The sequence below is a fragment of the Mobula hypostoma genome, chromosome 22 (genome assembly GCF_963921235.1).
Source record: "Mobula hypostoma chromosome 22, sMobHyp1.1, whole genome shotgun sequence".
Taxonomy (NCBI): Eukaryota; Metazoa; Chordata; class Chondrichthyes; order Myliobatiformes; family Myliobatidae; genus Mobula; species Mobula hypostoma.
The window spans coordinates 25,747,269-25,886,810 of NC_086118.1; the positions used below are offsets into that span (position 1 = coordinate 25,747,269).

A 139,542-nucleotide genomic window follows, 5' to 3' on the forward strand; every position below is an offset into this window, starting at 1 on the left:
TCTGACTGGGGAAGATTCTGGGGACACAGTCATCAACAGCTGTTTTAATAGTCTGTGACAAACCTGGTGTGTTCATGCATATCTCTAGCTGAGTGCTTGAACGTGGCCTAGTCCACTGACTCAAAGCAATCCTCTGATCATTCCTCTGCCTCCTGTGACCACCTCTGCATTGCCCTAATCTCTGGAGCCTGGCTTTTTAGGTTCTGCCTCTATGCAAGAAAAAGGAGGACAGCCAAGTGATTCAATTTTCCAAAATGCGGTCTGGGGAAGGAACGATGGGCATTCCTTATCATAGTGTAGCAGTGGTCTAGTGTGCTGGGACCTCTGGTGCTACAGGCTAGATGCTGGTGATAATTGGGCAAGGTCTTCTTCAAACAGGTTGTTTGCATCTGCACCTGTTCGCCATTCATTAGGATTATTTATGGCATATTTCATCAGCCAAACATTCCTCCATAAAGTTGATATTCCTTGATTCCCTTAATCTCCAAAAATGTGCTCATCCCTGTCTTACACATACTGAGTGACTAAGGCACCCCAGTCCTCTCACACAGCTCTGAAAGATTCACTGCACTCTGGCTACTGAAATTTCTTACTACATCAGCACTGGATGGTTAACCTTTAGTTTGAAACTCTGTCCCATTGTTCCAGCATCCCCTATCAGGGGATGTATAATCCTACATGTACTTTGTCAAGCCACTGAAAGTTTTACTGGAGTCACATTTCGGGAAGCAAAGAGGAATTCAGAGATGTACATTTATCTTCTGAGGGCAAATTTCTATCTGTGTTTCTGCTTGCAACAGGCAGTCTCTAATTAGTGCATTGGATAATTCAGGTATAAGCATTTTATCTAGACCATGGTTGGTCTATAGATTGTATCACCCTAAATAGGAGTTAATTAGCATGGATATGTTTAAAGGGAAACTACTTAAATACACGAGGGAAAAAGAAATAAAAGACTATGCCCAAGGGTTTGCAAGAATAATCATGTGAAGCAAAAATACCATCATAGACTTGTTAGGCCAAATGGCCTGATCTGGTACTGCAATTACTCTGTAACGCCACAAAAATAGATTGACTGTAAGCTGATTGTCTAATTAGTTTTTGTTGCGGAACTTGTCTGTGTAAATTGTCCTTTAAGCTGACACAATACTATTAATCTGCTAAACCAGTACATTCAGTCAAATGATATAATTCACAGTGTAGTACTGCTGGGCACACAGCCACTTTATATTGCAGTTAGCAAAGTACAATGATGAAAGAGTTCTGGAAGGGCATCACTAACATTAATATATCACTTCATAATTAGGAACGTGAATATATACTGATCTTAAACTCTAAAGTAATTTAGCATTTGACGTAAAGATGCAAGGATAATAGAAGGATGATTATTAATTTGGAATGTATATTGAGTTACATGAGATGGCTTTCATCATTATCTAAGTACATGTTAATTAACTGTGGGCAAATATAACCGGATTACAAAATGCATTTCAATATTCTTGGTCCTTGCCATGGAATGTTCATATTCTTTTATAATGAAACACTCAAACTTCAGTTCAATTTACTTTGAGAGCTGTTATCCAACTTTTGGTAATCTAAATCTGTTACTGTTAATACTAATATCCTTCATTTTAAATCATAAATTTAAATCGGCTTTATTTATTTGCAAGATATATGTGTGGAGTAACTATTATTTCAGATAATTGTTAAACAGAAATGTATTCAGAGACTTTTTAAAACTACTAATGATTTAACTGGAATCCAAAAATTAGATGACATAAAACTGGATACTTTTGTTTACTGCTTTATTAAACATAGATTAATTTGAGAATATTAAAAAGCCTGAGTTCTAAAGGAGTTTCACTTTTGCTGTGTCTTGTAGCTGTATTATACATAACAATTATTCCTGTGGTAAAAATTCTTGATAAAGAATAAATAACACTTGAAATTGTTCGTAGTTTGTGGCTATGTTTTTAGGAAATGTCTGTATCTGAGTTAGGGAAACAAAACTAAATTTTATTTCTTATAATTAATAGCCTTGGTGTCTAATGGAGTGGGAGTTGTTGTGCTGTAGAATTCAGCCAATCAAACACAGCAATTACAATCACAACTTGCAAAGCACCATTCAAAGTTCAAAGTTCAAAGTTCACTCCTACACAGTGGAGATGGCATCTGATGGCATCTGGAGGTGACATATCAATCTGCTGAGGATAGTTGAGTCAATTGTTTGAGAAGAAAGGTGGCCAGAACTGCCAGAACCACTTCCTGCAGTGCCGGAGTAAACTCCTACAACCACCTCTGAACCTGAGATTGTTTCGCAGCCACAAGTCTCACCTGCCAAGCAAAGTGATTCTCCTTGTCAGGATAAATGTTATTTCACAGAAGTAAGAAATCCCCTACAGAGGTTAAATGTTTTGACCTGAATGGGACAATTTAAAATTTACTATGCCGTGGATGTCTATATAGCAGTTGTATTAATGACATTTACAGGAAGATGTTTCCTGCTTGGCGTTGCTGCCCGCCACACTTCCAACTGAGCTCTTGTGTCAGCTGCACGGTATTAGCCAGGGACTACCGCTCTCTGATGGTTCACTCCCTTAGCCCTGGTACATCTCCTGGTGGCAGAGATGTCTCCCAGCCACCCTCTGCAGCTTCCAGTGTGGCTAGATGGTCCCCCAATTTCTGTCCTTTCTCATCAGCCACAGACACAGTCCTCAGGCAACTCTCTGGTGGCCCTCCTGAGCTTTGCCCGAGTCACTGCCATATCATGGAGTAACCTTGTTGTCGATGCATTGATGGTGCCCTGGCATCCTATCTCCACAAGGTAGATGATGGTTCTCCAGCCAGATACAATACAGGGTATTATATGGTGTATTATATAGTATTGCCTAAGATGACTAGAGAGCAAAAAGTTACATATTTGAATTGGAGTCTATAGCTAAGCAGGGAGGACTGCAGTGTATTTATTGTTTCAGTAATATTTGAGTGATATTGTAAATATATTGTTTGATTAAGCATTCTTTCTTTATTTATATAATTCATTACGGGTTATTTGTAAGAAGTACGTGAATGGTATACGTCATTATGCCACCATGCCATATGTAGGTGACTCGCTGAAGAAAAACTAAGTAGACAAAACACATCCCGGCTTCCCTGTTGATCTTTCAATTAGTTTCTTAAGTTACAAAACAGAACTAAATGAAATCAGGAAACTATCACACTATGCTGTTGACATTAATACCATTTGAAGTGACCCAGAAAGATTATGCATACTGCAATACTATAAGGTTAGTTCTTAAGAAGAAAACCACTATTTGCCTATAATTAAGGATTATGATAATTCAAGAAAGGATATCAGCTTTTGAGGGCAACTGGGGATCAGTAATAAATATGGCTAAGATGCCTGTATCTTCAGAAAATATTAAAAAATCCACCTTCTAAATTAATTTTTTCTGATTAATTGAAATAGAGGTAGATATGGAAAAATCCTAAAATGAAAGGAGTCTTTGCAATTGTTCCTTTCACATTCATAGAATATCCAACACAATTTATGAGTTGGCTTATTGCTTTTGAAATATTGCCATTAGCTAAATGCAAAAGCCTCTACAGCTTCCATGGCCAACAATCAAAAATCAAGTCAACCAAACACTCCAGTACATCTGATATATTTTCTCAGCCAATTAAATATCTAACCAAAATATAAAAATAATTTGCAAAAAATTCCTTTAGACTAATATATGTGCTGCTGGAATAAGGGTTTTTGCAGGGCCTAAGCTCATTCGGTTCCCTGGCATAAGTAAGTTTGGTCCTATTCTGAGATGTTATCTTCACTGGATACATCCTTTTACAACTGGAGCTTTTGTTCTTGAAGACACAACAGACTGCAGATGCTGGTATCTGGAGCAAAATGCGTTGGAAGAATTCAACAGGTCAGCACTGTAGATGCAAATGGACAATGGACATTCCGTACCAAGACCCTACATCGGGAGAGAGAGAGTGTGCAGAGAAGATAGCCAGTATTTGGAAGTGAGAGGGAGGCGTGAAACAGAGGCTTGTAGGTGACAGGTGGAATCAGACAAGGGAGAAATGATGAGCAGATGGAACCATGTGGTTGATGGAATAGAAAAGGTTAACCAAAGAAGAAGAATCTGAAGTGGACGGCGATATGTGTGATGAGCAGGTAGAACCAGGTGAAGGGAGGGCAATACGGCTTGGCAATGGGGACAGGAGGGAGGAAATTGATGAAAGAAGTGTAGAAGGATTGGCTGATTCTGGATACTTGCCAGCAAGGATTAACCCAAGCTCAACTGTGTTATTGTTAGGTCTAATGTAAGCATTTTCTTCTTCAATACAGGTCGACCTTCACTAAACCGTCTACCTGTAATCTGGTTCCTTTGTTAATCCGGCACTGATTATGCTTAATGTGATCCTTCTGTAATTCAGCATTTTCACTAATCCTCAAGTCCCAATGGTGTCAGGTTAGTGAAGGTCAACCTGTATTAACTTTTATGCTTTCCACTCACTTCATCACCTTGAATATGTTGACCTGCATTCGTCATTGCCCTCTCCCACCACTAACGCCTGCACTTCCCATGCACATCGAGCTCCACAGTGCTGCTCTCCTTCAGGCTTACATTGGCAATCAATAGCTTGGTGAATCATCTTGAGTTTAACTGCATTTCCACCCCCTGTCATTACTGATGAGTTGTCTACATGTCTGGCATGATAAGTCACCAGTTCATTGCCATTCTTGTTAAGATTAAACAGCAGTAGTACAAAGTTTTACAAATAACTCACTCTCCTGTGTCTACTTCTGTCAAAATATTAGCCACAATATTAAAACGATCTACAAGAAAAAAAAGGTTAAAATTTATTTTATTGCAGTGCAGTTGTTAATAAGAAAGCAAAACCATGTGTAAGTTGATAAAATAATAGCAAATAACTGGAGTAATTATTTTGAAATATGCAGTACAGCAGATGAATATTTACACTGTAAGTACACCTCAATATTATCACTGAGAAAGTGTTTCCTTTTCTGGTTTGCTTGTATGTGCATGCAAATTATACGTGGTTATCATATTGAAGTTAAAATGAACTGAATAAGGTCCACTGAGCTCTAAGCACATTCCTGAAAGCACAATACAATGTTTTATTGCCTTGGTACAGATTGCTATTAGATTCAGAAATGTATATTTCATACCTCAGCATTTCACCACAGGTCCTAATACCTTTACAATAGCTTAAAGCTTCTGACATTCAAGAAACATTGCAGTAGTCAAAGCACATCATGTTTTCCCTCGGGAGAAGGAAATGTTCCTGTATAAAAATCTATATGATCTTGCACGTAGGTATGAAAATGAAATGTTAAAAAGTTTAAATCTCTATGCAGCGGATTGTAACAAATGGAAGCATTCCTGCAGAGTACAGTCATGCAGTTCTGCGTGCCCAGCTATCAAGGTCAAAGTCAAAGTAAAATCTATTATACAAGTACATATATTTTACAACATTGCCTTGAATTTCATTTTCTTGCGATCATTTACATGAGAAAAAGAAATACAAGAAATACATGAGGTAAGTGAAGTTGAGTGAAGATTGGTGGTGGTGTGGATAGCATAGAAGATCGGCATAGAATACAGCGGGATATAAATCATTTGCAGATATGGGCAGAGAAATGGCAGATGGAGTTTAACTCAAACAAGTGTGAAGTTTTGTACCTTGATAGGTCAAATGTAAAGGCAAGACTCTTAACAGTGTTGATGACTAGGTGATCTTGGGGTCCGAGTTCATAGCTCTCTGAAAGTGACTACATAGGATGGTAGGTTGGTTAAGAAGGCACATAGAATGCTTGTCTTCATTAGTAGAGGCATTGAGTTCAAAAATCGTTTATATTTCAGCTTTATAAAACTCTAGTTCGGCCACATCTGGAATATTGCATACAGTTCTGGTTGACCTATTATAGGAAGAATGTTGTGGCTTTGGAGAGGGCGCAGAAGAGACTTTCCTGGATGCTACCTGGTTTGGTGGGCATGTGCTGTAACGAGAGGTTGGACAAACTTGATTTGTTTCTTCAGAGTGGCTGAGGCTGACAGGATAGCTGATAAAGGTTTAGAAGATTATGAGAGGCATAGATAGAGTAGACAGATAATACCTTTCTCCAAAGGCTGAAATGCCGAATGCCAGAGGACATGCATTTGAGGTAAGAAAGGGTAGTTTCAAAGGAGATGTGAAGAGAAAGTTATTTTACACAAAGAGTGGTGGGTGCATGGAATGCGTCACCCTGGAGAGATGGTAGAGGCAGATATATTAGAGACTTTTAAGAGAAGTTTAGACGGGCAAATGAATGTGAGGAAAATGGCAGAGTGGATTAGCTAGGTTGGGCATTTGATTACTAATTTAATTGGATAGGCACAACATTGTGAGCCAAAGGGTCTGTACCTGTGCTGTACTGTTCTATGTTCTATGTTGTATGTTCAAGACTGCCCAACAACAAATGTGCAAAAGAAGATAAACTGTGAAAATAATAATTTAAAAAATAAATAAAGGTAGAGTCTTTAAAATAAGTCTCTAGGTTGTGGAATCAGGTCAGAGTTGTGGTGAGTGAAGTTATTCATGCTGGTTCAGGAGCCTGACAGTTGTAGAGTAATAACTGTATTTGAACCTGTTGGTATGGGATCTAAGGCTCTGTTACCTCCTGCTCAATGATAATAGTGAGAGGAAAGTGTGGCCTGAATGGTTGGGGTCCTTGATGATGAATGCTTTCTTTTGGCAGCTCTCCACATAAATGTGCCCAATGGTGGGGAAGCCTTTTCCTGTGATGGACTGGTGTATCATGACTTTCTCTGGACTTTTCCACTTCTGGGCATTGTTTTTTTTCCATACTAGGCCGTGATGCAAACTGTTAGGACAGTCTACACTGTGCATCTATAGAAGATTGTCAGATTTTTTGGTGGGATACTGAATCAACAAAAATCTCTATGAAAGTAGAAGTGCCGTCATACCTTTCTTTGCAAAAGCATTTACGTGCTGATCCAAGGAGAGATTCTCTGATAAGATAACACCAAGTAATTTAAAGCTACAGAGCCTCTCCACTCCAGCTCAGGACTGGTTCATGGATCTTCAGTTTCCTCCTCCTGTAGTCATTAATCAGGTTTTTGGTTTTGCTTTTGAAGAGTTGGAGTTTGTTGTTGTGGTACCATTCAACCAGATATTCAGTCTCCCTCCTCCATACTGATTCATCAATACCTTTGATTCACCCAGCAACAGTGGTTTCATCAGCAAACATCAAGTACGACATTGAAGCTGTACTTAGCCACAAAATCATAGGTATAATGCGAGTAAAGCAGGTGACTGAGCACATAACCATGTGGAGCACCTGTGCTGATAGTGATTGTGGAGGAGATGCTGTTGCCAATCCAAACTGACTGGGGCCTGAATGTGAGGAAATTGAGGATCCAGTTGCACAGGGAGGTGTTGAAGCCTAGGTCTTGGAGCTTAGTGATGAGCTGCGAGGGGATGATAGTGTTGAATGCTGAGCTGAAGTCAAGGAAGGGCATCATGATGTATGCATCTTCATTGACCAGGCGTTCCAGAGCTGAGTGAAGAGCCAATGAAATTACATCTGCTGTTGACCTATTGAGATGATAGGCAAATTGGAGTGGATCCAAGTCACTTCTCGGGCAGGAGATGATACGCTTCAAGACCAACTTCATCGCAGTGAATGTAAGTGCATCTGGATAACAGCCACTGAGGCAGATTACCACGTTATTCTTGAGTACTGGTATGATTGAAGCCTCTTTGAAGGAGGTGGGTAACTTAGATTGCTTAAATGAAAGGTAGAAGATGTCCATAAATCTTCAACCTCTCAAAATGGACCTGGATGTGAGATGGAAAGGAAATATTTTTACACTTTTATTTTCACTTTGGCATAATATTCCTAATTGGTCACAGTAGATGGGGGCCTAAAGAGTAATAGTTAAGTATGGGCCAAATGGTCATAAACAATTGTTAAGTTACTTTGGAAAGACAGGAACCATTGTCAGGTTGGCCATCTTAGCAATCAAATTGTAAACAGAAAGGTCTTACAAGCTCCAAAATGAATCACCAGACAGACAATCGAATGGCCATGTTAGTTCCAGGGACACTGGAAATACTTCCTAATCTAGAAATCTGATACATAGCTCTGATTGTTTCAGCACCATGTGACTGTGAATTGGTTGGAACAATATGCTATCGTGGCCACTTCTGCTTCATTTTGTATCTCCCTTAAAATTCACTCAGGCACTTTCTGAAAAGGATTACACACGGGCAATCAAGCAAATTTTCATCAAGCAAATCTCCAACTGTATCTACTGGGCGGGTGGGGGGGGGGTGGTGTGGAAATTAGTCTATATTTTCCAGGAAGAGCTCATCTTTGAGTCAAACACATTTCCATGCCAGGGCATTAGAGTGTGATCCCACTAAGGTAAGCCCCATACATCTGTCCATTAGGTTTCCATCTACTATGATCGGGACAGCCTAAACAGTGAATTTATTCCCTCATCCTCCCTGTTTGAACCACTTTCCGATATCCTGAAACTCCAATGACCCAGACCTGACCTTCTGAAGTCACAGGTTCCCAGTCCATCTTCTTTTAAACCCCTGAACCTCAAGATGGAAGTCCTGTTCTTCTTAGAATGGCACAATACCGATTGCTGCTCTAACCCACCTATGCATGATCCAGTAAGACCTTGTAACGCTGACACTCTCTTCCCACCCACTAAACATCCTGGAACTGGCTTTGGTCCATTTCCTTTTCATAATCTGCAATGTTCAAAAGAAAAATGCATCATTGGTTTAGAGGCGGACAAGATATTGAACCTCAATACTACTGAGGTTTGCAACATGATGAGAAAAGACTGTGTAATGACTACATATCAAAATGTGATCTTGCTTTTCACTCATGACTATATGGCTAATTGCAGCTCCAACACCATATTCAAGTTTGATGATGACACCACTGTTGTGGGCTAAGTCAAAGGTGGTAACGAATCAGCAGACGGGAGGGAGGTCATAACAAGACCTTTCATTCAATGTCAACAAAACCAAGGAACTGAATGTAGGCTTCAGGAGAGGGCAAACAGAGGTCCATGAGCCAGTAGTAATCAGAGATCAAAGGTGGAGAGAGTCAGTAACTTCAAATTTCTGGGTGTCACTATCTCAGAGGACTGGTTCAGGACCATTGCAAAGAAAGCATGACAATGTCTCTACTTTCTTAGGAGTCTGCATAGATTTGACTTGTCACCTTGACAAACTTCTGCTGATGTGTAGTGGAGAGTACTGGCTGCATTACGGCCTGGTATGGGAACACTGATGCCTTTGAGTAGACATCCCTACAAAAGGTAGTGGATTCAGCCCAGTATATCATGGGTAAAGCCCTCTCAATCACTGAGCTCATCAAATTGAAATGCCATCACAGAAAAGCAGCATCCATCATCAAAGATTGTCACCACCTAGCCCATGCTCTTTTCTCACTGCTGCCATCAGGTAGAAAGTACAAGAGCTTCAGGACTTGCACCACCAGGTTCAAGAGCAATTACCACCCCTCAACTATCAGGCTCTTGAACAAAAGAGGATAACTACATTCATTCTATTTCTGATATTCCCACAACCAATTAAATCACTTTAAGGACTCTTTACCTTGTTATTTCATGCTCTCGTTATTTATTGCTGTTTATTTACATCCGCGTTTGCACAGTTTGTTGTTCATTGATCCTGTTTACAGTTACTGTTCTCTGGATTTGCACAGGAAAAAGAATCTCAGGGTTGTATCTGCTGACATGTATGTACTCTGATAATAAATGTTACTTTGAACTTTGAACATTATCATATCTGTTAAGGTGCACAGCTATTTCTGGGATCCTACTCTTCATGAGTAACATCCTGGGATCTTTTATATCCATTTGAGAATATAGATGAAGCTTCAGTTTCTTGTCTCATTTGATATCATCAGTAAAAAATTTCTAGTTTATTAATTTCAAAACAGAAATATCAAAATAGTTGATGTTCTTGTTCGTAATGCATGATGAGTAGAAATCAGACAGGATTGAGATAAACTGGCATTACCAAATAGACCTTTGCAATTTACAAAGGACATGCAATATTTTTGAGCACAGCAAAGTGTCCAAATATATTCTATCATCAAGATGGATTCAGAGATTAATTTGTGTACCATCAGTTTTAACTTTAATTGGATGCCAGGTGGAAAATAGAAGACATAAAAATATTTATGTGCCAGAACATAAAACATGATAAAACTTCTAATAAAGTATTAATACATAGATGCAATGATCTGTTGACAATGAGTCACATTCTGAGGATAGTTTAGAAGTATCACAGAAGGAATCAAGAACCATAGCACGAAGTAAATGATGAGACATTCTGCATCACAGGAGTGAAACTGCTACCAGGAGATTGTTGGAAAATGTGATGAGCAAATGGAAGAGAAAAGTCAAAAACAATCACCTCTCCATGTAAAGCTCTACGATCAACAATTCAATTGCTCAAAAGCATAGGGAAAACAATGCTTCCACTGCTTGAAGTTCACTAGGGAGATTGATCATCAACTGAATCTGACTGAGACAGACACCTGCAGTTTAATTCAATGACGTACCTCAACAGATTGAGTTCTGATGAAGGGTTATGATTCTGAGTGTTAGCATTTGTTTCTCTTTTTGCGGGTGCTGCTTGCTTTTCTGGGTGGTGCCAGTACATTCTGTTTATAAGAGAAAGAACGCTTAATGGGTTAACGACCAACCATTCTGCATAGAATGACAATGAGACAAATCTTGCTGACTGGAGTGGACAGTTTCAGCCTTACAGATTTTTAAATGTCAGGAGGTCTCAGAGCCATGTCCATCTGTGACTGAAGGCAGAACTCCAAGACTTGCTGAGTGTATTTGTCACTACGCTATGCAAAGTCCATTGGAAGAGCTCTCTCTGACTGAGAGGCCAAGGATAAATTATTTATTATTTAGTTATATCACTTTGTTTTAATATTTTTAATTGCTTTATAGTTCTGATCTATTATCATTGAATGTTGTTTCTTTCAATGGATCAATTTAATATCAGAGAATGTATATGGTATACAACCTGAAATTCTTATTCTCCACTGACATCCACAAAACAGAATGAATGACAGGAAAATATTAGAAACACAACGCCCACCCCCCCCCCCCACACAATCAGAATCAGGATCCGATTTAATATCATCAGCATATGTCATGAAACTTTATGGCAGCAGTACAATGAAATACATGATAAATAAATATAGAGAAAAAACTGAGTTACATTAAGTAGATATAGAAAAAGAAAAAAGTGGAGTCATCGGGACGCCATCATGATGGCATCTTTTTAGCAGGCTTTCTTATTTTTATGAGGCCAAGTTTCTAGCTTGACGCTCAACCCAGCACGGATGGAAAGCGTGCAAAGGAGCCAGCTGGATTTGAACTCGGTAGCCTTCTCTCCGAAGTCCGGTGCTGATGCCACTACACCACCAGCCGGCATTAAGTTTATATATGACTATTAAATTAAAACAGAGGTCCATAAGCCAGTAGTAATTGGAGATCAGAGGCGGAGAGGGTCAGTAACTTTAAATTCCCACGTGTCACTATCTAAGAGGACTGGTTCAGGACCATTGCAAAGAAACATAGAAACATAGAAAATAGGTGCAGGAGTAGGCCATTCGGCCCTTCGAGCCTGCACCGCCATTTATTATGATCATGGCTGATCATCCAACTCAGAACCCCGCCCCAGCCTTCCCTCCATACCCCTTGATCCCTGTAGCCACAAGGGCCATATCTAACTCCCTCTTAAATATAGCCAATGAACTGGCCTCAACAGTTTGCTGTGGCAGAGAATTCCACAGATTCACCACTCTCTGTGTGAAGAAGTTTTTCCTAATCTCAGTCCTAAAAGGCTTCCCCTTTATCCTCAAACTGTGACCCCTTGTTCTGGACTTCCCCAACATTGGGAACAATCTTCCTGCATCTAGCCTGTCCAATCCCTTTAGGATTTTATACGTTTCAATCAGATCCCCCCTCAATCTTCTAAATTCCAACGAGTACAAGCCCAGTTCATCCAGTCTTTCTTCATATGAAAGTCCTGCCATCCCAGGAATCAATCTGGTGAACCTTCTTTGTACTCCCTCTATGGCAAGGATATCTTTCCTCAGATTAGGGGACCAAAACTGCACACAATACTCCAGGTGTGGTCTCACCAAGGCTTTGTACAACTGCAATAGTACCTCCCTGCTCCTGTACTCGAATCCTCTCGCTATAAATGCCAGCATACCATTCGCCTTTTTCACCGCCTGCTGTACCTGCATGCCCACTTTCAATGACTGGTGTATAATGACACCCAGGTCTCGTTGCACCTCCCCTTTTCCTAATCAGCCACCATTCGGATAATAATCTGTTTTCCTATTTTTGCCACCAGAGTGGATAACTTCACGTTTATCCACATTAAATTGCATCTGCCATGAATTTGCCCACTCACCCAACCTATCCAAGTCACTCTGCATCCTCTTAGCATCCTCCTCACAGCTAACACTGCCACCCAGCTTCGTGTCATCCGCAAACTTGGAGATGCTGCATTTAATTCCCTCATCCAAGTCATTAATATATATTGTAAACAACTGGGGTCCCAGCACTGAGCCTTGCGGTACCCCACTAGTCACCGCCTGCCATTCTGAAAAGGTCCCGTTTATTTCCACTCTTTGCTTCCTGTCTGCTAACCAATTCTCCATCCACATCAATACCTTACCCCCAATACCGTGTGCTTTTAGTTTGCACACTAATCTCCTGTGTGGGACCTTGTCAAAAGCCTTTTGAAAATCCAAATATACCACATCCACTGGTTCTCCCCTATCCACTCTACTAGTTACATCCTCAAAAAATTCTATGAGATTCGTCAGACATGATTTTCCTTTCACAAATCCATGCTGACTTTGTCCGATCATTTCACCGCTTTCCAAATGTGCTGTTATCACATCTTTGATAACTGACTCCAGCAGTTTCCCCACCACCGATGTTAGGCTAACCGGTCTATAATTCCCCGGTTTCTCTCTCCCTCCTTTTTTAAAAAGTGGGGTTACATTAGCCACCCTCCAATCCTTAGGAACTAGTCCAGAATCTAACGAGTTTTGAAAAATTATCACTAATGCATCCACTATTTCTTGGGCTACTTCCTTAAGCACTCTAGGATGCAGACCATCTGGCCCTGGGGATTTATCTGCCTTCAATCCCTTCAATTTACCTAACACCACTTCCCTACTAACATGTATTTTGCTTAGTTCCTCCATCTCACTGGACCCTCTGTCCCTTACTATTTCTGGAAGATTATTTATGTCCTCCTTAGTGAAGACAGAACCAAAGTAATTATTCAATTGGTCTGCCATGTCCTTGCTCCCCATAATCAATTCACCTGTTTCTGTCTGTAGGGGACCTACATTTGTCTTTACCAGTCTTTTCCTTTTTACATATCTATAAAAGCTTTTACAGTCAGTTTTTATGTTCCCTGCCAGTTTTCTCTCATAATCTTTTTTCCCCTTCCTAATTAAGCCCTTTGTCCTCCTCTGCTGAACTCTGAATTTCTCCCAGTCCTCAGGTGAGCCACTTTCTCTAATTGATACTATCCCTAATTTCTCTTGTCAGCCACGGGTGCACTACCTTCCTTGATTTATTCTTTTGCCAAACTTTTGCCAAGCATGACAATGTCTTTACTTTCTTAGGATCCTGCGTAGATTTGACGTCACCTTTACAAACTTCTGCTGATGTGTAGTGGAGAGTACTGGCTGCATTACGGCCTGGTATGGGAACACCAATGCCTTTGAGTAGACATCCCTACAAAAGGTAGTGGATTCAGCCCAGTATATCATGGGTAAAGCCCTCCCAATCCCTAAGCTCATCAAATTGAAATGTTGTCATAGAGAAGCAGCATCCATCATCAAAGATTGTCACTAACCAGCCAATGCTCTTTTCTCACTGCTGCCATCAGGTAGAAAGTACAAGAGCCTCAGGAATTGCACCACCAGGTTCAAGAACAATTACCACGCCTCAACCATCAGGCTCTTGAACAAAAGAGGATAACTACATTCATTCTATTTCTGATGTTCCTACAACCAGTTATATCACTTTAAGGACTCTTTACCTTGTTATTTCATGCTCTCGTTATTTATTGCTGTTTATTTACATCCGCATTTGCACAGTTTGTTGTTCATTGATCCTGTTTACAGTTACTGTTCTCTGGATTTGCACAGGAAAAAGAATCTCAGGGTTGTATCTGCTGACATGTATGTACTCTGATAATAAATGTTACTTTGAACTTTGAACATTATCATATCTGTTAAGGTGCACAGCTATTTCTGGGATCCTACTCTTCATGAGTAACATCCTGGGATCTTTTATATCCATTTGAGAATACAGATGAAGCTTCAGTTTCTTGTCTCATTTGATATCTTCAGTAAAAAATTTCTGGTTTAGTAATGTCAAAACAGAAATATCAAAATAGTTGATGTTCTTGTTCGTAATGCATGATGAGTAGCAATCAGACAGGATTGAGATAAACTGGCATTACCAAATAGACCTTTGCAATTTACAAAGGACATTAAATATTTTTGAGCATAGCAAAGTGTCCAAATATATTCTATCATCAAGCTGGATTCAGTGATTAATTTGTGTACCAGCAGTTTTAACTTTAATTGGATGCCAGGTGGAAAATAAAAGACATAAAAATGTTTATGTGCCAGAACGTAAAACATGATAAAACTTCTAATAAAGTATTAATACGCAGATGCAGTGAACTGTTGACAATGAGTCACATTCTGAGGATAGTTTAGAAGTATCACAGAAGGAATCAAGAACCATAGCACGAAGTAAATGATGAGACATTCTGCATCACAGGAGTGGAACTGCTACCAGGAGATTGTTGGAAAATGTGATGAGCAAATGGAAGAGAAAAGTCAAAAACAATCACCTCGCCATGTAAAGCTCTACGATCAACAATTCAATTGCTCAAAAGCATAGGGAAAACAATGCTTCCACTGCTTGAAGTTCACTAGGGAGATTGATCATCAACTAAATCTGATTGAGACAGACACCTGCAGTTTAATTCAATGACGTACCTCAACAGATTGAGTTCTGATGAAGGGTTATGATTCTGAGTGTTAGCATTTGTTTCTCTTTTTGCGGGTGCTGCTTGCTTTTCTGGGTGGTGCCAGTACATTCTGTTTATAAGAGAAAGAACATTTAACGGGTTAACAACGAACCATTCTGCATAGAATGACAATGAGACAAATCTTGCTGACTTCAGTGGGCAGTTTCAGATTTACAGCTTTTTAAATGTCAGGAGGTCTCAGAGCCATGTCCATCTGTGACTGAAGGCAGAACTCCAAGACTTGCTGAGTGTATTTGTCACTACGCTAAGAGCCCTCTCTGACTGAGAGGCCAAGGATAAATTATTTATTATTTAGTTATATCACTTTGTTTTAATATTATTAATTGCTTTATAGTTCTGATCTATTATCATTGAATGTTGATTCTTTCAATGGTTCAATTTAATATCAGTGAATGTATATGGTATACAACCTGAAATTCTTATTCTCCACTGACATCCACAAAACAGAATGAATGACAGGAAAATATTAGAAACACGAAGCCCGCCCCCCCCCACACAATCAGAATCAGGATCCGATTTAATATTATCAGCATATGTCATGAAACTTTATGGCAGCAGTACAATGAAATACATGATAAATAAATATAGAGAAAAAACTGAGTTACATTAAGTAGATATAGAAAAAGAAGAAAGTGGAGTCATCGGGACGCCATCATGATGGCATCTTTTTAGCAGGCTTTCTCATTTTTATGAGGCCAAGTCGCTAGCTTGACGCTCAACCCAGCACGGATGGAAAGTTTGCAAGGGAGCCGGCTGGATTCAAACTCGGGAGCCTTCTCTCCGAAGTCCGGCGCTGATGCCGCTACACCACCAGCCAGCTTTAAGTTTATATATGACTATTAAATTTGTTAAGTTAAAATAAGTAACGCAAAATAACAGAAATAAAACACGTAGTGAGGCAGTGTTCATGGGTTCAATGTCCATTTAGAAATCGGATGGCAGAGGGGCAGAATCTGTTCCTAAACCACTGAGTTTGTGCCTTCAGACTTCTGTACCTCCTTCCCCCACCCCCACCAACTACCTGCCATGCAAGGAATAGTAAAACCCCCAAAGCGATGATGATCTGGAGTGTTCCCATACCAGGTTGTAATGCAGCCAGTCAGTACACTTTCCACCACCCACCTAGAGAAGTTTGCCAAGGTTTTTGATGACATACCGAATCTCTGCAGACTCCCAAGAAGTAGAGGTGCTGTCATGCTTTCTTTGCAATTTCTTTGCAATCTCACATCCCCTGAGATATTGACACCCAGGAATTTAAAGTCTCAGACCCTCTCTATCTCTGATCCTCCAATGATTACTGGCTTATTTTCATTAATATGGAAGTCGTAAAATGGATTCAGCAGTGGCTAGATGGGAGACGCCAGAGAGTAGTGGTGGATAACTGTGTGTCAGATTGGAGGACGGTGTGTAGTGGTGTGCCTCAAGGATCTGTACTGGGTGCAATGTTGTTTGTCATATATATTAATGAACTGGATGATGGGGTGGTAAATTGAATTAGTAAGTATGCAGATGATACTAAGATAGGTGGTGTTGTGGATGATGAGGTAGGTTTTCAAAACTTGCGGAGAGATTTAGGACAGTTAGAAGAGTGGGCTGAAAGATGGCAGATGGAGTTTAATGCTGATAAATGTGAGGTGCTACATTTTGGTAGGAATAATCAAAATAGGACATACATGGTAAATGGTAGGGCATTAAAGAATGCTTTAGAACACAGGAATCTAGGAATAATGGTGCATAGTTCCCTGAAGATGGAATCTGATGTGTATAGGGTGGTGAAGAAAGCTTTTGGTTTGCTGGTCTTTATTAATCAGAGCATTGAGTATAGGAGTTGGGATGTAATGTTGAATTTGTATAAGGCATTGGTAAGGCCAAATCTGGAATATTGTGTACAGTTCTGGTCTCCGAATTATAGGAAGGATGTCAATAAAATTGAGAGAGTGCAGAGGAGGTTTACTAAAATGTTGCCTGGGTTTCATCTCCTAAGTTACAGAGAAAGGTTGAACAAGTTAGGTCTTTATTCTTTGGAGCGTGGAAGGTTGAGGGGAGACTTGATAGAGGTGTTTAAAATTATGAGGGGGATTGATAGAGTTGACGTGGTTAGACGTTTTCCATTGAGAGTGGGGAAGATTCAAACAAGAGGGCATGGGTTGAGAATTAGAGGACAAAAGTTTAGGGGTAACATGAGGGGGAACTTCTTTACTCAGGGAGTGGTAGCTGTGTGGAACGAGCTTCCAGCAGAAGTGGTTGAGGCAGGTTCGATGTTGTCGTTTAAAGTTAAATTGGATAGATATATGGACAGGAAAGGAATGGAGGGTTATGGGCTGAGTGCTGGTCGGTGGGAATAGGATAGGGTAAGAGTTCGGCACAGACTAGAAGGGCCGAGATGGCCTGTTTCCGTGCTGTAATTGTTATATGGTTATGGACCTCTGGTTTCCCTCTCATTAAGTCTATAATGAGTTCCCTGGTCTTGCTGGCATTGAGAAAGAGGTTGTTGTTATGACACCACTCAGCCATATTTTCATTCTCCCTCCTGTATGCTGATCCATCACCACCTCTGATTCGGCCCACAACAGTGGTGTGATCAGCAAACTTGTATATGGTGTTGGATCTGTACTTAGCCGCACATTCATAGGTGTAAAGTGAGTTGAGCAGGGGGCTAAGCACACCTCTCTGTTTTGATGTAACAGTCTGCAGCGTTGCTTATTTTGACGGCAGCGTACTCTGCTGACATGGTGTTTTGTTCTCCTGCAACACTTCAGTGGGCAACAGTGCCGTGGAATAAGTTCATCTACAGGGTCACCAGGCTACTCCTGGAGATACTTCATTCTTAAATTCTATAATCGTTTAAATAATATTTATTGTATTTAATCTGACTAACCCCACTGGAAGCTGCAATGTCCCTGCCCTGCTCCACCACTGGGAGATGGACTGGGGCTGAAGTAGCGAAACATCAATGATTGGTGATCCCTGGCTGAAGACCCATGCAGCTTTTTTTTTAAGTGTGTCGTACCAGACATCCAGCCATTCTCGTCCGGCACGTGGTGTCAGGATTAACCGGGTCACATTATGAACGTTCCTGACTCGACCCTTGTATTTCTTATGAGGCCGAGTGGCTAGCTCGACACTCAACCCGGCACGGGTGGAAAGAGTGCTCGGGGATGGCCCGACCTGGATTCGAATTCGGGAACCTTTGCTCCAGAGTTCGGCACTGATCACACTGCGCCACCGTGCAGCTGACCTAAGGGAACTGTTGGAGGGGCAGAAGGCAGCAAAGCCAAGCAGGAAACAACATCTTCCTTTAAATCTCATTTTCATCTCAAGGAATAGTTGCTACATGTATCGGACATTAGACACGTTAAAAATATTAAAACACAGTCCCAACTTCAACAGTAGCTGTGTTTCTGTCTTCAGCATTGTCTCATGTCAAAGAGTGCCATGAGGTTCTGTGGTAAGTTTCCAAGGTTGATCAGCCCAAAGGACTTAAGGCAACTCTCTGTCTAACCTCTGCCTGTAAAAGGTCACCTCAATTAGTTCTCTGCAGCCAGACCAGAGAAGACGTCAAGCAGTGACAACAGGCGACGGACAACCCCAGTGAGATTTTGTGGTTAGTATCCAATTTTAGTTCAATGTATGAGTCATGCTTAAGGAAAAGCACCTCAAATGAAAAACAACTGATGCCTGCACTTGTTCAAGAGCAAAAGGATTCTAACTGCAGCTATAGACATGGATTAGAAAAAGGACTTTCATGTTCCTTTCTGTGTACCCCAGGGCTTTATAGCCAGAATTCAGTAAGCAGGAGTAAAGGGCAATTAATACAGTTGATATCATCTGTTTCTGGAATGTTGATCAGCCAGAACGCTGAGGTTAACATCCAGTTATTCTTCAGATTGCTGTTGTGTGACCTTTAATATTCATCAAGAGATCAGGTAGAATACCTCCTGTGTTTCACCCAAAAGATGTCAACTTCAGCCTTGTCAGCCTGGATTTCTGACCTCACCTTTCTTTAGTGGGATTTGAGTGTTTTTCATAGTAAATATCTCCATTTCTTTCACTCAGTGTTAGCTTGGACTCAGAGGGAAAAAAACTGAGTTTCTACCTTGGTGGCATGGTTTAATGAAATACCAGGGTAATCATGACTGGCATGTTATCAGCTAGAAGGACAAGGGCAGCCAAAACAGGGCAACATCACCACCTGGAAGCTACCCTCCAAGCCATACACTGCCCTGACTTAGAAACGTATCGCCATTCCTTCATTGTCAGTGGGTCCGCAAGCTGGGCGTACCGACACCTCAACGACAGCAGCAGTTTCAGAAGGCAACTCACCACCACCTTGTCAACCACAGTTACGGACGGGCAATTTAATGCAGGCTCAGTTTGCAAAGCCCACAGACCTTGAATAAACAAAATGGTAATGGCAGCCTAACTCACAGCAATACCATTCAAATCAATCTCCAGTTCACATGAGATCAATAGGTGTTAGCAAAGTAGTTTATGAATGAGAAAAAAAAATATTTTCTTTTTTCCTATATTTATTAGAGTAAACTCAAAGTTTGAAACTATAGCTTCCTTTAACAAACTTCATCAAATTTGTATCATCTGGGGATATGTAAAAGGTATAATTTGGTTAAAAAAAATAAGCGGTTTATTATAATGCGATGGCATTAAGCTTATGAGTCTTCTGAAAAGTAACATGCTAACCCGTGGACTTGCAATAGCTTAAAGATGTCAATTTCATTTCCCAAAATTAGCAAACTTATGAACAGTGACATGCAAGCTGTTTCTTCCTGGCCAGCACCAGCAAGCTCTAGCTTTTGAGCCGGTTTCACAGTGAGTCACCCTCCGAATGCTAAAATTGAATAAATTGAGAGCAGACTCTTTTGAAGAAGTGGAATCGATGTGGGTAGAGCTGCGTAACACTAAGGGGCAGGAGACGCTGGTGGGAGTTGTGTACAGGCCACCTAGCAGTAGTAGTGAGGTCAGAGATGGTATTAAACAGGAAATTAGAAACGTGTGCAATAAAGGAACAGCAGTTATAATGGGTGACTTCAATCTACATGTAGACTGGGTGAACCAAATTGGTAAGGGTGCTGAGGAAGAGGATTTCTTGGAATGTATGAGGGATGGTTTTCTGAACCAACATGTCGAGGAACCAACTAGAGAGCAGGCTATTCTAGACTGGGTATTGAGCAATGAGGAAAGGTTAGTTAGCAATCTTGTCGTGAGAGGCCCCTTGGGTAAGAGTGACCATAATATGGTGGAATTCTTCATTAAGATGGAGAGTGACATAGTTAATTCAGAAACAAAGATTCTGAACTTAAAGAAGGGTAACTTTGAAGGTATGAGATGTGAATTAGCTAAGATAGACTGGCAAATGACACTTAAAGGGTTGACGGTGGATATGCAATGGCAAGCATTTAAAGGTTGCATGGATGAACTACAACAATTGTTCATCCCAGTTTGGCAAAAGAATAAATCAAGGAAGGTAGTGCACCCGTGGCTGACAAGAGAAATTAGGGATAGTATCAATTCCAAAGAAGTAGCATACAAATTAGCCAGAGAAAGTGGCTCACCTGAGGACTGGGAGAAATTCAGAGTTCAGCAGAGGAGGACAAAGGGCTTAATTAGAAAGGGGAAAAAAGATTATGAGAGAAAACTGGCGGGGAACATAAAAACTGACTGTAAAAGCTTTTATAGATATGTGAAAAGAAAAAGATTGGTTAAGACAAATGTAGGTCCCCTACAGACAGAAACAGGTGAATTGATTATGGGGAGCAAGGACATGGCAGACGAATTGAATAACTATTTTGGTTCTGTCTTCACTAAGGAGGACGTAAATAATCTTCCGGATATAGTAGGGGACAAAGGGTCCAGTGAGATGGAGGAACTGAGGGAAATACATGTTAGTAGGGAAGTGGTGTTAGGTAAATTGAAGGGATTGAAGGCAGATAAATCCCCAGGGCCAGATGGTCTGCATCCCAGAGTGCTTAAGGAAGTAGCCCAAGAAATAGTGGATGCATTAGTGATAATTTTTCAAAACTCGTTAGATTCTGGACTAGTTCCTGAGGATTGGAGGGTGGCTAATGTAACCCCACTTTTTAAAAAAGGAGGGAGAGAGAAACAGGGGAATTATAGACCGGTTAGCCTAACATCGGTGGTGGGAAAACTGCTGGAGTCAGTTATCAAGGATGTGATAACAGCACATTTGGAAAGCGGTGAAATGATCGGACAAAGTCAGCATGGATTTGTGAAAGGAAAATCATGTCTGACGAATCTCATAGAATTTTTTGAGGATGTAACTAGTAGAGTGGATAGGGGAGAACCAGTGGATGTGGTATATTTGGATTTTCAAAAGGCTTTTGACAAGGTCCCACACAGGAGATTAGTGTGCAAACTTAAAGCACACGGTATTGGGGGTAAATTATTGGTGTGGGTGGAGAATTGGTTAGCAGACAGAAAGCAAAGAGTGGGACTAAACAGGACCTTTTCAGAATGGCAGGCGGTGACTAGTGGGGTACCGCAAGGCTCAGTGCTGGGACTCCAGTTGTTTACAATATATATTAATGACTTGGATGAGGGAATTAAATGCAGCATCTCCAAGTTTGCGGATGACACGAAGCTGGGTGGCAGTGTTAGCTGTGAGGAGGATGCTAAGAGGATGCAGGGTGACTTGGATAGGTTGGGTGAGTGGGCAAACTCATGGCAGATGCAATTTAATGTGGATAAATGTGAAGTTATCCACTTTGGTGGCAAAAATAGGAAAACAGATTATTATCTGAATGGTTGCCAATTAGGAAAAGGGGAGGTGCAACGAGACCTGGGTGTCATTATACACCAGTCATTGAAAGTGGGCATGCAGGTACAGCAGGCGGTGAAAAAGGCGAACGGTATGCTGGCAATTATAGCGAGAGGATTCGAGTACAGGAGCAGGGAGGTACTACTGCAGTTGTACAAGGCCTTGGTGAGACCACATCTGAGGAAAGACATCTGAGGAAAGACATCTTTGCCACAGAGGGAGTACAAAGAAGGTTCACCAGATTGATTCCTGGGATGGCAGGACTTTCATATGAAGAAAGACTGGATGAACTGGGCTTGTACTCGTTGGAATTTAGAAGATTGAGGGGGGATCTGATTGAAATGTATAAGATCCTAAAGGGATTGGACAGGCTAGATGCAGGAAGATTGTTCCCGATGTTGGGGAAGTCCAGAACGAGGGGTCACAGTTTGAGGATAGAGGGGAAGCCTTTTAGGACCGAGATTAGGAAAAACTTCTTCACACAGAGAGTGGTGATTCTGTGGAATTCTCTGCCACAGCAAACTGTTGAGGCCAGTTCATTGGCTATGTTTAAGAGGGAGTTAGATATGGCCCTTGTGGCTACAGGGGTCAGGGGGTATGGAGGGAAGGCTGGGGCGGGGTTCTGAGTTGGATGATCAGCCATGATCATAATAAATGGCGGTGCAGGCTCGAAGGGCCGAATGGCCTACTCCTGCACCTATTTTCTATGTTTCTATGTTTCTATGTAAGAATGTGTAAACATTTAAATGTGATACTAAATGGATGACACATTGGAAATTGTTCCTTCCTTAATGCTTGTTAATGTTGCAGAGTGATGCTGGTAATGTAAAAACCATGACTGCTCAAAGCACAAACTGATCATCTTTATGAGGTGGATATGCAAACAAATTTCATTACAGTTTGTTAATGTCACATTTAAAATATAAATGAATAACTATAGCTCGTTTCTTTACATCCATGGGATTTGTACATAATATGCAGTTTGAGCATAAAAGTTTCTTCTCTCCTCCAGTTTAAATTTGTTGTGAGTAGTCTCAATCCAGTTTCTCATTTGTATAATAAGGTTCAAAGTTCAAAAAGTTCAAAGAAAAACATCTTCCAGCTTCTGAGGAATATCATGAGTTCTGGTTTGCAACTCTATCACCTCAAGCAGTGAACGGCTAGCTTAGGAAACGGTGTCAAACAGGGAATAGAGTTTGTGTTCAGGACATTGTTAAAGAGGCTGGGAAGCCAATAGGCAGCTTATGTTCAATTACTAGCATTATTCAGTACACGTCTGTGTACAGATCCAAAGGCAAGTATTCCCAATCAGTCCAGCATTGTAGAGAGCAGAAATTGGGTTCAAGCAGAATAGTACACATACTGTACCTATGGACTTCAATTTAAAATAGACAGATGTTCCATAATGCAAGAGAGGATTCAATAATAAAGTGAATGGAGTGGTGCTGGTGTTGGCTATGAAACAGAAATAGAATTCAGCTCCTTGAAGACCACCCTGCTCTCTCCAGTTTGCCTCTTGTCATGGACATTGCTGCCTAAAGAAGAGCAAATGTGTTTCTTCTTTGGTTTACAACAATATTTTCTGACAAGTATCAGGCTCCAGATAACGTAGTACATGGAATGAACTTCCATGAAAAGAAACACTGTAATGGATTTAAGTGTATTTCAAATTGATGCATGTTTGTGCTTATAACATACCTCATCTTAAATTCTTAGAAGAAAGTGGATTCGCATAAACGCTTGTGGTTATCTCCAAAGCAACTATTCTCAGACAAGACTTTCTGCTATAACTCTTTCCAATGACAATGAAACACGGGTTTCATTAACTGTGATATTCTGATATGACAGCCCAGGAACTCTTTAGTTCTGTTTATTGTACTTTAATCTACCCAGGCTGACTTCATCGCTGTCACTTACTTCATCTTCAAAGTTATCCTGCTTACATTTGAAGCCAATTCCTTCAAGATATAAGTTCATTTGATTATTAACCTTGAAAAACAGAAGTGAATCCAGTATGCAACTGGCATCAAGTAAGATCTCAGTAGGTGTTGGTTGCTATGTTTGTGGCCAATGCAAACATTAAGTCCAGAATCCCAGAAAATTATGCAAACAAAGTAATTTATCATTTTGCAGCCTGGTTTTAGGTGTTGTGTGCAGAACACAGATTCTAGTTCTGTGTAAAACATTGGCTGAGATGTGGAGTTGGATGTGATTATATGCTATGTGACTATGATGCTACTGCCAGTAAGTTTTTCACTGCACCTTCCACTTTCCACAGGGTATGCTTGCTCATGACTCCCTTGTTGCTTTGTCCGGCTCCACTGATCTCCTTCCCACTGTTTATCCTTGCAAGCGGAACAAGTGCTACACCTGCCCCTACACCTCCTCCCTCACTACCATTCAGGGCCCCAAACAGTCCTTCCAGGTGAGGTGACACTTCACCTGTGAGTCTTTTGGGACCATCTACTGTATCCTTTGCTCTTGGTGTGGCCTCCTGTATTTGGTGAGACCTGATGTAGATTGGGAGACCGCTTTGCTGAGCACCTACAGTCCATCATTCAAAGTGGGATCTCCCAGTAGCTACCCATTTCAATTCTACTTCCCATTCCCATTCTGACATGTCAGTCCATGGCCTCCTTTACTGTTGTGATGAGGCCACACTTAGGCTGGAGGAGCATGACCTTATATTCCGTCTGGATAGCCTCCAACCTGATGGCGTGAACATAATTTCTCAAACTCTGGTAATTGCCCCCACTTCACCATTTCCCCATTCCCTTTCCCTCTCTCACCTTATCTCCTTACCTGCCCATCAACTCCCTCTGGCGCTTCTCCCACTTCCCTTTCTTCCATGGTCTTCTACCCTCTCCTATCAGATTTTCCAGTCCTTTATCTCTTTCACCAATCAACTTCCCAGCTCTTTACTTCACCCCTCCCCCACCCACTGGTCTCACTTATCACCCAGCACTTTGTACCTCTTCCTCCCCTCGCCCCACCTTCTTACCCTGCCTTCTCATCTTTTTCTCCAGTCCTGATGAAGGGTCTCGGCCTGAAATGTCGACTGTTTGCTCTTTTCCGGTGCTCCCGGTGCGGCCTCTTCTACATCGGTGAAACCTGACGCAGATTGGGGGACCGCTTTGTCGAGCGCCTCCACTCTGTCCACCACAACAGACAGGATCTCCCGGTAGCCACCCACTTCAACTCTGCTTCCCACTCCCATTCAGATATGTTCATACATGGCCTCCTCTACTGCCATGATGAGGCTAAACTCAGGTTGGAGGAGCAACACCTCATATACCGTCTCGGTAGTCTCCAGCCCCTTGGTATGAACATAGAATTCTCCAACTTCCAGTAATTCCCTCCCCCTCCCTTCCTCTATCCCTATTTCACTCTGCCCCTTCCCCCAGCTCCCTCATGGTTCCGCCTCCTTCTACTATTGTTCTCCTGCCAATCACCTCCCTGCTTCCCCTCCCCCACCCCTTTGTCTTAAAAATTACTGTTTTTTTCAACTACCAGCATTCTTCAAACCCTCCGCAAAGTTCTTCCTTCAGTCCTGACGAAGGGTTTCGGCCTGAAACGTCGACTAATCTTTTCAACTGATGCTGACTGACCTGCTGAGTTCCTCCAGCGCATTGTGAGTGTTCCTTTAACAACAGCATCTGCAGATTATTTCATGTGATGAAGGTGCTGGAGAGGCTGGTCCTGACTTACCTTGGACCACAGGTGAGATCTTCATTGGACCCTCTACAGTTTGCTTACCAACCTCATGTGGGAGTGGATGATGCCATCATCTGCCCATTGCAGAGAGCTCTCTCCCACCTGGATGATGCTGGTGACATTGTGAGAATCACACTTTTTGATTTCTGTAGTGCCTTCAATACAACCCAGCCACTTGTTCCGAATGAGAAGTTGCAAAGGATGAGCATAGACAAATCCACCATCTCCTGGACAGATAGACCCCAGTTTGTACGGCTAGGTAGTTCTCTGTCTGAGATGGTGGTGAGTGACACTGGAGCCCCACCAGGGACTGTCCTGTCTCTGTTTCTGTTCACACTGCACACCTCAGACTTTCAGTACAAATCTGTGTCTTGGCACTTGCAGAAGTTCTCTGGTGACTTTGCGGTAGTTGGGTGTATCAAAGATGGGCAGGAGTTGGGGTACAGAGGACTGGTGGACAAATTTGTGGAGTGGTCCGGGAATATGGTCAAAATCAGAGAGATGGTGATTGATTTTAGGACTGTGACGAGTCCGGTACACATTCTTGGAGAAGACTTTGCGGTGGTGGAGGAGTGCAAATACTTGGGTGTTCAACTTGACAACAGACTTGACTGGAAAACCGCACCAAGGCTGCTTACAAGAAGGGGATGAGCAGAGGAGCTGAGATCCTTCAATGTGTGCAGCAGGACGTTGGAGATCTTCTACCAGTCTTGAGTTGAGTGCAGCCTTCTTTGCGGTTTTATGCTGGGGGAGCAGCATTGGTGCTAGTGATGTAAAAAGTCTAAATAAACTCATCAGACAGGCTGGATCTGTCCTCGACTACAACCCGGACTCATCTGAGTTAGTGGAGGAGAGGAGGTCACTAAACAAACTGTTATCCATTATGGACATCCTCTCCATAACCTACTGAATAAGCAGTGGAGCACCCTTTCGAACAGACTCATTCAGCTCCCCTGTCACAAGGATCGTTACACAAAATCTTTCCTACCATTTGCAATAAGCATATACAACAGTTCATCTCTGAGTGACAGGAGAACACACATCATAGTACGATAGTCTCTGTTTTATTATTTCATGCATTATTAGTGTGCATTGGTAAATTATTATTGTGTATATTATTATTCTGTACTTTATAATAGTAGTTAAGTCTGTACACTGCTAAGTGAGTTTTTAAATGTAGCTGTTGTAATTATAGAATTCCCGGCTCAATATCAATAAAGTATTTATTATTAGTTCTAGAATAAAAATGTTTCCATATCAGTTTGTTATTAGCATACAGACCTGTACAATCAACTGATAGTACTGGAGTTCTCCTCCCACACACATACTTCCCTGACACAATGTATCATCCCTTTTGCGTCCAATCAAAACAATTGCATAATTCTGAGAAGACTGCTTCTTCCTATGATTATGTTCACACAAATTATCACTATGCACCAATTGCACAACATACTTATTACTTCTTCTGTAGTTGATAATAACTTCAAGTTCAGTCAATTACAAAACTGAAAATAATAATCACAGCATGTACTTGGTGTGGTGCATATTGTGTGCTGCCTCTGGGGATTCTGCGGCTTTTACATCACGGTCAAACACCCTTATCTAAGTACTCAATAAGGATTCACTTTTAAACCTCATGAGGCTTTAGAACTGTAATCCAATATTCCAGATCAGATAATTGTTCTGGAATCACCCATTGAAAGGAAAGATCCAGTAATTTTTATACTTAGCACCAAAGCTGAAAAATATTTTGTGTTTTGACATTTCCCTCACCTTCTTGAATCATAAGCATTTTTATTATTAGGAACTTGTTACAGACAGTAGCCATATCGCATACAATATTTTATCACAGGCTGAATTTAATTTGATTCCCGTACACTCCCAGACGTCAGCTTTCAAGCATTTAAATGAAGTAAAAGCAGAGAGTCGTAGACACAGAATATGCCAACCATATCTTATCATATCTTTTGCAAGAAAGCAGGATCAATTATTTAGAAATATGCAGGAGTCACCATGGGTATGAAGAGCCAAATGATCACTTATTTTGTAAACATCAGTGATTCTATTATATCCAACAACTAATAGCTGCAGATATTTACCATACAATCCTCTTGTCCATTTTTGTTCACTGAGGGCAGAACAGCATAGAATTTGTACTACTGTACTGAGATAATAATTCAGGTCTAGATTAACAAACTGAGAAATGCTAAATCCAAATTCTGCAATGGCGACAGAGGAATATAAATTTTCTAATAAACCTACAGTTTTTAATGTCTTTATTCAGATTTCTGGGCGTTGCTGGCAAAGACGTCATTGATTACCTACTCTGAACTGCCCTTGAGAAGATAGTGATGAGCTGTTTTCTTGAACTGCTGCAGTCCGTCTGGCATAGGTACTTACACAGTTCTGCTGGGCAGGGTGATCCAGGAATCTGACCAATAGCTGTGAAGGACCAGTAGTATACTTTAAAGTGTGGATGGTGAGTGACTTGGTAGTGAATCTGCAGGTGGTGTTCCCGGCCTGAAACCTCGACTATACTTTTTTCCATAGATGCTGCCTGACCTGCTGAGTTCCTCCAGCATTTTGTGTGTGTTGCTTGAATTTCTAGCATCTGCAGATTTTCTCTTGTTTCCCATGAATCTCACTTCTTTTAGATCATTAGACATAGGAGCAGAATTAGGCCATCTGGCCCATCAAGTCTGCTCTGCCTTCAATCATGGCTGATCCTTTTTTTTCTCTTCCTCAACCCCAGTTCCTGACCTTCTCCCAGTGACCTTTGATGCCATGTCCAATCAAGAACCTATCAATCTCTGCCTTAAATACACCCAATGACCTGACCTCCACAGCTGCATGTGGCAACAAGTTCCACAAATTCACCAGCCTTTCGTTACAGAGGTTTCTCTGCATCTCTGTTTTGAAAGGGTGCCCCTCTAACCTGAAGCTGTGCCCTCTTGTCCTAGACTCTCCCACCATGGGAAACATCCTTTCCACATCTACTCTGTCTAGGCCTTTCAACATTTGAAAGGTTTCGGTGAGATCCCCCCTCATCTTTCTGAATTCCAGCGAGTACAGGCCCAGAGCCATGAAACACTCCTCAAATGATAACCCTTTTGTTCCCAGAATCATTCTCGTGAGCCTCCTCTGAACACCCTCCAATGCCAGCACATCTTTGCTTAGATAAGGAACTGTTCACGAACCTCAAGGTGAGGCCTCACCAGTCCCTTATAAAGCCTCAGCATCACATCTGTGCTCTTGTATTCTAGACCTCTTGAAATGGATGCTAACATGGCATTTGCCTTCCTCACCACCAATTGAACCTGCCAGTTAACCTTCAGGTTGTTCTGCACAAGAACTCCCATGTCCGTCTGCACCTCAGATTCCTGGATTTTCTACCCATTTAGAAAATAGTCCGCACATTTATTTCCACTACCAAATGCATGACCATGTATTTTCCAACATTGTTTTTCATTTGCCACTTACTTGGTCATTCTCCTAATCTGTCTAAGTCCTTCTTCATCCTACCTGTTTCCTCAACACCACCTGCGCCTCCACCAATCTTTGTATCATCTGCAAACCTGGCAACAAAGTCATCTATTCCATTATCTAAATCATTTATATACAGCATAAAAATAAGTGGTCCCAACACCGACCCCTGCGGAACGCCACTAATCACTGGCAGCCGATCAGAAAAGGATCCTTTTATTCCCACTCTCTGCCTCCTACCAATCAGCCAATGCTCTAACCACATTTGTAACTTTCTTGTAATACCATGGGCTCTTAACTTGGTAAGCAGCCTCATGTGTGGCACCTTGTCAAAGGCCTTCTGAAAGTCTAAATATACAACATCCACTATATCCCCTTTATCTATCCTACTTGTATTCTCCCCAAAGAATTCCAATAGGTTCTTCAGGCAGGATTTTCCCTGAAGGAAATCATGCTGACTTTGTACTATCTTGCCCTGTGTCACTAAGTACTCTATCACCTCATCCTTAACAATTGACTCCAACATCTTTCCAACCACTGAGGTCAGGCTAACTGTTTTATAATTTCCTTTCTGCTGCCTTCCTCCTTTCTTAAAGAGTTGAGTGACATTTGCAATTTTCCAGTCCTCTGGCACCATTCCAGAGTCCAATAATTTCTGAAAGATCATTTCTAATGCCACCACAATCTCTAATGCTACCTCTTTCAGATCCCTAGGGTGTAGCTCATCTGGTCTGGGTGACTTGTGTAACTTTAGTTCTTTCAACTTTTCGAGCACCTTCTCTCTTGTGATAGTAACTACACCCATTTCTCTTCCTTCACACACTACAAATTCGGGCACACTGCTAGTCTCCTCCACAGTGAAGACTGATGCAAAATACTCACTTAGTTCATCAGCCATCCGTTATTATTTCTCCTGCCTCATTTTCTAGCGGTCCTATATCCACTCTCATTTCTCCTTTATTTTTTAACATATTTGAAAAAACTTTTACTATACACTTTGATATTATTTGTTAGCTTGATTTCATTTTTCACCTTTTCCTTCTAATGATTTTTTAGTTGCTCTCAGTAGGTTTTTAAAAACTTCCCAATCTTCATCTTCCCACTAATTTTTGCTTTGTTGTATGCCCTTTCTTTTGCATTTACAATGGCTTTGACTTCCCTTGTCAGCCATGATTGTACTATTTTACAATTTGAGTATTTCTTCATTTTTGGAATACATGTGTCCTGCACCTGTCTCATTTTTCCCAGAAATGCACACCACTACTGCTCTGCTGACATCCCTGCCAGCAGCTCCCACCAATCCACCCTAGCCAACTCCTCTCTCATGCCACTGTAATTTCCCTTACTCCACTGAAATACTGCTACATCAGACTTTCCTTTCTCCTTATCAAATTTCAAGTTCAACTCAATCATACTGTGATCACTGGTTCCGAAGGGTTCTTTTACCTTAAGCTCCCTAATCGCCTCTGATTGATTACATAACACCTAATCTAGTATAGCTGATCCCCTAGTAGGCTCAATGGCAAAATGCTCTAAAAACCTATTTCTTAGGCATTCAATAAACTCACACTCTTGAGATCCATTACCGACCTGATTTTCCCAATCGACCTGCATGTTAAAATCTCTCATGACTATCCATTTGGAAGTGTTGTCAGAGTAGTTTTATGAATAACAATGGAGCCAATATGTATGAATAATATTTACGGTAATGAATGGAGCATTGATTCATTGTCCTGGATAGTATTGGTCTCCTCGGAAGTTGTTTTAGATGTATTCAACTGCAAGTGGTGAGGATTTCATTACCTTCCTAACTTGTGTCTTCTAGATTGTGGAAGGTTTTCCAGTATCAGAAGGCCAGACACCCAACCTGCTGTTGTTGTCATTGTATGGCTGATCAAGCTGAGTCTGTAGGTAATGATGAAGAGGCTGGGAAATTCAGGGGTGAGACTCTCCCATTGTGGAAGTGGTCATTGCTTGCCACTCTGATAAGCTAATGTTATAATGATAGACATACAACTACTGTATAGTTTTAAAAATCCAATCTTTACCAAAAGCAACATGCCCCTTGCTGCTCTAGTCCTTTTTAGACTCCAGTTTCATAGAAATTTAGTGCACATTTAGTTGTCCTTGAACATGGCCTGTCAACCCACCCATTTCAAAGATAGATATAGATAGAATTGTATCTATACGGCATTTTTCACAAACTTTTTAGAAAATCCCTAAGTGTCTTATAGCCAATGAAATACAAAATTGAAGAACAAAGGGAATTAAGGAAGGCAATAAATGCTCGCAATTTAATTGATGTTAGGCAGACACAGATCAAACATGGACAAGTTATTTTGACCGACAAATGTATCACTAAGTTCAGACTTTCCTGAAATGGAGTGGACACCAAAAAGATTTTACATACCTATTCAGTCTTGACTCCATTTCTATTGGAACCACATTCACCTGCCCACAATTTGCATAATTGCATTAAATTGATAGAAAAAATAACAAATGTCTTATTCTTGATAAAATGGCAAAATGAAATTTCTTCTTTTTTTATTGAGATTCAGCATGGAACAAATCCTTCTAGGCACACTGCCCAGCAACCACAGCCTAATCCCAGGATAATTAACAATGACCAATTAACCTGTCAAAAGGCACATCTTTGGACTGTGGGAGGAAACCCACGTGGTCACGGAGAGAATGTACAAGCTCCTTACGGGCATGCCTGAGAATTGAACCTGCGTTGCCTGTACTGTAAAGCACTTTGCTCATCACTATGCTACCATGCTGCCTTTTTTGACTGTTCATTCACAGCAAAAGTCAGAATCTTGCTCATGGTAGAGTGAAAAAATTAGAAAATTCCCATTCCATTCAACTTGGTCATGTAGATTATAACCAGTTTCACTTTCAATGTTTTTTTATTTGCAGAGTTACAGCTGTGCTCTACCCTCAGTAAACCTGAACCTGTCATCATCACTTTTCTTAGGATCCATGTATTTGGCAAAAGTAGAAATTTTCATTCCATCATTTTGAAGTGAGTTAACAAAGTCTCAGATGTGATGGGGTACAATAATTAAAAAGGGATCAAACATTCAAATCTATTTATTACTCAGTATTAATAATAATAACATCAGAGGTCAAATATGTACCTGTTCTAGAATTTTGCAGCATACTTTGAGGAAAGCAAATGGAGCTGATCTCCTTGGTGATTTGAGTGAATTAATTTCTCAGAAGAAAATAAAGGGAATAAGGGCAGGAACTGCTGATGCTAGGTACATTGAGTACCTGATACCAGTTGCTAAAACCATAGTGAATTTATTCCACTTACTTTCTCTCTTTGCTCCTTATTAGAAACTCAATGTACATTTGTTTAAAATGAACAATTAGAAATGTATTCTTCATTATTGATCAGAAGCTCTAACAGGTCTTGAAATTCATCATGAACTCTGATACTCTCTGAGATTCTGGACCTTTTGCCTCGTTTTGTGACACAGTAACGGTTATGGGACAGCAAAGCAAAAGTAAAACATCTGATCATGATGAAGTTACAGATGGCATGGCAGAAATTACATACAAAGTATCTTGGAATTTGATACTTATGAAGTCATGCCTTGTCTCTGCTCCAGTGACCTGGATTTGGACCTGACATCCTGTGCTGTCTATGTGGGGTTTGCATGCTCTTCCTGTGACAACCTGGGCTTTTCTCAGGTGCTCTGGGATGTCAGGGATGTGCTGGAAGATTAATTGCCACTAGTATAGTTAGGTGGCAGAAAAATCGATCTGGAGGTTATGGCCATGTGAGAGAGCATAGATGGTAGGAAAATGAGTGAGGGAGTAGAACTGATGGGACTTGGGCCCTATGGTGTAAGGAAATAGTACAACCACAGCACTTTACTTATATCATTGTCATTTATTCATCTCACATCTATTTAATAGTTCCTGCAGACATACCAATCCATTCTTATAGAAAAGCAGTTTATGTATTTTGTATGACCTCACTGCAATATCAAGGCACTATCACTTCATCACATTCTGCAGGTTAATTTCAACAATATACATTATTTCACACATTTAACAATTGATCTATACAAAACGCTACTGGATTTCTCTGGCTATGATTTCCTAGCCATGAGAAGCATGCTTCTTTTGGACAAGATAAAGCAGCAGGGCAGGCATAACTCTGTAACGTCTTACAATGTTCTGAACACTTAAAGCACCTTACAATATAAAGCACATTTATAAGGAAATATTCATCTGCTTTTGAGCTAGTTATATAACATTGAACCACACCTAATATATATCAATTAGCTAGCATGAATCCAGAATATATTTCTAGCAACTCATGAAGTTTGTATTAGCTACAAATGTAAAATGAATGTTCTAAAGGGATATGCAAAATAAACACCTTTATAGAGTTTCAGAGTGCTATTAAATATGAAAACTAAAGATGTTACAGCAATTGTGCATGAATAATGATGCAAAACTGCCTGAGGTACTGTTTTCATCAAGTGCTCGTAATTAAAACACACAGGAAAGAGAACAATTTTTACTTAATGTTTACACCTGGACAACAAAATGCATGAAACAGTTCTTAAAAATGCCATTGATAATAGTCACAATACTTGTATTAAAAAGGTCATCAATCAACAGGCATCCTCTTTGAACTGATACATGCTGTTCCTCAGTAATTAACCAAGAATTTTAAAAGTGACTGCTTCTTCAATGAACAATTTTCCCTTATAATAGCCATAAGTAATAAATGGCCCATCTTTTGTGCACTTTCCATTCCACTTATTAAACAGAAATTATATATATATTCTTCAAAACAAGTGGCTTTATAGCAATTAGTTGTTTCATTGCTCATCTGGATGTTGCATATTATTATATAATGTGAATTTATTCCATCTCTCTCTCAATTAGTTAACACTGAACACAATCCAAAATGAATCATAAAGGATGATGGTGAGTTTGCGGCAGGGGTTTGAGGTGAGGAGGAGGTGGGATTATATTTAGGTTGAGTCATATGATCAAATATTTAATACTATTTGAGATTCACGTTGGTGCACAAGCATGTGGATTAATAAGTTCAACAACGTACCAATATATATTACCATTAACTGAATCACTCAGTGATCACCTATGGTGGTAAGTTTATTATTTGCATAAAATAATTTACCATTAAAAATAGTTAACCAACATGGATCTCTTGGTTAGACATGAAGTTTCCAAGTATTGCTCACGGGCCATCAATATTGTGAGTGCTAATTACATGATGCTATGTGTCAGTGATGATGTTGCAAGTAAATTTTTCATTGCACCTGTGCATATGATAATAAACTCTACTTTGCCTTTGTTATTGACTTCAATATATATTTTTTTATAGGGGATAACCTTGCACTATTTGGTAACACAAGTTCCAAATTTTCCTTTGAAATTAACCATATAACCATATAACAATTACAGCATGGAAACAAGCCAGCTCGGCCATTCTAGTCCGTGCCGAACTCCTACTCTCACCTAGTCCCACCGACCTGCACTTGGTCCATAACCCTCCATTCCCTTCCTGTCCGTATATATATCCAATTTAACTTTAAACGACAACATCGAACCTGCCTCAGCCACTTCTGCTGGAAGCTTATTCCACACAGCCACCACTCTCTGAGTAAAGAAGTTCCCCCTAAACTTTTGCCCTTTAACTCTCAACTCATGCCCTCTTGTTTGAATCTCCCCCACTCTCAATGGAAAAAGCCTATCCACGTCAACTCTATCAATCCCCCTCATAATTTTAAACACCTCTATCAAGTCCCCTCTCAACCTTCTACGCTCCAAAGAATAAAGACCTAACTTGTTCAACAATCTCATTTTGTGTGTGTTGCTTGCATTTCCAGATTCTGCAGATTTTCTGATGTTTGACAATTGGAATTTTTTTTTTGTAATTGGTTACTACATAAATAAAATGTATTTCTGGACCAAATTAAGGAAGATATTTTTTCCATCAATCTGGGTGAAATCCTGGATATCTGTATGGAGATTAAATTTTCACCATGTGATTGCATGGATTTCCCCAGCTGCCCTGGTTTCTTCCAACATCCCAAAGAATGTGCTCATTGGTAGGTTATTTGGTTATTACAGACAGACTCAATGGACTGTATACTATCCTATCACTCTATCCTATAAAACAATGAGTCAGTATTGTCACTGATTTATCATGGTGCACAGGGTGCATTTTCGTCTCTCAAAACCACATGCATATAAGAAACAAATGAGGTAGATTGCGTCAAGCTATCAGTCTCTTGAATGGATTTCCTGTACAACAAGATGGACTCTTAGCCTCACAATCTACTTCATTATCATCTTGCACTTTATCGTTTCCTGCACTACACTTTTTTTAGTAGCTTTTTACACTTCATTCTGCATTGTTATTGTTTTACTTTATTCTAGCTCAAGGCACTGCGTAATGATTCAATCTTAATGACAAATCACAAGACAAGCCTTTCACTGTATCCTGGTACATGTGATGATAATAACCAATACCAAAACAGTAGATTACAGTTAATTGCTCCATCAATTAATCAGGGCAGCCAGTTATTTAGGACAACTCTTCAAAAACAAAAACTAATTGAGAAAATTATGAACACAAGAAAGTTTGTAGATGCTGGAATTCCAAAGCAACACGCACAAAATGCTGGAGAAACTTAGCAGGTCAGGCAACATCTATAGAAATGAATAATCAGGCAGCATTTAGTCAGGATTCCCTTCCTTTATTTGGGACACTAGGTTGCTTAATTGGGGCAGGAGATTGTTGCCGAACAAGTTCTAACTAGTGTCAGTCGTGTGCTCTTCTGTGGCCTGTAGCCGCTACACCGTACTTAGAGTAAAAATTTTAAATAGCATCAGTTGAGTGCACTTGTGTTCAAAAAGTAGTGATTTTTTTCACTGATAGTTAGCGAAAAATATGCAGTAAGACAATTTAGAACTGTTCTGCTTATTGCGGCTTCAAGTACTCAGGCTTAGAAATGCCAGAAACAGCCAGAATAAAAATTAAATGATTTTACTACTTCAACAAGTTAAGAACTATGAACAATTTGAAAGTATCGAGTATCATTTTGAATGTTATAATGAAAATGAAGATTTGGAGGATGCAATTGTCAATAGCATTGCACAAAGGCAGTTCATTATCTGCACTAGGTGTCTGTTTTGATTTTGTTCAATGTGCATATTGGATGAATTCCTCTGTTGATAACTATTCAGAACTAATACATAGTTTGATTGTACTGTTGTACTATTGTTAGTGTTCTAATTTGTTCTGTATCTAATTTATTATAAATGCATAATTTGTTAATCAATTTGCCTTTTTTTTATACCTTTTTAACAACTTCCATGAAACTTCAGCTAATTGGGGCAGCCCACTTAATTGGGCCAAAATGTACTGGTCCCAATGTGTCCCAATTGACCGGAATCCACTGTATGTATTAGATAAATAAGATATCCTAACAGATAACAGCCATCATCAGTCGTCACTTGTATTACATATTATTTTTGCAATTGTATATTAAGAAAATATTTTATTTTCTCATTGGGTGGAATAACCAAAGTGGATAGGTTAAATCTAACAAATACTGGATCTAGATGAAGAAGTAGGAACACTGACTGGAATCTTATTTTAATATAGTTCTTGGTCTGTTCGGCTGTATGAAGAAAATTCAGGAAACTGGTAATATTCAGAAAAATGTAAACCTTACAAGAAAAATGACTAGAGTTTCTTTATCTTTGGGGTACATCTTACTTTAAAAGAAATGAAAGTGCCTGACTACTTATAATTGCACAGTACTGCTGCCACAGAGCAACAAATTTCACAACTTATGTCAGGGAAAATAAACCGGATTCTGATTTTCTGAGTTAGTGATATGGGGAACACATATTAGATCAATAGCAGAGATGACAAATTATTTTACCATTTAACATTTGAACAAATGTTGGGTCAAAGTCACATGTAGTCACAAGGGGCTCTTCAAGTATATGGAAAAATAAACTTCCTCTGTGTGCAATTCATGAATGAATAAAGGTACTCAATCAGGCTCAAAGAAGTCCATTCAGAAGAAAGATCACCACCTTGTCAAAGAGCAAATGACACAAAATTTCATTTAGTACTGGGATATAAACCTTAGCAATGCAGGCTGAATGGAATAAATTAAAGAAAATGATTATTTTACTGGAACTTTCATCACTTTAATCCAGTTGTAATCTGCTGGTGGTGTTCACTTTGAGGCTTTGCCAGTGAGACACCAATGAAGAAATTATACCCTTTGATCAGCTTTAGGATTGAAAAGGTGCATTGTAATCTGAAAGGAGAGAGGCTTTATACTGATTTCCCACAGCTTACATTTGCTGCTGTCCAGGACTGCCAGCCCTCTCTTCTTCTGTCAGAGTTTGTGCTATGTAATAAATAAAGCATAACTGGCATCTAATCCGCTGTGACAGTTGATAAATCTGGCATAAGTACTAGGTGCTCAATTTGATCAGATTTGTCAAAGGCATTATCCGAGTTTGCTGAAGACCCAAGGGTAGGAGGCACCGTGGGCTTTCCGTGCAAGAAGAGTGTTGTAAAAGGACGCTAACAGATTATATGACTTCTACGGAAGATGGATCAGTGCAAGGAAAGCTGATACAACAGATAGACATTGGAGGAACTTAGTGGGACAGGCAGGATTTATGGAGGGAAATGGACAGTGAAGGTTTCAGGTCAAGAGCCTTCAACTGGACTGGAAGGATAGAAGTTAGATAGCCAGTATAAAAAAATGGAGGGAAGGGGTGGAACAAATGCTAGCAGGTGATAGGTGGATCCAGGTAAGGGGATGATAAGCAGATGAGGGAAGGAGATTAGTGGGAATGACATTGGAAGCTGGGAGGGGATAGGCAGACATGACAAAGGGCTGGGAAGAGAGGATGGTAGAGTATGGGATAAAGGATAAGAGGTGGGGAGGGGAACCAGTGAGAGACGGTGGTGGAGGGAAAGACACCGAGTAACGGGGGCCAGGTGGATCAGGGAGGAAGGGAAATTTGATGTCATTTTCCCAGGTAAAATAATAATTTTGCAATAAAGAATAACTTGTAACTGTTGAAGAACAAAGGGATTTGGTTCTCTGTTCAGACAAGTCATTGAAAGCTAGTGCAAAACGACTAAGAAGTTACAAGGACATATGCAACGCTGATCTTTATTGCAATGGTCAGATCACATCAGGATACGATGGTCTGTTTTGAGCAGAATCCATAAAAGGGATTTGCCAGAATGACACCAGAGTTTAAAGTGTTAAAATGTGAGGATAATATGTGCCTTAAGTGTGGCCAGTAGTCTTGCATTTAGAAAGCAGAGGGTAATCTAACCAAGGTGTTTGACATGATAAAAAGGCTTCAATGAAGCACGGACAGTTTCTTCCAGTGAGGAACTTAGAGTTATTACATTCAGGAGTGAGATCAGAAAGCACTTTTCATGCAGTTTGCAGTGAAAATCTGAAGTGTCGTGGATATTGGGTCAATTAGTGTCACAACTAAGATTCGCAGACTGCTTTTAAGAGCTTCAAAAGAAACAATTGAAGGGAAGATTACTGGAGATAAGATTTACATCAGCCATTATCTTATGGAATAGTCAAATAGCTCGGACAGCTGAATGGACTCCTGCAGCATCTTGGTTAGTGGCTGCCAGTCCAATAAATACATCACTTTGCCAAGTATGAATATGAACTGGTTTTACACAATTATCAATTTGGGATGATGCAATAGTGAAATATTTATAATCCCATCCATACTTCTGTGGTGATTCCTGCAAAACATTCAGTTTTTAAAATCTTTGACTTTTACATGATGGAGCAGGTGAATCCACAGCATTCTTTGAGCAGAGTCAGCCCAGTCTTCGCCATGAAAGGTTTAGTTGTCTGCTGTGCTCTGGATGTCATTTTTCTTTCCTTTGCAACATCTGTGATGAGACAACAAGATTTTTGATTATCTGCAGCATTCATATTGATTTGATCTAACATTTCCTCCTCCGTACAGGCGTCAATGAATTGCATTCAGAATAACGGGAGAAGGTGCCAATTAAATCTATGTTCACTGGTTTGAAGAGTTTCCTCATTCCTCATCCACCCTACATTGTTAACCCTTTGAAGGCGATAAAGTCAGATTAGATGGGTTGCAAAATATTATGAAAATTCTTGCACATCAGAAACACATGAGATTCTGCAGATACTGGAAATCCACAGCAACATACACAAAATGCTGAACGAACTCAGGTCAGGCAGCATCTACAAAGAGGAATACCTATTCAGTGATTCAAGCTGCAACCCTTCATCTGCCAATTGTTTATTCCTCTCCATAGATACTGTGTGACTTCCTGAGTTCCTCCAGCATTTTGTGTTTGTTGTCCATGCACATCAGGTTCCAGGTGTCTGGCTGATGCACCAGACTGATAGGAGCAAAATATTAAAATCTCTTACAGGAGTTCTTGAAGTAAATCTCCTTCAGTTTCAAATAATCCGTGACAAAATAATTTTCCTTGCCTGTTCTATTTTGTCAACTGGAACGTCATAACCTATAGGTTAATTCTAACATGTTTTGTTCATTGAGGGTTAACAATGCATCTTTTTTTTCCATTTCTAACACGTGCATTTTTGCTGTACTAACATATGCTTGCAGATAATGTTACCTAACAGTTATTTACAAAAATATGTACTTAAGCACCCTTAGTAGATTTCTATCTTTAGATTCAAGTTTTAGTTTTTATGCAGCAGATTCATTAGCAAAATGCTTATAATTGTAATAACTAGTCATCTCTGTAAATGCCAGTGGAGAGTATGGATGAAAATACTGGAGTAAAATAATGTGATTACCTGTGTAATTTCAAAGCACTGGATATTAAGACAAAAAACTTGCTCTAAAACAGTTCATATTTAATCTTGTGAAGAACAGAGTGCTTCACACAATGTCAGCAACCTAAATCTGATATGCATCACACAAGGAGATGTTAGGGAAAATAAGCAAAAGTTTAGAGTGATAGGTTTTAATTAGTTGCTTAAAACAGAGAGTGGAAGAAGTATAGTGAACTTTCTAAAGCCTTGAGTCTTGGGAACTGAAGATCCAGCATTCTCTTTCTCACACACTTGGGCTGCATCCATTACTTTTTGTAGGATTTTCTGTTCAAAGGCTTTGGTGTTTCCATACTAGGCCATGATGTAACCAGTCAGTATACATCTCCACTACACATCTATCAAAGTTTGTCAATGTTTTTGATGTCATGGCGATTTTCTGCAGACTCTAAAGGAAGTAAAGGCACTACCATGCTTTCTTCACTATTGCACTTATGTGCTAGGTCCAGGACAGGTCCTCTGAAATAGTAACACCCAGAAATTTAAAGTTGCTAACACTCTCCACCCCGATCCTCAGATCAGTTCTGGCTCACGGACCTCTGGTTTCCCTCTCATGAAGTCAAGTAAGGAAATCTGGGATCCAATTGCACAAGGATGTATGTTGAGGCCAAGGTCTTGGAGCTTATTGATTAGTTTTGAGGGCATGATGGAACTGAATGCTGAGCTGTAGTCAATAAAATGCATCCTGATGTATGCATCTCTGCTGTCCAAATGTTCCAAGATTGAGATGGCATCTGCTGAGGACCTGTTGCTTCAGTGGGCAAATTGGAGCGGATCCAAGTCGCCTCTCAGGCAGGAGCTGATATGTTTCATCACCAGCCTCTCAAAACACTTCATCACTGTGGATTGGAAGTGCAACTGGGTGACAGTCTTTGAGGCACAGTCTTCTTGACTGGTATGATTGAAACCTGCTTGAAGCAGGTGGGTATCACACACTGCTGAAGCGGGAGGTTAAAAGATCTCTCTGAACACACCAGCCAGATGGTCAGCACAGATTTTTAGTAAGTGGCCAGGTACCCTGTCCAGTCCAGATAGATGGATATTGATAGGCATCCGTTAGTCTCGTGAGACCATGGATTTGCGCCTTGGAATGTGTCCTGGGCGCAGGCCTGGGCAAGGTTGTATGGAAGACCAGCAGTTGCCCATGCTGCAAGTCTCCCCTTTCCACGCCACCGATGTTGTCCATGGGAAGGGCACTAGGACTGATACAGCTTGGCACTGGTGTCGTCGCAGAGCAATGTGTGGTTAAGTGCCTTGCTCAAGGACACAACACCTCAGCTGAGGCTTGAACTAGCGACCTTCAGATCACTAGACCGACCGACGCCTTAACCACTTGGCCACACGCCACCCAGTCCAGATGCTTTCCATGAATTCAGCCTCCTGAAGGCAGCCTGCACATTAGCTTCAGGGAACAAGACCACAGGATCATCAGGGGATGTGGGAATTGATGATGGGACCTCCATGTTCTGACGGCCAAAGCAAGCACAGAAGGCACTGAGTTCAGCTGGAACTGAAGCCCTGCCACAGCTGTCAAGCATCCTTTGTTGATTTGCCCATAAAATGGCTTACTGGAGGCTCATGCCAAGTGGAGGGAAAACGTCTCTCAGATCAGGTGTAAAGTCTGAAAGAAAAGCATTCTCCTCACTATCTTGGATAAATCTGAAAGCATACAGAAGTACTATAAACAGAGCTTTGAAATAATTTTCAATTTCTTGTTGGTCCTGCCTTCCAACATTGCTATTACTCCCACGTTCTTTAGGACTTTAATCTATTTTTTGGCAAATCATCTCTCCTATAAACTGCTCTTCGGATACAAGGTGCTAACTACATGCAAATTACTGTCAAATTTGGAGCATTGTACTACAGGAGAGGAATAAGTGAAGAGGAAAATCAATTATTACCAGTGTCGATAGATTATACTTATTCCAAAGAGATGGTTGTCCAAGCTGAGAAATAAGTTTCATGTGTAGAAATAACAAATTTGTTAAGATAATGTGAAAACTTTAAAACCAAAAGCAAAACCAAAGCACTGTGATCATTTAAGAAGTGCAGGTAAAATGAACAATTCAGTGAAGCTGGTGTTTTAAAATGCCAGCCAGATTGTTAGCAATTTCTATTTAGTAGCTTCTATCAGTAAATTCTCTTTTGCAAAGCGTTTCTCTATGTGTACAAAACCATATAACCTGCTCCACTTTACAGAGGCAGGCAAAGAACACATGGCAGGACTGAATTAACTTCAGCCTCCTCATCACTGTCTGCATCCATCTTTTTCTTTGCAGTAGCCGCCACCCTCTCTTTGTCAGCTCCTGAACAGTAGGCTTGGCAGTGCAGTTCCTGACGAGCTGCAAAGATCATACCGTATACGCAGGTTGTGGACTTGGCAGTGCAGCTCCTGACAAGCTGCAAAGATCATACCGTATACACAGGTTGTGGAGAGCCAACCAGAAAACTGGCTTCACAAAACAGATGCTTTTCTGTAACTGTGTATAGCTTCACTGTGATCCAATTGTGATGCCGCATATGAACTCTACACAACCAAGAGAAGGTCCTTTGTACTTCAAAAGGTCGTGCTTTTCAGAGAATATACAGTTTTAGTCTCTTCACTATAAAGAGAGTATAACATTTGGAAATGTGATTCTGGGCTCACTAGAACATTATCAAGAGTGCAGGTATGAAGAGTCATTTAGATTAGATTAGATTATGAAGACACGCAGTCCTCTTTTATTGTCATTTAGTAATGCATGCATTAAGAAATGATACAATATTCCTCCGGTGTGATATCACAGAAACACAGGACAGACCAAGACTGAAAAACTGACAAAAACCACATAATTATAACATAATAGTTACAACAGTGCAAGCAATACCGTAACTTGATGAAGAACAGGCCATTTAGCACGGTAAAAAGTTCAAAGTCTCTCGAAAGTCCCACATCTCACACAGACGGGAGAAGGAAGAAAACTCTCCCTGCCATACCCGACCACAGTCCCACTCTGAGTCGTCCGAAAACTTCGAGCTCCGACCAGCTCTTCAATACCGAGCACCAAGCACCATCTCTGCTGAACGCTTCGACCCCAGCCCCGGCCGCCAGCAGCAGGCAAAGCCAAGGATTTTGAGGCTTTCCCTCCGGAGATTCTCGATCGCACAGTAGCAGCGGCAGCAAACTGGGCATTTCAGAAGTTCCTCCAGATGTTCTCCCATGCTCTCACGGCCTTCTCCATCAAATCAGAATTGTGCGCGTCCCCTATTTAACAATACAATATCATTTCACCGGAAAGGCTACGCGTGCTGTGTCGAGCCGCCATCTTCTCCTCCTGCCATTTGAGAAGTTGCAGTAGGTTGCGATCACATACTGGAAGGTTAGTGTACGCCCAAGGAGACACAATAATGCAAATGCTGGAGTCTCAGTGGAGAGGGAAGGAAAGGAGCTGCTGGCACTTTAGATCAAGACTCTGCATCAGCTAACCACGCAGCTAGCAGGCAGCACGTTAGTGTAGCAGTGTAGCGGCTAGTGCAATCACCAATCGGGCTTCAATTCCCACCGTTGTTTGTAAGGAGTTTGTGTGCTTTTCCTCCAACCACATGGGTTTCCCCTGGTTCCCTCACACATTGCAGAGACCTACAGTTAGCGTTAGTAAAGCTGTGGGCATACTATGTTAGCACTGGAACATGGCAACACTTGCGGGCTACATCAGCACAATCCTCTATGTTGGCCAATGGCGTAAAAGACACATTTCACTGTATGTTTCAATGTTTTGATATACACTTGACAAATAAAGTTAATCTTTAAAATTAAGCTCATCTTCACTGCCTAACAAAACTGGCTAGCAACCAAGACACCCACTTGTCGGCCAGGATCTTTGAAGAAAATTGAAATATCCAGTTCTGAAGTTTCACTTTATGGGTGTGTGCACTGCTACATAAATGTGGTTAGCAACATTTTCAAAAGTTACTGGCAGAACATGCCTGTAATTTGTCTGCCTCTCTAGAAAAAAGTAAGTAAAAATGTTTTAACTTTTTAGTTCTTTTAATGAATAAATCACTTTGTTTCATAATTTAATTTGCTGGATATCCATGGTATCTAGTAGATAGATTGAAGACAAGCATTGAGACATGAGATCAGAAATGTTGGTTGATGAAACCATTACATTTTGGACCACGTCTGATTAACAATACTGAACAGCAGACATGATCCTTCCCAGATGAGGAAGCAGGACGACACAAAGACAGGCTGAGAAACGCTGAATGGTAAATAGACAGAAGAATAGACTTATGGTGAAACATAAGAAAAAAGGAAGAAAGAGGAAAACACTGCCATGTTGTTGTAAGATAGGAATATGAGTGGCTTGGAAGAAATGTCCCATACCTGGGGTAAACTATGCATGCTGTACATTGGTAAACTATTTCTACAAATAATACATAACGAATTCCATGGAACGACCAGCATGAAATGTACAAATCAGAAATAGCTACAGACTGATATCAGAGTGAATAGATAAAATTATCAGTTTTTTACTTCATGATGTATTGGGTTCAACTGTGCAACTTTGAGACTGATGGCTCAGGAAGTGGCAAGATGGCACCAGTGAATAACAGTGGCATTTTGCGTACAGTTCACAAAACTACTTCTTTTACTTCCTTTTCCTTCAAGTATGACTCTTCTACTAAGCTGCATGTGATTGGAACCTGTGATTTACAATTTGATGGAGTGTTTTTTTGTGACAATTGAGTGATCTGGCACTTTGCTGTCTCCAAGGGAGTTCGGTGAGATTCTGAGTGAAATGTGCAGCCAAGAGGCGTGGCAGCCTACAGACGGGGCAGGAGTCCATTATCGACTCCATTGCCTCTCTCTGATCGAGTCGAGTGTGTGAGTCAATGATCGACTCCATTGCCTCTCTCTGATCGAGTCGAGTGTGTGAGTCAATGATCGACTCCATTGCCTCTCTCCGATTGAGTCGAGTGTGTGAGACCATGATCGACTCCATTAGTTCTCTCCAATCGAGTCGAGTGTGTGAGTCCATGATCGGCTCCATTGCCTCTCTCCGATCGAGTCGAGTGTGTGAGACAATGATCGACTCCATTGCCTCTCTCTGATCGAGTCGAGTGTGTGAGTCAATGATCGACTCCATTGCCTCTCTCTGATCGAGTCGAGTGTGTGAGACCATGATTGACTCCATTAGTTCTCTCCAATCGAGTCGAGTGTGTGAGTCCATGATCGGCTCCATTGCCTCTCTCCGATCGAGTCGAGTGTGTGAGACAATGATCGACTCCATTGCCTCTCTCTGATCGAGTCGAGTGTGTGAGTCAATGATCGACTCCATTGCCTCTCTCTGATCGAGTCGAGTGTGTGAGACCATGATTGACTCCATTAGTTCTCTCCAATCGAGTCGAGTGTGTGAGTCAATGATCGACTCCATTGCCTCTCTCCAATCGAGTCGTCGAGTGTGAGGGACCATGACCGACTCCATTGCCTCTCTCCGATCGAGTCGAGTGTGTAACCCCATGATCGACTCCATTAGTTCTCTCCAATCAAGTCGAGTGTGTGAGTCAATGATCGACTCCATTGCCTCTCTCTGATCGAGTCGAGTGTGTGAGTCCATGATCGACTCCATTGCCTCTCTCCGATTGAGTTGAGTGTGTGAGACAATGATCAACTCCATTGCCTCTCTCCGATCGAGTCGAGTGTGTGAGTCAATGATCGACTCCATTGCCTCTCTCCGATCGAGTTGAGTGTGTGAGACCATGATCGACTCCATTAGTTCTCTCCAATCGAGTCGAGTGTGTGAGTCCATGATCGGCTCCATTGCCTCTCTCCGATCGAGTCGAGTGTGTGAGACAATGATCGACTCCATTGCCTCTCTCCGATCGAGTCGAGTGTGTGAGACCATGATCGACTCCATTAGTTCTCTCCAATCGAGTCGTCGAGTGTGTGAGACCATGATCGACTCCATTGCCTCTCTCCAATCGAGTCGAGTGTGTGAGACCATGATCGACTCCATTGCTTCTCTCCAATCGAGTTGAGTGAGTGAGACCATGATCGACTCCATTAGTTCTCTTCAATCGAGTCGTTGAGTGTGTGAGACCGTGATCAACTCCATTGCTTCTCTCCAATCGAGTCGAGTGTGTGAGACCATGATCGACTCTATTGCCTCTCTCTGATCGAATCGTCAAGTATGTGAGACAATGATCGACTCCATTACTTCTCTCCGATCGAGTCGTCGAGTGTGTGAGCCCATGATCGACTCCATTGCTTCTCCCTGATCCAGTTGAGTGTGAGGGACCATGATCGACTCCATTGCCTCTCTCTGATCGAGTCATCGAGTGAGTGAGACCATGATCCACTCCATTGCCTCTCTCTGAACGAGTCGTTGAGGGTGTGAGACCATGATCGACTCCATTGCCTCTCTCCGATCATGTCATTGAGTGTGTGAGACCATGATCCACTCCATTGCCTCTCTCTGAACGAGTCGTTGAGTGTGAGGGACCATGATCGACTCCATTGCCTCTCTCCGATTGAGTCGAGTGTGTGAGACCATGATCGACTCCATTAGTTCTCTCCAATCAAGTTGAGTGTGTGAGACAATGATTGACTCCATTGCCTCTCTCTGATCGAGTCGAGTGTGTGAGTCCATGATCGACTCCATTGCCTCTCTCCGATCGAGTCGAGTGTGTGAGACAATGATCGACTCCATTGCCTCTCTCCGATGGAGTCGAGTGTGTGAGTCAATGATCGACTCCATTGCCTCTCTCCGATTGAGTTGAGTGTGTGAGACCATGATCGACTCCATTAGTTCTCTCCAATCGAGTCGAGTGTGTGAGTCCATGATCGGCTCCATTGCCTCTCTCCGATCGAGTCGAGTGTGTGAGACAATGATCGACTCCATTGCCTCTCTCCGATCGAGTCGAGTGTGTGAGACCATGATCGACTCCATTAGTTCTCTCCAATCGAGTCGTCGAGTGTGTGAGACCATGATCGACTCCATTGCCTCTCTCCAATCGAGTCGAGTGTGTGAGACCATGATCGACTCCATTGCTTCTCTCCAATCGAGTCGAGTGAGTGAGACCATGATCGACTCCATTAGTTCTCTTCAATCGAGTCGTCGAGTGTGTGAGACCATGATCGACTCCATTGCTTCTCTCCAATCGAGTCGAGTGTGTGAGACCATGATCGACTCCATTGCCTCTCTCCAATCGAGTCGAGTGTGTGAGACCATGATTGACTTCATTGCCTCTCTCCAATCGAGTCGTCGAGTGTGTGAGACTATGATCGACTCCATTGCTTCTCTCCGATCGAGTCGTCGAGTGTGTGAGACCATGATCGACTCCATTGCTTCTCTCCAATCGAGTCTTTGAGTGCGTGAACCCATGATCGACTCCATTGCTTCTCTCTGATCGAGTCGAGTGCGTGAGACCATGATCGACTCTATTGCCTCTCTCCGATCAAGTCATTGAGTGCGTGAGACCATGGACTCCATTGCTTCTCCCTGATCGAGTCGTCAAGTGTGTGAGACAATGATCGACTCCATTGCCTTTCTCCGAACGAGTTGAGTGTGTGAGATGATCGACTCCATTGCTTCTCCCTGATCCAGTTGAGTGTGAGGGACCATGATCGACTCCATTGCCTCTCTCTGATCGAGTCATCGAGTGAGTGAGACCATGATCCACTCCATTGCCTCTCTCTGAACGAGTCGTTGAGTGTGTGAGCCCATGATCGACTCCATTGCCTCTCTCCGATCATGTCGTTGAGTGTGTGAGACCATGATCCACTCCATTGCCTCTCTCTGAACGAGTCGTTGAGTGTGTGAGCCCATGATCGACTCCATTGCCTCTCTCCGATCTTGTCGTTGAGTGTGTGAGACCATGATCGACTCCATTGCCTCTCTCCGAATGAGTCGTTGAGTGTGTGAGCCCATGATCGACTCCATTGCCTCTCTCCGATCGAGTCGAGTGTGTAACCCCATGATCGACTCCATTAGTTCTCTCCAATCAAGTTGAGTGTGTGAGTCTATGATTGACTCCATTGCCTCTCTCTGATCGAGTCGAGTGTGTGAGTCCATGATCGACTCCATTGCCTCTCTCCGATCGAGTCAAGTGTGTGAGACAATGATCGACTCCATTGCCTCTCTCCGATCGAGTTGAGTGTGTGAGACCATGATCGACTCCATTAGTTCTCTCCAATCGAGTCGAGTGTGTGAGTCCATGATCGGCTCCATTGCCTCTCTCCGATCGAGTCGAGTGTGTGAGACAATGATCGACTCCATTGCCTCTCTCCGATCGAGTCGAGTGTGTGAGACCATGATCGACTCCATTAGTTCTCTCCAATTGAGTCGTCGAGTGTGTGAGACCATGATCGACTCCATTGCCTCTCTCCAATCGAGTCGAGTGTGTGAGACCATGATCGACTCCATTGCTTCTCTCCAATCGAGTCGAGTGAGTGAGACCATGATCGACTCCATTAGTTCTCTTCAATCGAGTCGTCGAGTGTGTGAGACCATGATCGACTCCATTGCTTCTCTCCAATCGAGTCGAGTGTGTGAGACCATGATCGACTCCATTGCCTCTCTCCAATCGAGTCGAGTGTGTGAGACCATGATTGACTCCATTGCCTCTCCAATCGAGTCGTCGAGTGTGTGAGACTATGATCGACTCCATTGCTTCTCTCCGATCGAGTCGTCGAGTGTGTGAGACCATGATCGACTCCATTGCTTCTCTCCAATCGAGTCTTTGAGTGCGTGAACCCATGATCGACTCCATTGCTTCTCTCTGATCGAGTCGAGTGCGTGAGACCATGATCGACTCTATTGCCTCTCTCCGATCAAGTCATGGAGTGCGTGAGACCATGGACTCCATTGCTTCTCCCTGATCGAGTCGTCAAGTGTGTGAGACAATGATCGACTCCATTGCCTTTCTCCGAACGAGTTGAGTGTGTGAGACCATGATCCACTCCATTGCCTCTCTCTGATCCAGTCGAGTGTGTGAGCCCATGATCGACTCCATTGCTTCTCCCTGATCCAGTTGAGTGTGAGGGACCATGATCGACTCCATTGCCTCTCTCTGATCGAGTCATCGAGTGAGTGAGACCATGATCCACTCCATTGCCTCTCTCTGAACGAGTCGTTGAGTGTGTGAGCCCATGATCGACTCCATTGCCTCTCTCCGATCATGTCGTTGAGTGTGTGAGACCATGATCCACTCCATTGCCTCTCTCTGAACGAGTCGTTGAGTGTGTGAGCCCATGATCGACTCCATTGCCTCTCTCCGATCATGTCGTTGAGTGTGTGAGACCATGATCGACTCCATTGCCTCTCTCCGAATGAGTCGTTGAGTGTGTGAGCCCATGATCAACTCCATTGCCTCTCTCTGATCGAGTCGTCGAGTGCATCAGCCCAACATCATCTCCATTGCTTCTCTCTGTTTGAGTCACTGGGAGCTAGGTTGAAGTCAACAAGGATGAGAGCAGGAGATGGGTGGGCATTTGACGCCGTCTGCCTGCATTTGACCAGTCTTCCTCTCTCCCTCACTAGATGCTGTCTGAGGTAAGTGCGGGACCCTTGGGGTTTCATGCTGCAAGGATTGATCGGTGAGGCTGTGGACTCATTTGAGGTTCATGGTGCATGTATTTCTAGATTCCAGCTACTCTTTATTTTTGCTGGTTGTAAGTGGTTTCATTGGGGCGATCGATAAAGACAGTGGCACTTCAGCGAAGAATGACTCTGCATACAGCATGCCGTGGGCTAGCAGCTCGGCAGTGAAGTGAACTGAACTAAATACCACTGGACACCTGGTTTAATGTTTGGTATTCTCTGTGTTGTTCACCTGCTTTTTGCTGTTTGTGCAACTTGTCATTTTCTCACGCATTGGGTGCTTGGCGTTCTCCTGAATGGGTTCTGTGTTGTCTTTGTGTTTCATACCTGCCTGCAGGACGACCAATCTCAGACTCGGATTCTGTATACATATTTGATAATAAATGTACTTTGAATCTTTGAATTAGGAGTTGCTCTTAGGTCAGTTTTATATGCCACTAGTAGTGAAGTGGATACAAACCTGGTAGATTCTATTCAATTTGGCCTGATATGTCATAGACTAAGAGGCAGAGAGCACTGCTTAAAAAATCATTCATCTCGATCTGACTCTACTTGTGCATCCTAGACCAGCAAAACCCCAATACAAGGATAATGAGCAGTTCTGTGAAGAAAACTAGATTGTCATTCTTAATAAAAAGCTGCTAATCACAGAAGTTCAAAATAATGTAGCAAGACCACGAGAAGGATTTAGTGAAGACATAATACTAACGGAAGTGCCAAAGACCATTAATTTACCTATACTGCAAAGATAAACTTTATTCATGATAGATATATACAGTATAAACAGAAGAAATAGTGCAAAAGAACTTTACAATCCTGGTCAGTACAATACACAGTGTAAATTTCAAAGAGAGGGGAAGAAAAATACAAAAAATAGCGCTATTGCCAGCATGAGGTGATATATCCTTATCATTGTTTCAGTGGCATTCCCACCCAACATCACACATCCATGTGTGGTCATGGAAGCATCCTATACTCTGCCCCTTCCCCACAGAGCCTTAGAGCAGGCCACACTGAGCTACAGTGTGTCCCTCAGTACATACAACTGCAGCCAGTTGGAGGCACAGTAAGGTGGCAACGCACACTGGCCAATTAATAGACATGGCAAAAGCAAGTGCTAACTTACACACATCACAACTCTCCTGAAGCAGAGCTCATCAAAAGGCAAGAGTAACGAAGATAAAAGACAGCACTGTTAAAGGGTAGGAGAATTTTTGCATATGATATTCTTGATGACTTAACCGCAACAGCAAATTAAATGACTTCTTTTAGCTTCAGGATAATTCCCAACCATTAACTTATAGGCAGTTGCTTTGTGGGGGTGTGACAGACAAATTAAACTTTACTATCTTTAAAACGTGGAGGATGTTTCAGAATGTTAATCTACAATGGCCAAGCAGATTCTTGAAGGAACATTTCTATACATCTGACAGTTTGACTCGGAATGGTGATTAGGAGCAAATTGCAACTGAAGTACAACATCCAAGGCACAATTTTCACAAACGAACAGATTAATCAGACAGCTGCAACACAAAACAAAGCAACTTATTAGTCCAGAAGTATTAATTGCCCAATCTAAGCAGAGTGTATATGGCATTTCACATTTATGTTTTTCTTATTAATTCCTAGTTTGTAAACTCCAAGAAATTGGTAACATCAAGTTAAGTATTTTAGATTTTTGGTGAAAGGAATGGAACAATCAATTTTGCTGTCCCTGGGATAACATCTGGGAATTATAAAGTAAAAATTATGTGATTTACCTGCTTTTCTGAAGCTCTTCTGCCCTTAAAAGGAACTTCTACAGCCCCCAATGATATTGTGATTTCAGTCACTGAAGCCAACGTAAGACCATCCTTCAGGACAGTCGACCCATGGAAAGCATCCGGCCCAGATGGGGTACCCGGCCGAATATTAAAGATATGTGCTGATCATCTGAAGTGTTCTTTCACCTCTCGCTTCAGCAGTCTGAGGTACCCACCTGCTTCAAGCAGACTTCAAATATGCCAGTGCCTAAGAAACACTTGGTAACCTGCCTCAAAGACTATTGACCAGCACTTACATCCACAGTGATGAAGTGTTTTGAGAGCTTGGTGATGAAACATATCAAGTTCTGCCTGAGAAATGACTTGGGTCTGCTGCAGTTTGCCTACTGGAGTAATAGGTCCACAGTAGATGCCACCTCATTATCTCTTCACTCAACCCTGGAACATCTGGACAACAAAAATGTATATATCAGGATGCTCTTTATCAACTGCAGCTTAGCATTCTATACCATCATCGCCTCAGAACTAATCATAAAGCTCCAAGACCTTGGCCTCGAAGGCTCTTGGTGAAATTAGATCCTCGAATTCCCCACTGCAGACCACAGTCAGTTTAGATTGACAACAACATCTCCTCCACGATCTCCATCAGCACAGGTGTACCACAAGGCTGTGTGCTTAGCCCCCTGCTCTAATCACTTCACACTTATGACTGCGTGCTCGGAACAGCACCAACACCATATTTAAGCTTGCTGATGACACCATTGTCACATGCTGAATCAAAGATGGTGACATATCAGTATAGAGGAGGAAGACTGAAAATCTGGCTGAGTGGTGCCACACCAACACCCTCTTACTCAATATCAGCAAGACCAAGGAGCTGATTATTGACTTCAGGAGGAGGAAACTGTAGGTCCATGGGCCAGTCCACCCAGATCAATCAGCAACTTTAAATTCCTTGGTGTTATAATTTCAGAGGACCTGTCCTGGCCCTAGCATGTAAGTGCAATTATAGAGAAAGCACGGCAGCAACTCTACTTTCTTAGCAGTTTGCAAAAATTTGGCATGATATCTAAAACTTTGATGAACTTTTATAGATTGAGGGTAGAGTGTATATTGACTGGCTGCATCACAGTTTGGTATGGAAACACCAATACCCTCGAACCCTACCAAAACAAAATGGATAAAACCCAGTCAGTCATGGGTAAAGCACTCCCAACTTGCGAGCACATCTACATTGAGCACTGTTGCAGGGAAGCAGCATTCATCTGAGAGTCCCACCACCCAGCATGCTCTCTTCTCACTGTTGCCTTCAGGAAGAAGGTACAGAAGCCTCAGGACTCACAACACCAGATTCAGGAAGAGTTATTACCCTTCAACCATCAGGCTCTTGAACCAAAGTGGATAAATTCACTTGTCCCATCACTGAAAAGTTCCCACAACCTATGGACTCACTTTCAAGGACTCTTCATCTCATGTTATCAATATATATTTATTGTTATTGTCTCTTTCTTTTTGTGTTGGCACAATTTGTTGTCTTTTTCACACCAGTCAAATGCCCAAGTTGGTGTGGTCTTTCACTGATTCTATTATGATTGTCGTCCTATTATGGATTTATTGAGCATGCCTGCAAGAAAATGAAATCTCAGGGTTGTATATGGTGAAATATATGTACGTTGATAATAAATTTACTTTGAACTTTGAACTTTGAACTTGAACTTAACTACACAGCACCCTTGGTTGACCTGTTTTTATTTAGAAACATAAATATATCGCTGGGCATCTAGATTTCACATTGATTCTAGATTTCACATTTTCTGCCCAATGAAGCAGTGGAAGCTACCTCAGTAACTATATTTGAGACAAGGTTGGATAGATTTTTGCATAGTAGAGGAATTAAAGGTTATGGGGAAAAGACAGGTTGGTGGAGATGAGTCCGTGGCCAGATCAGCCATGATCTTATTGAATGGGCCAGATGGCCTACTCCTGCTCCTATTTCTTATGTTCTTACGATGCAATCACGAAGAAGGCACGCCAGCAACTATTAGGAGTTTGAGGAGATTTGATATGTCACCAAAAACTATTTCTACAAGTTTCTACAGATGTACCACTGGGACTGGCTGGATCACTGACTGGTATGAGGGCTTCAACGCACAGGATAGAAAGAGGCTGCAGTGTTGCAGATTCAGTCAGCTGCATCATGGCACAAACTCCCCACCACTGAGTATATTTACAGAAGCTGGTGCCTCAAGAATCCATCATTAAGGACCCTCACCATCAAGAATATGTGCTCTTCTCATTGCTACCACCGGGGAGGAGGTACAGGAGCCTAAAGACCCATCCTCAGTATTTTAGGAACAGCTTCTTCCCCTCCACCATCAGATTTCTGAATGGTTCACGAAGTGGTGAACACTACCTTACTACTCCACTTCTGTATGATTTATTATTTTAGGAAGGAGGAGAAGATGGCGGCGCGATGCAGCGCGCGCAGCTGTTCCAAATGATATCATGTGTGTAAGTAGGGGCCGTGCACAATCCTGATTTGATGGAGACAGCCGTGAGAAGCATGGAGGAACACCTGGAGAAACTTCTGAAATGCCTGTTTCACTGCCACAGCTACTGTGCGATCGAGAATCTCCAGAGGGGAAGGCCGCAAATCCTCAGCTTTGCTCGTTGCTCGGTGGCTGGGGCAGGGTCGAAGCACTTGGCAGAGATGGTGCTCGGTGTCAGAGAGCTGGTCGGAGGCTCGGAGTTTTCGGACGGACTCGGAGTCGGACTGTGGTCAGATGCTTCCAGGATGCTGCATCGGCAAGTTTGCGGCACTGGAGGTTCACCATCTGCATGAGATGATGGGACTTTCGAGAGACTTTGAGGCTTTTTACTGTGCTGATGGTCTGTTCTTATCAAATCACGGTATTGCTTTGCACTGTTGTAACTATATGTTATAATTATGTGGTTTTTGTCAGTTTTTCAGTCGGTTTGTCATGTGTTTCTGTAATAACATTCTGGAGAAACATTGTATCATTTCTTAATACATGCATTATTAAATGACAATAAAAGAGGACTGCGTGTCCTCATAATCTAAAAAAAAACTTAAAGTAATTTTTTTTATACAGTCGACCCGTGGGGAATTGGTTCCAGGCCCCCCTGCTGATACCAAAAAATGCAGATGCTCAAGCCCATTATATAAAATGGCGTAGTATTTGCATACAACTTACGCACATCCTCCCGTATAATTTAAATCATCCCTAGATTACTTATAATGCCTAATACAATGTAAATGCTATGTAAATAGTTGTTATACTGTATTGCTTAGGAAATAATGACAAGAAAAAATGCTCAAACAACGAGTGCTGGAGAGAGAACTTCCGGGCTATCCCGATCCGCGGTTGGTTGAATCCATGCATGTGGAACCCGCGGATAAGGAGGGCCGAATGTACATTGCACTGTCCCACTACCACAAACCAACAAATCACATAGAATATGTCCCTGACAGTAAACCTGATACTGATTCTGAACCCTGTTGTAACCTGACAAGGGCCTGTGTTATCTCATTCCCTTCACGGCCAGTGCAAGGGGCCTGTTTGTGCACCATTGACCTAATTGAACACCTTCCAAATCTGTGATTTATTACCCATAAAAGATGAGGCTAAAAAGGAATGAAAGGCTATCAGCTTCAACTCTCCTACAAGTAATCCAGTGATCTGGCTTGGAAAACCAAAAAGTGATGCATACAGTCAACAGGTCAGGCAGCATCTGTAGAGAAAGAAACAGTTTCTGTGTCACATCTGAGAATCTTCAACAGAACTTAGAAAGAGAGTAAAATATTTTCATATCTGAATAATAACTGTTTCTCCTTCCACAGACACCACCTGACCTGCTGAGTGTTTCCAGTATTTTCTGTTTTTTTTATTCAAGTCAGAGAGACTTTGTCAGAACTGCAGCTTGTTCAGTCTCACTGGGTCCAAGACCTACTGGTTTCTAATCATTAGCGTTATGAAATAGCACAATTGGTGAGGGACAACAAATGCCACCTTTGGCACTACTGCCGAAATCCTGTAAATGAACTAATTAAAATACAACAAAATTGTGCTGGCTTGATTTAACATGAAACTCATTTGTATACGGCTGAACGCTGGAGTTTCTGTGCAGCCAGGTAACAGGCGAGTGAGCATGGGCGTGATTGCCAGGAGCACACTGGGAGTTATGTAATTAAAGACGGCTCACATAAAAGGTAAAGAATGACTCTGAAGAGTGATGCTGAAGTGAATAATGTAAGATTATCTTTTTTTTTGCTGGGAGGAAAACAAACTAATGTGGCCTATCAAACTTATCTAACTGATAGATTTAATGCACAACAGTAATGAATGAGTTGGTCTGACCACTGGGCCAAATTATGCAATGAATCTTAATTTTAATCATCCAGCCACATTAACAGTAATGCATGCAATGTGTAACTTCATATTAAATTTGGTATTATTTATTTGGTACGTCACCAAAGACAATTGCCAATTTGTACAGATGTATTGTGGAGAATATTCTAATTGGCTGCATCAACATCTGGTAGCGGGGTGGGGGAAACTACACAGGATCGAAATAAGCCGCAGAGTGTTGTGAACTCATTCTGCTCCATCATGGGCACCAGCCTCCCCAGTATTCAGAACATCTTCAAGGAATGATGCCTCAGAAAGGTGGCATCCATCATCCATCTGGGACATGCTCTCCTCTCATTGCTACCATCAGGAAGGAGGTACAAGAGCCTGAAGGTGCACACTCAATGATTCAGGAACAGCTTCTTCCCCTCTGCCATCCAATTTCTGAATGGGCATTGAACCCATGAACACTACCTCACTACTTTATTGCACTACTTATTTAATTTAACATATTTAGCTTACTATACACACATCTTATTATAATTCATTGTTTTTTTATTATGTATTGCAAGGTACTGCTGCCGCATACAATAAATTTCACGACATATGCTGATGATATTAAAACCAATTCCGATTCTGATTCTCATTTGATGACTTGAATCAATTTTGAAAAAGCTCTTACACTCTTAAGGGGCAATATAAATGTTTAACAATGTATCAGCTGTGTGAAAATATTGGGTCATAACTTGCTGCCAGCTTAACTTTCTTATATTCACTGCTGGAATCCACACTAACCACAGAGTTATCTTTTCTAGATCCATCAATATTGACTTCTTGGTTAAGAATGGCCCTGGTTTAAATTGGTTAGACCTTCCAAGGTGTCAGGCCTTGGGCGATTAAATTCCATACAGAGAAAACTCCAAACACTGAAATGGCAGAAAAACGCTGATAGATAGCGAAGCCATGTTAGCCTCCCCAAAGCTTTACTGGCTGTCAAAGCACTCAAAAGCTTTAAATATTTCTAAATATCACTGTACATTCAAAAATATTCAATGACTATTGAAAATTAAATAATTAGCCATTTAAAATATTAGTATGTTACTTAAATCTTTAACAAATTTTTAAAAAATTGAAGAAAACATTAATTATTTTTTAAATGCAAATTTGTTGCACTTACCTTTTTCCATTGCAGCTGTTCCCCAGCATAACTACTGGGGAATTACCACAAACTCATGCTCTGCTGGAAGAGTGAAATAAATACCCTTTGGCCGTTCAATATTTCCATCAAGAGAGCAAAGGGTTGCCTCCCATATCAATCTCCATCGTTCCCCGCAGTTTAAATATTTGATATCATCTGACTGACTTCGTTCCACGGAGCACATTTCAAAGGCAGTTCTGCATAGTCTTTCCATATGCTACTTCAGCTACCTCCTCCATCCCTATATCTCACATTGCTTCCTTTACTCATCCTACTTGGCCATTGGTGAATCCTCAGTTCCCAACACCCAACATTTGTGTGAAGAATTTTTATCCACGTCTAATCTCTAGAATTCTGTCAGTGCACACTCTTATGCCTTCAACGTCAAAACTATCTTTTAGAACAGACTCAAAACCTGACATGGAGATTCCTGTGTGGGACCAATTGCTAAGTTACTGTTAAAATTTACTAATATATGCAAGAGTTACATCTGACAGTCTCAGTAACATACCAGGAAACAAAAAAAAAAACAGCAGGAACGTGTGGAAATCTGCACAAGAATCAGAAGGAAATGTAGAATTCATATCATGTACATTTTGTGAAATATGTGTATTTAAAATTCAACCTATTTCCTATATTTTGAGTAGATTAAATATACCCTGCTTCAGAACATTTCATTATTGAAGAATTTCCATTTAAGATGAGTCACTCAGATGCTAGAACGTTAGATGTGAAGAAACAGAAATTTCAGTGCAAGGCCCAGTGAAGGATAAACATACAGAAACATAGAAAACCTACAGCACAATACAGGCCCTTCAGCTCACAAAGCTGTGCCGAGCATGTCCTTACTTTAGAAATTACCTAGTGTTACCCATAGCCCTCTATTTTTCCAACCTCCATGTACCTGTCCAGGAGTCTCTTAAAAGACCCTATTGTATATTTTTAAATGCATATTTAAATACAAGCAAGTCACAAAATGGTAGGGCAAAAATTCTGTATATTGCTGCAATCCAAAATTCCTCCCTGGGCAGCAGCATTATGATGAACTGTCATGCATTCTTAGATAGAGATCAATGTAATGATCCAGGAAATTTGACTTGTATACTTAATATTTTCGATCTAAGCAGTGTTTAAACCTTTTAACGAGTGGAAAATACACTTACTTATTCCCATTCCCCAAACTCTTGATTTTTTTGCTTCATTACTCAAAGTCCATTCCTTTATTTACATTTGCCTCAGCAATGTAAAATGGAGAGGAGGGAATCATCAGCAAATTGACAAACAGATACCTACTTGATTTTTTAGAACAGGCCTTTGATAATTTTGTCTGCAAGAAATCTGCCATTTCTTTGTCTTCTTCTCTTTCTCTATGATAAAAAGCAATTAAGTTTCAAAATAATCATCAGACTAAAACAACATATAGATTTATTCAACATTGTTGATAACTCACACCTCATATTTAGACCATAAGACCATAAGACACAGGAGCAGAATTAAGCTATTCAACCCATCGAGTCTGCTCCACCATTCCATCATGGCTGATCCTGGGTCCCACTAAACCCCATACACCTGCCTTCACACCATATCCTTTGATGCCCTGACTAATCAAGAAATTCTCAACTTCCACTTTAAATATACCCACGGACTTGACCTCCATTGCAATCTGTGGCAGAGTATTCCACATATTCACCACCCTGCTCTGGCCAAAAAGCACCCTCCTTATCTCTGTTCTATAAGGTTGCCTCTCAATTTTGAGGCTGTGCCTTCTAGTTTTGGATACCTCCACCATAGGAAACATCCTCTCTACATCCACCTTATCTAGTCCTTTCAACATTTGGTGGGTTTCAATGAGATCTCCCTGCATTCTTCTAAATTCCAGTGAGTACAGGCCCAAAGCTGCCAAACCCTCCTCATATGTTAACCTCATTCATTCCCGGAATCATCCTTGTAATCCTCCCCTGAACTCTCTCCAATGACAACACATCCTCTCTGAGACGCGGGTTCCAAAACTGTTGACGAAACTCCAAGTGCGGCCTGACTAATGTCTTATAAAGCCTCAGCATTATGTCCTTGCTTTTATATTCTATTCCCCTTGAAATAAATCTTACATATCTCTTGTTTAAGTGAAGTCACTGTACCTCAGTCGTTCAAATTCAACATCATCCACAAGGAAGTCTCTTGTCTCCACCAATTTATGGATCTGCTGCAGTAATTCTTCTTCCTTTTGCTTATCCTCATTTGATTTGTCCTTATCTACATTTTAAATGATAATAATTGTTATTTTAGTAGTAATTATACTAAAATGTATTGAAACACTCTTTAATGAGAATGATTTTCAATCAGTATCTGAGTCATATGAATCAAACTTACTCAATTTGACCCATAGTCTGACAACAATTACCTCAACTGTGGTGTCAATGGAGGTAAGACATGGATTTACAAGTACCTATGAATTAACAAAGGACAAAAAACCTGATGACTTAGTGGGGAGCATCCTCACTTCTGACTATATGTGTCCCACTTAATAGATTTGTACAAAAGTCAATTTAGATAGTGCAGTATTGAACAGGTCTTGGATGTAAAGCTAAACTGATGTCTTGTTTGTTCTTGAAGCTAGATGCAAGTTATATCAAAGAGCAGCAGGCCAATAATCCTTGGTGTCCAGGTCAATGTTTATCCTACATGAAGCAGATGATTCACACTACTGTTTGTGGGAGCTTGCTGTGCACAAGATGGCTGCTACAGTTATGGAAACTGTGGGCACGTAATTTTCAGCATTAGAAGAGGATAACATATCAGCCATCCAAAAATGATATGGGGATGGAGACTCACAAAAATTAATGTAATAGTAAACAAGAAACTAAATACTATTGAATAAATTAATGGAAAACAAGGGGCAAGGAAATAGTGCATGAGAGTGACAGCGAAGTAAATCAGCCATGTTCTCACTGAATGGCAAAGTCTGAATGGACTGCTCTTGGTTTTAGTTTTTATAGTCCTTCATGTTAATGCCAGTTAAGAGTAACAAAGTCTCAGGGATAATTTCACTTCCTGGTTTTAGAACAACCAAGAAATCCTAAAAACCATAGATTGATTAGCCTAGAAAATTACTAGAATCTGAAGTTAATTTGGCGATGGCTGCCATTTGAGAGTTTGTACATTGTGCCATCAGGAGGCGGTAGTGACTTGATGGCGTTCGACACTAACAATGACTGAGTCAGATATTTTACTGACTGGTAAACTTGCCATTCAGGAATCCTGTTGTTACCTGGCGGAGGATGAAACAAGAACGAGAAGGATACCAGTAAGAAAAATATAGGGGGTGGGAAAGAAAAGACAGTCTGACTGGCAAGGTAGTTAGTTAATGGTTATATAGCAAATTTCCAAGAACACTAGTTATAAGAAGTGGCAACGTGAATGGCTACTTTCTACTTCCGTGAAAGTCAGAGAAGACTAGCATCCCAGAAACAGGAGATGAAGACAGAACTCCAGAAGCGGAGTTCAAATAAACAAACACAAAAGAGGCTGCAGATACTAAAATTCTGAATAACGTGTAGAGTCAAAAGTTGCAGGTCAATGTCTTGGGTCAAGAACCTGCATCAGGAGTAGTGATATACAAATGTTACTTCCATTTACTACAGATTATTTCTTCCAAGTATGTTTTCTTTTTGGTGCTACCATCACACAACTGATCGTAGTTTCCATTGTGCACAGGTAACATAGTGATTAGCACTACCCTTCGCAGTACAGGCAACCAGGGTTCAATTCCCGCCATTGCCTGTGAGGAGTTTGTAAGTACTCCCGTGACTGCGTGGGTTTCCTCTGGGTGCTGTGATTTCCTCCCACAGTCCAAAGACATACTGGTTGGTAGGATAATTGGTCATTGTAAATTATCCCATGAGGATTAGATTGGGGGATTGCTGGGCGGACGTGGCTCGAAGGACTGGAAAGGCAGCTCCAAGCTGTATCTTAATATAAAAATATGAACAGTCTTGATATATTTAGTGCAAACAAAGTGAAACACTTGAAGTGAGAAATCAAAAATCATCCAGGACTCCAATTCTGATCACGGTGCTATCTGCTGGCTCTAGTGAATGCAAGAGGTGGTTCAATTATGAACCAGTAGAGACCACGTGAGGAATGGTAACTTGTGGATGATAGCATCCTTGGAAATCCACGTGAATTTGTTGCTTTACAAATGAGGTAGGGGCTGGGCGTGGAAGAAAAGACTACACTCACTAATCCAATATAAAGAGTAATATATTAATATTCTGCCCACATCCATTTGACAGTTTAACAGGAATACAATATTTGCTATCTAACCCATTTTCTCATTAATGCTAGTTGTGGAATTGTTAACATTTTAATCTAATAATCATGTGAGAAGATTGAGAAGTACATGGAATAAAATTCAACACAATCTAGTTGGTTAGGAACATTGGAAATGCATGCAGGTTCTTGGTGAAGTTCAGTTCCTGGAACTTCAGAAAATTATTCAATTAAGGTGAGGCAAAGCAGTCTCACAAAATGGTTGGAGTGATATGTGAAAAACAGATAACCCAGTGGTTAAGACACAGTGTTTGGAAATATCCTGAATATAATTTAACTACTAAGATGAAAAACCAAAGTCTTATGTGAGCTCTTTTACCAATTACTAACCCATCTAATATAAATGGCTTTAATCTGCTTGTTGAATTCTAATAGGAATTTTATATAAGCTTGTTACATAAGATATTAAAAGGGAATAATTTCATCTTCAATTTTGGTCCATCATAAATAGTTATCTTGCAACTGTAGTGTGGTAATCTGATCCATAAGGGCTCAGAGTTGATTCTGTAGGCTCAAAATGCTAAAAAAAAACAGAATTCTATTCCCAAACATAATTAAAAACATGAAAACCTCCAGAACAGTGAAAAAATATTTTTATTTAATCCTTCAGAAGGGCCTAAAAGTGTTCTTTTGATAAAAGAATGCAAGCTGCAAAATATGGAGGTGATTTATGGCTTTTGAAAGGAACTGATTTTCTTGTCCGGTCATATTTACCCTGCAGACCTACACTGATAGGTTATTTGTAAAAGGTGATTTACTTCAGTTACTGAAGCACAATTCTGAGACACCACAGAGTAAACTGGCTTCTTTCACTCTAATGTATGGTGCATCACACTATCTAAAATACTGTTTCTGTCAGGAAAGTGAACGGAGTATTAGTGCGTGGCAAAATGGAAACACAAGAGACTGCAGATGCCGGAAAAAGCTGACTTGATCTGAAATGTTATTTCTCTCTGTAGATCACTTTTCTTGTTAAGCATAATTCAATGAAACTGACTGGATTAATATACATTGTAGTTTGTTATATCCATTTCTGGAACACGGAGACCAAAATAATAGTGATGTAATCGATCCATATTTCATATATAGTGGAAGCAGTGTTTATACCTGTGATTAGCAGAGAATTCAATCACTGTTTTAACTATTTGTAAAAGATGCTGGTTCTTGATTTGTGATACCTAGCTCATTATTCTAGTTCCTTAAGATTCAGATAGATCCGAATGCTCACCTGGTATTGAGACCAGTTTCTGCAGCTCTTTCTTAAGTCGGGTTATTTCTTTGCATAGTTGTATGTCATCCATCCTAGAAAATGTCAAAATAGTACATTGATAAATTTAACAGGTTGACATTGGGCAATTTCAGTGAGCAGAATAGTGAAATCCAATAAGAAAATCTTTATTAAACAATTTAATGCATCGAAAATAAACTAATTAGTTCCAATGTATGAAACAAGATGCATTCAAAACTGTGGGTAAAACCTCGTGCAGGTAAACAAACTTCTCCCTATCTATAGTTAGCTTTTTTTATTTCACAGCAGCATAGTAGGTGCACAAAATCATAGAACTGTACAGCTCTTGGCTTCCTGTCCATTTTGACCATTGTACTTTTCTGTACTAATCCTATTTACCTGCATTAGGTCTACACCCTTCTATGCCTTGATGATTCAAGTTCTCATCAAGGTGCTTCTTAAATATTGAGACAACACCTCCTCAAGCAGTGTGTTCCAGTTTACAATGACTCTATGTGAAGAAATTCCCCCTCAGATAGACCCTCTATCTCTTACTTTATTACTTTACTCTCGAGAGTTCCAGAATATTAAAAGATTATTACTATCTACTCTATCAATCCTTCTTTTGTGTATGTGTATCAGATCACCCCTCAGACTCCTGAGTTCTAGGGAAAACAACCCCAGCTTATCCAACCCTTCCTTATAACTGTGACATTCCAATCTCGGCAACATCCTGGTGAATCTCCTCTGTACCCTCTCCAGTGCAATCACCTCCTTCCTGTGCTTCTGTGGATCATTTTATTTCTGTAATGTGAACTTGCCATTTCTTGTGGTCTGTTCAAAATCAAATAATCAAATAGCTATCATTATAGCCCACAATGTGTGATCAAGATCGGAAATACAAACATCAAACAAGTCACAAATTCAAATATCTTGGCCCCTAATAACAAGTAATGGCAGGTGCGACACAGATATCAAATACAGAATAGCAATGGCAAAAGAAGCTTTCCAAAAAATGAAGTCCATATTAACAAACAGAAAGATGAGCACGTACACTAAAAACAGAATACTGCAATTGTATATTTATTCTATCCTGACTTATGGAAGTGAATGCTGGACCATTTCCCCAACAATGGAAAAGAGACTAGAAGCAGCTGAATTATGGTTCTACAGGAGAATGTTAAAAATATCATGGACCACACACACATCAAATGAAGAAGTTCTCAGAAGAGCCCAAGCAGTTCGATCACTCATACCAACAATAAGAGAAGGACAACTCAGATTCCTTGGACACATCATGCGGAAAGATGAACTAGAAAAACTCATACTTTCTGGAAAGATTGAGGGGAGTAAACCTAGAGGAAGATCTCGCCTTATGTACATCAAAAGCATAGCCAGGTGGCTACACATCGAGGAAATGGAAGTCATCCAAAAAAACGAAGGATAGATCTGCATGGAAAACCATGGTCACTAAAGTCCGCATCGGATATGGTACCCAGACAGACAGATTGATATAGCTACAGATTTTATTAACTTTTTGAAGCATATTGCAGTAAATATGTATTCAGCAACGTTAAAAATAAATTTAAAGATTACTTGCCACACAATCACCTTTTTTGGAATAGCATCTTCCCCTCTGCCATCAGACTTCTGAATGGTCCATGAAACCATGAACTACTTAGTCTCTGCTTGCACTACTCATTTATTTTTATATATTTATTACAGTAAATTATTGTAACTTTTTAAAGTATTGCACTGTAATCCTGCGGCAAACAACAAATTTCATTAGATATTGTATGTCAGTGATAATAAACTTGATTCCGATTGTACATTCTAAGTGAACATTCGCCGTAAACAGCTTTTATTCTCTAACAATGGATTGTCAGCTCTCTGGAACAGACAATACAAAGTATTAACTAAGTAATAAATTAATCACTGTTAAAAGTTACGCACAAAATTAAAATACTTCACTTCAATACTTAATTTAATAATCAATTATGTGTGCATGAATAAGGTTGTACTTTATGTATATATACCTCTATTCCAATGGTAACCTTACAGCTGTATGTCTTTCAATGTAAGAGCAGCAATTTCTAACCATAAATGATTTATAACATTATGATTTATATCGTTTTCTCCTTACGTTGCAGTCTTCCCACTGGAAATTATATCCTTATCTAAACCAAGTCCAGAATACTTTCAAGTAGTACAATGGGAAAATAATTGGAAATTTTGTTTTGCCGTAAAATTCTATCAAGAAGCTTTCAACTGCATTGGTGTATTTTTCATTATGAAGAAATGCGGGTTGTATCGTAGTTCTACTTAATAGGAATTTCAATCCGAATCAATGAAATGATGAAGCTGACAGTTGAATGCAGAGGAAAATACATCTAGCTCTGGCAGTGACAAAGAACCTACATCATGCATATTTTCATTTTCAACCCCACCCCCCCCCACCATGGTAGGAGCCCTACTCCCTCAGAAAGCCTCAGCTGACACAGCCAAAAAACATTATATTGCTCATTGACTCCGTAATCCTGATGCTCGCTCTTCCCTGGGAGAAGGAGGTTCAGTGTGTACAATCAACAGCTTGTCTTTCTTTTGAATAACGAAAACCAATAACTAAAAAGTTGCAGAGCTCTAAAATCCATTTCTAATTTCAAGCTCAGTTAGGGGGTCTGAGTTTCAACAAAGAAACACAGTGAATGGAAACAGATGAAAAATGTTGCAGATGGTCTCTTTCAAAAATGTTCAATTCCAAATTGTAGAAAGCATTACTTGTTTCAGTCTAGCTCGCTTATAATATTTGATTTACTTTATTTCATGCCTTGAACTTTATTGTCATTGAAAACCTCCAGTTCCATAATATCTTTCAATTATATATAGCAAACCTCATTAAAAAGCATTATAATAGTACATTTATAGCATTTTCACTATGGATGAGTATATACTATTATGATTTTAATGTTGATATTATTTAATGAAATGTATCTGGCCATGTAATGTTAACTTGATCAACAAAACACTATTTTCATAGCAAGTATAGTGTATGTGTGAAGCAGCAAACAGTTATGACAATACTTAAACTAAGAAACCAATGACTGTATAAATTAACATTAAAAACATGGACTGAGAGTGGATTCATTTGAGCTCTTTAATCTAATATTATAGAAAATGACAGCTACAGAAATGGTTAAACATTGAGTGATTTTATAAAAATAGTCATAAAACACTGGAGCTCTATCATTTATTTTCATAGTCAAAACCACCAATGCTTGGAAGCTTATTATGCATGTAAGACGTAAAATGGCCTCAAATCAGTGCATCACAAAGATAAAGAGGGGAGAGGGTTAAGTTTCCTTTTGGAATTAATGGACAGGATATTGCAGATGTGCAAATACTCAATAAGAGCTGCTCATGTGCATCAAAGCAGAAAATCCGCCCTCAAGTTATGACCAGGGTAAGGAAAAAAATGAAAATACATTTCATCTGGGCTCTTTATCACCACCAGACGGGCTGCCATTTTCTCTGCGCTCAGTTTTTGAGCTTCATCCTTTCACTAATTAGGGATGAAATCCATGTTCAAACAGAAAAAGGGAAGTCACTGATTTTCTTCATAACTAGAGGCACACTAATACTACTGTAAAATGAAGCACTTCTGCTCTCTGTGTTTGCGTTAGCTCTAAAGACTTGCCAATTATTTGCAAACCCTCATTCTTTCCCTTGGAATAAATAGTTTTCAGGTGTATGGCATACCGCATCTACCTCCAATGCTCTTTTAGACAATGTATTTGAGATCATAACAACTCCAACATAACAAAAATTCCCTCCCATCTCACTAATTAGTTATCGAATAATGATTCTATTGTCAGCATTTACTTTGTTCAAAATCCCTCATAATTCACAACACCTTTAATTTTCTCTTATGGAAGAACAGTCTCAACTTTTCTTCCTTTGTAAATGAATGTATTCATCATTATTGAATACAATTGCTCTTACATTGAAGAGAGAACAGATAATGAAAGCATTGAGTTCATTCAGTTTTTAAATCACCTAATCCTGCAACTCACACTTGACTGTACAGACGATGTGCAAAAAGATTTGTGTTCATGTTATTCATGTTAGATTTTCTCCGATTAAAGATATTCAAATTTTGTAAATTAAGGTAATGCTTTATATTTCATTAACATTCCAAAATGATGATGCTTCACCACAATAATGACAATTTCATTACATTCTGAGCATAGGTATGATGCAATTTTTAACAAGAGCTTCAAGAAATATCATTACTGATCAACTTATCCAGGCTGATTTCAAGGACAGGATGTGCATTGACAATTGTACGTTCATTTCTCATCCCCTTTAGGTAATGCTTGCACAAGGTTCTTGAATTCAAAAATTAATTAGCTTCATAAAAATATACATGTCCCTCCAATTCTAAGATTCAATGTTTCAAAGCACATTTATTATCAAAGAATGTATTAATTACACACCTTGAAATTTGTCTGCTAATAGGCAGCCACAAAGCAAGAAACTCGAATAACCCAGTTTTAAAAAATGACCATAAATCACTGGGCAGAGAAAGAGAGAAACAAAATATACACACACATTGTTCAAATAATACAAGCAAGCTAACAGCATCGCAAACTAGAATGAGTCCCAGTTCCACTCCCAAAGCAGCTAGAGTAGGCCCAAGCCCAGCCTCGGGCCCCAGTTTTCATCCAAGCAGGGCAGAACCGCACAGCAGTCAGATCAGTTCATAGCCTCGGCACCACAGAGAAAAGAATGAACATTCATGGGAGAGTGAGTAACATTTTTAGTCGATTCTCTTGCCTCATGATTTATCAGTAAGATGTCGCACATCTTCAGTAGTGCCATCTTAAACCGAAAACAGTTATGGCTCCATTGGCCCTTCATGGCTAGTCTGCAATTCTTCCCACTCCCTATTTCTATTCTCTGCGTCACCTTTGTGCTTAACTACCTGTCAATCTCCACCTTGAATATATTCCCTAGCTCCACCTCTACTGCTCTTGGGGATAGAGAATTTCAAAGCTTCACTATTCTCTGAAAAAAAGTGTTCAAAGTTCAAAGTAAAACTTATTATCAGAGTACGTACAGGTCACCACATACAACCCCGAGATTATTTTTTCAGGGGCACACTCAGCAAATCAATAGAACAGTAACTGTAAACAGGATCTGTAAACTATAAATATCAGGAACTGTACACAAATTGTGCAAATGCAGATAATAACTAAATGGCAATAAATAGCATGAAGTGACAAGATAAAAGAGTCCTTAAATGAGTATAGTTATCACCTTTTGTTCAAGAGCCTGATGGTTGAGGGGAAGTAACAGTTCTTGAACCCGGTGGTGCGAGTCCTGAGGCTCTTGTACCTTCTACCCGATGGCAGCAGTGAGAAAAGATCATGGCCTGGGTAGTGAGCATCTCTGATGATGGATGCTGCTTTCCTACAGCAATGTTTCATGTAGATGTGCTCAATGGTTGGGAGGGTTTTACCCATGATGTACTGGGCTGAATCCACTACCTTTTGCAGGATTTTCTGCTCAAAGGCATTGGTGTTCCCATACCAGGCTATAATGCAGCTAGTCAGCATACTTTCCACCACATATCTGTTGAAGTTTGCCAGGAAGAAATTCCTCCTCATTCCCTCATTCTAAAACCATACTATTGCTTCCATATACCTCACAAGAGAAACATCTTCTCAGCAAACCAATCTTTTGGTCCCCTTCAGAATGTTATACATTTCAACATCAACAAACACAAAATGCTAGAGGAAGTCAGCAAGCCAGTCAGCATCTATGGAGGGGAATAAACAGTCGAACTTTTGGGCTGAGATCAATCATTGCCTGTTTATTCCTCTCCATAAATGTTGCTTGATTTGCTGAGTTCTTCCAGCAGTTTGTGTGTGTTGCTGTAGATTTGCAGCATCTGCAGAATCTTGTCTTTATACATTTCAATAAAATCACTTTCAGTCCCATTAATGTAGGCCCAAAATGTTTGCTCCTTTTATCTCAGGAATCACCCACATTAGCCATACTCAGCATATTGTCAGAGTTTTGTGCCTATCTACGAAAGGGTGAGGTATAGTGAGGTGGTGTTTGTGGACCATTCAGAAATCTGATGGCTAGGGTTGCCAACTTTCTCACTCCCAAATAAGGGACAAAAGTAGCAGTCAAATACGGGACACTTGTGTTTACTCCGAGAAAGACTACCATGACCATGAAGCCTTGCACGGGCACCTGTGTGTGTATGTGTGATGTGCGCATACATGACGTGCGCATGCGTGCACGTGCCGATTTTTTTCTACAAATCGGTTTTGGCTTAATCTTCCTGACTGTACCTTCATTATTTCTACTTTATATAGGCTGAGTATTTATCATATCATTCCTGCTTTTACTATATGTTAGTGTTATTTTAGGTTTTATGTGTTATTTGGTATGATTTTGTAGGTTATTTTTTGAGTCTGGGAACGCTCAAAAATTTTTCCCATATAAATTAATGGCAATTGCTTCTTCGCTTTACGCCATTTCGGCTTACAAATGGTTTCATAGGAACGCTCCACCTTAGCTGGGGAATTACGGGACAAGGGTGGTCCCATATGGCACAAACCAATTTAGCCCAATATATGGGATATCCCGGCTAATACGGGACAGTTGGCAAACCCTACTGATGGCTGAGGGGAAGAAGCTGGTCCTAAAATGTTGATTGTGCATCTTCACACTCTCGTACCTCCTCCCTGCTGATAATAATGTGAAGAGGGCATGTCTCAGATGGTGAGGTACTTATTAATGGATACCACCTTCATTGGTCTTCTGGCAAGATGGAAGTGTGTTCAGATGCAGATGCCTCTCAGGGGCCAACCAAAGGTGTTTTTGTCTTTTTAAAATGTTTTGCTTATGATCACAGGACAATGTCGGTTATTAAGTACTTAAGGAACTGCAGGTCTACCCCATCAGTGAGTTGGTGGACAAGCTGGACCTGGTGCAGATCATGTTACTACCTGCTATAGGAAGGCATAGGCATCAGTGCGCAAAAGCAATGTGTAGACTAACTGCGAGTGATCGTCTTGGAGATTTCTCTTGCAATTGCAAGACCCTGTTGGACATAAAAAGTGTACAATGCTGCAAGTGTGTTTCCCTTGTTTATTGGTGAGACAGACAGTGAGGAAGCTGCTGGCCTTGGTTTTAGTGAGGACTAGGCCTCAAGCTGCGGTCTTGCCTGTTGCAGCGGTCCAGGCGAGGAGATGCCAGAGGCGGTTTAGCACAGTATCCATGCTTGGTCAGGCTGGCCCCTCCCACTGGTGCTGCCCTCCAGTGTTTGATCGGTGAAATGACACTAGCAGTATGGTGTTAGTTCTCGAGTGTCAGAGAAGTGTGTGAAGTTGCCATTACTACAGAGAAAATTCTTGGAAAAGTGAAAGGTCTGAAGGTAGATAAATCACTAGGACCAGATGGCGTACACCCCAGGGTTCTGAAAGAGGTGACTGAAGAGATTATGGAGACGTTACTAATAATCTTTCAAGAATGAATAGAATCTGTAATGGTTCTAGAAGACTGGAAAATTGAAAATATTACTCTACTCTTCGAGAAGGGACAGAGGAAGAAGAAAGGAAATTATAGGCTAGTTAGTCAGACTTCAGTGGTTGGGAAGATATTGGAATCAATACTTAAGGGGTACCCCAATACTTAAGGTTTTGGGGTACTTGAAGGCATGTGATAAAATGGGCCATAGTCAGCATGGTTTCCTCAAGGGAAAATGTTGCCTGACAAATCTGTTGGAATTCTTTGAAGAAATAACAAGCAGGATAGACAAAGGATAACTGGGTGGTGTTGTGTACTTGCAGCTGACTGGCAGGAAAAAAAGAGTGGAAATGAAGGGAGTCTTTTCTGGTTGGCTGCCGGAGACTATCAGTGTTCCACGTGTCTGTGTTAGGAGCGCTTCTTTTTACATTATATGTCAATGTTTTGGATGATGGAATTGATGGCTTTGTTGCAAAGTTTGGTGACGATACCAAGACATGTGGAGGGGCAGGTAGTTTTGAGAAAGTAGAGGGGCTACATCAAGACTTGGACAGATTAAGAGAATGGGCAAAGAAGTGGCAGATGGAATAGTGTTGGGAAGTGTATGGTCATGCACTTTGGTAGAAGAAATAAAAGAGTAGACTATTTTCTAAATGGAGCGAAAATCCAAAAATCCGAAGCACAAAGGGAATTGGAAGTCCTTGTGCAGAGTCCCCTAAAGGTTCATTTGCAGGTTGAATCTGTGGCGAGGAAGAAAAATACAATGTTAGCATCAATTCCAAGAGGACTAGAATATAAAAGGATGTAATGCTGAGGCTTTATAAAGAACCGGTGAGGCATCACTTGGAGCTGTGAGCAGTTTTGGGCTCCTTTTCTTAGAAAGAATATGCTGACACTGGACAGAGTTCAAAAGAAATTCACGAAAATGATTCCAGGATTGAATGGCTTGTCATAAGAAGAGTATTTGATAGCTCTGGGTCTGTATTCACTAGAATTCAGAAGAATAAGGGGTGACCTCATTGAAACCTATTGAATGGTGAAAGCTCTTGATAGAGTGGATGGGAAGAGGATGATTCCTATGGTGGGAAAGTCTAGCACCTGAGGACACAGCCTCAGAATAGAGGGGTGTACTTTTAAAATGCAGATGAGGAGGACATTCTTCAGCCAGAGGGTGGTGAATCTGTGGAATAAGTCACCACAGGAAGCTGTGGAGGCCAAGTCTTTATGAATATTTAACGCAGAAGTTGATAGATTCTTGATTAATCAAGACATGAAAGGATATGGGAGAAGGCAGGAGATTGTAGCTGAGAGGATTAATGGATCAGCCAGGATAAAATGGCAGAGCAGATTCAATGGGCCAAATGGCCAAATTCTGCTCCTATATCTTATGGTCTTAATCCAATGAATCGTAGCATTCCCTTTATCATAAGTACTGTATACCTTCCCTCAGACAGGGAGTCCATACTTGGACAAAATGTACTGATGTAGTCTCTCTCCAACTAGAACAAGCTAACTGTCCTCCAGTATTCATCTCCGCTTCTAACAAAGCTCAAAATGCCCTTTGTCTTTCAAGTTGCATTCCACACCTCTGAATTAACTTCCAATGATTTGTATGCAAGGACTCCTGGTTCCTGCTGAACACCAACATCTTTTAACCCTTGCTGCACTTTCCTACAACCCATTTTGCTATGCGGCTTCATATCATCAGCAAACTTAGACAGATTACACTGATGCTTCATCCATACCATCAATAAAGATTGCGAACAGCCAAGGCGCCAACTCTCAACCCAATGGCCTCCTTCCAATCACAAATCCCAAAAGTGACCAGCTTGTTCCTACTCTCTTGTTTTCTTGTAAAGCTGTTTAGCCACTGCTATGATTTATGCCATGCATTGTTATTATTGCCATTTCCATGGTATAAACACAATGAGCAAAAAAGTGTTTTATCATTTAAAAAATGTTCTAAGAAGGTGCTAACGTGGTGCCCTTGCCATTTTTTTCTGAAGTCTCTTGCGTATGCATTTCATGCATGTACAATAATAGAATTGACTGAGCACAAATAACTTCGTACAGACATAAACTGATTCAGTCTATCCACCACAGCCTGATTTAAAAGGGGAGGTCAGCAAGGAATCCAACCACAGCGGCGACTCTTCATGCAGCTGATGTTAAGGGAGGGCGCAGCACTGCCACAGGATGGGCACCCTGATCCAGAGATGCATGAGTTGAGTTCAGGGCAACATTGACCATCGGTGAAGCTGCAGGACCTGGTAGAGCAGCAGCAACCCAGCCTTGGAGTTTAGATTCTGCAGTCATTGTTCCCTGGACAGCCTGAGATAGCTGGAGAACTTCTGGAAAGCTCTTAAGTGATGAGGCATCTTAGTCAGAGCTGTTCATGTCCACTCTCAGACTTTCTGTCAAATAACTCTTACTTTTGACCCTTCTACTGTTCCTGGCCATCCTGAGAGTTAAGAGGACACTGCAGTAAAGGCCCTTGTCCATAACTTGCACCTGAAGTCTTAGAGCTCACAAAGTAATGTACTCAAATCCAAATGACTCCACAACAACCCCACAGGTAATACTTCTGACAGAAATATTTCAAATGTCATTAGAAACAGGGATGGTGCCGGAGGATTGGCGTATTGCTCATGTTGTTCCATTGTTTAAAAAGGATTCTAAGACTAAACCTAGCAATTATCGGCCTGTGAGTTTGACGTCAGTGGTGGGTAAATTGATGGAAAGCATTCTTAGAGATGGTATATATAATTATCTGGATAGACAGGGTCTGATTAGGAACAGTCAACATGGATTTGTGCGTGGAAGGTCATGCTTGACAAATCTTATTGAATTTTTTGAAGAGGTTACTAGGAAAGTTGAGGGTAAAGTGGTGGATGTTGTCTATATGGGCTTAGGAATAACACAGTTTAAGAATAAGGGGTAGGCCATTTAGAATGGAGTTGAAGAAAAACTTTTTCACCCAGAGAGTGGTGGATATATGGAATGCTCTGCCCCAGAAGGCTGTGGAGGCCAAGTCTCTGGATGCTTTCAAGAAAGAGTTGGATAGAGCTCTTAAAGATAGCGGAATCAAAGGGTATGGGGATAAGGCAGGAACTGGATACTGATTGTGGATGATCAGCCATGATCACAGTGAATGGTGGTGCTGGCTCGAAGGGCTGAATGGCCTACTCCTGCACCTATTGTCTATTGTCCATTGTCTATTGACTTCAGTAAGGCCTTTGACAAGGTCCCACATGGAAGGTTGGTTAGGAAGGTTCAATTGTTAGGTATTAATATTGAAGTAGTAAAATGGATTCAGCAGTGGCTGGATGGGAGATGCCAGAGAGTCGTGGTGGATAACTGTTTGTCAGATTGGAGGCCGATGACTAGTGAAGTGCCTCAGAGATCTGTACTGGGTCCAATGTTATTTGTCATCTACATTAATGATCTGGATGATGGGGTGGTAAATTGGATGAGTAAGTATGCAGATGATACTAAGATAGGTGGAGTTGTGGATAATGAAGTAGGTTTTCAAAGCCTGCAGAGAGATTTAGGCCAATTGGAAGGGTGGGCTGAAAGATGGCAGACAGAGTTTAATGCTGATAAATGTGAGGTGCTACACTTTGGTAGGACTAATCAAAATAGGACATACATTATAAATGGTAGGGCATTGAAGAATGCAGTAGAACAGAAGGATCTAGGAATAATGGTGCATAGTTCCCTGAAGGTGGACTCTCATGTGGATAGGGTGGTGAAGAGAGCTTTTGGTATGCTGGCCTTTATAAATCAGAGCATTGAGTATAGGAGTTGGAATGTAATGTTGGAATTGTACAAGGCATTGATGAGGCCAAATTTGGAGTATTGTGTACAGTTTTGGTCACTGAATTATAGGAAAGATGTCAAGAAAATAGAGAGAGTACAGAGAAGATTTACAAGAATGTTACCTGGGTTTCATCACCTAAGTTACAGAGAAAGGTTGAACAAGTTGGGTCTTTATTCTTTGGAATGTAGAAGGTTGAGGGGGAACTTGATTGAGGTATTTAAAATTATGAGGGGGATAGATAAGAGGTAACGTGGATAGGCTTTTTCCATTGAGAGTGGAGGAGATTCAAACAAGAGGACATGAGTTGAGAGTTAAAGGGCAAAAGTTTAGGGGTAACATGAGGGGGAACTTCTTTACTCAGAGAGTGGTGGCTGTGTGGAACGAGCTTCCAGCAGAAGTGGTTGAAGCAGGTTCGATGTTGTCATTTAAAGTTAAATTGGACAGCTATATGGACAGGAAAGGAATGGAGGGTTATGGGCTGAGTGCAGTTTGGTGGAACTAGGTGAGAGTAAGAGTTCGGCACAGACTAGAAGGGCCGAGATGGCCTGTTTCCGTGCTGTAATTGTTATATGGTTATATAGGTAACCTATGCTATCTTTAAATAGTACCAATCCAGATCTTGTCTCTGCTGCTATGACTTGCTTTCCTGTGCATGGTCCACACTAAGCCTTAATTATACTTTTATAATTAATTTTGACAGGAGGTCTGTCAACTGACTATTGCTTCTGGACTGACATCACCCACACTCTACGTGTTCAGCACATTGATGTTTCATGCACATAGAACCTAGAATGAAGTTTGCATTATCTGCTACATAGTTAAGTTTCAAATTATATTTCACATGCAAAATCAACCACACAGTGCTTAAAAATAGTCAACACAATTACATTATTAGACTACCATCTGAAATTTTGATATCTTGTGAAGAAAAATGATGATTGCTAATTCCTGTCATCTTTCCTATAGCCCTAATGAAATATTACATTGTAAAATAACACTGTGGATAATGTGTATCATAAACACAACAGATTCTGCAGACGCTGGAAATCTTGAGCAACACACAAAACTGCTGGAGGACCTCATTAAGTATGGAAGGAAATAAACAGCCAATGTTTCAGATGTAGACCCTCCATCAGGGCTGGGAAGGAAGGAGTCAGAAGCTAAAATAAGATGGGTCGGAGGAGGAGTACAAGCTGACAGTTGATAGTGAAACCAGGTGAGAGGGAAGGTGGGTGGGTGGGTGGAGGAGGGGGATGAAGAAAGAAGCTAGGAGGTGATAGGTGGAAGAGGGAAAGAATTGAAGAAGAAGGAATCTGATGGACCATAGAAGGAGGGGCATCAGAGGGAGGCGATGTGCAGGTGAGAAGGGGTGACAGGGAAATCAGAATGGAGAATGAAAAAACAGTGGAAAATGGGTCATACTAAGTTGGTGCTGGAAGCATGGTGACTTGTAGGCTACCCAGTGCAATTTTTGCTGATTTGATTTGACACAAAAAACGCAGTTGACTGTGTTTTTTTTAAATTATTTTTTTAATGCATTTCTACAATGAAACTACAAAGAACCCAGCAACAAAATGGAAATTTATACAGTGCAAAACAAACAAATCCAATATATAGTTCATAACAGTAAGAAAAAAAAGCACCCAAAAGAGAATTATGTAAAATTAATATCCACCCCAACCTCCCACTGAAAAGAAAGAAAAACCCAGGCCAACCACTTTACACATATTAAAAAAAACCAGTCAGAACATGCAACCCCAGAGAACTGTAAATATATATAAAAAATGACATAATGCCAACTACCAAAAGTATAGTATAATTCATAACAAAAAACTGTATAACTTTCAAGAAAACAGTGCTGAAAGTAAGGGATTGTAGCATGCTAAAAAAAAAGGATAAACTTACACTAAAGAAGCACTGTGAAAATATTCAAGAAAATGTCCCCACACTTTATGAAACTTTATGTCCGAGTTAAGAAGTGAATAATTAACCTTTTTGGGGTCTAAGCAGGCCATAATATCATTAACCTATTGAGCATGAGTGGGTGGGGCAGCATCTTTCCACCTAAGAAGAACCAACTGTCTAGCCAAAAGAGAGGCAAAAGATAATGTTTGGCATTTAGCCAAACTGTTGACTGTGTTTTGATGTACATGTGACAGATAAAGTTAATCTTTAAAAGAGAGAGTGGGAAGTGAAGAAATTATAGAAATCAATATTCATGCCATCAGGTTGCAAGCTACTTAGACAGAATATGTTGCTCCTCCAACCCGAGTGTGGCCTCATTGTGACGGTAGAGGAATCGTGGACTGACATATCGGAATGGGAATGGGAAGTCAAATTAAAATGGGTGGCCACCTGGAAATCCCGTGTTTTTGTGGTGAACGGAGCAAAGGTACTCAATGAAGTGGTCCCCAAATCTACATTGGATCTCACTAAAGTACGTTAAATGGTGCTTTTCCGATAACTTTCCTTATTGATTCAATAACAAGATAGATAATGTTTGTCAGTTCAAGGTGAATATCAGTATCTCAGATATGTTTTTGAATTTATCTCATATTTTTAAACAGTTTTCTAACAGGGACAATGAAAGCAATAATGAAAATTCGGTTAGGTCAGGTGCTTCCTATTGAATACATTCTCAAGATCTGAGTGCACAGGTCTGGAGGAATAAGTCTACTCCGTGGCACAGTCAGCTGAAGGAAATTCTTAAAATGAATGTAATTTGAACTGAAATTGAACAAAACACAGTGCCAAAAATAAATAACAAAATAGTTATTTAGGAAATGTAAAAACACTTAAAGGATTTTTTATTATTTGTAGAAACCTTATTCAGTGTAGTTACCAAGGACAGCTAACTATGGAGTGCAGCCTTTTAAAAAAGGAATTACAGCACGCCTCTTTTCTTGAGAATAATGTCAAGGAGTGATCGATGATTTGATTTCCCAGCAGCAGGCAAAGAATATAAATAGCTTTGATCTTCTTCACTGTTTTCAAAGATCTAGGGTTTCGTTCGGTTTGGTATTGGAGACTTATTGCATTTGTGTGCATCACATAATGATAGACCTGCTACCTGTCACTCTTCAGAGTCTGACTATTAACATAGAATGGAATTTTTATTTCCATATCAATTCAATCTGAAAAATATATTTTCATGGTCAAGGCTGTAATATTAAATTACTCTCAAGTTAAATCTGAATACATTTGGCCAGTATCCTTTGTTTTGTATTTTTATATGTTTCAGTTGATCTCGGAGCTCTAAATCTCATCGAGTCTAATTTTTTCCTCTACCCACCACTTTTGTATCGTGAAACTTTATATAGTATCATTATAATCGAAAAGAAATGCAAATTACCAATTAGCAAGATTATATCTGTCTCATCAAGGCAGCACCAGTTCGAATCAGAACACTTGCTCTCTTATCTGTGCTGTACACAAAGAAAACAGACTAGAATGATGTGCTTTCACAATAAGATTAATTGTTTGCGAGAGGGAAGTAAACCACATGTTCAAAAGGCATAACAGCAATATGCCTGAGTCATAAGTAGCAATCAGTGGAGGAAATTAAGAACCTCAATGAGGATAAACAAAGCCATTTTAAAGAATGCATGATTTCCGTGAATGTGGTGACTGACAAACCCTAATCCTTATATTTCCTTGTACTTTAAAACTAGCTGTTTGCTTCTGGCTGTGCCTGAGTTGAAGATGACTATGTTTTCTTTTACTAGGCAGGCTTCATCGTAAAAGCTAGCCATGCCATTATTTGAGTTACACCCATATACACCCAATGGACAAGCCCCCATTATGTCCCAATCCTAAAACATTGAAACCCTGGGACACTAAGCAACCAATCTTGTCTCTCCCTCAACCAGTCTTTTTAATGGCCATTACACCATAGCTCCAGGTACTGAGAACACGTATCCTTGCTCCTTGCACCAGTTCCTCAGTGACTCATTCATCTGTAATACCTTGAGATTACTACCTTGAAGGTCCTGCTCTTCAACCTCTTTCCTGACTCCCTATTATCACTGTGCAAGGCCTTTCCTCCCTTTCTATCTATGCTTTTGGTGCTAATGTGCACCATGACCTCTGGCCACTCACCCTCCCCCTTGAGGATATTCCGCAGTTGCCCTGAGATATCCTGGATCCTACTGCCATTCTTGTGTTTCTTTTGCAGCTGTAGAATTTCTTGTCCATCTCCCTAGATACAGCACTAAGTCATGGCATCTGCAGAAATTCTCTGATAACTCAGCAATAGTTGGGTGTATAAAAGGAGGATGGGAAGATGAATACAGGGCTCTGGTGGAGGACTTTGTCAAATGGTGCAAACTGAATCACCTGCAGCTCAACATCAGTAAGTCAAAGGAGATAGGATGGACTTTAGGAAGACTAAGCCTGCACTGCTCCCTGTTACTATTGATGGTGAGGACGTGCATGTTGTGAGGACCTACAAGTACCTGGGGGTGCACCTGGACAACAGACTCCAGTGAAGCACCAATACAGAGGCTGGGTACAAGAAGGGCCAGAGTCGCCTCTACTTCCTGAGGAGACTGAGATCCTTTAGATTATGCAGGCTTCTCCTTCACACCAGTCTGTTGTTGCCAGTACAATCTTCTATGCGGTGGTGAGCTGGGGCAATGGCATCAACATGGGTGAGGTCAACATGCTCAATAAACTAATTAGAAAGGTAGGCTCTGTTATAGGAGCCAAAACTGGACACACTGGAGGCTGTGGTCGAACAGAGGACCCTACGGAAAATCCTGGTGATTCTGGACAATGTTTCTTACCCTCGGCATGCCACCGTAGCTGAACAGTGAAAGAGCAAGACAACTCTGCTGCTCCAAAGAGTGCTCTATAAGGTCATTCTTATCCTCAGCCATTAGGCTCTATAATGAGTCAACCTATAGCTGGGGAAGTGATGACCCCTCCACCCGATAGACTGTTTGAGGTAAGTATTTTTTTTAAATTCTTTCTTACTTTTCTTCCAATATTTGTATATCTGTGCAATTGTAGTGCCACAGTGTCACTGTAATTTCCTTTGGGATCAATAAAGCATCTATCTATCTAAATATTGAGTTTCCTGGCACTATTACTCTGCCTGACTTTATTCTTCTCAGCTGAGTCTCAGCGCTGGCCACAGTGCCACCGGCCTAGCTGCTGCTGCTGTGCTCTGATTGGTCATTCTCCCAGCAGCGTCCAAAGGGGTATACGTATTGCCGAGGGGAATGTCCACAGAGAAACCTTGCTCTGACTGCTTACTTCCCTTGGTAGTCACCCATCTACTATCTGAAGCCTGCATTCTTGATGTGGCCACCTCAGTAAAAGTTTCATCTAAGAGGTTTTCAGCCTCCCAGATGGTCCTGAGTACATCCTGCTTCAGTTCCACGACCTCTTCAGTCAGGAGCTCAGGTTCAGTGCACTTCCCATAGATACAGGCAATCAGGAATACTGTTAGGTGTCATGAAATCCCGCATCTTGCAGGAAGAGCATTCCACCACCGTTCCTGAATTAAGGACTTAGTATTTACTGACAACAAAAATAAGCCTACCTGTTCTTACATGTGTCTTGTCTCACTTAGGTCATTTACTCAGCCTCTTCGTGCCAAACTTGTTATACATTTAGCTCTAACTTCTTAAGCTTATGTTCTGCAATCAAATAAATGATTTCAAATGACTCAGCACCCTTAGCCTCTTCCTGTTCTCACCGAAGCCTGTTGAGCCAAAGCCTTCCACTCTTACCCTGGCCCACTCCAACAACAGCCACTCCACTTAAAACTAACTTCTTTTTATTGGCCACTAAGTTAATCTCCCATTACGCAGACAATTCCTGCTAGTGCCCACTCACTTTTTAGAAGTGGTGCGTAATGCCCACAATTAACTGTTTCCAACTCTCTCCACGATCTCCTGCTCTGCAGATTAACAGGAATTAAGCAATTAAGTCACTAACAGCATTTAAGAAGAGTCTGGCCAACAATATGAATTGCCTATTCACAAAAGGCTACAATTCTAAAACTAGAAAATGAGATTACCATGGATGGGTGTCTGTCTACTGGTCAGCAATGATGTGCAGACGGAATGGTACACTTTATAACTATGACATTAATATGACTAACTTCAAAGGTAAGACATTAGATGTAAAGCACATTGAGGAACCAAGATATTGATAGTTATAGCTCTATCCTATTATGATATGTTGGAAATTACAAAATCCAAAATTATACGACAATGGACCAGATGATTCAACTTAATTTTCAATATTATAATAGCATTTATGTAACAGAAGCTGATTTCCCTCCACAAAAAAATTACAAACTTCTGCAATCACAAAACTAATAGTTATCCACAAGTTCATCTATTTTGTTTCCAATTTGGCCATGTTCCAATTTATAAGTTAATTCCATAATTGTTGATGGTGTTATCAATGCAAGTTCTTTTTATATTTAATATACATCTTTGAAATATGTAGTTTTTATACCATTTCAAATTCATTTAAAATCTAGTTTTACCTTACACTTTAATGGAAGGATATTGATTCAATTTATCCTCCAATTGTATACTTTTATTTCTGATTAGTTAAACATGGTATTTTCAACATCTCTCAGCATGAAATATTCCTTTCCGGTGTCAAATGATTGCCCACTTTATCTTTGCACATCTACACTGTATGACCATCTATTAAAAATTGTCAAATGATGCTGCACCACACCATTTTTCATGAAAGTATAGTGAGCTTACAGTGCAACTAAAGCTACCCGTCAGGAAAAAAGTACAGGAGCCTCAAGACTCTCACCACCAGCTCCAGGAACAGTTATTACCCCACCACCACAAGGCTCTCGAACCAGTGGGGATGACTTCACTCATCTTCACTTGCCCATCATTGAAAATGTTCCCACAGCCTATGGACTCACTCTCCAGGACTCTTCATCTCATGTTGTTGATATCTATCGCTTATTTACTTATTATTATTATTTCTTTCTTTTTGTGTTTGCAATTTGTTGTCTTTGGTACATTGGTTGAATGCCCAAGTTGTTGTGGTCTTTCACTGATTCTATTATGGTTGTTATTCTATTATGGATTTATTGAGTATGTGCTCAAGAAAATGAACCTCAAGGCTGCATATGGTGACATATACAGCATGTACTTTGATAATAAATTTACTTTGAACTTTTGAACTTTGATTTATATCCCCTGTAGTTTGCCTACCAGGGGCACACTGGAGTCGACAATGCTGTCATCTACCTACTGAACAGGGCCTACTCCCATCTGGATAAGCAGATCAGCACTGTGAGGACCATGGTTTTTTTTTGATTTTCATGTGCCTTCAATACTATACAGCCTTCTTTGCAGGGGGAAAAGCTCCATTCAATGCAGGTTGGCACTTCCATTGTATCCTGGTTAATGGACTACCTGACTGGCAGACCACAGTCTGTGCAGCTTCAGAGCTGTGTGTCAGACATGGCTATAAGCAGCACTGGGGCCCACAGGGGACTGTATTGGCTCCCTTCCTGATTACCCTGTATACTTCAGACTTTAGATACAACACTTGAGTCATGTCATCTGCAGAAACTCTCTGATGACTCAGCAATAGTTGGGTGTATAAAGGGAGGATGAATACAGGTCCCTGGTGGAGGACTTTGTCAAATGGAGCAAGCTGAATCCCCTGCAACTCAACATCAGTAAGACAAAGGAGACGGTGATGGACTTTAGGAAGACTAATCCTGCGCTGCTCCCTGTTACTACTGATGGTGAGGACATGGATGTGGTGAGGACCTACAAGTACCTGGGGGTGCACCTGGATGACAGACTCGAGTGGAGCACCAACATGAAGCTGTGTACAAGAAGGGCCAGAGTCGCCCTTGCTTCCTGAGGAGACTGAGGTCATTTGGAGTAGGCAGGCCCCTCCTTCACATGTTCTACCAGCCTGTTGTTGCCAGTACAATCTTCTATGTAGTGGTGTGCTGGGCAATGGCATCAATACGGGCTCAACAAACTGATTAGAAAGGCTGTCTCTATTATAGGAATCAAATTGGACACACTGGAGGCTATCGTAGAACAAAGGACCCTACAGAAAATCCTGGCAATTCTGGACAATGTTTCTCACCCTCTGCATGCCACATTGGCTGATCAGAGGAGCACTTTTAGTAATAGACTAAGACAACTGTGCTGCTCCAAAAAGTGCTAAATGAGGTTATTCTTAGCCTAGGCCATTTGGCACTATAAAGAGTCAACCTATTATGGGGGAAGTGATGACCCCCTCCTGTTAGACTGTTTGAAGTAACTTATATTATTCCTTCTACTTCTAATATTTGTATACCTGTGCATTTGTAATCTTACTCTGATACTGTAATTTCCTTTGGGATCAATAAAGTATCTATCTATACAGAACAACGAAAATAACAGGATAAGTAATGTCTACCTGCTTCTAATCTGCTATCAGTTTGAAAAGGAACATTGATTGATCAATTCCTGAGAGGAAAAACTATCAGAGAGCACAGTATGGATTCTTGAGGAAGTAATGTTCACACATTGAATTCAACCATATATGAAACATATAGGCATCCGTTAGTCTTGTGAGACCATGGATTTGTGCCTTGGAAGGTTTCCAGAGTGCAGGCCTGGGCAACGTTGTATGGAAAACCAGCAGTTGCCCATGCTGTAACTCTCCCCTCTCCACGCCACCAATGTTGTCCAAGGGAAGGGCACTAGGGCCGATACAGCTTGGCACTGGTGTCGTCGCAGAGCAATGTGTGGTTAAGTGCCTTGCTCAAGAACACACCTCGCTGTCTCAGCTAGGCTCAAACTAGCGACCTTCAGATCACTAGACCAACGCCTTAACCACTTGGCCATGCGCCAACACATATGGTGCAAGATAAATTTCTATTTCACAAAAAGGGTCTTTAAATTTTAAGAGGAAAAGTTTCAGAAGCCAATAAAGTGCAGGCATCTGAACAATACTAGTCTACAAGTTGTTGTGCACAGCAATGCGCAATGGAGCAACTGTAACTTTTTCTTTTATTTATTGCGCCGTGCATTACAGAAAATAGGCCATTTGGAACCGAAGCTGGCCCATGATGTTTGAGAGAGACAGGTTTGATATTTTAGAGACCTGCTCAGACCCTGAGGGAGCATAATAAATGACTTCTGTTTATGGACAAAGGTCTCAATCAGACAGTAAAAGGGTTGGAGTGGTCTGGCATGTGACGCTTGGGGACTGGATTGGGTGTAGAAGAGCTTGAGGACTGTGGTGTAGATGAGGGATAAGGTTAATATTCAAAAGAGAGGCTGGAGATGAGCTTGGCGGCAGTGAGGTCAATACTGTGGGGAAGGTTGCCTTGAAGGCTAGAAGACTGACCTCAATGCTGATAGAACATTCTCGTCCTAATGACAACCAGTGATGGTCATTCTCCAGGATAGCATGGCTCAGTCTCACTGGGAGCACTCCAAAAAGAGGGTCATGACATCACCTGATCTACACTAATGTGGTATCAAGTCAGATACGTAAATATACCTCATGCAAGGAAGCATTCAAATGATGTTCCAGAAAGATTCAAAACAACATGGAAATAGCTGTTATCACATTTTATAATGTAAAAAGAGCACTTTCAGTTGTGTAGTACTGAAATAAGTAGCAGGACACTGTTTAGTCTCCAGGCCATTGTATTTACATTGGATGCAATGAGTAATTCATGAACAGTATCTAATTCTTGACTTTAGATCAGGGGTCCCAATTGTTATATGCCATGGACCCTTACCATTAACTGAGGGGTCTGTGGACCCCAGGTCGGGAACTCTTGTTTTAGATGAATGTTTACCCTTATATAATCTATGTTGCATTCAATTTAATTTTATCTCATTGTATGCAATAGTAAGGATGTTGCATAAATAAGAGCTAGGCCCTGTTACTGTGCTGTACCTCTAGTCATAGTCATAGTCATAGTCATACTTTATTGATCCCGGGGGAAATTGGTTTTCGTTACAGTTGCACCATAAATAATAAATAGTAATAGAACCATAAATAGTTAAATAGTAATATGTAAATTATGCCAGTAAATTATGAAATAAGTCCAGGACCACCCTATTGGCTCAGGGTGTCTGACCCTCCATGGGAGGAGTTGTAAAGTTTGATGGCCACAGGCAGGAATAACTTCCTATGATGCTCTGTGCTGCATCTCGGTGGAATGAGTCTCTGGCTGAATGTACTCCTGTGCCCACCCAGTACATTATGTAATGGATGGGAGACATTGACCAAGATGGCATACAACTTAGACAGCATCCTCTTTTCAGACACCACCGTGAGAGAGTCCAGTTCCACCCCCACAATATCATTGGCCTTACAAATGAGTTTGTTGATTCTGTTGGTGTCTGCTACCCTCAGCCTGTTGCCCCAGAACACAACAGCAAACATAATAGCACTGGCCACCACAGACTCGTAGAACATCCTCAGCATTGTCCGGCAGATGTTAAAGGACCTCAGTCTCCTCAGGAAAAAGAGACGGCTCTGACCCTTCTTGTAGACAGCCTCAGTGTTCTTTGACCAGTCCAGTTTATTGTCAATTCGTATCCCCAGGTATTTGTAATCCTCCACCATGTCCACACTGACCCCCTGGATGGAAACAGCGGTCACCGGTACCTTAGCTCTCTTCAGATCTACCACCAACTCCTTAGTCTTTTTCACATTAAGCTGCAGATAATTCTGCTCACACCATGTGACAAAGTTTCCTACCATAGCCCTGTACTCAGCCTCATCTCCCTTGCTGATGCATCCAACTATGGCAGAGTCATCAGAAAACTTCTGAAGGTGACAAGACTCTGTGCAGTAGTTGAAGTCCAAGGTGTAAATGGTGAAGAGAAAGGGAGACAAGACAGTCCCCTGTGGAGCCCCAGTGCTGCTGATCACTCTGTCGGACACACAGTGTTGTAAGCACACATACTGTGGTCTGCCAGTCAGGTACTCAAGAATCCATGACACCAGGGAAGCATCCACCTACATCGCTGTCAGCTTCTACCCCAGCAGAGCAAGGCGGATGGTGTTGAATGCACTGGAGTAGTCAAAAAACATGACCCTCACAGTGCTCGCTGGCTTGTCCAGGTGGGCGTAGACATGGTTCAGCAGGTAGACGATGGCATCCTCAACTCCTCGTTGGGGCTGGTAGGCGAACTGGAGGAGATCTAAGTGTGGCCTGACCATAGGCCGGAGCAGCTAAGTAAATAAATAACTCTTTCTACTAATATTTTAAAAACATAATGCATTGTATTACTTCAAGATTATTGTTATAGTAATTTAGGTAAGTTTACAACTGCACTCAAAGTATCTGAACAATTTCACATAAAGATATCAGCAAATTTACAACAAATTCAGGCTAATTCTATGATTAGTTCTAATCCAAATAGAATCACATTGACTTGAAGTTTCCATCCAATCCAAATAAACGTATTAGCAAAGGGTTATTAGAAGCAACTATGGCCTCCTCTACTGCCACGATGAGGACACCCTCAGGTTGGAGGAGCAACATCTCATATTCTTTCTGGGTAGTCTCCAACCTGATGGCATGAACATTGATTTTTCTAACTTTCAGTAATTTCTCCTTCCACTCTCTATTCTTTCTTTCCATTCCCCATTCTGGCTCCTCTCTTTTTCTCTTCTCCTTACCTGCCTATAACCTCCCTCTCCCTCCTCCTTCCCTTTTTCTCATTGTCCACTCTCCTCTCCTATCAGATTCTGTCTTCTTCAGCCTTTTAGTTTAACATTTTCCCCCTATCACCTCCCAGCTTCTCACTTTGTCCTTCCTTTCCCACCCTCCCCCACCCCCCCACGTGTCATCCCCTCACCTGGTTATAGTATTCATTTCAAGAGGAGTAGAATTGAAAAAAAAAAGGATAGTGAGGATCTATATGGCATTGGTCAGACTGCACTTGGAGTATTGTGAGCACTTCTGGGCCCTTTATCTAAGAAAGGATGTATGGGTATCGGAGAGAGTCCAGAGGAGATTCACGAAAATGATTCCGGGAATGAAGGGGTTAATGTGTAAGAAACAAGTGATGGCTCTGGGCCTATATTCACTGGAGTTCAGAAGAATGAAGGGGGATTCTCTTTGAAACCTATCAAATACTTAAAGGCCTAGCTGAAGTGGACGTTGAAAGGATGTTTCCTATAGTGGGGAATTTCAGGATCGGAGGGCATAGCCATGTAAGATAAGGATATCCCATTTGAACAGTGGTTCCCAAACTTCTTTGGGTTACCACCCACTTAGCTCCCAGACCATATCCTCAGCAAACCCTCTCGTTTTCCAGCCATTACATAAAAACTATAAACAATTTTGATTTATGATGCGCAGTGAAAAAAAATAGAAACTACGAATACAAACACTGCCATGACAAATAATTGCAACAATTATTCAAACATATTTAAAGCTACAAATAAAATTATTTATTTAATTACAGTTAAAAACCAGATTTCATCAACAATTTCAGAGTATATATTAAATTCAAGTATTCACTACTTCATTGCTTTTTCACCTTTTAATGAGGTGGATGGGCTTGGTGTAGTGATATCAGCTTCTCAACATCAGGCCGAATGTCACTCAGAAGGAGTCTTGGATCCCCACGTTAAGTAATTTGCAGTCTGTTTCACTGCTTTGAAAGAAGTTGGGTGATTGCACTGAAACTGTGCTTCACTGAATATGGTGTTGGAAAGGCAATAAAGAACATCCTGACCTTTATCCACAGCGCAGGATAGAGTTCAGAGATTTCTTTCTGCAACCAAATGACTTGATATGATTTTTTGAACCACGGCCTCGGGTCAAAGTCAATTTGTAGTGAGATCAGTTCTTCCTCTATCCTTCCTTTTAATTCCCCATTACAAGTGTTCAGGAATGGATTTATTACCCAATTTGGAATTTGAATTGAGTGAAGATTCTGAAATCTTCTGACTTGTCATTAAGCAGCTCACCCAGGTGGGCATAGTATACATGAAGCTTATCATCTGATAATCTTCCTTCCTCTTCCAACTCAGAGAGCCTTGGAAAATGGAAAAGGTTGCGACAGCCAATGTTATACTTAAATAGGGTTAACTTGAGCAAGAAATGTGGAGAAATCTCATCTGACTTTGGTAAGGTTCACATCATTTCCTTGAAATTGAAGTTTGATTTATTTAAGCTTTGCAAATAATTCTGATAAAGGAGCAATGATATGCCTAATATTCTTGAGTTGATTACTGAATGAATCATTGGAGTCCTCAAAAAATTTTATCAGAGCTTCAAATAGTGCATAAAAGCATCTCAGACAATTTCGTTTTGAGAGGCGTCTGAATTTTGTGTGCAACAACAAGCATTCAAACTATTCATCATTCTCAATACAAAGTTCTCAAAATAGTCAAGGATTGAGAGCATGGGACTTGATTTTATTTACTGCTGTGATAACAGTATTTAATGATTTGTGCAGCTAATCACTTACTATTTTTGAGACAACATTTCTGTGAATTACACACTGAATGGTAAATACATTGGGTACAGCATTGTTCAAGAAAATAATACCCCTACTTGGTGTCCTGTCATTGATGGTGCCCCAACTGTTGCACAAGCAAGAGTGCTGGAGAGCAGAATGCCCTTCTCTTTGGAAAAAAACGTTCAACAACCTGAAATATTGACTCCACTTAGTATCTATTTCTAGTCCCTTTGCAAACAACAACTGTTGACCATGCTTTCATCAGTTATGAAGCGAACATAACCATGAAGCAAAGATTCGCTGCCTGACAAAATTGACTCATCCAACTACAGAGCAATTTCTGTTGCCCTACGGATATTGCGTGTTTTCCAGAGTATCAGACATTTCATTTATTCATCTTTGAACAGAGTCATCGCAGAGCAGAATCACTTTAATTATTCGGTCTGGTGACTTATGTAAAACTGTACTCAGAACCTCTTATACTGCTGGCAGAATCAGTTCTTCTCCAATTGTATGGGGCTTTCCAGATTTAACAATGAGCAATGTGAAACACATAAACCATTAGTGGTTTGTTGTGAAGTGCTGGCAAACATGCTTTGAAGTGTTTTCCGTTTCTGGAAGTTTTCACAAAGTGACTGAAAATAAGCAAGATTCTTGTTCACTTTATCAAAGTTGTATTATCTTCAAATATTCAAGGAGCCTTTAAATGTGGTCAAGACTACTTGAAAGGGCACGGCGAAAGAGTCTGAACTTTACCCCCTTGAACACCATACCCTAATTCACAGGAACTACATCACAAGAATTGCATCAGTGTGTGATTAGAGTAAGGAAATCATACTAGCTAACACTGTACTACAGTAGTGAACATCGATAATGCGTGGGCTGGGCCAAGAAATAACACAATTTCTTCAGTCCTGATTTCTCATGATATGCCAAATAAAGAAGTGTCACATTGCTTTTCAACAAGTATAATGTGCTTCAAGCAAAGTCTATGAGAATGGTGGGTTAGCAAGATACGAGATGTTTACATGATCATTGTAATCAATTATGAAGTACTGAGGAACAAATGTTTATAATAAGTGATTAATTTCTTATGTTAAGCCTGTAATCTATCATCTACCCCTCTTGCTACCATGTGCCCCCCCACCACCCCCTTTACCTTTATCACCACTTTAGAAACTCCCACTGACCCCAGGGGAGGCGATCTCACTCACTTCGGGAGCCACTGCTTTGGAACAGAGTTAAGGATGAATTTCTTTAGCCAGAGGGAATTCATTGCCACAGATGGCTGTGGAGGCCAAGACATTGGGTACCTTTAAACTGGAAGTTCATAGGTTCTTGATGAGTAAGGGCATCAAAGGTTATGTGGAGATGGCAGGTGAATGGAATTAACAGGGATAATAAATCAGCCATGATGGAATGGAATGGCAGAGCAGACTCGATGGGCCGAATGGCCTAATGCTGCTCCCATGTCTTATGGTTTTATGATTTCACCTATCAGCTTTCAGCATGTACTTCTTCTCTGCCACCCCCCACCTTATTTTGGCTTCCTTCCCCCTTCCTTTCCAGTACTGTCGAAGAGCCTCAGCCCGAAACTCTGGCTCTTTATTCCTCTCCATAGATACTGCCTGAACGGCTGAGCTCCTCCAGCACTTTGTGTGTGTGTTACTCTGGATTTCCAGCATCTGTGGAATTTCTTGTGTTTATGAACTGTGCTCTGAATATCAGCTGTGGGCAGATACTTGGAACGGGTGAGGCATGAGTCACTGCCTGAGGCCACAAATACTGGAAAAAAATCAAATACCTTGCAGAGGAGGGAAATGGTGCAACTACATATAAAATCTTTCTGGGAGCATGGTGCACTCAGCCCAGTGAGAGTGAGTAGATTTTACAGCACTGCAAAAACAAAAAGTTAATGATAACTGACAGAAGGTCTAACAGACAGCAGTAGGGTACGGTGCATCGCAGCCCTTAGAAAGGGAGTTGTCTCATAAATCTCAACAACTGAATCACAGATAAAGTGACAGGTAGTAACAGATAAGACAAAAATAGCCTGGCTGAATGGGTGAACAACTAGCAAATAGAATTTAATACAGGGAAGTAAGAAATGATAATATGGGAGAATGAATGAAGGGGAACGGTGTAGTTCAAATAACGTGATCTTAAGGGTAGGAGTGACAGGGCATGCTGACAGAGTGGCTGATAAGTGATTCTGGGATTCTTAAATACAGACGTAGGGTTCAAAAACATGAATATTATATTGGAGCAACACACACAAAATGCTGGTGGAATGCAGCAGGCCAGACAGCATCCATAGGAAGAAGCACAGTCGACGTTTCGGGCCTAGACCCTTCACCAGGACTAACTGAAAGAAGAGATAGTAAGAGATTTGAAAGTGGGAGGGGGAGGGGGAGATCCAAAATGATAGGAGAAGACAGGAGGGGGAGGGATGGAGCCAAGAGCTGGAAAGGTGATTGGCAAAAGGGATACAAGGCTGGAGAAGGAAGAGGATCATGGGATGGGAGGCCTACGGAGAAAGAAAGGGGGAGGGGAGCACCAGAGGAAGATGGAGAACAGGGAAGAAGTTATTGTGAGAAGGACAGAGAGAGAAAAAAGAAAGAGGGGGATAAAAGGAAGGAAGAAAGGAAATAAATAAATAAATAAGGGATGGGGTAAGAAGGGGAGGAGGGGCATTAACGGAAGTTCATGCCATCAGGTTAGAGGCTACCCAGACAGAATATAAGGTGTTGTTCCTCCAACCTGAGCGTGGCTTCATCTTGACAGTAAAGGAGGCCGTGGATAGACATTTCAGAATGAGAATGGGACGCGAAACTAAAATGTGTGGCCACTGGGAGATCCTGCTTTCGCTGGTAGACAGAGCGTAGGTGTTCAGCGAAATGGCCTCCCAGTCTGCGTCGGGTCTCGCCAATATATAGAAGGCCACATTGGGAGCACCGGACGCAGTATATCACCCCAGCCGACTCACAGGTGAAGTGTCGCCTCACCTGGAAGGACTGTCTGGGGCCCTGAGTGGTGGCGAGGGAGGAAGTGTAAGGGCATGTGTAGCACTTGTTCCGCTTACAAGGATAGGTGCCGGAGGGAGATCGGTGGGAAGGGATGGGAAGGGATGGGGAGGATGAATGGACAAGGGAGTCGTGTAGGGAGCATTCCCTGCGGAAAGCAGAAAGAGTGGGGGGAAGGAAAGATGTGCTTGGTGGTGGGATCCCGTTGGAGGTGGGGGATGGTACGGAGAATTATATGTTGGTTGGACCTGGAAGCTGGTGGGGTGGTAGGTGAGGAAAGGGGAACCCTATTCCTAGTGGGGTGGCGGGAGGATGGGATGAGAGCAGGTGTGCATGAAATGGCAGAAATGCGTTTGAGAGCAGAGTTGATGGTGGAGGAAGGGAAGCCCCTTTCTTTAAAAAGGAAGACCTCCTTCATCCCAGAATGAAAGGCCTCATCCTGAGAGCAGATGTGGCGGAGACGGAGGAATTGTGAGAAGGGGATGGCATTTTTGTAAGAGACAGGGTGGGAAGAGGAATAGTCCAGGTAGCTGTGAGAGTCCGTAGGTTTATAGTAGACATCAGTAGATAAGCTGCCTCCAGAGATAGAAAAAGGAAGATCTAGAAAGGGGAGGGAGGTGTCGGAAATGAACCAGGTAAATTTGAGGGCAGGATGAAAGTTGGAGGCAAAATTAATGAAGTCAACAAGCTCCGCATGCATGCGGGAAGCAGCGCCAATGCAGGCGTCGATATAGCGAAGGAAAAGTGGGGGACGGATACCAGTATAGGCTTGGAACATGGACTGTTCCACAAAGCCAACAAAAAGGCAGGCATAGCTGGGACCCATGCGGGTGCCCATGGCTACACCTTTAGTTTGGAAGAAGTTGGAGGAGCCAAAGGAAAAATTATTAAGAGTAAGAGTAATTTCACTAGACAGAGGAGAGTAGTAGTAGAGAGGAACTGGTTAGGTCTGGAATCCAAAAAGAAGCGGAGAGCTTTGAGACCTTCCTCGTGGGGGATGGAGGTATATAGGGACTGGACATCCATGGTGAAAGTGAAGCGGTGGGGACCAGGGAACTTAAAATTATTGAAAAAATCCAGAGCGTGAGAAGTGTCATGAACATAGGTGGGAAGGGATTGAACAAGGGGGGATAAAACTGTGTCGAGGTATGCAGAAATGAGTTCGGTGGGGCAGGAGCAAGCTGAGACAATGGGTCTACCTAGACAGGCAGGTTTGTGGATCTTGGGTAGGAGGTAGAAACAGGAAGTGCAGGGTGTGGGAACTATGAGGTTGCTGACAGTGGATGGGAGATCCCCTGAGCGGATAAAGTCGGTGATTGTGTGGGAGACAATGACCTGGTGCTCCTTGGTGGGGTCACGATCGAGGGGTAAATAAAAGGAGGTATCCGTGAGTTGTCGCTGTGCCGCAGCAAAGTAGAGGTCAGTACGCCAGACTACAACAGCGCCCCCCTTATCGGCGGGTTTAATAGTAAGGTTAGGATTAGTGCAGAGGGAGTGGAGAGCAGAGCGTTCGGAAGGAGTGAGATTGGAATTGGAACAAGGTGAGGGGAAGTCGAGACAGCTGATGTCCCGTCGGCAGTTAGCAATAAAGAGATCCAGAGCAGCAGGCAGAAGACCAGAGCGGGGTGTCCATGAAGAGGAGGAGGGATGAAGACGGGAGAAGGGGTCATCAGTGGGGGTGGAAGAGTCCTTGCCGAAGAAGTAGGCGCGAAGACGGAGACGGCGGAAGAAGAGTTCAGCGTCATGGCGCACACGGAACTCGCTGAGCTGTGGGCAAAGGGGGACAAAGGGGGAAATGAGCATGGCTTCGATGGTAGGGATCTCTGATGATGAGAATCTGCTTTACTAGGGCAATGTTTCATGTAAATGGGTTCAATGGTTGGGAGGGCTTTACCCATGATGTACTGGGCTGAATCTACCTTTTGTAGGATTTTGTGCTCGAAGCAATCGGTGTTCCCATAGGGTGTAATGTAGCTAGTCAGCATTTTAACTATAAGTTTGACTATAACTGGAGATTATAGGCCATTCTAGTCATCCAGTTTTAGAAAGGCTGTAAAGTCCTGGAGAGCCTACAGAAAATAATTACTACAATAGTTCCAACCATGAGGGATTTTAGCAATAAGGTCATTTTCCAAAAACCACAATTATTTTTCTTGGAGCAAGCAGCTGGTGAAAAGATTGGTTAGAAATATACTGGATTAAAAATATGCGAAAATCTGCAGATGCTGGAAATCCAAAGCAACACACATAAAATGCTAGAGAAACTCAGCAGGTCAGGCGGCATCTATGGGAATGAATAAACACTTGACATTTGGGCCTGTGCACTGTACAGTAGCTTCGATATCAATGTGATCCTTGAGCCTGAGGGTTTTTAGCAAGAGTTGAAATATCTGGTTAAGGCAAACGTCTTAAGTCCGCATGTATAACAATATCCAAGCGGTTTCTGTTTTTTATGAGTTTGTGGTTCACTGCACTGAAACTTCCTTTCAACAAGGTAGGAGGATGGAAACACAATGAAGAGCAATTTGGCTCTTCTCCAAAGACCAGGAAACTTCATATGTCAGTGTAGCCACATACCACAAAAGCTGACATTTTTGAAAAGTATTTTTGTTCCTTCGTCATTCTGAATTTTGATAATTTATTCTTGCAAACACTCTTCCTGTCCTTCCACCTTGCAAAGAAATTACCCAGTCTGGAATTTCCAGATTGTTCAAACCCTTGAATAGATTCCGAAAATCCTTCTTTAGTGACTTCAGGTGTAAACAGTACCTTTGAAAATCACTGTCAGTGAAAGTGATACTTTCCATACTCTCCATGCAGGGAAACTGTGAGAACATTCTTCTCCCAATGTTTTGCTTATATTTCCAATTTTCCCATAAAAGTGGACAATGAACTTTTTGCCTGGATTAAATTGAAATTGTCACTCGGCAGTTTCATATTTAGAATGTTCATTTTGTCATACAGATCGGCTAAGTATGCCACATCTCCACATAGAGGTTCAATCTTGTTTCCCAAGCTCTTGTCGACTTTGAGCAAAAATTCAACCACAGTGTCAAAAAGATCAAAGAAACTTTTTAAATAGCACCTTTTTGACAGCCAATGCACTTCAGTGTGAAGTAGCAAGTGTTCAGACTCTTCATCATTATCTTGGCATAACTGACGAAATATTCTGCTATTTAATGGATGAGCTTTTATTTTGTTGATCGCAGATATTACAAGAGTCATGCTTGAAAAAAGTCACTGGCTGAGGATTTTGGTTGTGAGATGTTAATGATGGATTGCAAACAGACTTGGAATTTCTTTTTTCATAAACACCACTAAACCAGCATGGTGACCTGTCATATATGATGCTCTATCTGTTGCACAAGAAATCATGTTCCTCATCAGAATACTTTTATCCCAATAAACATTTTGAGCTCACTGTAGATTGATTCTCTGTTGATAATTGTTTTTAACTTTTTACAAAAGAGAATCTTTTCATAAACGTTTCCATTTTTGATAAACCATACATATGCCATTAGCAATACCTCATTGTCTCACACGGTTAACTCATCCAGCTGTATCCCAAATTGCTTTTTATAGTTCTGTGCATAGTTAATACTCAATGTCTTCACTCATTTTGTCAATATGACGAGCTACAGAGTTACTCAGAGGAGTTTATTTTAAAATGCGGGTATCCATTTTGAGAACAGTGGTGAGCACATCTGATACAGCTGGCATTAATAATCTTTCACCAATTGTATGAGATTTTCCACACTTTGCTATTATTTTGGAAATGTTATAAGAAGAATGAAATCACTATCAAGGTCATTTTTAACTTTCTTGGCAAATGATTCGAGTGTGCAATGCTTTTAAAATGCTTCTTTCACCTTCTGGAAATGACTTATATCATAAGTAGCCTTTTCAGGGTGTCTTTTACTGTTTCTGCAATCTTGATGGTTTTATGGCTTCATTAGACAGTACAGTATTACAGATAAGACACATAGGGCATCGTTGATCTGATGGGAATGGAATAAAACCGTACTTCAGGTATATAACAATGTACTGATGCACTTTCTGTAGTTTCTGTTTCTTGGCTTGATTAGCATTCAAGGCTTCACCACCTTCAGACTCATAGAGATCATGCCGTACATATTTATCCATCATTAATGGGGCTAAAAAAAATTTAAAATTAACACAGACTGGGAATGCCTACTGGATGTTGATGATGGCAGCAAATTGACACAGCTGGTCGGGTCTTGTGCCTCAAATTACACCTCCTGGTGACTTCTATTTCCCCTAACGCCCCCTTAGGACACAGAACCACCCCCTGAGGGGTCAATACTGCCCCCATTGGGAGTCACTGTTCTACACACAAAGGCCTTTCCTCTGCTTGGTGCTGCCAGTGTAGGACATCAGTCAGGCTGTGGATCATGGCTGTTGAGAGTAGAGGAGGAGAAGGGGGAAAGTAAGTAGACAGAGGATTGAGATGGAATAAAGTAAGGGTCAGGGAAAAGGAATCACAATCATGGACATGGAGAGGACCAGAGTTTAGTAGGTCAGAGAGGGGATAAGAGCTTTGTCAGAGTTTTTTGGAAAGAACTTTTCATATTCAAAATGGTTTATGGAAGTATGGACCAAGGAAACCAATTAATAAAAATGGTGAAAACCTCTGTCACCCCAACTCCCATTTAGTTAAGAATGAAGACTTCAGCCTTTCAGTTAAGGGTGATTTGTACAACTGGCAATTCTCACAAAGGCAGACACAGCTTTCTCAGGTGACCTCGCTGCATATCTTAGTGACCACAAGTATCTGCAAAGTATCTGAATCTAATCTGTAACAAAACAGGCACAAAAGGTCAATCTTGATTTGATAAAAGTCAATCATAAGGGTCAAACACTAGATGACAGAATTCCCCTGCAGTTTTCTAAAATAAATTCCAAATCCTCCAAAACAACTTATTAAAGAGCTTCACAAAAAAAATCAATATACTTTTCAATATATCTTTTGTTCTTCTAACTAAGTTCATGACAGTCCTCACCCTGCCTCATGACCAGGTATACAGACAGCTGTTGACTTGCTGACGGGAAACACAGTAGTGGTGAACGGCAGCTTTTTGGACTAGAAGTAAATGTACTGTTTGGTTCCTCAGGGAATGATGAAAGAACCACCGGAATTCTTAATAAACATGGATCTCTTGGGCTCTACACTACAACACAGCAGTTCCTTTCTCCAGAGGAAACATTGTTCATTCCTTTCTGAGAATGCAAACAGATTGTTTTCATTTGGAATGGAATTTTTTTTTTGCTGGTTCACAGGCACTAGGAAGAAGGTGACAGTTTTGTTATTTGGCTACTGCACTTCTGCAAGGCCCTTTAAGGCTCTGAACCTGTGCCATCCAACAATGGTTGCAATTTAATTTAGCAAAGTTTGTCATATGCCTGCACTTCTGTGGAATCTGGCACACCTCAATATGCCCACATCAGCCAGTGTTTCATGGTAGACTCAAACATTCTGTCTGCATGGTGAATGAAACATTGAAACAATGGCTGCTGCACAGGAGAGTCGAGTTGCACTGCTAGCATTAGCTGGATTTGTCTCTGCTTATATATAGGATCATCTCCCATTCCACCATGCCAATGGATTCAAATTCAAGTTTAATTGTCAATCAACCATACATGAACACTTATGAAAACTGCCAAATGAAACAGCATAACTCTGGGGCCTGGGTGGAAATCACACTACCAATAATCACACAGAGCAGTAAAGGGTCATCGAAGACCCTGAGCCCATGAATGTTACAGGACTATGCAATTGAACACAATACATCTTGTCTTCTGCTGAGCGAAAAATGGCGGGGCGAGGGGTGGGGGGGGGGGTAGCAGGCAGCACTAACTCCAGTTTGGATGCTGCACCATGTTGTCTCTGGTGGAGCACATCGACTCCGATGCCACTCGTCTGGGCGGCTGTAAACAAGCAACACCGCACTTTCAGGCCATACAGCTCCCCTGCTGCCCTGAATCAGTGAATCTGGATCAACCTTCACAGATACAACTGAGAAAACCTCAGAGGATCAGGAAAATAATTAAGCTTATAACTGTGTTTAAATGTCAACATTTAGCCTATTGTATAAATTTATATGTACAAATAACTGATGATTTGTATGGGCTTATCTCCTTTTTAAAAAAGGAAGCAACTTTTGAAATAGGTACACCAGGGAATGACTTTAAGATATTGTCACACTAACCACTACAATTCAGTCATATATGTAACACCTTGGTTAAGAATTTTACTGCTATGCTGAAGGTATTTCATTTTAGCAGGTCTGTAGGAGCAGTCTGTTCTGCTTTCAGCCTGTTAGGGTTTGAACTAAGATAAGAGGCTTGTTATTCAACTTAGGAATGTGCTGTCAGCCAATCAGGATAGTGGAATTGGGAGAAAGTTCTGGAGGATGCTGGGTTAGAAGGTCTTTGTTGGCAGGTGCTGGGAGAAGACAGGAGGATGAGGATGCTGTCCCTGTTGCACAAGGAACTTTGTGCAGTTGAATGGCTTCAAGGAGGAAGGACCAATACTCCCGTGGGAGAGTGACAGATAGGTTCAAGATAAGCTCCAACTAAGTGCACATTTGTCTATTTAAGAGTAATGGGCCCTTTTTGTTCTTTTCTCTCATTCCTTTAATAACCGTTTGCTTAAATTAGCATTCTTAAATATACTTCTTTATAATTGCATGCAATATACAATCTGTTATTTCTTGCTGGGAGTGGTAAATCACACAACATTTACACAAGCTGGGGTTGGGTGAGCAAGACATCTCAACCTCACAAATTTGGCGGGACCAAAGTTGTATACATCCTAGACATATGTAGCCGGGGAAAGGTGGGTTTCTCACGGCGGAATCCAGTGGCGATTAGCAAGGTGGGTAACCAGCCGGTTTTCCAGAGCCGCCTAGTAAAAGGGGGTTTCATACATCTTCAATAACGGTTGTTCTATTCATAGCTTCACCTCTGTTTACTTACTCATTCTAGTGGGAACACAAAATATCCAACAGTCTACGCATACACAATAAATCACTTCTGGCAGCAGACCTGGGGCAAACTGCTACAAATCTACTACCCAGTGCCATTTCTCACTTTTGTGAGGTAGAATCTCTAGGCTACAATCTTTTGCCTGGTTATTCAAAAAGAGCAAATGTGTAGCACTTTACTGTGAATAAAGCTAGTAATTTCTATCTCTCATTGCTACATATTCTGTTGAAAAACTATAGGTAAGCAAGAAAGCTTACATCCTTCAACAATTATTAGAGTATCAGCAGCATAGAATTCAATCCATATATATCAATAATATATGTTAAAATCAAGGAAGCATTTTATACTCACATATATCTGAGTTCAGATTCTCTTCGAACCAATATATCTCTTATCCTTTCAATTTTAAATAGTTCATCTTCAATGTCATCCACTGTTATGGTAGAATCGGCCATTGATATAATATCTGTCTCTGTAACAGAAAGAAAGATATCAAAAAAATTGCAATAATAACAGAAATGGCTGGAAATATTTTGTCAGCTAGGCCAGCGACAGTGCAAAGAAAAACAGAAATAACATTTCAGGTCAATCACCTTCCATTAGAACATGGAAAAGTTAAAAAAATCAAAAAACTGAGAAGGTGAAGAGATGGAAAGAAGAATATCTATGATAGGGTGGAGATCAGTGAGACTAATTGATACAGTGGCACTGGTTGCTGAAAGAGGATGCTGAAGGCATTAGTAACAGCTGTTCTGTCTGGAGGAGATGTCAGGAGGAGGGGGAGAGAAGAGAAAACAATGCTGGAAATATGCGATAAAAACACGAGGGTTGCTAGCAATTTGATTTAAAAGTGAATGCTGGAAAGACCCTGCAGGTCAGCTCTGATACACACGGGAAAGACTGATTATTTGAACTGTTGAATACAACTGTCCTAAAGACTACAATAATTGTACTTGAAAATTAAAATGGTATTCCTGAACTTACCTTGGGTTAAGTTGGAAGAGTGCACGAAACTCCAAAATGGAGGTCACCATATGGGTAGGATGGGGAAAGATAAATGTTCTGAAAATTGCTTATTCAATCTGCATTCAGCTTCTCTAATGTAGAGAAGATCACATTCTGTGCACTGGAAACAACTTACTAAATTATAAGTTCAAGTATTGACGGCTTCGCCTGGAAAGAATGACTAAGACACCGCACAAAGGGAAGGGAATAGGCAAAAGTAAAATAGTTGTATCTCCTGCGGCTGCATGGGAAAGGACCATGGTACGTAGAGTTGTGATGTGTTTGGTGATAGCATCCTGTTGATGATTATGGGAAAATATGGAGGATGATGCATTGAATGAGGAGGCTGATTGAGTGGAAGGGGAAGAGAAAGGGAATCTTCTCTTAGTTCTGGACAGGAAATGTGGGAGGGGGTTTCAGGGAAGAAGCAAGGGAAATAGGACAGATGCTGTCAAGAACATTGTCAAGTGTGGTGAAGCCTTGATTAAGGAAAAGAATGCATTTCAGAATTGGGCCTTCATCACATTAAGATGGCCAAAGGAACAAAAATCATACAGATTTGTAGTATCTTCAAGGAGTTGCAATATAATTACATTTTAATTCAGCTTTTTAAGACTTATACAACTTATACAAAAGAGGAAATATTTTTTATACCATATGACCTCCTGATCAGTGCCTGAACGATACTTACTTAAAAAGTCAAGGAACCAGTTCAAGAACCACATTCATCTAACGTGGACTGTTACTACTTTCTTGTTTCTACAGGTAATCCACAGATTTATTCTTGATAACCAATTATATTAAGCAGGTACACAAGATCTGCAAGTTCTTTAACTGCCAACATCTACTCTGTCATTCATTGTAAAACCATGTGTTACGTTAGCCCATTTCTAAGCTGTTGACACTTTCCCATTGTTCAACAACTCCTTTTAATAATCACAAAATCTTTATGAATTTCTTCTAAAGTACTGGGATAAACACTGGCCATTGTGTTAAAGATGAATCATACTGTAATCTCAATGATACCAAAATAAATCATTCTCCTTAACATTTTGTCCTTTATGAACAGCATACTATTTCTTCTCCCTTGGAAGAACACTCAGATATTGGCTGTCAAAAGTAATCCAAGACTTGCTAATTAAAATGGAACGTTAAAATTCACAGAAGAAATCTCCTGTTTTGAAAGGTTTACTCATAGTTATTTGCCTTTCTTGTGAAATTAAACATATTGGGGAGGGTCCATATTCCAAAAGATTATACAAAGTCCCTCCGAAGGATAATCTAACATTGCAGTGAGTCAGAATCTAAACTCAACATTAAGAAGAAGCTATGAGAGAATGTACAATGAAAGAATTACAAACCTACAATGTAGCTTTCAAATAGTAAATAGAATAATTTTACATATTAAACTAAAATGAAGGAAACTCTTATTTCCATGACATATAGGGAAGAGAATAAAAGATGATGGAAGAGGTTAAAAAATTGAAATGAGAAAATACAAAACTAAATATTGAAAGAATACTCTCTCGCAATGTATTTTCAAAAAGCATATTTTGAACATTCAATATTTAATTGTCTAATTTTGATATGTTAATTTTCTTAAAATAAGGTTCTAAGAAAATAAGGTTTTCTCAACATCAGCAAAAGAAGTAAATATATTCTGAATGATAACAGATGAAAGATGTTAAAATATTAATATCCAGCTGTAAGTGTCAATTTGAATCAGGCATGTGGTGATGTAGTGCCATAATTAAATTGCTTCCCATGGGTAAGTCAAAAGGAAAGTTGACTGGCACCTGATGTGCTGGTATCAAAGCATCAAATCCTGGCAGCAGTTGTTCACCCAGTCAGTCATTAGATGCAAGGATCACATGGAGTGCAACAGATAAAACAAAGACAGAAGGATGGAAGTTTAGAGATAGGTGATAGAAAACACTTCTATCTGGAAATTTCAACAATATTTATTTTAAATTTGTAATTCCACACATTATGACATTGCATGATGTTTCTTTATTACCCACAAAGCAACAGCAAAGGCTGTTGTGATTTAATGGATTAGATATTGTTAAATAATCAGCTTGGTCGGGTATTAATACTTAACCAAAGGGATTCAAAGTACGTTTATTATCAAATTATGTAGCAGTATACAACCCTGAGATCTGTCTTCTTCACAGACAGCCACGAAACAAAGAAAGCCATGGAACTCATTCAATAAAAAACATCAACCCTCCCCACACATGAAAGACAAACCACACAAATGGCAACAAAAAGATCAACCCCCCACCCCACGTGCAAATAACAAATCATGCAAACAGCAACAAGAAAGAATGAGCAAAAACGCAATATAAAACACAAAATCGAAAGAGTCCATGTTCATTTCAGCTCTGTGTTCATTATCTGCAGACTGCCCCAATTCAAAGTTGTTGAAAATAACAACAGAAAACGAAGCAACCAGAAACTACAATTAAATTCACAAATCACAGAGCCAGTACTACAGTACCATGCTCCAACAGTATCAAGGGAGAGAAAAAGAGAGAAAGAGACCACTTGAATGCAGGGCCTTCCCGCGGGAGCCGCAAGTGAGGAGAGAGAGAGAGATACCATCACATGCAGACACCTTCCTCTGGCAGCAGTGAGTGAGAAGCTGGTAGACATTGCTGAATACTCACTCAACTTCCGCACCCACCTCGATATTTTCAATCTTTATCGACGCTTTAATCAGTCAGATTGGCGAGAAATAGAGTCAATCATGGCCTTGAAGCCGCTCACCTCCAAGAATCTTCTCGGAGACAACAAACTGCCAGATCACTCAGTCACCCGAAAACACACCACCAAACAGTAAATCACAGGCTCAATAGCAGAACCACAAATTTGAAAGAAAAAGAAGACATAAAAGAAGTGAAAGAAACAATTATGGTTCATCTGGAGGATGTCGCCCATGGTAACGTTGTTCGCAGGCATCATCTTCCTCCGGATCAGCTGAATAAATTTACCTAATCAAAGGAATTCGACAGACTTTATGTTTTGAGAAAAAAAATGAGAAAAAGCTTTCTAAATATAATAAATTTAGCTGGGGTATATTACAATTCATGTTCCTGATAAAACAATATACATGATCATAAATCCATGAAGGAGCACAACTGTGAAGAATAATAGAACATATTTTCCTCCTGTTATCGAAAATGAATCATTTTCCTTTATGTAATTAAAGTGACAACCTGGCACATACCATTAAAAAAAATGAGGGCTTTACTGTTACTGTGACTTACCCATTTTTAAACATAACTGAAAATTGATTGTTAAACTATACTGAATGATTTAATAGTCTCACTGGTGTCTTAGTAACTGAAGTATCTTTTCATAAGATAAAAATAATCTGCTTACTAGGAACACACACAAAATGCTGGAGGAACTCAGCAGGTCAGGCAGCCTCTACAGAAATGAATGAACAGCTGACATTTCGAGCCAAGACCCTTCTTCAAAACGGGAAAGGAAGCAGGAGATACCAACATTTAAAAGGTGGGGAAGGGGAAAGAGGATAGCTAGAAGCTGATAGGTGAAGCCAGGTGGGTAGGAAAAGTAAAAGGCTGGAGAGAAAGGCATCTGATAGGAGAGGAGAGTGACCATAGGAGAAAGGGAAGGAGGAGAGGCCCAAGGAAAATGTGATGAGCAGGTGAGAAGAGGTAAAAGGCCAGAGTGGGGATTAGAAGAAGAGAGGGTGAGGGAATTTAAAAATATGTATTTACTGGAAGGAGAAATCAATATCCATGCCATCATGTTGGAGGCTACCTGACCCAATATAAAGTGTTGCTCCTCCACCCTGTGGGTGGCCTCATCTTAGCACAAAAGGAGGCCATGAAATGAACTGACATGTCAGAACGGGAATGGAACTCGGAATTAAAATGCCTGGCCACTGGGAAGTTCCGCTTTTGGCAGGTGGAGCAGAGGTGAGCGACAAAGCAGTCCCCCAATTTATTACACATCTCACCAACGTAGAGGAGGCTGCATCGAGAGCACTGGACACAATAGATGACCCTGGCAGATTCACACGTGAAGTGTTGCCTCACCTGGAGGGGCTGAATGGATGTGAATGGACAGGTGTAGCACTGTGGCCACTTGCAGGGATAAGTGCCACAAAGGAGGTTAGTGGGGACAGACAAACAGACAAGGGAACCAGGGAGAAGGGGATCCCAGCAAAAAATGGAGTTGTGTTGGGGGGGGAGGGGGAGGTAAAGATATGTTTGATGGTAGGATCCCTTTGGAGATGGCAGAAGATGCGGACAATGATGCATTGGATGCGGACGCTCATGGGGTGGTGCTTAAGGACAAGAAGAACTCTATCACTGTTAAGGCAAAGGGAAGATGGGATGAATGTGGATATTTGAGAAATGGAGGAGATGCCTGTGTTTACAGCATCAATAGTGGGGGAAGGGAAACCCTCTTCTTTGAAGAAAGAGAATATCTCTGATGTCCTGGAAAGGAAAACCACATCCATCTGAGATGCAGCAAAGATGAAAGAACTGAAAAAAGGAATAACATTTTTACAAGAGAGAAGGTGAGAAGAGGTATAGTCAAGATAACCATGGGAATCGACAGGTTTATAAAAGATATTGGTTGATAGTTTGTCTCTAGAGATGGAGTCAGAATGATTGAGAAAGGAGAGGAAGGAGTCAGAAATGGATGGAGTGAATATAAGGGCTGGGTGGAAGTTGGAGGCGAAATTGATGAAACTGACGAGCTCAGCATGGGTACATGAAGCAGCGCCAATGCAATCATCAACGTAGCGGAGGAAGATTTGGGGAGAATTATCAGGGAAGGCTTGGAACATGGACTGTTCCATGTAACCAATGAAAAGGCAGATAGCTTGGGCCCATGCCTGCTTTACTAGTGTTCGTTTATCCAGGAAAACTGAGTGGGAGTGCCGAGAAAGAGATTTTTGAAATTTTCGTTATTTTTTTCTCCAACGGCTTTCTGAGAGGCGGGACTGCGCAGGCGTGTGACGTCGGGCAGTGCAGCGCGGCAGATTTAAAAGGGCAGACATCCTGCTTCGGATTTGATTCGAAGAAGGAGTCTGAGAGTCTGAGTGGGAGTGCCGAGAAAGAGATTTTTGAAATTTTCGTTATTTTTTTTTCTCCAACGGCTTTCTGAGAGGCGGGACTGCGCAGGCGTGTGACGTCGGGCAGTGCAGCGCGGCAGATTTAAAAGGGCAGACATCCTGCTTCGGATTTGATTCGAAGAAGGAGTCTGAGAGTCTGAGTGGGAGTGCCGAGAAAGAGATTTTTGAAATTTTCGTTATTTTTTTTTCTCCAACGGCTTTCTGAGAGGCGGGACTGCGCAGGCGTGTGACGTCGGGCAGTGCAGCGCGGCAGATTTAAAAGGGCAGACATCCTGCTTCGGATTTGATTCGAAGAAGGAGTCTGAGAGTCTGAGTGGGAGTGCCGAGAAAGAGATTTTTGAAATTTTCGTTATTTTTTTTTCTCCAACGGCTTTCTGAGAGGCGGGACTGCGCAGGCGTGTGACGTCGGGCAGTGCAGCGCGGCAGATTTAAAAGGGCAGACATCCTGCTTCGGATTTGATTCGAAGAAGGAGTCTGAGAGTCTGAGTGGGAGTGCCGAGAAAGAGATTTTTGAAATTTTCGTTATTTTTTTTTCTCCAACGGCTTTCTGAGAGGCGGGACTGCGCAGGCGTGTGATGTCGGGCAGTGCAGCGCGGCAGATTTAAAAGGAACAAAGCCTCATAGAGCGGGCAGCGTAGTTTGCGGGCGGCGGAGTGAGCCGGGAGCAGAGTGAAGACTTAAGGGCTTCGGCTCAACGGGCTTAGGCGGAAGCGGGCGAGGCGAGGAAGGTTTGACATTCATTTTCTGTTGCTATTTGAGGAGAGGGGCATTATGACTGTGAGGGCAGTTTGCTGTTCTCGGTGTCGGATGTGGGAGGCCCTGGAGTCTCCAAGCCTCCCGGACGTCTACATCTGCGCCAAGTGCATCGAGATGCAGCTCCTAAGGGACCGCGTTACGGAACTGGAGCTGCAGCTCGATGACCTTCGTCTGGTCAGGGAGAGCGAGGAGGTGATAGAGAGGAGTGGAAGGCAGGTGGTCACGCCGGGGCCACGGGAGGCAGACAAGTGGGTCACGGTTAGGAGAGGGAAGGGGAAAAGGCAGGTGATGAGGAGTACCCCGGCGGCTGTGCCCCTTAACAACAGGTACTCCTGTTTGAGTACTGTTGGGGGGGACAGCTTACCCGGGGGAAGCGACAGTGGCCCTGCCTCCGGCACAGAGTCTGGCCCTGTAGCTCAGAAGGGTAGGGCAAGGAAGAGGAGGGCAGTTGTGATAGGGGACTCGATAGTAAGGGGGTCAGATAGGCGATTCTGTGGACGCAGTCCAGAGACTCGGATGGTAGTTTGCCTCCCTGGTGCCAGGGTCCGGGATATTTCTGATCGTGTCCAAGATATCCTGAAGTGGGAGGGTGAAGAGCCAGAGGTCCTGGTACATATAGGTACCAATGACATAGGTAGGAAAAGGGATGAGGTCCTGAAAGAAGAATATAGGGAGCTAGGAAGGGAGTTGAGAAAAAGGACCGCAAAGGTAGTAATCTCGGGATTACTGCCTGTGCCACGCGACAGTGAGAGTAGGAATGCGATGAGGTGGAGGATAAATGCGTGGCTGAGGGATTGGAGCAGGGGGCAGGGATTCAAGTTTTTGGATCATTGGGACCTCTTTTGGCGTAGGTGTGACCTGTACAAAAAGGACGGGTTACACTTAAATCCTAGGGGGACCAATATCCTGGCAGGGAGATTAGCGGGGGCTACTGAGGTGACTTTAAACTAGAATGGTTGGGGGGTGGGAATCAAATTAAAGCGGCTAGGTGTGAGGAGGTTAGTTCACAACAGAGGGATGGGAACCAGTGCAGAGAGACAGAGGGGTGTAAAGTGAGCGTAGAAGCAAAAAGTACAAAGGGGAAAAGTAAAAGTGGCAGGCCGACAAATCCAGGGCAAGCATTAAAAAGGGCTAAGAGAGTTGTAAAAGAGCGCCTGAAGGCTTTATGTGTCAATGCAAGGAGCATTCGTAATAAGGTGGATGAATTGAAAGTGCAGATTGTTATTAATGATTATGATATAGTTGGGATCACAGAGACATGGCTCCAGGGTGACCAGGGATGGGAGCTCAACGTTCAGGGATATTCAATATTCAGGAGGGATAGACATGAAGGAAGGGGAGGTGGGGTGGCGTTGCTGGTTAAAAAAGAGATTAACGCAATAGAAAGGAAGGACATAAGCCGGGAAGATGTGGAATCGATATGGGTAGAGCTGCGTAACACTAAGGGGCAGAAGACGCTGCTGGGAGTTGTGTACAGGCCACCTAACAGTAGTAGTGAGGTCGGAGATGGTATTAAACAGGAAATTAGAAATGTGTGCAATAAAGGAACAGCAGTTATAATGGGTGACTTCAATCTACATGTAGACTGGGTGAACCAAATTGGTAAAGGTGCTGAGGAAGAGGATTTCTTGGAATGTATGCGGGATGGTTTTTTGAACCAACATGTCGAGGAACCGACTAGAGAGCAGGCTATTCTGGACTGGGTTTTGAGCAATGAGGAAGGGTTAATTAGCGATCTTGTCGTGAGAGGCACCTTGGGTAAGAGTGACCATAATATGGTGGAATTCTTCATTAACATGGAGAGTGACGTAGTTAATTCAGAAACAAAGGTTCTGAACTTAAAGAGGGGTAACTTTGAAGGTATGAGACATGAATTAGCTAAGATAGACTGGCAAATGACACTTCAAGGATTGACGGTGGATATGCAATGGCAGGCATTTAAAGGTTGCATGGATGAACTACAACAATTGTTCATCCCAGTTTGGCAAAAGAATAAATCAAGGAAGGTAGTGCACCCGTGGCTGACAAGAGAAATTAGGGATAGTATCAATTCCAAAGAAGTAGCATACAAATTAGCCAGAGAAAGTGGCTCACCTGAGGACTGGGAGAAATTCAGAGTTCAGCAGAGGAGGACAAAGGGCTTAATTAGGAAGGGGAAAAAAGATTATGAGAGAAAACTGGCAGAGAACATAAAAACGGACTGTAAAAGCTTTTATAGATATGTAAAAAGGAAAAGACTGATAAAGACAAATGTAGGTCCCCTGCAAACAGAAACAGGTGAATTGATTATGGGGAGCAAGGACATGGCAGACCAATTGAATAATTACTTTGGTTCTGTCTTCACTAAGGAGGACATAAATAATCTTCCAGAAATAGTAAGGGACAGAGGGTCCAGTGAGATGGAGGAACTGAGCGAAATACATGTTAGTAGGGAAGTGGTGTTAGGTAAATTGAAGGGATTGAAGGCAGATAAATCCCCAGGGCCAGATGGTCTGCATCCCAGAGTGCTTAAGGAAGTGGCCCAAGAAATAGTGGATGCATTAGTGATAATTTTTCAAAACTCGTTAGATTCTGGACTAGTTCCTGAGGATTGGAGGGTGGCTAATGTAACCCCACTTTTTAAAAAAGGAGGGAGAGAGAAACCGGGGAATTATAGGCCGGTTAGCCTAACGTCGGTGGTGGGGAAACTGCTGGAGTCAGTTATCAAGGATGTGATAACAGCACATTTGGAAAGCGGTGAAATGATCGGACAAAGTCAGCATGGATTTGTGGAAGGAAAATCAGGTCTGACGAATCTCATAGAATTTTTTGAGGATGTAACTAGTAGAGTGGATAGGGGAGAACCAGTGGATGTGGTATATTTGGATTTTCAAAAGGCTTTTGACAAGGTCCCACACAGGAGATTAGTGTGCAAACTTAAAGCACATGGTATTGGGGGTAAGGTATTGGTGTGGGTGGAGAATTGGTTAGCAGACAGGAAGCAAAGAGTGGGAATAAACGGGACCTTTTCAGAATGGCAGGCGGTGACTAGTGGGGTACCGCAAGGCTCAGTGCTGGGACCCCAGTTGTTTACAATATATATTAATGACTTGGATGAGGGAATTAAATGCAGCATCTCCAAGTTTGCGGATGACACGAAGCTGGGTGGCAGTGTTAGCAGTAAGGAGGATGCTAAGAGGATGCAGGGTGACTTGGATAGGTTGGGTGAGTGGGCAAACTCATGGCAGATGCAATTTAATGTGGATAAATGTGAAGTTATCCACTTTGGTGGCAAAAATAGGAAAACAGATTATTATCTGAATGGTGGCCGATTAGGAAAAGGGGAGGTGCAACGAGACCTGGGTGTCATTATACACCAGTCATTGAAAGTGGGCATGCAGGTACAGCAGGCGGTGAAAAAGGCGAACGGTATGCTGGCATTTATAGCGAGAGGATTCGAGTACAGGAGCAGGGAGGTACTACTGCAGTTGTACAAGGCCTTGGTGAGACCACACCTGGAGTATTGTGTGCAGTTTTGGTCCCCTAATCTGAGGAAAGACATCCTTGCCATAGAGGGAGTACAAAGAAGGTTCACCAGATTGATTCCTGGGATGGCAGGTCTTTCATATGAAGAAAGACTGGATGAACTGGGCTTGTACTCGTTGGAATTTAGAAGATTGAGGGGGGATCTGATTGAAACGTATAAGATCCTAAAGGGATTGGACAGGCTAGATGCGGGAAGATTGTTCCCGATGTTGGGGAGGTCTAGAACGAGGGGTCACAGTTTGAGGATAGAGGGGAAGCCTTTTAGGACCGAGGTTAGGAAAAACTTCTTCACACAGAGAGTGGTGAATCTGTGGAATTCTCTGCCACAGCAAACTGTTGAGGCCAGTTCATTAGCTATGTTTAAAAGGAAGTTAGATATGGCCCTTGTGGCTACAGGGGTCACGGGGTATGGAGGGAAGGCTGGGTTCTGAGTTGGATGATCAGCCATGATCATAATAAATGGCGGTGCAGGCTCGAAGGGCCGAATGGCCTACTCCTGCACCTATTTTCTATGTTTCTATGTTTCTATGAAAACAGGTGCAACTTGTAAAGTATTTCTGAACAACAGCAAGCAGCAGAATCTCACTATTAAAATCTGTGTAACGGCCTGTTTAGTGACAAGGAATTTTGTGATTTAAGTCTTCAACCATGGACAAAAAAAATTACTAAAACACGATCCCAAGTGGCGTGGCATCCATCTGTTTAAAACTCGTCTTTTTATGCCACTTTTGTCAGTTTCTCCCGGTGTTTGGAGGTATCACAAGTGAAAACAAGCAGTAAAACCATACTCAGGGCAACATACACTAAATGTTGGAGGAACTCAGCAAGTCTGGCAGCATCTAAGCAAATGGATCAACAGTTGACATTTCGGGCAGAGACCCTTCTTCAGACAATTGTGCTGAAAAGGACTCTGCCTCTTAGAAGAACAAATGTTCTCTTTCTCTGTATTCTGTGTTTTTCTGTCACAAACTAACTTATGATACAAGCATTGATCACATTACCATAGTCAACAAGTGCAAAAATATGTACAAGCTAATACTTTCAGCAGTTTGTTGAAATTTACTGAACGTTTTGGTAAGGGTTTTCACTGAGTTATAGAGAATGGGCAGAGGTCACCTAGTTCATCACTCTCAGGACAGCTGTCTGAGAGACAACTAATTACTTCATTCCTCTGCTCCTTCCCATAATCCTGAAAAAAAATCTTCTTCAATTATCATCTTGTTCCCTTTTAGAAGTTATTGAATCTGTTTCTAAATCACTTTCATATAGTGCTTTTCAGATATATAATTCGTGTAAAGTTTCTGTTATTATCCTCTCACCTTTTGCGGCTTCTGGCATTTACTCCTCAATTGCCAGAAAGTGTCTTTTTTAAAATGTATCTTTGGTGATTCTGAACTCCTCTATTACGCCTCCACTGAATCTTCTCTGCCCCAAGGAGAACGACTCTAGCTTCATCAATCTTGGTATCATTGTAGTAAACCTCTACAGCAACCCTGCCCGAACTTGATATTCTCCCTAAAGTTTGCTGCCCAAAATATCCAGTATTTTATGTTAATATATCTCCCTTGCTTCTGTATTCTAAACCTATAGTTTTGAAGCTAACAATTCTATATTTCTTTCAAACACACTTCTCAACTGGAAACAAGAGAGAATCTGCAGAAGCTGGAAATCCAAACAACACATAAAATGCTCGAGGAACTCAGCCAGGCAGCATCTATGGAAAAAAGTACAGTTGACATGTCGGGCTGAAATCCTTCGGCAGGGCTCAACTGGACCTGCCTTTTGATGAATGTACACCTATGTTACAGCATTGCTTTTAAAATTGTACTGTTTCCTTTACATAACTGTTCTCATTCTTCCTACTAAAAGAGTCACCTCACTTTTATACTTTTTATTTGCAATCTGTCTGCCCCTTTTACCTATATATGTCCTTGCATTGGCACACCATGTATTATATTCCATGTATTATGCTATTTGCAAAGTTCTTCATACTGGACATTTCCAAGTATATAACATGGTGTCAAAATCCATGCTACAAGTACATCTTTTGTAGGCATCCATTAGTCTCACGAGACCATGGATTTGCGCCTTGGAAGGTTTTCCTGGGCAAGCTTGTATGGAAGACCGGCAGTTGCCCATGCTGCAAGTCTCCCCTATCCATGCCACCGATGTTGTCCAAGGGAAGGGCACTAGGGCCGATACAGCTTGGCATTGGTGTCGTCCCACAGCTACGTGTGGTTAAGTGCCTTGCTCAAGGACACAACACGCTGTCTCAGCTGAGGCTCGAACTACTGACCTTCAGATCACTAGACCGACGCCTTAACCACTTGGCCACGCACCAACATCCTTCATAGTTCTTTACAATCGGAAAATCAGTTGATCCACCTCAACACTTGGCGATAAACACACAATTTGTGGTGAAAGCCACTGGCCTTTCATCGCAAAGGTTTTCTCTATTTCCACTCAATCTCCAGAAATACACTTGAATGAATTAGGAGATCCAGAATAAGCCTGTACATTGACACAGCTGATCTTGAATATTTCACCACAAGAAATGACTTTGCAGGGAAAAAGAAAATGCTGCTGAGTTTGTAAAACTGAAATATTACTGTTAGCTACTATGATAAGATGTCAATTGGATACCACAGCCTAAAAGAATAGAATTTCTAAGAAAAGGAAGTGAAGCTGTGGTTTTGTTAGTCCTGACGAAGGGTCTCGGCCTGAAACGTCGACTGCACTTCTTCCCAGAGATGCTGCCTGGCCTGCTGCGTTCACCAGCAACTTTGATGTGTTTTGGTGTCAGTTGTTGCCCCATTATATGAGGGATGTTAAGGCTTTGGAGAGGATGTAGAAGAGGTTGACCAGGATGCTCCCCGGATTACAGCTATAAAGCAGAGAGATTGGACAAACTTGGGTTGGTTTCTCTAGAGTGGCAGAGATAAATGGGAGATCTCATACAGAAGTTTATACAATTAGTATCTAATAAGAGTAAACAGCCAAGAATATTTCTCCCATGATTAAAATGTCTAACACCAGAGGGTATTTATTTAAGGCGAGAGTGGGGTAAGCTCAAAAGAGATGTATGGGGCAAGTTTTCATTTTTTTTAAAAAATACAGAGAGAATGGTGGGTGCCTAGAATGCACTGCCTGAAGTGGTGGTGGAAGCAAATACAACAGAGGCATTCAAGAAGCTCTTAGATAGGCACACGAATGTGCAGAAAACTATGGACATTGTGTAGTCCGAAGGTTTTAGTTTAGTTGAGCATTTGATTACTAATTTAATTAGTTCAGCACAAAGTTGTGGGCCAAAGAAGCACACACAAAATGCTGGAGGAACTCAGCAGGCCAGACAGCATCCATGGAAAAGAGTACAGTTGACCCTTCAGCAGGACTGGAGAAAAAAAGGTAAGAAGTAGATTTAAAAGGGGGGGGGGAGGGAGGTGAGAGAGAAAAACACAAGGTGATAGCTGAAACCAGGAGAGGGAGGGATGAAGTTTAGAGCTGGGAAGTAGAGGAGGCCATGGATGCACATATTGGAATGGGAATGGGAAGTGGAATTAAAATGGGTGGCCACTGGGGATCCCACTTCTGGCGGACGGAGTATAGGCGAAACAGTTTCCCGATCTATGTTGGTTCTCACCGATATACAGGAGGCCACACCGGGAGCACTGAACACAGTATATGACCCTAACAGACTCACAGGTGAAGTGTCGCCTCACCCAGAAGGACTGTCTGGGGCCCTGAATGGTAGTGAGAGAGGGGGTGTAGGGGCAGCCGTAGCACTTGTTCTCTTGCAAGGATAAGTGCTAGGAGGAAGATCAGTGGGGAAGGGCGAATGGACAAGAGAACTGCATAGGGCGTGATCCCTGCGGAAAGCAGAAAGTTGGGGGGGAGGGAAAGATGTGCTTGGTGGTAGGATACCATTGGAGATGGCACCATAGATGATGTAGATTAGGAGACCACTTCCCCGAGCACCTACACTCCGTCAGCCAGAAAAAGCAGGATCTCCCAGTGGCCACCCATTTTAATTCCACTATCCATTCCCAATCTGGTATGTTAATCCATGGCCTCCTCTACTGTCGTGTTGAGGCAACACTCAGGTTGGAGTAACAACACTTATATTCTTTCTGGGTAGCCTCCAACCTGATGGCATGAACATTGATCTCTCGAACTTCTGGTAATGGCCCCCTCCTCTCTCCCTTCATCATTCCCATCCCCTTTTCTCTCTCTCACCTATCTCCTTGCCTGCCCATCAGTTCCTTTGGTGCTTCTCCCTCCCTTTTCGTTCTTCCATGGCTTTCCGCCCTCTCCTATCAGACCCCCTCCTTCTCCAGCCCTGTATCTCTTTCTCCAATCAACTTCCCAGCTCTTTACTTCACCCCTACCTCTCCCAGTTTCACCCATCACCTCATGTTTCTCTCTCACCTCCGCACCTTCTAAATCTTCTCATCTTTTTTCCTCCAGTCCTGCCGAAGGGTCTCAGCCTGAAACGTCGACTGTTCATTTCCATGGATGCTGCCTGGCCTGCTGAGTTCCTCCAGCATTTTATGTGTGTTGCTTGGATTTCCAGCATCTGCAGATTTCTCTTGTTTGTGATTCTGGGCCAGTGGGCTGGTTACTGTGTGAAAATATTCTATTTTTATGTTCTATGTTCCAAATAAGTCATAAAATTAAATGCCTTCACTTAGTCCAAAAGCAATGACTATATCCTATGATTGTTCCCTATTAACGCCTTCTCGGGAAAACTAGGACAGGCAATATACTGTATGTAGAATTGCTACCAGCACTAACATCCTTAGAACAAATAACAATTAATTAATAGATGCAACAATTGATATTAAATCTGACTTTTCTGACATCAGTGGTAGAGAAAGTGATTGAATCTTTGACCAAGAAAATGCAGACATCCCACCTCTCCCGGAACTTCCAGGAGTCTCCTGCAAATTAATAGTGGCTCCCTGATGCCCGCAAATTATATACAATATCACGGAAATCAATTTTTTTGAGAGCGAGTGAGAGAAAAGCAAGAGAGAGCGCGAGAGCGACCACGAGAGAGAGCGAGGCGAGACAGAAAGCAAGCGAGAGTGCGCGAGCGACCATGAGAGAGAGAGAGCGCACGAGTGAGAGCGCGCCATGGCAGAGTGTTCCAAAAAAATATATAAAACATACGTCACCCCAGACTACACTAAAGTGTACTCCTGCCTAATAGGGGTCAAAATAATGACAGTGTTGCTCGCTGCACTGTTTGCAACAGTGACTTTTCTATTGCCCATGGTGGGTTAAGACTGTAAAAGACGTGTTGAGGTGAGTTTAACAGGTGTCATTCGTTCATTAGCATAGCTAACGTTATTTAAACTAGCTGGCTAGCTGCTAAGGAGCTACTCTATTGCAGACATCCCACCTCTCCCGGAAGTCTCCCGCAAGTTGATGGTGCTACCTCCCTGAAATGAGTTTTTGCAGGGTGGGATGTCTGAAAATGGCATCACAGCACTTGGAAGATAAATGTGGCAGTGGGGAGAGATGCATGGATTTAATGCAAGTGAAAATCATATGTGACAAATCTTTGGGAATACTTTGGAGGTTGAATCTGTTAGGAGAGACGAGAGTGAATCCATGATGTGGTGGATTCAGAATTACAGAAGGACTTGCTAAGGTGCCACATGAGATCATTAAATATAATTTGAGCACACAGCAGAATCAGAATCAGAATCAGGTTTATTATCACCAGCATGTGTAGGGAAAGTTGTTAACTTAGTGGCACCAGTACAATGCAATACATGATAATATAGAAAAAAAATGTAAAAATAAGCAAATCGATTACAGTAAGTATATATGCAAATATTAAATAGATAAAGTAAAAATAGTGCAAAAACAAAACTAATATTTAAAAAGTGAGGCAGCGCTCGTGGATTCAAAGTCCATTTAGAAATCGGATGGCAGGGGGAAGAGGCTGTTCCTGCATTGCTGAGAGTGTGCCTTCAGGCTTCTGTACCTCCTTCCTGAAGGTAACGATGAGAAGAGGGCATATCCTGTGTAACATGGGGGTAATATCCTGACATGGAAAGAAAGAAGAGAGTAGGAATAACTCGAGCCGTACCGACAAAGGGTCTCAATGGCCCTAAACGTCGACTGTTTATTCCTCTCCATAGATGCCGCCTGAGCTCCTAAATTCCTGCAGCATTTTGTATGTGTTGGTCGCGATTTCCAGCATCTGCAGAATTCTTTTGTGTAGGAATGACTAGGTCATCTCAGGTTGAGAGGTTGTAGGCTACAGGATTCAAGATTTTTCAGGGATCAGAACTAAGGCCACAGTTGTGTAATCTGGATGAGGGGATCATGTGCAATATATTCAGGGCTGCTGATGAGACTAAACTAAGTGGCAGTGTGGGCTCCAAGGTTGATGCCGAGAGGCCACAAAGGAATACAGATAGGGTAACTGAATGGAGAAGGGTGGCAGATAGAATATAACACAGACAACTGTAAAGACCATTTTGGCAGAAAAATAAAATGGCAGAGAATATGGTGAGAGAGTGAAAGGCATTGGTGGTTAAAGTGCCCTGTATGTGTATCACTTAAAGTTTATAAACAGGTTTAGTAAGCAAGGCAGCAAACACAAAGACATTCTAGGTATGAAGATTTGTAAGACATATTTGGCCTATGTTACGTACCCCGTATCTGGGTTGCCAAACCAGCAGAAATGGACCACTAGTTGGAGTCTGGATTACTGAAAGCTAATATTAAAGAAATAAGTAACACAGTACTCTAATCGTACGGATATAAATGCAACAGGTTAGCAATGATAAAACACACATGTACACGGAACTAGGGTAATAGGAATCAATCAAGCTCTATCGCAGTCTAGGGGTAAAATGATCAGTCTCAAGTGACGCAGAGTTCAGTTCAGCTTAGTACAGTTCGCAGTAATCGCTGTTGTGCCATTGGAGAGAGAGAGAGAGAGAGAGAGAGAGAGAGAATGCAAATTTGTTTCAGCAGACCTTTGATGTTCACAGGTGGTTTCGGGCGGACCCTTTTATGTCTTCTGTGGTCACCAACTGTGAACCCCTCCATTCCGGATACAACCGTTCTTCCGCGGTGAACCCGGCACCCAGGCAAGGGCGGACACACACAGCAGGTTCCCACCGATTGTACCCTTTTCACCTTGTGCGTCTATGGTCGGTTCCCGCGAACCAGACCTCCAACTCCCACCAACTTGTGGGGGCACACCGCTCTTCCAGGGTCTTGTTATCTCGTGATCTCGTGGTGTGTGGTGCCTCAGCGAACCTATTCTTTTTATCCCCCTGCTGGGGTATCGCCTGTCCATCAAACTTCAAACAGTTCAGGTTCAAAGCAACCGGTCTGTCAATATTCTGAATTGCATCTCTTTTCGTTATCTCTCTCCTCTCTCATTAACATTTTGAACGCTTCTCCATTTGTCTCCCTTATCTCTCTCATCAGCATCAATCGTCTGATAACTTGGTTTGTCGTCACACCTATTACAAGGACTCCTCAGGAAACTTCATCTGTGTATATATAGTTTCCTACCTAGAAAATGTATACATGCAATAGATGGAGTGCAGCATTGGTTGGTTCCAATGTTGACAAGTTTGTTGTATGAAAAGAGATTAAGCAGGTTCGGCATGTACTCTCTAGTCTTTTGATGAATGAGAGATTCTCTCATTGGAAACTACAAATAATTTTATAAAAAAAGTGTTTGAAAGGTAGAAGCAAAGTTGATGTTTCTCTCCGTTGGCATTTTTAGAACCAGTTGTCATATTCTCAAAATGAAAAACTGTCCCTTCGTGACAATGAGAAGAAATTTCAACACCGGGTAGGCGGTGAACCTTTGTAATTCACTACCAAAAGGTCTGTGAAGACTAAGCTGCTGACCATTTACAAAGTGCAGAAAAATATACTCCAAGATATTCTGGCAATCACGCACCATCAGGTTAATACAGGAATGCAGAACTGGGGGTAAAAGATTCAGCAGGAAGCCAGGATAAAGTGGCCAAATGGCTTTTATTTCTGTCATTCTTTTTAAGCAGTTCATGAAAAATATTTTATTTTAAACTATTTGTTAAATAGGTTATCCCCGGTCTAAACCATTCATGAGTAAGAAACTGAAGAGGTAATTTTTATGTTTTCTTCAGCCAGACAATATTCTCTCAGATCAGTTGGAATTTCTGGAAGTGGCCTGGCCTGCTATCCCACACAGTCAGGAACTTCCACAAAAGGCTACGAGAAGTAAAAGTATATTCTACAGCTGTGTGGCACCACTGGCTTACACAGAAAAAAAATAATCGCTCTACTTACCTAGTTGTAACAATCCAGTCTATCAATACTGACTGAAATTCAAGTACTTGTAAATAAGTCAGTCAAACCTGTCCATTAGTTTATAATCTTCCTTTCCATCTCTCATAGACTGTAGATTAATTTAAGAACTAATCTCATAGCTACTTCATGTGATCCTGGGAGATAGCTCAGACTGTAACCATACAGTTTTATTAAATTTTGCATTATTGAGTTGAAATAGAGATCACACTAATATTTATTGACTGACTCACAGCATATCATAAAATGATTTTATGGAACATAAATTCCTTGTGAGAGACCAGAAGTGAAACCAAGATACATCCTCGGAGGTGCTGGGACACATCATCGGTGATGTAATCTGGAGTCATCGAGTGCTGTGGATCTTTCAACATCAGACACCCTCACCCGGAAATCCTGGGAGACAGTAGGTTCTGCAGAGTGAGCAGCTAGCAAAACCTCCACACCCCTCCTCTATAGGCTTTCAACTTGCCCTCCACTTGGCACTGCTCTACCAGCTCCTGGTATTTGGCCTTTTTACACTTGAATGCCTCCTCAATCTGGTCTTCCTGAGGCACTGCCGGCTCTACCATGGCTACCTGCTTCAAAGTTTCTAACATAATGACCATGTCAGACCTCAGGGATGACGATGCGATGAAGTCAGGGAACTTTAAATACTTGCCAAGATCAACTTTCTGTTGCCAGTCAGATCATGAACTTGATGCACTGGGATTCTGCCTGCCTGATGGTGGACCAGGAGATCTTCTGCTTGTGCACCCTCCGACCTTCTCCAAGCTCCCTGCTACCTCGTTCCCACTATCCTGCTGTTTTCCTGGAAATCCACTCATATTCCTTCCTGGACCAGATTGTGTCTCTCCCTGCCCTGGGCCCTGATGAAGCAGATTGAAGGGAAGCTAAAGGCCCCACCTGACCAGATGCCACCGTTCCTACTAGGTCCCTGTACCTCAGACATGACTCAGCCATCTCCACTGCATCCTGAGCCTTCCAACCCACTTGTCTCAGCCTCAATGCCTGCTGTCACTGCAATCTCTGTACAACAGTAACTCTCTTGTACGGAAAACCATAAACTTCTTAGATTACGGAAGGGAAGCTGCAGTTTATTCCTCTTCCCATAGTCAGCAAATCTGTTCAGGCTATGTGGGAGGCCCAGTCATCTTCCAAGGTAGCTATTGATCTTTCCTTCAAGATCCTCAACTGTTGACATGGGTACCTCATATTGCCCAGAGGATTATAACAACTATAACAACATTTTTTACCACTTACTTATAAATTGTGAAACATTTATCAACAATAGCAACTTATCACAGTAATAAATATGACCATTTTTGAAAAGTACTATCTGTGAAAGCTTATATTTTAATGAAATATTCATATTGAAAATTAGACCTTGGTCTACTCAAAGAGAAAACTAACATTAAGCTATTCACAGTAGAAAGGTGCAAAGGGCTTTCTACCTGATGTCAGTGCATTAGCTATGTGTCATGGTCTGGTCCATGAAGTCCGCATTCCGGTTCACAGTCCGGTCCGTGGACTCAGGACTCTGGGTCTTCCAGCTGTCCCTTGTTTTGATTGAGTTAAGCATAGGCACCCGATTCCCATCTTGGGGCTTGGATTATAAGTAGCCTTGGGGTTGAGTGTGAGCTGCTGGTTTGTCTCGTCGGTCCCCCCTGGAGCAACCTGTTGATGGAAGGCTAGAGAAACCATTCGTGATCTCTAGGCCTGGTTGGAGGACCACTGCTTCATGGAGCCTTGTTACCACTCGTCAGAGCAGTCATCATGGTATGGATTCCACCGTTTCTGTAGCCAGCCAAGGTTGCTGGCTGCCCCCAAAACTCAGAGCCATCCCGGATTGAGCTCCTTTCCTGTCCTTGCCTCTATTGGGTAAGCCAGGTTGTAACTGCTGTTACCCTGCGGTTGGTTCTGTCCTTTCCTGTCCCTTGCCTCCGTTGGGTAAGCCAGGCCAATTGCTGTTACCCTGCGGTTGGTTCTGTCCTTTCCTGTCCCTTGCCTCCGTTGGGTAAGCCAGGCCAATTGCTGTTACCCTGCGGTTGGTTCTGTCTCTTCCTGTCCCTTGTCTCCATCGGGTAAGCAGGCCGTTTGTCGTTACCCTGCAGTTGGGTCTGTCCCTCCCTGTCCTTGCCTCCGTGGGGTGAAGTTCCACGTCCTGCCCGGGTGTAGCTCCAAGAACCCAAGCCTCGAAGATGCCCAGCCAAGCTCCAAGAACACAAGCCTCGAAGATGCCCAGCCAAGCTCTAAGAACACAAGCCTTGAAGATGCCCAGCCAAGCTCCAAGAACACAAGCCTTGAAGATGCCAAGCCAGGCTCCAAGAACACAAGCCTCGAAGATGCCAAGCCAAGCTCCAAGGACACAAGCCTCAAGACCACAAGACCAAGATCCCAGCCTGCAGCCCCAAGCCTTTAGACCCCAGCCATATCCTGTCCCATAGTCATGTCATGTCCTTGCCTGGTTCTAGGGCCCGAGCCCGAGGGAAGACCCAGGTTTTGGGTCCTTGTCCAGTCTCTGGCTTGGAGCCCAAGCCCAGGCTCCTAGTGCATAGTTCCTTGTCAGGATTCCCTGTCTAGTCCATGTCCTAGTCCAAGTCTGTGTTCTTGTCCCTGCTCCTTATCTGTTTCCTGTCACGTCCCTACTCCAGTCAAGTCCTGTTCCTTGTACTTCAGTGTCTGTGTCCCGCATTTGGGTCCGCTACCAGTGCCCCCCCCCATTGTGACACTGTGATAAAGTGGACTTTCACTCCTTCAGTAAACAAGTTAGAAGTCAATTAAAAACAGCTGTTTGAACATTTTCTCAATAAATGGAAATCTGATAATTAGTTCTGAAAAGTTCATCTTGCTGGGTAAATTGCTATTGATAATTTTGTCATTTGTACTGGACAAGATGCAAATGATTGTTATGCAAATGAGAACAGGAGCAGATAACAATCAAATCAAATATTTATATACAGCAAACGTTCTAAAAGTGTTTTTTTCCATATGCCAAGGATGCAGCAAGTTTACAAAGAAATCATTCTTGTACCTTCAAGATTCAGGATTGTACTGAGGAGGCATAAAACATATTTATTGTAGGGGCAATGAATATCAAGTTCCTACAAATTAGAAAGAGGAGAGCTGGCCATTGAATAAAGCTTTTATAATGGGTTTCATCCTTACAAAAGTGATTCATGGGTCATGGGTGACCCCAACTAACAAATATTAGATCTTCTAAAACCCAAACTAGATTCTAATCCAGTTCCTGCCAAACAAATATTTGATTATAAAAAAGTTAGGTTTCGTGCTAAGTATAGCAGTGCTTCCAGATCAAAAGCAGGGTATAATATGATACACTCTTAATGCAGGAAATTAATTATCATTCCGCCTATAACTAGATCAAAATATGTTATATTAATAAAAACAATGATACTGGCAAAGCGTGATGCAACATCATACAGACATAATTAGTTAATAGTTGTTCTTTGAAATCTAGCAGCTAATTTGGACTGTGGTAGAGCAACGGGAATCTAAATTCTGGAGTTAGTAGATTCGTGTTGTCTCCTCCGTCCACTGAGCCCCCTGCAAGATCGAAGATCTTCCATCGGTGTGCGAGCATGAAATGTTCCGTCCTCCGCTCTTGCAAGCATTTCAACTCGGTCCTTACAATAAAAGGACAGAGGCACCTTCCAACACGCACCCGCAAAATGGCATGCCAAACTTTGGTTTTTGAAGTGGTTTTGATACCAGCACAACTATGACCATTACTGATATTTCGCATACTCAAGTATTTCAATAATCTGCATAACGGCATTTAAGATCTGTTTTGCACGAATCAAGAGATACGGTTCGAAAGATTTAGCCACCAGCAACAAATAGCATTTTTAAATAAATAGTAAGAAGCAATGACGTGCAAGGCAACTCAGTAATGTTAACTTTGCCATCAAAGCAAACGAAGCACTAGTCTAAACCCTGTATCAGTGACGTGGTTAAGAAATTATTTTAACATCAATTTTCTGTGTTCTTTACATCATTCCAACCTCTGGAACGACAGTGTATAATAAAACTACCATGTCCGGATTTGATATTTTATTTTTACCTTTTTCAACGTCTGCACTCCACGCAGTTGATTCAAGAGATCCATAATGTTTTGCGCATGCTTTTTCATTCTCCATCATTTCTAAATTCAATGGTAAAAACACACATGTACTTTCCGCCGTGCCCCAAACCCCTCCCCACGCCTCAGGTTTTTTTTGGTCAGTGATCTTCTAAAGTAGATTCCTACAATACCATGGCATGATTTACATCATTATTTAAACGCGTGCAACAATTCAGTAAATTAGCAGGAGACAGCAGCCGCACTTAGGGTGGGAGCTGGATGGATCTGATGCTCCTCTGGTCTCAATTCTGAAATTGACCACGGCGGTGAGCGCGGGTTTTACCACAGAGGTGAGTTGTAGAGACATCTGGTGGCTTCTATAGGAATTGTCTCTTATGGGAGGATCTTTTGTTTCTTGGTAAAGATTTTTTTCTCTGATTACAAATATCTTAAAAGCATTTCAAATGTTAGTAAAGTGGACAGAGAATTAGGGGTAACTATTTGAATTTATCTCTTCTGATGTTAATAGACATTTCTCACGCCAGCGAACACTACCACATTATTATTCTTTTGCACTATTTATTTTTTGTAACTTAAATGTTTATGTTTTACACTGTACTGTTGCCACAAAACAACAAATTTCACCACATATAGTACATCAGTGATAATAAACCTGATTTTGATTTCTATTTTCCAGTTTGCTAAATTTGCCAGCCTCTTGGATTCTATTGGCAGTATTTTAATTGCTTAATGTAGATGTATATACACAATTAGAACTGGTTAAAAATAAACAAAACCACCTATAAGTGGATAGTGAACATCGAAAGAAGAGTGACCCATGAAATTAGACTATTGTCTTTTGTGACAGATTTCTTTTTCATTTTAAAGATGTGGAGTTGCTTTTGTTTTGCTGGTGCACTGTTTAGAACGGGCATCAGTAAAATGCAACTTCCTGTGTGTACACAGTACGCACCAAAATAAAAACACCCAGACCAAAAATCATTTCACCCTTTGATCCCACTAAAAAAACATAATTATTGTCAATTCAACTCTGCCATTGCTTCTTGATCCTTCCATAAAGAAACACGGTTTCCTTTATTTACATCTTCTGAAATAAAGCATAAATGTTACTAATACTTTTAATCTGGGATGCCCAAAATTTCAGATATGGAAGGTCAATTTCGGAACTAGGCAGAAGGCAGCAAGTAAGAGTTGTTGCTGGCTATACTGTGTAGAGTACAAAACACTAGTGATTTTCTCCTACGCATTCTCAACCTGCTAAGAATGCTGAGACAAACCTTATCCTGAGGGATGAGCACGCTTTGGTGTTGTCCTTCTGCCCACCATGGATCTTTTCAGCTACCAATCAATTCTCAGCTTTTTACTTCAAATGCTCTCCCCCTCCTCCTCAGCTGGTTTCACCCAAAACAAGAGAAAATCTGGAGATGCTGGAAATCCAAAGCAACACACACAGAATGCTGGAGGAACACAGTAGGCCAGGTGGCATCTACGAAAAAGAGTAAACAGTTGACATTTCGGGCCAAGACCCTCCATCATGACTGAGTCGACTATTTACTCTTTTCCATAGAGTTCCTCCAGCATTTTGTGCGTGTTGCCCACCTATTACCTGCCAGCTTGTGCTTCTTCCCTTCCCTTGCCTTCTGCTCCCTTCCTTTCCAGTCCTGATGAAGAGTCTTGGTCTGAAGCGTTGACTGTTTATTCCCCTCCATAGATGCTGCCTGACTTGCAGAGTTCCTCCAGCATTTTGTGTCTTGCTGAAGATTTCCACCAGCTCCAGTATCTCATGTTGGTGCTGGCTGTTCAAAGTTCAACAAGTCCCTCTCTCTCCTGCGCGCGAGGCCTTTAACTTCCCAACATTTACTGATCAACGTCAAGGTTATCTCACTCTCAACATTATCACCCCTCCCCCACATTATTTATACAATCTGAATAACTTTCCAACTATATAACTGAACTCACCCCCCCAAACTCCGCTTCCCCACATCCATCAAATTGTCAAATCTGTCATTTGCCATCGTCACCAACCCCTTCCCCAGCAGTCCCTGGAGTGGGCGAGGGGGCGATTGAAAAGAGAAAAAACAGATCTGGAATTTTCTCTTATTTCCAACAGGTTGGCAATTTTTATTTAGCAATTGTTTTGCATTTTTGTACTACAAAAATGTGTTTATTATGTGCCCATCTTGGGGGGAAAAAGTATCTCAAGAGGACTTTATATGAAAATGGAGGGAAGAGGGGTATATTAGTAAATTGTTATGGGAGCAACAAAAACACAACACAGGAAGTCGAAGCTTAATATGTTTTTGAGGAAAGAGCAAGACAATAAATGAGAATTTATTGTCAACAATGATCCAGACATATTCAGTGAATATCTATGTGGCAAGTATATTGTGAACTTGGAGTTGTAATTCCAAATGCTGATGTCCTGTCTGGTGGCAAAATCCTTTATAGGAATCTTTTATAAGTATACAAGCAATCAGGCTGCAGATTTCTAGGTTAAATTAAGCTTGGGAAGAAGCAGCCCAAAAGGGAAGCACTAGGTAAAGATCCAATGTTATTTTAATTGACATTTTATTTACATTATTTTTAACCAAGTAGAACTCTTCTTACAAGGAGTCAACCATATATCAATACCAGCTCTTAATGAGCAAGTAGGACATCATTTGTGGAGAGACAACAGAATTTAATGCCTCACTCTGATGACCTTCCTTCAGAATTGTTGGAAATAAGGAAAAAAATCCATCTTTTTTCCAGCGTTGGTGAAAGATCATTGACTGAAACATTAACTGTTTCCTTGTCTATGGATGGGGTCTGATCTCAAGATCCAGGATTGAAGATTATTTATCATGTGTACATCAAAAACATAGTGGAATTTCTCATTTACTTTAATAATCAATCTTCTATTTATTTCAACTTTTCATTTTGGTTTCAGATTTTCATTGTTTGAAACATTTTACATTTGGACTTCAGCTGTTAAGTTACACGTCAGTCAGATGATAAACAAAACACATCACAAATCTGATTGGTCAGTAGAGTTACTATTTGTGATGGTGGTAGTATTTTTGTAAATGAGACTACTGACACCTAGCGAGCAAACTCATCGATGCTGCAACCCTTCAGGATTATTAGATGATGATTTGTTTTCATTACATAAATTAGATTGAAACAGGAACAACTTTGTATTTAAGTTACCACCCTTTCCCTCACAAAGAAACTTACAGGTAAGGAGAATCAGCAGTCTAGTATCACACTGCAAAAGGCTGCTTGTTTGGCTTTGTTCTACTACTTCTGAGTTGAAGCAAACTGAGCATCCCTTAGTGGAGCAAAATAAATGATAGCACTCAGTCAAAGAGCATCTGAGGGAAGAAATACTGAGGGGAGTCAATGATTCAACATAAGAAAACAGGCTTGTTCAAAGCTGCAGAGAGGAGGATAATGGAGAAAAATCTGAGTGCGCTTGTCCATGATAAGGTGTAGATTGAAATTGTCGAGGTAACAATAACTTTAAAACCTTGTGGTTAGATATAGAAGACAGGGGAAAAAATAAACTAATTGAAACAGAAGATATTGTCACAACCACAGATTCGGCAGCACAGCAGATATTGCAATTGCGCTCGTGAACATGCACATGTCAGCTAATTATTATTTCATTGTGATGGTATTTAACTCCATTCTTTTCATCATAGCGCTTGTTGAGACCCGAACAAAGCACAGCAACATTTTGCTGTCTTCTTGCATTTGGCCTTGCCTGAGAAATTGGACTGTAGAGTCTGCTGACTCTGAAGACCAGCGGTGTTCGTTTTATATTTAGTTATTTCTTTCAGCTGCAGTGTAGGCCTCATTTTCCATTTGAGAGTTTTAGTTAATGGCCCTGTTTGGCTTAGCATGTATTGTTTTCTTTCCCTCTAACTCTGTTCGCATTAAAGTCTGTGAACTATTGACCTACTTCAGTGTCTCTCACTCCACACTTGGGCCATATCTGAACACAGTGACAGGTATCATCATATCTGTGGAAAGAAAAATAAAGGGGTGTTTGCCTGAAATTAGATTATGAGAACACTCAGTCCTCTTTTATTGTCATTTAGAAATGCATATATGCATTAAGAAATGATACAATGTTTCTCCGGAGTGATATCACAGAAACCAGGACAAACCAAAGACTAACACTGACAAAACCACGTAATTATAACATATAGTTACAGCAGTGCAAAACAATACCATAATTTGATGAAGAACAAACCATGGGCACGGTAAAAAAAAAAGTCTCAAAGTCCCCAAGTCGATCGACTCCCGAGTCCCCGATAGGCAGCAAAAGGGAGAAACTCCCTGCCATTAACCGCCAGGCACCGTCAACTTGCTGATGCCTTGGAAGCAGCCGACCACAGCCGACACTAAGTGAGTCCATCCGTTCCAAAACTTCGAGCCTCCGACTAGCCCCTCCGATACAGCCTCCCGAGCGCCATCCTCTGCCAAGTGCCTTTGACCTAGCCCCGGCCGCTGAAACAAGCAAGGCTGAGGATTCGGGGCCTTCTGCTCTGGAGATTCCGGTTACCACACAGTAGCAGCAGCAGCGAAGCGGGCATTTCAGAGGTTTTCCAGATGTTCCCCTGTACTCTCACATCCGTCTCCATCAAATCAGAATTGTGCACGAATTATTGAATTGAATATTAGGTTCTCAATATTGTACCATGTAACATAGTCACATGGAAGATGAAGTGATGTGCCAAGTTCACATTGAGTCCTGAGACACATGTCAGAATAGGAAGGGGATAGGGCAACTATGAACTGAAGAAGGAATTCAGTATATGGGTCCTGCAGTCTGCAATTGTTTCCTCCGGTGTGAAAGACACCACATCATCAACACTAAATGAAGTACACTAGATTGGAAGTAGTGCAAATTAATTGCTATTTTGCCTGGAATGACTGCTTTGTTACCTGGATGGTGGAAAGAGGTAAGAAGGTAGATGTTCCATTTCCTGTTGCTGTGTGGGATAAAAGTCAGTTGGTTGAGAATAAGAGTGAACAAGGGCTTGCAGAGATAATCATCTCTTTGGAATGCTGAAATGGTAGGAGAAAGTAAGGCATGTTTGTTAGTAGTATCTCATTGAAGATTGCATTTTTTCCCCTCATGGTAGATATATTTATTCTGAATTTTTAATAACCCACTTATATTTATGAGGCTGCCATGCATATTGTATATAAACTGCTGCCAAGTGACATGATGTTCGCAGAAAACAGACATGCTAAATGGTAGACTGCTAGAATTTGATAACTACTCAAATGCATGAATCCCTGAATGTATTATTTCTGATATAGGCGCACAATGTGAATAATGTGCTGGTGCCAACAGGGTACAATGCAAGCATTTCATGGCCATTTCAGTGTGAAAGAAGCATGAAGTAAGCAGAAGTTACAAGCAGAGACAATTTCAAAAGAGACACTCCTTTATTTTCTAAAAAAAAGTGTTTATAATACAGTTTTAAAATGAATAAGCCAGGAAAATTTAGTACATCAAAATCTGTTCACTGTAAGTTGTAAGGTATTTGAAACTGTGCACATGACAGATTATCATTAGTTAATATGGGCAATGATGAGGTTATGAAATGGCAAGCAGGAATTTGGCCCTGCAATTTAGAAATAGAGTAGAATCCTTTAGTAACTGAGAGCCTTGGTTAGAATAAATTAGGTAATTGTGATGTGATTATATAGAGCACAATTTGGTTCTCTTTGAAAATAAGCACCTACATGTACTTTTTCTGTCAATTTTTAAATTTAATCTAAACGACTTGACAGATTTGGAAACACACACCTCACATCGTTCTGTGTTACCATGACAACAGTACTCCTGTATGCTGAAAGCTCTGTTCATAAAAACAGGATGTTTCATATCTTTCAGTTCTTTGACATATACCACCAGCAACATAATGTCATTTAAAACATATATACAGAAAGGTGCTGGAAAAGGGCTAGTAACATCATGAAGGATCCCACACACCCTGCTCATGGCTGTTTATCCCACACTCATCAGGGAGGAGGTTACCTAAAATCCATGCTGGGACCAGTAGCCTAAAAAAACAGTTAATTTCCCCAAGTGGTAAGACTGATCAACTCCACCAATACTTTATTATTTCCCATCAATCACCTTATCTGCCACAACCTGGATTAACACATTGACATCGCATGGAGGCTTGTGTGCTTCAAAGACTATCAGGCAATGCCAACTCAGGGCCACAAATGTTGGAATGGCTGTGGACAAGATGGCAGATGAAGATTGATCCAACCCCGGCTCCTGAACAGACGGACTCACTCCTGCCTCTCCCAGGCCACACTTCATCGTGAATCAAGCCAACTTTTCAATATCGGCCATGAGCTGGAGGAGCGGCTTGACAAAAACCAGTTAGAAGTGTGAAGAGAGAGAAAAAAAATCTGCCATATGAAACAACAGCAAGTCACATTATGCATAGGCTAGCCTCTCTTAATGGACATACAATCAATGTATATAAGCTATCTAATAGTTTAAGTTTAGATCCACAATCCTGACTGCCCAAGTAGACCTACTGTCTCTGCCTGCTCCTGCTCTACTCCTCCAAGAGGACCACAAACTTGTGGTAGGGTTAGGAGGCTTGCGTACCTCAAAGACCCAGACAGCTACATTGGCTGGAGTCAGGGTTTTATGCTTTGGATCTTGGTAGAGTCAGCCATGTCAAACAGGTCAAAAAGGGTAGAGGCCAGTCTATGTGTCCACCAGTCCTCCCGGTTCAGTGGTTCAACTCAGGGTTAACAGCCCTGACTGGTAAAACAAAACAGTTACAGAAACAGCAATGAGGAACCTTTCTACATCTGAATGCGGTGGTATTCCACCAGACCCTTGCATGACTAACAGCAGTGAAAAATGAGCTATTGACATAATAAAGGAAGTCCTGAACTCCGCCTGAGATGAAGGACATTCATTGCTGCCCTAAATAGCAGTGGCATAATGGGCAGTAGGCTCCTGCTCCACTGAAGTCATGTTCTCATACCCTGACTCCATTCTATCCCCATTGGTACAGTCCCTTCCCACCTACATCTACAACCCTTCTCATGCTCTCAATCTCTTCAGGAGCTTTCAATTCCCTGGACCTCTCTGTCTTATTTTCAAGATGTTGTCCAGTTCCTATACATTTCTATCCCCAATCAAGGTCTTAAATCTCTCCATTTCTTTCCCAATAAAAGAACCAACCAGTATCCCCCCACCACCACCACCCTCCTCCATCTGCCAGAACTGATCCTCACCTTCAACAAATTTTCCTTTGGCTACACCCACTTTCTGCAGACTTGAGGGGTAGCCATGGGCCCGAGCTATGTCTGCCCTTTCGTTGGCAATATAGGCCTTCCCCGGTAATGGTCCCCAAATCTTCCTCCACTACATTGACAATTGGTGCTGCTTCATGCATCCAAGCTGAGCTCGTCAATTTCATCAACTTTGCCTCCAACCTCTACCCTGCCCTTTAACCCACTTGGTCCATTTCTGACACCTCCCTCCCCTTTCTCAAGCTCTCTGCTTCCATCTCTGGAGACAAACTGTCGACTGACACCTTTTTAAAAACCTTCTGATTCCTATGATAATCTTGACTATAACTCTTTCTGTCTCCTGTACAAATGCTATCCCCTTTTCTCAGTTCCTTTGTCTCTGCTGGATCTGTTCCCAGAATGAGGCTTTCCTTTCCAGGACATCAGAGATGTCCCCCTTCTTCAAAGAACGCAGTTTCTCTTCCTCCACCCTTGATGTTGCACTCACCTGATCTCCTCCATCTCCCAAACATCTGCACTCACCCTAGCCTCCTGTCCCTTAACATTGAATTGAATTGAATTGAATTGAATTGAATTTACTTTACTTCTTACATCCTTCACCACAAGGAGTAAAAATCTTTATATTATGTCTCCGTCTAAATGTGCAATCATAGTAATTTATAATAATTTATAACATATAGAACAGTCACTGTAACATAGAAATACACTCAGATCAGTGAGTTCATCAGTTTGATGGCCTGGTGGAAGAAGCTGTCCCAGAGCCTGTTGATCCTGGCTTTTATGCTACGATACCATTTCCTAGATGGTAGCAGCTGGAATAAATTTTGGTTGGGGTGACTTGGGTCTCCAGTGATCTTTTGGGCTCGTTTCTCACACCTGTCTTTGTAAATGTCCTGATAGTGTTCCTCTTGTCCTTACCTACCATCCCATGAGCCTCCGCATCCAGCACATCATCCTCCACAATTTCTGCCATCTCGGAAGGAATCCTACCACTAACCATCCCTCCCCCTTCCCTCTACTTTTATTCCCCATTCTGGCCTCTTACCTCTTTTCAGCTGCTTATCACCTCCCTGAGTTTCCCCTCCTTCCCTTTCTCCTACAGTTCACTCTCCTCTCCTATCAGATTCCTTCCTCTTCACCCTTTATTTTTCCTACCCACCTGGCCTCACCTATCATATTCTAGCTATCCTCCTTCCCCTCCCCACCCACCTTTTATACTGGTGTTTCTCCCTTCCATCTCAGTCCCGCTGAAGGGTCTCAGCTCAAAACATTGACTGTTTCATCATTTCCATACATGCTGCCTGATCTGCTGAGTTCCTCCGGCATTTTGTGCATGCTGCTCTAAGTTTATTGTATTTTTTAAATTATTATTATTCTGTTCTTTTTTGTGCTGCATCGGATCTGCAGAAGTAACTATTTTGTTCTCTTTACACTCGTGTACAGGAAACTATCAATCAAACTTGAATCTTGAAAATGTTAAATCCTGCAGCAACCATCGTAGGGACCCCATCACCCAGGCCATGCTCTCTTCTCACTACTGCCATCAGGAAGGTGGCACAGGAGCCTTAGGACCCACACCACCAGGTTCAGGAACAGTTATTACCCCTCAACCATCAGGTTCTTGAACAATAGGGGATAACTTCACTCATCCCATCACTGAAGTATTCCACAACCTGTGGGCTCACTTTCAAGGTCTCTTCATCTTAGGTTCTCAATATTTAATGCTTATTTATTTATTATTTCCTTTTTTTTTTGGATTTTCAGTTTGTTGTCTTCTGCATGTTGGTTGTCTGTCTTATTGGGTACGGTCTTTCATTGGTTCTATTGTGTTTCTTGTATTTACTGCGGTTACCGGCAAGAAAATGAATCTGAGGGCTGTATATGGTAACATATACAGTATGTATTTTAATAATAAATTTACTTTGAACTTTGAAATAAATTTCTAAACAAAGAATGACTTAAAACATGATTTATAATCAAATGAATATATTTAGTAATTAAGCAACTTTGATCTCAGACTTCATAACTCAACTTACTCTTACAAGACATTACAGTGTCAATAGGTGATGAATTACATTTCTAGAGGAAATAAGCTGATCTACAAAACAGTTTAAATAACTAATTTTCTAGGGAAGATGCTCTGAACTATAATGGTTGCTGCCATATAAAAATGTTCCTTTGGAATCTATTGACATACAGGCCTCAATTGAACATGTTTCGTCAACACTCAAGTGTCAGAAAAAAAAGCTTGTGAGGAATAAAAAACAATAAAATATAAGAAATACCCATCAGGCTGCAGCTGTGGGAAGAAAACATTAACTTTTTGTATAATAGTTAATTTATATCCTTCATTAGAAGCAATATCATGGGTGTACAATTAGCAAGATTGAATTGTGAGAAAAGTTCACAAAATGAAGCGTCAGGTAAAGAAAATTAGAGGTTGATATAATTAATATGACTAACTGTGACTGAACATGGTGTGGTGAGAATTTTTTTTCCTCAACGGACTGGAAATTTACAAGTGGAGCTTGGCAAATATCAGAGACCCTTTCTGCAGTAACAATGGGAATCTGGAGACACAAGAGTCTTCAGGTGTTGAATATGAAGCAAAAAAAAACACGCTCAGCTGTTGGAAATCGGCAGTTCAGGCAGCATCCGTGGAAGCAGAAGGATAACACATTTCAGGTCTGGATGAAGAATGTATAGGGAGGATCTGGCACCTCCTTACCCTTGTGCATCTCTGCCTCCATTTCAACTGACATTTACTATAAATCCACTAACTCCCACAACTACCTAGACTACAACCCCTCACACCCTGCCTTTTGTTAGAATGCCTTTTTTTCATTCCCTCCAATTCCACCACATCTATTCTTGAGAGAAGGCTTCCCATTTAAGGACATCTGCAATGTCCCTTTTTCAGGAAATGTGGATTCGTCTCTAGTGTGGTCAATGGAGCCCTCAATCACATCACCTCCATTTCACACACTTCTGCTCTCACTCCATGTCCTCAAAAGAGAAGAGACAGAGTTCCCTTGGTCCTTCCCTATCACCCTACTGGTGATCACATTCAGCACATCAATCTTCGATATTTAGGTCAGCAGCAACGCGATCCCAGCTACAGTCACTTCTTCCCTTCCTCACCCCTTTCTGCAGAGAGCACTGGCTCGATGATTCCCCAGTTTGCTCATCGCTCAACAACCATTCCTTCTCTGGCACTTTCCCCTGCAACTGCAGGAGGTGCAACAGGCAGGACCTTCCTTCCGAAATGTCATCCTTCCAAGTGAGACAAAGATTCATATGCAATGGTCTATTGCATTTGGAGCTGCCAATGTGGCCTCCCCAACGTTGGTAAGAACTAGACAACAAAACTACTTTCTGCACTCTTGATTTCAACTCCTCTTCCTGTTCCCTCACCAACCTGCCTGTACTTATCCTTCTCTACTGCCAGAGTGAGGCAAAATGCAAAGTAGAGCTGTTCCTTATACTCCACCAGCATAATATACAATCCAATGCCATGAACTTTGAATTTTCTGGGATCAGGTAACACAAAACCCCACACTCATTTCCCTCTCTTTTTTATCCAACCAGGTTCTCTTACACCTCACCTTGTCTACTATTACCCAGCTTCTTTCCCATCCCCTAGTGGTTCCATCTGCCTGATTTCCCTCTTTGATCTAGTTCCACCTATCACCTTCCAAAATCTGCAGCAGTTTGTTGTTTCCGCTTATCACCTTCCTACCTCTGCCTCCATCCTCCCATCCCACCTCTATCTGCTAATCATTTGCCTTATCTGATTCCATCTATCACCTGCCAACTTCTGCCTCAATCCTCCCCTCTCACCTCCAAATATTGGCTATCTCCTGATTACACTCAGTCCTGATTACACTCAGTCCTGATGCAGGACCTCGACCCAAAATGTCAGCCATCTCTCCGCTTCCAGAGATGCTGCCTGACTTGAAAAGTTTGTTGGAATGAGCTGCTTTTATTTTTTAATAGAGTATTAGCTGAATTAATTTCTTTTTTAGCAATTGTAGTTGTACAAACATTTTAACCTGTGTTTTTCATTATATCTGGTGTTTGTCTCCACCTACTGGATGTAAAGTGGTACAGCAGTTACATAATGGTTTATCACCTTTTCATTTTTCATTGGCTAAGTGTAAGCTCATGACACACGTGCTGTGACTGTGCATCTTTTAATCAACCCTTTCCTTATCTCAGGAATTTGCCTTACTCAGTATAAAAATCTCTGCAAAAACCGCCATCTTGTCTTTGCCTTAAGTTTCTTTTAGTTTCATGTGTTCTGTTTCTTGTCTTTGTTTAATCTTCCAAATAAATGACTGTGAAGCAACAAGTTTTCACTCATTCTTGGACTCCTTAAAGAACCTGTGGATCAGAAAATCACAAGATCCCTCAACTTCCTCCAGTAGGAATCTGGAACACACTCTTTCAAAAGACTCTTGGTTATCAAAAATCAAAACTGAGCTTGATAGATTCTTACAGATTATGTGAGGTTAAAATGCAGAACAGCCTTAATTTAATTGGAATATAGATCATGATTGACCTGTGCTTAGAAAGTATGGGCTTCGGCTCAAAACTTCAAACTTACTACACTAACTGCACTAGTAAATTACATGATATTTAGGTCCTCCCAAGGTCAGGAACACTTATTCTGGGCCAATTAGTACGTTAAAACTACCAATTAGGAGACAAGTGAGATGGATTTACTGGCTGCTGTAGGGCTGCAGGTAGTAAATCTGCTGGGTGGGAACAAGACATTTCTCAGTTCTTTGATTAGGTACAGGAGACAGAACGGGAAAGAAAGAAAGGGAAGGCAGATGTCATAAATGGACTCCTTAACTATATTAACTGGCTCATTTTTGGCACCAAACTCAAGTTTAAAATATTTGCCATAAAGCTGTAGTTTTCTGGGTAAATTGCATCTTACTAACTGGTTGTAAAGAAACAAAGGAAAGTTCTCCTCTGGAATGAATACTAATTTAGACAAGGCTATTTAAGCTAAGATTGTGTACCAACATTAAATTTAGTTTACAATTACACAGTAACATTTTTAAAAGATCCAGTTTATAGGGAGTGCAGGAAAATGGGCACAGTATATTTTATAGGAATGTAAGGAACAGAGCCCTGGTGAGTTTCAGTGAAAATGAGAAACAAACCCAGGTGCACCGAAAAGGAAAACAGAAAACATCACCAGATGACTAGGCACCAAACCGCAGGGATTTCTGAATGCATGGATAACAAATAAGTTTTAATGTTTCACTTTGTCACTATGATCACAATACTTCTCATCAATCTCACTTTATATTTGCTGACTTTGATCATGGGAAACCTAACCCCTGAGCTTTCCATTATTCCTAATAAGACTTGTATTCTAGAGGGTCAGTTGAAGACTTTCACATTCAACTTAATTCTGACCACCAGTGTTTACCGGATTCAAACATGGCAATAAACACTGAAGTCCCTGATTCGCAAGCCAACTCACTGCACCAAATTTTGGTTTGCTCTGCACTAGAATTGCAGTGCCTACATTTCAATGTTCAAAGTAAATTTATTGTCAAAGTACATACAGAGTATGCCACCATATTCACCCGAGATTAATTTTCTTGCGGGCATACACAGTAAATCCATGCAACACAATAAAATCAATAGACCACCCCCAGCAGGATGGATGAATAACCAATGTGCAAAAACAATTCAAACACAAAAGAAAATAATAATAAATAAATAAGCAATAAATATTGAGAACATGAGATGAAGAGTCCTTGAAAGTGAGTCCTTAGATGTGGGAACAGTTCAGTGACTGGGCAAGTGAAGTTAAGTTATCCCCTCTGGTTCAAGAGCCTGATGGTTGAGGGGTAATAACTATTCCTGAACCTGATGGTGTGGGTCCTGAGGCTTCATAACTTCTTCCTGATGGCTGCAGTAAGAAGAGAGCATGGCTGGGTGGTGGGGGTCCTTGATGATGAACTCTGCATTCCTGTGACAGAATTTGATGAAGATGTGCTAAATAGCGGAGAGAGCTTTACCCATGTTGAACTGGGCTATATCAACTACCCTTTGTAGGATTTTCCATTCAAGGGCATTGGTGCTCCATACCAGGCCAAGATGCAACTAGTCAATATACTCTCCACCACCCATCTATCGGACTTTGTCAAAGTTTGTCATATTGTTTTACAACACTCCTGGGTTTTTGTCTTTAATCTAAACAGATTAAGAGTCTCCATTATCATGCAGGTGGAATACTATTCTACATAAAATCCTGTTCACTTTAATGGGGATTATTGGTCTTCCACAAACCAGGCCCGTTTTGCCTAACAGGATTATGTACTTCTTTTGAATTGCTCTCACTGCGATCTGCAGCCTGAAATTTCCATTAACCACTGCACTTGTAAACTGCTGTAATGAACTCAATGATCTTCTGAAGGACTCGGTAGATTTAACTCTCAAGCATGCATGCACAGCACTTTTAAGCAGACAAAGGTACATGGACACAGCTGAAAGAGAGGGAGGGAGAGGGGTGGTCTCCAAGCCAAACTGAAACATCGAGGAATGAAACTCTCTGCCCAGCACCTTGTTAGCAAATGTACAGTTGCTGGAGAACAAGATTGAGAACCCAAGGGCAAGATTGCTGTATCAGCAGGAAATAAGGAATTGCTATGTTCTATATGTCACGGAGACATGGCTCACTCTGGACATGCCAGATATGTTGGTAAGGCCCAAGAGGTTCGTAATACACCAGATGGACTGGACTGCTGACTTGGAGAAGGCAAAGTGTGGGGGTCTGTATTTCATGATAATCTCCTTTCAGACCTCGTGGTCTTGTTGCACTCTATTTCCCTGACCTGGAACATCTGATGATTAAGTGACATCTGTTCTACTTCCAAGAGAGTTCTCCTCTGTGATCCTTACTGCAGTTTACATACCGCCAAAGGCAGATATTTAAAAAAAAAAGCACTTGATCAGCAAATAAGAAATAGCCTACGCTGACGCCTTTCAAATCATAGTCAAGGGTTTCATTCAGACTTGGTCGAAGAAAGCCCTGCGCAATTATCATCAACATATCACTACCAGCACTTGAGATCCCAACACATTCGACCACTGTTACTCTACAATTAGAAATGCTCACCATTCCATGCCTAGATTGCATCACCTCCTACCTCTAGACAAAGTGCAAGGAGCAAGGTTCCAGAAACAAGAACAGCAAAGAGGTGGTCATGTGAGGCTAAACAGCAGCTGTAGGATTGCTTTGAGTCGATAGACTGGGCCATATTCAAGGACTCAGAGGGTCTGAACAAATACACCACAGTTGCCATGGCCTTTATAAGAACAGTCTTAGATGAGTGTGTCCCCACAAAGTCATACAGTGTCTTACCAACCAGAAGCCCTGGATGAACCACAAGATCTGCAATCTGCTGAGAGCTAGATCGGTGATATTCAGGTCTGGTGACCAAGTCAGATACAACAGGTCCAGGTACCATCTCTGGAAGCCATCTCACGTGCAAAGTGGCAATTCTAGACCAAACTGGAATCACTGAAGGATGGGTAATAACTGTGGCAGGGTTTGAATGCTATCACCTACTACAAGGTGAAATCAAAGGACAAAGGTGACAAGTGTTCATTCCTAGATGAGTTCAATGCCTTTTATGCTCATTTTGACCATCAAGACATAGAGGCACCTTCACAAACTCCCACAGTCCCTGCTGACACTTTGATTTCAGTCTGTAAGGCTGATGTGAGAGCCTCAGGAGGGTGAACCCATGGAAAGCATCCAGTCTAGACAGGGTACCTGGTCAAGTATTAAAGACCTGTGCTGATCAACTGGCTGGAGTGTCACTGACATCTTTAACCTCTCACTTTGGCAGACTGAGGTACCCACCTGCTTCAAGCAGACTTCAATTATACTGGTGCCTGAGAAATACGTATACGTCCTATCGAAAGGACAGACTGATGGGCAGAGGGGGTGGGGTGGCTCTGTTGGTGAGGAATGATATTCAGCCCCTTGTGAGGGGGGACATAGAATCAGGAGACGTAGAGTCAGTATGGATAGAACTGAGAAATTCTAAGGGTAGAAAGACCCAAATAGGAGTTATCTACAGGCCCCCAAACAGTAGTCTGGATGTAGGGTGCAAGTTGAATCAAGAGTTAAAATTGGCATGTCGCAAAGGTAATGCTACAGTTGTTATGGGGGATTTCAACATGCAGGTAGACTGGAGGAATCAGGTTGGTACTGGACCTCAAAAAAGGGAGTTAGTGGAGTCCCTCCGAGATGGATTCTTAGAACAGCTTGTACTGGAGCCTACCAGAGAGAACACAATACTAGATTTAGTGTTGTGAAATGAACCGCATTTGATCAGGGACGTCGAGGTAAAGGAGCCATTAGGAGGTAGTGACCATAATATGATAAGTTTTAATCTGCAACTTGAGAGGGAGAAGGGAAACACGGAAGTGTCAATATTACAGTTGAACAAAGGGAACTATGGTGCTATGAGGGAGAAGCTGGCCAAAGTTCAATGGAACAATACCCTAGCAGGGATGACAGTGGAACAGCAATGGCAAGTGTTTCTGGGAATAATGCGGAAGGTGCAGGATCAGTTCATTTCAAAGAGGAAGAAAGATCCTAAGGGGAGGCCATGGCTGACAAGGGAAGTAATGGACAGTATAAAAATAAAAAAGTATAACATAGCAAAGACGAGTGGGAAGCCGGAGGATTGGGAAACTTTTAAAGAGCAACAGAAGGTAACTAAAAAGGCAATACGCGGAGAAGAAAATGAGGTACGAAAGTAAACTAGCCAAGAATATAAAGGAGGATAGTAAAAGCTTCTTTAGGTATGTAAAAAGGAAAAAAAAATAGTTAAGACCAAAATTGGGCCCTTGAAGACAGAAACGGGTGAATTTATTATGGGGAACAAGGAAATGGCAGATGAGTTGAACAGATACTTTGGATCTGTCCTCACTAGGGAAGACACAAACAATCTCCCAGATATAATAGTGGCCAAAGGACCTAGGGTAGTGGATGAACTGAAGGAAATTTATATTAGGCAGGAAATGGTGTTGGATAGACTGTTGGGTCTGAAGGCTGATAAGTCCCCGGGACCTGATGATCTGCATCCCAGGGTACTTAAGGAGGTGGCTTTAGAAATCGTGGACGCATTGGTAATCATTTTCCAATGTTCTATAGATTCAGGATCAGTTCCTGTGGATTGGAGGGTGGCTAATGTTGTCCCTCTGTTCAAGAAGGGAGGAAGAGAGAAAATAGACCAGTTAGCCTGACGTCGGTGGTGGGAAAGATGCTGGAGTCGATGATGAAAGATGAAATTACGACACATCTGGATAGCAGTAACAGGATCGGTCTGAGTCAGCATGGATTTACGAAGGGGAAATCGTGCTTGACTAATCTTCAGGAATTTTTTGAGGATGTAACTATGAAAATGGACAAGGGAGAGCCAGTGGATGTAGTGTACCTGGACTTTCAGAAAGCCTTTGATAAAGTCCCACATAGGAGATTAGTGGGCAAAATTAGGTCACATGGTATTGGGGGCAGAGTACTGACATGGATTGAAAATTGGCTGGCTGACAGAAAACAAAGAGTAGCGATTAACAGGTCCCTTTCGGAATGGCAGGCGGTGACCAGTGGGGTACCGCAGGGTTCAGTGCTGGGACCGCAGCTGTTTACAATATATATTAATGATTTAGATGAGGGAATTAAAAGTAACATTAGCAAATTTGCCAATGATACAAAGCTGGGTGGCAGTGTGAAATGTGAGGAGGATGTTATGAGAATGCAGGGTGACTTGGACAGGCTGGGTGAGTGGGCAGATGCATGGCAGATGCAGTTTAATGTGGATAAATGTGAGGTTATCCACTCTGGTGGTAAGAACAGAAAGGCAGATTATCTAAATGGAGTCAAGTTAGGAAAAGGGGAAGTACAACGAGATCTAGGTGTTCTTGTACATCAGTCACTGAAAGCAAGCATGCAAGTACAGCAGGCTGTGAAGAAAGCTAATGGCATGCTGGCCTTCATAACAAGGGGAATTGAGTATAAGAGCAAAGAGGTCCTTCTGCAGCTGTACAGGGCCCTGGTGAGACCACACCTGGAGTACTGTGTGCAGTTTTGGTCTCCAAATTTGAGGAAGGACATTCTTGCTATTGAGGGAGTGCAGAGTAGGTTCACAAGGTTAATTCCCGGGATGGCGGGACTGTCATATGTCAAAAGATTGGAGCGACTGGACTTGTATACTCTGGAATTTAGAAGGCTGAGAGGGGATCTTATTGAAACATATAAGATTATTAAGGGATTGGACACGCTGGAGGCAGGGAGCATGTTCCCGTTGATGGGTGAGTCCAGAACCAGAGGCCACAGTTTAAGAATAAGGGGTAGGCCATTTAGAATGGAGTTGAGGAAAAACTTTTTCACCCAGAGAGTGGTGGATATATGGAATGCTCTGCCCCAGAAGGCTGTGTAGGCCAAGTCTCTGGATGCTTTCAAGACAGAGATGGATAGAGCTCTTAAAGATAGAGGAATCAAAGGTTATGGAGATAAGGCAGGAACTGGATAGTGATTGTGGATGATCAGCCATGATCACAGTGAATGGCGGTGCTGGCTCAAAGGGCTGAATGGCCTACTCCTGCACCTAGTGTCTATTGAAAAATGTGGTTACCTGTCTCAATGACCATCATTCAGCAGCATTTGCATCCACTGTAATGAAGTGCTTTGAGAGGTTGGTGATAAAACATATCAACTCCTACCTGAGAAATGACTTGGATCCATTCCAATTTGCCTCCTGTCACAATTCAACAGCAGATGGCATTTCATTGGTTCTTCACTCAACCCCAGTACATCTGGACAGTGAAGATGCATACATTAGGATGGTCTTCACTGTCTGCAACTCGACATTCAATACCACCTCTCTCAAAACTAATCAATAAGCTTCACATCCTAGGTCTAAATACCTGTGTTCAATTGGATCCTTGATTTCCTCACCTGCAGACTTCAGTTTGGATTGGCAACAATATCTCCATCAACACAGGTGAACCACAAGGCTGTGTGCTTATCCCTCTGCTCTAATTGCTTATGACTGTGTGGATAAGCACAGCCCCAATACCATATTTAAGCTTGCTGACAACACCACTGGCCAAATCAAACATGGTGACGTATCATCATATAGGAGGGAGATTGAAAAGCTGGCTGACTGGTGCCACAGTAACAATCTCTTACTCAATGTCAGCACAATCAAGGAGATGACAATTGACTTAGGAGGAAACCAGAAGTCCATGACCCAGCCTCATCGGGAGATCAGAGGTGGAAAGGGACAGTAATTTTAAATTCCTCGATGTTATTATTTTAGAGGACCTGCCTGGGCCAAGCATGTGAGTGCAATTACAAAGAAAGCACTGCAGCACTTCTATTTCCTTAGAAATTTGCATATATTTGGTATGACATCTGAAACTCTGACAAACATCTACATGTATAGTGGAAAGTATGGTGACTGGTTGCATCATGGCCTGGTATGGAAATACCAATGCCCTTGTACAGAAGAGCCTACGAAAAGCAGTGGGTACAGCCCAGTCCTTCACACACATAGTCCTCCCCACCATTGAACACATCTATGTGGACTGCTGTTGCAGGAAAGCAGCATCCATCATTGAGGATCACCACCACCCAGGACATGCTCTCTTCTCACTGCTGCCATCAGGAAGATACAGGAGCCTTAGGACCACACCACCAGATTCCGGTACAGTTATTACTCCTCAACCACCAGGGTCTTGAACTTGAGGGGATAACTTCACTGACCCAATCACTGAACTGTTCCCACAACCTACAAACTTACTTTCAAGGTCTCATCTGTTGTTCATGATATTTATTTATTTATTATTAGCTTTTTTTTTCCCCTTCTCTTTTTGTATTTGCAGTTTGTTTCACATTGTTTGTTTCCCATCTGTTAGGTGCAGTCTTTCATTGATTCCATTGTGTTTCTCGTATTTACTGTGATT

General features: G+C 41.5%; 1 protein-coding gene across 1 annotated transcript; it reads right to left on the reverse strand.

The window, feature by feature from the left end:
* Window positions 1-32,968: 32,968 nt before the first annotated feature.
* On the reverse strand, window positions 32,969-120,518 carry LOC134360229 (bMERB domain-containing protein 1-like). The gene is made up of 6 exons (XM_063074316.1): window positions 120,226-120,518; window positions 97,763-97,883; window positions 62,583-62,656; window positions 59,164-59,278; window positions 58,319-58,392; window positions 32,969-39,164 (listed from the first exon to the last, which is right to left on the reverse strand). The coding sequence occupies exons 1-6, from the start codon at window positions 120,302-120,304 to the stop codon at window positions 39,046-39,048; spliced, it is 582 nt and encodes a 193-aa protein (XP_062930386.1). The 5' UTR covers window positions 120,305-120,518; the 3' UTR covers window positions 32,969-39,045.
* Between the last annotated feature and the right edge of the window lie 19,024 nt (window positions 120,519-139,542).

Coding starts and splice junctions, on each gene's coding strand:
- LOC134360229 (XM_063074316.1), bottom strand. CDS start 120,304: ATGATGGAGAATGAAAAAGCATGCGCAAAACATTATGGATCTCTTGAA. Junction 62,657..97,762: donor GAATCTGAACTCAGATATAT/GTGAGTATAAAA, acceptor GACATTTTCTAG/GATGGATGACATACAACTAT. Junction 58,393..59,163: donor GTTGAATTTGAACGACTGAG/GTACAGTGACTT, acceptor TTTTTATCATAG/AGAAAGAGAAGAAGACAAAG.